At 37.6% G+C, this 144,179-nt stretch overlaps 2 protein-coding genes and 1 long non-coding RNA gene across 5 annotated transcripts; 1 reads left to right on the top strand and 2 right to left on the bottom strand.

Moving 5' to 3' along the window:
* Positions 1 to 32,320: 32,320 nt before the first annotated feature.
* Positions 32,321 to 33,897, bottom strand: LOC116265425 (WD repeat-containing protein RUP2). The gene has a single exon (XM_031646012.2). It carries the CDS (start codon positions 33,868 to 33,870, stop codon positions 32,506 to 32,508), a length of 1,365 nt encoding a protein of 454 aa, XP_031501872.1. The 5' UTR covers positions 33,871 to 33,897; the 3' UTR covers positions 32,321 to 32,505.
* A 15,951-nt stretch (positions 33,898 to 49,848) lies between these two features.
* LOC116266246 (tRNA-specific adenosine deaminase TAD1) lies at positions 49,849 to 88,874 on the top strand. Of its 3 annotated transcripts, XR_007574985.1 has the most exons (10): positions 49,857 to 50,107; positions 52,138 to 52,258; positions 57,894 to 58,042; positions 62,719 to 62,934; positions 64,390 to 64,583; positions 64,658 to 64,734; positions 65,307 to 65,426; positions 65,619 to 65,694; positions 85,121 to 85,301; positions 88,507 to 88,874. XR_007574985.1 is itself a non-coding variant. In XM_031647382.2 (9 exons), exons 1-9 carry the CDS (start codon positions 49,903 to 49,905, stop codon positions 85,223 to 85,225), a joined length of 1,263 nt encoding a protein of 420 aa, XP_031503242.1. In that variant the 5' UTR covers positions 49,857 to 49,902; the 3' UTR covers positions 85,226 to 85,553. The 3 variants fall into 3 exon arrangements, 2 of the variants coding, with proteins under 2 accessions (XP_031503243.1, XP_031503242.1); XM_031647382.2 differs by lacking the exon at positions 88,507 to 88,874 and having other exon boundaries at positions 85,121 to 85,553; XM_031647383.2 differs by lacking the exons at positions 62,719 to 62,934; positions 88,507 to 88,874 and having other exon boundaries at positions 49,849 to 50,107; positions 85,121 to 85,553.
* A 4,123-nt stretch (positions 88,875 to 92,997) lies between these two features.
* Positions 92,998 to 95,287, bottom strand: LOC126410620 (uncharacterized). The gene is made up of 2 exons (XR_007575030.1): positions 94,672 to 95,287; positions 92,998 to 94,296 (listed from the first exon to the last, which is right to left on the bottom strand). It is a non-coding gene; the product is annotated as an uncharacterized LOC126410620 (long non-coding RNA).
* Between the last annotated feature and the right edge of the window lie 48,892 nt (positions 95,288 to 144,179).

Raw genomic sequence — 144,179 nt, 5'->3', positions numbered from 1 at the left:
CTTTTACATGATTGCTATCAACAACACTTCAAGAGAGTATTTCTACCTTCAGATTAAATGGACATAATTAAGATTGGAAGTTCCTTACCAGGCTTTGAAAAAGGGGTCATCTTATTACCCATAAAAATTGAATTTTTGAGTTTTTCAGGGGCAAACAAGGTCATTTTACATCAAATTTCATAGGGTCTTATTTTTATCTTGTACATGTCTCAATGTGGTCAGCTTGCTCACATGACCCACTGATTTCATTTTCCTAACCAACAATATTTTGGTCATTTGCCACTGCATTCATTTTTTCTAAAACCTAACAAAGAAGCCACATGAACCTAAGTTAGTCTTCTTATATATTCACATGAACCCAGTAGGCGAGTCCAAGCTCAAGCCACCTCAATTTTCACTGAACCTGGATCTCTAAAAATAGTACCTAGGTTGAGCCCAGTATACCTACGTCCAACCTAGGTCTGAACCAATTTTCAAAACTGAACCTAGCCCAGGTCCTGTCCATGTCACCGCAGCCTGAGCCAGTTCATGCCATTTGAGATTTCTATTTTAGATGTCAAATTTAAATGTCTTATCCAAATATCATTTCCATATCTGGATTTCATATCCAAATATCAGATCTATCTTTATAAATGCAGATCCAATATTTCAAATTCTAGATCTTAGTATCAGATTATGATTTAGATTTTCAAATCATATGCATATCCACTTTCTAGAATCTTCTTCAGATTTGGACTTGGATCTAGGTCTCAGTATCAAACCCAGATCCAAGATCCATGTGTGAGCTTAATGCACATTATATTACAAAAATTCATCGCAATTTTCTCACTCCATGCTTAATGCCAATTTGTATGAAAGAACATGAATCGTGCAAAATACTTTGCTGACCACTCCGACATAGAGGGAATTGTAATCAGTATTCGTAGGTGTTTTGAATTAACATTTTACTCCAATATGTCTGCATTAAACCATGCTTTAAATGAGTGCTTTCTCCACTTCATGCTCTCACATTGTTCACTCTCCATGCTCAATATCAATCCAAATTTTTTAGCAAGAATCAATCAACACTTCTCCATGCATGCACTTGTAGTGAGTTTTTGTGTTTTTGAGATGATATAGAGGATCTTGAAGATTAGTCCTATATCAATCTCCTTGAGGTCAAGCTCTCCCTCCTCCTATAAAAAGGGCACGCCCCTCTCTGTCCACACAAATTGAAGAGATGCGAAATATCCCAAAATGTTTGGAAAATTTCCAATCAGGTGCTTAAAAGGCTTTGCTCATTTCAAATCTTTTTTAAGTCCCTTCGTCCAAGTCTTGGTTCTGGCTGCATTAACACTCAACCTACGACCAGACTCACTACAAAGGTGGGTGGGACGGGCTTGGTCAGGTGGCAGATTCATGTATTTTTTTTCCTTCCTCTTTCTTTTTTTTATTTGAAATTTATGGTTTTTCTCTACTTTTTGCATGTTTTATTTTTTTTGTTTAGCATATTTAGTTTAGTTTATTTCTTATCTTAGCTCTTACATTTTTTTTGTTTGCTTTAGTAATGTTGTCATTTAGCTGATTTATATTCCTATGATATGTTCAAGTTTATGTTTCTAGGGTAGGCGTAGAGGTCAAGTTTGCCCCTCTCGTCCCTTCCTTCTTTTAATTCCTTGTTTTTTGCTTAATTGGTTTACCTCTTAAATCATTATTATAGATTTTATTTTTGATATTTAGTTCATCATGCATAGCACTATTATTTCAAACATGCACAGTAGTCACCCTGCACCCATGTGCACCCCTATCTAAACTAGATTGGGTCAGCCTAGTAGCATGCCCTGTGGCATTAGAACTAGCATGAGGACACCTACGCTTGGTCTAGTCCTTGCATATGAACACTTTCTAAAGCATTGATTTCTTTAAAACTATTTTAAAATCAACTTTTCAAATTATTTCAAAAATCCTAGATCATGTAGATTCTAGCCCTAGTCAATTCATCTAAGACCTAGCCGAGACCAGTCTTAGCATCCACTATTCAAACCCAAGCCCAAAAACTATGACCTAGCTAACCCTATATCAAACCCATGATCACAAAGCAACATTTTTGAAGTATGTCCTCTCTAAACTTCTAGTTAGGAACGACCCAAATATCCTTATTAGACTTGTTCCAGGTAGGTTTAGCACAGTCAAGACATTATTCCTAGCGCTCTTGACAAACCTAGCCTTAGCTGTTTAAACCTCAGACCTTGATTTAAAAGAAATCAGATTGGATTAACTTCTATTATGATATTGAACCCAAGTCTAGTCTACCTAAATTTGAACTTCAAGCATTGGATTTAGGATCTCATATAATGGATCCCAGATTTTTTTTATCTTGGATATTATATAGACTTTGGATTTTGATTTTAACTTACAAATCTTAGAATTTGAATAATGAATCTTGAATCAGAGATTTTGAACATTCAAGATTAGTCCCTAAATCCTAGTTCGATTTTCATAAGTTTGGATTGAAAATCAAGGACTTTGGGTGGTGATTTCGGGGATCAGATCACAAATATAAAGACTCAAAACTTGTTGGATTTCAGATCTTGAAACTCGGATCGTAATATTTTTTAATCTCTTTAATCAAGTTAGAACAAGAATCTCATTAAAATCTCTCGGATCATATGACATGTTTTGGATCTGGATCCAATTTTTCCATGATAGGTCCACAACCTACACCTAAAACCTAGTAGAGACAGGGCTCCAGGTCTACATGATCTAGTCCTTGCATGCATCATATTAGATTTACTATATCGATTTGCATAGATTTATGATGATCCAGACATGAACAATAAATCAAATTGATTCTCATTTGTTCATCAGTACTTCTAAGATCAACTTAGACTTCCAAACGTGCACAATTTTTAAATTAGGGCATGTTTGCTTTCTTAGTTTTGGACAACATTCAAACTTAGAAAAATAGAACATTTGGTTTATTCCTTGGTCTTAAAGGCACCGAGAAGGATCAGACCTCGTACCGACAGGTCGAGTACATGTAAATTATATCCCGTTTATGTTGTCTGCATTTAGAATGAAAATTTTACATGCCAACAGTGACCCAATTGGTTTTTAAGAATCTTAAAACGGCATATGTTCTTTGGACTTGGGGGTTAGAGTAGACTACCTCAAGCCTGTGACTTTGTTGTGGAGTGACCATGGGAATGAGGTCCAAGGCATCCTGAACCATTAGAGGTCCCCAATTGAAGAATAAAGATGAACACTTCACAATCCATGCTGTTCAGTTCAGGCATTAGAACAATCTCAATTCCTAGAGGATTAATCATTCATGTTCAAGTGAGGGCTTCTTTCTTGCTTTAGTTTTATTATTGTAACAATGATATGTTAATGTCAATAATTGTATAGACTTTATCAATTATCATTTTTTAGTGCTTGCATCTTTGATTTTTGTGTTTAACCAACAAAGAACAAGTTGAACCTGCACAAGTTTTGATTTAAATCAGAATTGCACATTATTGATAGGTGAACGAAGCTGCAGCAGGTTAAACAAAGACAACTAAGTCTCATGTCCTTTAGATATTTCTTCCTCTATGTTATTCAAAAGAATACAAAATTAACCCGACCTTGCCATAAATTTTGATCTATATATAAGAAATTAATCTTTCATCCTTATCGATTCTCATCCAAGCTGATCTTCTCAGGCTTTGTGATGTTCTATGTTGCTACAACACATATGATTGGGCTTGTTTGGCCACTTGTTGATTCTTTATTTATTTGCTTCAGAATTGATCTTTATATATGTAGCTTCTTAAGCATTTTCACATTTTGCTTTCTATGCATGTTGTCTTCAATTTTTTAATTGATAAATGTATTATGTCCTAGTAGTATTGTTTAATTGATAAATGTATTATGTGCCAGTAGTTGCATTCTTCATGTTACATTTTTTACCGTTCATCTATTTTTCTTTTCAAATCAATAGCTACCACACTTGTCCATTAATCTTGTTGTATTGGTGATTAAATAAAAAAACCAACCAGTTTTATTTTTGACACCAACTGTTATTGCTGAATGAGGAGTGAGAGGACCTGCGTCACAGTAGCTCCTGGTCTCCAACAGCATCTACCTACTGGCTAAAAGCAACAAACAGGCATAAGTTAGATAAGTAGTCAGTTATGGTTATGAATAAGGAAAAAAGTGTAAAAAATAAGACCATGAAAATGTATTTCAGTAATGTTGTCTTCGATCATGCGAGGTCTCCAAGGAAGAAGAAAAACATATCAAAGCATGTGGTTTATTTTTTATTGACCTCCATTTAAGGAGTATATCATGTCCTGTTTTAGGCCAAGATGCCCCACAAATCCATGAAGGTACAAGAACTCTCTCTCTCTCTCTCTCTCTCTCTCTTATACATGCTCACATGCATATTTACTTTTCCTCCTGTGTATTTGTCCTTTTTGGCATTCCTTGCATAATTAATCATTCATGGTACAATAAGAATTGCAAAACAATGACCTAATCCAAATAGACTATTTTATGGGTGCGAGAACTATGTATGTGATGTTTAGCTTCAGTTGTGTGATTTATTTATTCAACTTTAAAAGACTAATAACTTGTTTTCTTTTACTATTGTAGGGAACCACAAAATTTGTGGATTTTTTCAATGGTGTTATAGAGAAAATAGTTCGTATTTTCCAAAAGAAGAGAATGATCATTTTGATCAATGAATTGAACCTTGTAGAGGGAGAGATTTCAGATATGAATAAGTTGCATGGTCGTATGCTCCAAGATGGTCCAATATAAGCATGGAGTTGTTATGAGGAAATGATTGACGTTATATAACATTTAAGTATTAGGTATTGTAAATATTGATGTAAATAATTAGTATTGTAGTATATGAAAGGCTGGTCTTTTTCTTGTACAAGCAGTTAATGTTTAGACATATTAGGTATGTAGTGTATGGAACTTACTTCAATTTCATTCTCATAAGTCATACCCTAAAAGCTTTTATCACTATAATGGGAACTAAGATAGTATATCTTCTTTAGCATTTTCTTTTAGTACCTATTGAGGCCTATGATCTGTGGCATTTTCTCTTTTCTTCTAAATTTCAATGACAAGTAATGAACAACATCAACTTGTTTTTTTATGATTAATAAGTTACTTAGATGAACTACACTCCGCTGAGCATGATCATGGGCACTTGAAAAAATCAAGAAGCAACAATCAATTTCACAAACAATTGATTGAGTATCTTGATGACCATTTGATAAAAAATATTGCAGCCAATATTCCAAAGGACCCATGTCCCATGTCCATTGTACCAGTTTGTTCTTGCATCCATGAGAATTTCAATTACATATCCTAATACATAGAAACTCACTGAATTTTGATGAGTACAAACACGCATGTTAGGTGTCCCTTAGCCTTAATATCACACCATTCATTAGTTTTATATCATGGTTTCCTATTTAGGTGTTTCATGTCCTATGAGAAAAAACTATTCGGGTCATTAAGAATTGAATCACATGACCACTCTCTATTTTCTTATTTAACAAGCTGGGTTAGGCAAAAGCCACTAGTCACAACACTAAGTATCTTCAACAAACATGGAAGCATAGAAAAAATCTCTAGCGAGACTCCTACATAAAAATATTAAATTCACATGGCTCCTACATAAAAGACTTCTATTACAAAACACATCCATAACAGTAACTTTCTTGACTGCAGAGAGAATATACATGCCTGACATCTCCCAAGATGCCATTATAGTCCCCTTGACATAACTTTAGTGCCTCCCCAATGCTACTTGACAATTAAATGAGTTGATGCTTAGCAGAGTTAACTTCCATAAGATTGACATTTTACAAAGAAGCATTATATAGTTATATACAAACAAACTCAAAGAAGACATCAAAGTATGCAACTATACCTGCACTAGTTTTCACATCTACAAGACTGCAAATGATAAATCAAAACAAATGCTGCTCCTTTGTAGAAGTGCATCTTGTTCAAATCAAACAACTATGGTGAACATTAAACAATCTTCGAAATGACAACATGGGACAGTGAGAATGAACTTACTGGCATATTTTAACTTGGAACAATTTCAATTATCATGCTATGTTCTTTTATATGAATGGCGGAATCTCTGTTTTGCAACCTCGCCATCAGTTGAAGTATTCTTGCACAATTGTCTAATAAGAAATTCATACTATATAATACAACATAACAAATATATAATTTGTACAACTTTACCCTTCTTTTAAATTTTGTGAACATATGCGAGAATTATATCCATGTTTTCGATAAGTTGCATCTTGTATTTTTATGAATGACCCTTCCAACTTGTGGGCACACATTATATTTCTCTCTAAATTTGCTTTTAGCATTAAAATTCTCTTGCATGCAGTGTGTGGTTTACCCTATGGGTTTGCTTTGTTTTTTATTTTCTGCTCACTTTACAATTCAGAAATCCTCATTTTTTCGTAGACATCCACTTTTTTTGCTTCCACTTTATGGTTGTACTATATTTCATTTTAATGGTAATTGTGGTTCTACCAAGCAACTTGGTAACAATTGGTTACTGCAAGAAAAATAAAATCAATGAAAAAAATTCTGTTTTCATTAAACTTTTGTTCCACTCAATTAGAAAAAGTTAACAATTTTTTCATGAACAATAGATTTTGATAGGAAATAGAGAAAAACAAACATAGCCTAAATGTAGAACATACTTTGCCAGAGACTACTCTCTTACAGAAAAATTGAAACTGAAGGTACTTTGGATTAGATTTAGAATTTGGAAAACATGAGACTCAAAGGGAAGTATAATACTAGCTAGAAATGTTGTCCAAGTTAAATATTTTGAGCGACTCCTACTTTATTGAAAGTCATAATTTTATGTTGCTTTATATGTTCTCTTTAATTTTATTCTCATCCAACTTTTTATGAAATTGTAACATGCCTTCACTTGCTTCCCAAGCATGCTAAACACTTCATTGGTTTATGTATTGCACTTTAAGCCTTTTTTCTGCCTTTCTTGTTGTATGGAAGGTTAAGCACTTTCTTCTTGTGTCATGCTTTTAGACATAACTTGTGAAAAGCAGGTCTGTAATTGAACCACATTGTAAAAGTTATCTTAAACTTTAGGGAATAGTACACACATTTTAAAAAGAATAATGCAGTTAGGGAAAGACGAGAGCTGGAAGTGATAGCCCTCGGTCTAGCTCCAGCTTGGTCAACAAAAAAAGCAAATACATGAAGTAAAATCTTAACAACAAGAACTAATATACAAACAGACATAATGTATATATAGGTCCATAGTCATATATGCATTATATATACATGCATACATACATAAATATATACATACTTTTTCTTCTCCCTAACTAGAGCAACTAAATGTTTTTTCCCTCAGCAGGACTTAATGAGGGAGCTAATGGTCCACCCCTTTAGCTGTAGGTGCTTACACAAAGTGATTTGAAACAATATTTCAGTCCAGACTTTAAATTTTACTACATATAGTACATGAATGTTCAAGTTTTTTTGCATGTTGATTTCCTACATGCACAATAGAGCATCAAAGCAGTTTAATTGTCTATCTAGTATTTGGGGTTCAATCTAATTGCCTACATTCACTTCTCCAAGAAGTTAAGCAGAAATTTTCTGGATGGCCAAATTCTAGCTGAGTTTGGGAATTTACAAGTATCATGGAAATGTCATTTTTTTAGTGCATAAAACTTTACCAGCTTTGGCTAATAGATGTGCCATATTTATAGTCAAGAAGTTAAGGAAAACGTGATGAGTTAAGTTCTTATTCTATTGTAAGATAAGTTGAATATAACTATCTTATAACATGCTCTATGGATGAAAGTTAAGATGCATTGCCCTTGGATTTGTAGTTCTTCTATGACAAGGCAAGCTGAACAACTGCTGGATGATACTTGAACATTCTGCCTTGCCTAAATCTCTTAATGTCATGTTGATGCTAATCTAACTAGGATTCAAACAAGTCAAGTATGGATAGATTTTGATACTTGTATTAGTTTGTTGGGTGTTGATTTTGTATTTGAATTTAATCCATTTAATTTTTGTTTGAGATTTGTCAACTAATCATGTCCTTAGGGAGTTGTATATCATGCCATTTATCATGACATTAACAAGTAACATTTACTGGATAATAGAAAATCAAATTTCTTATACAAATCGAGTTTATGGTGGATGTGTAGAAGAAAATGGAATTCTAAATGTTCTAAAATGAATTTCACAACTTGACAAGTTGCACAAGTCAATGTGAGAAAAAAAACACATTATTAGCAACATTTTTGTTCCTACCAATTTGACTGTAGTTTCATGCAATGACTTTCATATTGGTTTTAATAAGTTGTTTAAGTGGTGAAGCATACGTAGATAAATTGCTCTCTTTGTGACCATCGTTGGTTTATTGTCCATATAGATGTGTAATTTACTCTACCTTTTATGCTACAGAGTATCTTTAGAGGAAATTTTGTCGTGTGTCTGTGGAAATGGGTGTGATGATGTTCCATAACTTGCTTTTATAAGATTTGCTTTGTATACTATACCAACATGTCCATGACATAACTAATTTGGGTTTATGCATATCCTTTGCTTCTCTGGCTCATTTTCTTTTAAGTAAATAGTTTCCCTTTTGAAATGATGATGTTGTTTCCTAACTACTCAAGCTGTATAATGTTTATTATGCTTATAATTTTTTTGAAGCCCAAATTTGATAATATAGATTCTTATTGTGAATTTTATGTTGGCCTTTTTATTATTTTTTGTTTATTAATGCTTTGTTTATGTCATAAAATTGAACGCATTGAGGTTTAGATAATATAGTATATGTGCATATCATGTTTACTTGGGGGCCTTTGTTTTTTTCCTACAAGAGCTATAGTATTGAGAAAATCACCATATAGAGATAAATTCATACAGGTAAAAAATAACACCAGTAAAGATATTTGTCCACTGCCATAGATCAGCTCTTGGGAGTGGTGCTAATAAAGATCTTTACCAATGGAATAGCCATTATATGTCACCAACAATTCCCAAGATCAATCAGCATCAAGAATTTGTTTACAATTCCCAATAGTAGATATTGTCGGGAGTCTTTTTCCCAATAGAATTTTTACTGAAGACTTATGAGCCATCAGCATGCTAATTCTCGATGGCTGCCCTAGTTTCCCCATTTACTAATGACTTGTGAACCATCGGCATACGAATTGCTGACGGCCCTAGGGGAGCTGCCGACAATACCCAAAATTGCTGTAATGTTGAGTTGCGAGTGTGGGCTAGTAGCTTCTAGATCAATCAACTTTAGGACATTATGTATAAATCACCTCCCAGACTTGCTTAAGTTTAGAAGGCCTCATATATGATTACATAAAAGTTTATAGGTCATGTAATTTTGCAAAATACATATAAAATTAACTTAATACTTCACTACTACTTTTGAGTGATGACCTACAATAACAATAACCCTTGTCCCTAAGCTCACCCTCAAATCTTGTTTCATCTCCCACTAAATCTTTGCTGATGTTTGACTTTAGAGGCAAATAACATTTCTTAATCTTTGATATCCCAAGTGTCATTGTTTGCCTCCTACTGTTTATGTCAAAGACATTTCCAGTCTTCCTCTCCCTTTGACTGACCACAAGGGTTTGAAATTTCCTCCTTTTTCTTAGAGAAATACTTAAGGTAAATGAAGGTATATTGTAATGCAAGATATTGCTTGTCAACAATAATAGGCCCAAAACTAAAATTTTTTAAAAACCATAAACATTAATTGGTTTATTACCTAGTGATTGGGCCTTTCTCTCCCCACGAAAGGTGAATGTTTGCAAAGTCATGTGGCCTATGTAGTTGATAGGAAGAGGTCGATGGATGAGTGTCATCAGACTCTCCCATAAAGGGCCTTCTACTAAGAAAGAGTGACCTTAGGTTCAAGAGTCCTTGGTACATATGGAGTTCTTAGAATGGGGAGTTTGTAAATGATTGGGATAGACACTTGTTTTTCCTCAAAGAAAAGCTTAGAATTAGCCATCTTGATGGGGTAATTTGTGAAGTCGTTAGCAAAAGGTATTAGAGATGTAAAAACATGGTTTTGAACTTGAAAATTACCCAAGGTATTTCTATTCCATGCTTGGTTAAGTAACAATTTTTTTTATAAGTTTAGGGTTTTCTATGATTTGGATCATTTTATAAATTAAAATAACACTTGAAATAAGTTGCCTCCAGCTCTTCCATAAATGTAAGATCCTTTAATTGGAACTCATAAGAAAAATTAACTACCTTCTTGAGGATAGGTACAAAAGGTTAATAATTTGAAAGGTTGATTCTACAACTAGCTCTCAAAGCCAAGTAAAATACCACTTTCGATGTTGAAGAATAGTATGAAAGAGTTCATTCCACAAATAACTTTCCAAGACAACTACAACACTATTTTTAAAGAACACTAATCCTTTGTAAAGACACCAGCCTAATGACAAGGTTCGAAGTTGCTTTTAAACAGATCACTAGGAAGACAAACTCTCCTGAGTCCTTCCCTAAATCTAGGGTTTCCTATGATGGATATAAAAGACTGAATAGTTTGAAATGGTTTTGGTCCAAGGTTGATTCTCAAAATCAACAAGAAAACCAATTGGAGAAATGACTTTTGAAGAGATGATAATTTTTGAAGATAAAGGTTTAAGAATGCTTTGGATTTATGGTGACTCTCAAAACCAACTTGGAAAACTAATTTAGACTGATTGAACAAGATTTTCTAAAAGGGATAGGCTGACAACTAGACTTGGAAACTGAAGGGTGTAGGAATCGCTTTGAAACTGGTAGTAGTTGAAAATACATTGATTTGGCAGAAAATGGGTGACCAATCCCAAAGAACCAGTCATTAAATTTGAAGAAATACAATCACTTCTGGAGAACTAATCAGCAAATAAAGTAATCAAACAAAGGGTATGACCAACTTTGGTCTGGATGGCTTAGATTAGCTTCAATTATGGGTGTCAAGGTCTTGTGCAATCAGACTTTATATACGAACTTTAACCTTTCCAAGTGTTTGGTGGTTACTCTACTGGTGACCCTCACTCCATTTCTAACGTTTGAGCTCAATTATGATTTTATACTAAAATTTCAGCTTTATCGAAATAATTCATCATGAGTGGATTTACCTGCCCTCAGCTCTATTTTAGCAAAATCCACCCCATGAGAAAAAAAAAATCAATCTTATAAATTTATTAACCTTACTCACTTCATACACTTAGTCGCTTCATTCTTATTGGTTTCTAGCCCTGGTTTCATCTCAATTTTCATCAAAATTTACTGATTTCTGATTGATGATTGTTTGGGAGCTACTGATCTATGTCCTCTTAGTGCAATTTGCCAAATCTCAACTAAGAACCTTTTGAAGCAGCACTTTTCTCAATTTACCCTTCATTTTCCTATTTCTTTTCTGTTTTCCAATCACAATTTTCTTTTACAAAATCTCAGTTTTTGGATAAAAAAAGAAAGTTTCTCAATTTTGTCTGAACCAAGCTCAAGCTAGTCTAGAGGCCCACGTCCTAACCCAAGTGTCTCACCCAAACTTGTCCAAATTTTGGAATTCATGGCAAGGGAAAAATATACTTTTCACATGACCTCACTGGGGCAGTTTGGAATTTAGTTCTTATGTGCATACTTCAATCCAATCTGTTTTGAAATCTGCAATCTAAATCCAATATCTGATTTCTATTATCTATTTTATATCTAAATTGTTGTGTTAGATCCCAATATGGTTCCTCTGCCCAGTCATTTGTCTGTGGACCACTATATTATTGTATGAAGAACCCATTCCAGGGTTTGTTTTTAAATTTTGTTGAGATAAGATAACATGAGCAAGCTTGGGCACAAGTAAACCAGAATCGATAGCTCTAGAATCTAAATGGAGTTCATGACAATCTAATTTGAGGTTTAATTAATCATGGATAATCGATTCTAGGATTTGTCTATGGCTTAGCGGTAAAATGGTAAAAATGACTCTGGCTATAGCTGCCAAATAAGGGTTTCCAATGTTTAAGGTAACGCAGGACCTAACGAGGGTGAAATGAAGTAGTCAAACACTATTCAAAGGTCAAGGACCAAATTGATAAGAAATAAATTGAGACAGTCCAAAATTGGTTGTAAAATGCATAGATGAAGGGTAAAAGGTTCAATTTGGAGTGCAAAAATTTTGGAGTGTTCATAAGAATATGAAAATATGCATCATAAGTAGGGATTAATAGCAATTGTAAGATGAACATCAGAGGGAGATAATACACAAAAGCATACTTCCTAATTAATAATATTGAATACTTCTATTGCATCTAACTATTGCTCTAAATTATGATAGGTACAAGGTGTCATCTACAATTTACATAGGCTTAAATGACCTATTCCCCACAACTTGCAACATTGGTTCTCGATGGGCTCTTAGATCATTGTTTTCAAATGTCTTATCTATATCTTTCCAAAGTATATGGCTTGGGCCCTTGAAACAAAAAATACATAGCTACAATATAAAAAAAAAAATGCCATCAACCAACCCCAAAATCACCCCCTCTACTTAGACTGGTCCCTCAATCAATGGGCCTGATCATCCACCTAGTGTAAACCTAAAAACTAATAAGGTTTAAAGACATCATAATAACCTTTAAGTATGTTTCAATCCCAAGTTTAGCAGTCAGATAAAATAGGGATATACCATGTCATCAATGTCAAATGTGCTAAGTGCCACATGCATGTGCACTGCGTAATAGTGTAATGATATGATCATCAGTACATGGTAGGCATAACTCATGCACACTCCTAAGAATTGGATAGTGGCACCTAGGGGTGGGCATCGGGCCTGAAGCCCGGGCCCCGCTCGAGTACCGGGCCCGGCTCGGGTACCGGGCCGGACCGGGTACCGGGCCGGACTGGGTACCGGGCCTGGCCACCAAAAGCCCGGCCCGGCCCGCCGCGAAGAGGGAGACACGGGAAGGGGGAGCCGAGTGGAGAGGGAGACGGAGCAGGGCGTCGGGGCTGCAGGGGGACGGACCAATGGAGGCGGAGAGGGAGAGGAGCGAGCTGCGGGCTGCAGGGGCTGCGGAGGATGGAGGTGGTGTGGGAGCGGAGCGGGGCTGCGGGGGACGGAGGGGGAGAGGGAGAGGGAGAAGGAACATAGAGAGACGGAAGGGAGAGAGAGAGGGAGCAGAGGGAGAGGGAGATGGGAGGGAGAAGGAGAGGGAGAGGGAGCAGAGGGAGACGGAAGGGAGAAGGAGCAGAGGGAGATGGAAGGGAGAGGGAGAGGGAGTAGAGGGAGAGGGAGACGGGAGGGAGAAGGAGAGGGAGCAGAGAGGGAGATGGAGAGGCAGACGGGAAGAGAGAGGGAGGGTCACGGGAGTGAGCTGAGGGCTCAGGGCGGAGGCCGCCCGACCGCCTGAGGGCGGGAGTCGGGCCGGGCCGGGCCGCCGCTGGGCCACCGTTCCCGCCCGGGCCCGGCCCGGTTTGGTTATCGGGCCTGGCTGTCGGGCCCGGGCCCGGCCCGACCCGGGATTTTCCCGGCCCAAACTCGGCCCGTACCGGGTCGGGCCGGGCCGGCCCGACGCCCAGCCTTAGTGGCACCACCCCCATTCCCCACCCTTAAAAAAATAATAATAAAATAAAGCCATTCTTAGGTTATATCACGAATTAATCAAGCATTTTGTATTATAAGTGGCATCACATATCATGTAATGCCTAACTTTAGAATGATGTTGCATCACCTTCACAAGTAACTGTTGATCTAAATTACAAGAGGGATAATGTATATAATGCCCTCGCGACAACTCAAAAGCCCTCACAGCCATCTATATATGGCAACACTGAGGGTAGAGGAGCCTTGTAAAATTAGGATATTTAATCATCCAATCTGCACTCTATCAGTGCAATTGGCTTCCACTCATATAATGCACATCTATCTTATTTTAATTCAGGTCAAAACCTAACCTTGCTTGTTCCTTTTACAAATGAGTGTTAAAATAAAATTTGGGTGGCTAGGATCTCCTTAATTAATTATGAATCTAATCGACCACATGCAATTTACCAAGAGTTCCATGAATCAATGGAAAACTCAATGTTGTCAGCCCTGCTGTCCTTTTTCTCAACTTGGCTTAAATGAAAACCCTTCTAAAATCGAATTAGGAAATGGTCATACGTGGATTCAGTTTGTCCTTTTCTTCTCCTCCACCTTCTCCTTTTTCCTACTGTTCTGCCCCTTACTCATTCTTTGTCTTCTTCCCTTTCCTCTTACCTTCTTTCTTCTCATTTTCTCCTCTTTCTCTCCTTCACATGTTTTTGCCCAAAAGGTTGTCGCTCCTCCTTATGTCTTATTTGTGATGATTTTTCTATTGCAGTGGTATGGAATACGGCCACTTCCACCTCCTCATAAGTATTTTCAAACTTATTAAAATGTTCAAATCATATAAGCTATTATCATGTTATGCCCTTAACTAGTTCAGGAATTCCCTCAAATCCCCATCCAGAAATTTAATTACTATTTCGTTCCTTATACTTTGTCAATGCCCATTATGCCCCTTCTTAATATCTATTCCAAGTTGGCTCCTCAAACTTTTAGCTAGCCCCCTACATGTCTCTCTGCTTAAACTGCACTTTGACCCTCAATAATTTGCTAAATGCCTTCTTTGCTCCTTTAAATTTTTTCCAATTTTACCCTTCATATTTTTATTTAAATGCCTTCTATGTCCCTTTAAGTTTGCATTCTAGATTTGCCCTCATATATTTTTTTATAATGTCAACCATGTCCTAAACTAAAATTAAATTGTCCTTGGGGTTCGTTAATTATTATCCACTCGTCCCTAGGCTAAAATTATACTTTGATCTTCAATTCTTTATTAAATTCCTATTGTGCCTCTAAATCCCCATACCATGTTTGCCCACAAAGTTTTTAACTAATTCCCAACATGTCCACCTTTTTGCCCTTGAAGTCTTTAATTAATAGTATGCCCTCAAGTAATTTCAACCTTATATATCATCTTATTGCCCTTGGAGTCTTCAATGAATATTATGTGCTCAAGTAATTTCAATCTTAAATTAAGAATATATCATCTTAATCACACTCTTTTCTAATGATATGTTTTGGTTTTTAATCCAGTTCAATGCTAAATTAAACAATACATACATGGAAGAGATAATAGACCAAGTGCTGACACAATTGTACCCTTATAACGAGGTGTTACAACTCTCCTCCCCTTAAGAAATGTTGTCCCAAAAATTTTCTCTCAACCTTCAAATAAGTTGGTATATTTCGCCTATATCTCAGTTTTGGGTTCTCAAATGTTCTCAAATGTTCTCAAATGCACTCTATATTTCAGTTTTGGGTTCGCCTATTATCTATTTATAAAGCCTACTTCTTGTTGTCCATGTTCTATACCAATTTCTCTCAACATGAAATTTTTTTCTAAGGTATGTCTCTTAACCAAATCCCGAAATATAAGATGTGAGACTACCTTACTAGCTACCGGGGTTATTGTTTGCATTTCTTAATGGACCCAACAATGATGGCTTGAAAATAAATTACGTAAATGGATGCTTTATCTCCTCTATGTGATCACATGCTCATGACTTGCCTAAAGGGCACCAGACAAGTAAAGTACCTTCCATCAGGTCATGTCTTTGCCGCTCCTTAATTTTAGTGGAATTCATATGTCATGAAGTCCTTGTCCCTTACATCTAGCTGGTGCTAGGTTGATGTGGCACCTATTACTTCTTTTTGGGGCAATTTATGATGAAGTGGCTCTACTCACCATAGAACAAACAACCCTAGAGAGTTGATAATAATGGTTATCCTGGATGGATATGTTGACTGGTAGAACATATCTTCCTTGTAGGCCTCATTGATGGTAGTGGACTAGGCTCAAAGGAACATGATGCTTCTCCCTAGGGAAAAAGTTTCCAATTGGACTTACTATTTATGTGCAAATTTCTTTAGGAAAAAGCTTGCATATAGTGTTGATGGAGAAAATGTAGGCTTGTCTCTGTTCCATAAAATAGAGATGAGAACCATCTTGTTGGTGCAAGGATTGGTCATTCTTAGTACCTTTACAAAGGATAACTGATCTAAGGTCCACTTTACTATGCTTAATGTGTAATGTCCAAGTAATGCTTCCATAAAATAGAGACGAGAACCATCTTGTAGTGCACATGATCCTGGAATTGTACAAGAAAATGATTTTTGATAACTAAAGAGGCCATCAAGGCATTGATTAGATAAATGGCTAAAATGCCCTTCCGTAATAGGGTTATGATGTGGACCTACAACCACATGATGCATGGAATTGACATTTTGGGAAATGAATTTGGAACATAGACTAAAATGATTTTTAACATAGTCTAAAAATCAAGTATGAAAACTAAATTTGAGGAATTGACCTGCAACGCAATTTTGCAAAAGTATTAGGAATCGAGTAGAAAACTTGAACTTCTAAAACAAAGATGAAAACAATTTTGAAGAAGCTTTGAGAGTATGATGCACATTTGGAAATTGTGCCTTAGAAGAGTATGATGCAAATTTGGAAAGTATGATTCGAATTTTGCCAACATTTGATCTACTCTAGGTAAAAATCTCCAAATAATTGCACGGATGGTGCCTAACCCACTTCAATTAAGAGGGTCGTGCATGAGTGTGATGACATTCACGTTAATGAAACAAGTGAAGAGATTAAAAATTGAAATTGTGCAATACATGACAAACCATTCTTCACATGTAAACAAGAAATAGAAACTATATGTAAGTGACTATATGCAATGCATTCTACTCTAGAACAAAGAAAGTAAATGTTCTGCTATGATGATTGTTTGCATGTTGGTTGGATAAGTAAATAATAAACAAAATAAGAGAAATAACCCTACCAACAAATAAGACAGACAAACAAAAATAAGATGGATACATATGCAACTCAAGCTAAGTTTGATGGAATTAGTCTGCTGGGGATACAGCCTTACCTATCACACATTTGTGTTCCCAATAATGTATGCAAATCTTAAATGAAGAAGTGAAATACAACATGCAGAAAGTAGACAGACTTATTGAAATTAAATGTCTACCAAATGATTTCTGAATGACATGAAACTTGATTGAGCAATCTAAACATCCTAAAGAAACCAAATGAAGAGATGAAAGGAACATTATGAATGGAAATCGAGATATTGAGCCACAAAGTTTCTCTAAATTCTGATTATGTGCAGAAAATAGCTTGGGTTTTGCATAAAATTGTCCCAAAGTTTGTATGTGGTTGACCTGCCAAACAAGTTCCAACTAATACAAAGCAAAAAAAATTCCAACTAATACAAAACTCATTGGGAATTCTAGAAACATCAACAAAATTTATAGAAGTGATGGAATTGATAAAACTAGCAGGATGAGACATAAACAATGTGACAAGTGGGCCTTAAATTTTGGTTTAGCAAAGAACAAAATATGAATAAGACCAGACATGTACTCAATCTTGGGGTAAAAAAAATAACCAAATCACCTTAAAACAATGAAAAATTGATGGACAATTACTAGACTCACTAAACTAACTCTTAAAAACTAAACATGAAGAATAATTCGTGTGACCCAATAAACTCATGGCCACATGTTTAGTAGAAAACAATATAAAAGATGCAGTTTTGTGCATGTGATCTGTCAGCCTGCTTCAAACTACAAAAATCCCAATTAAATGGCATGGACTTGGGCTAGAACATGGGGAATTACAATGGGTATATGGATAAATAAAACCCACTATAAACACCCCAAAATTTTCACTTGACCAAAATCACATTTTACCCCTCATCTGGATAACAATTCCTCTTGTTTTTGAACTAATTACAAAATATGGTGGGATGGTCTTTTACCTAGAACAGATTGAACTTGCCCCACTTGGGTGACAAAAATTTAGGAACCAGGACCATTAGATCCCATTATGTAACCAAATGACCTCTTTGCTCTTTAACTCTATAGCCATAGGGACTATCCAAAAACAAGTCCAAATAGAAGATTCCTAGCTCCATGAGTCCTTGTCAGCTATTAGAGGTAGTTCACCAGCGCCGCATCTAACACAAGTGTTTGCCCACAAATTTTTGTAATTTTCATATGATTGTTTATATGGAAAAAGTTCAAAAAATTTACTTACCTTCATATACTTTTGTGGGAATCCATGAAAGATAATACCCAACCTATCAGTATAAGATTTGACCTTTCCTACCACCTTTACCAAGGTAATAAGGTCAAGGACTAAATTAAGTACTCTAGATTCTAAGTTATGATTGTCATCTAGATCCTAAATGTAGAAACGCCTCCTAGTTTTGAAAAATTGAAATCTTGAAAAAATCTAAGTGGATCATCAGAAATTGGAGTGCATGAACAAAAAGAAAATACATTTGGATCCCAATGACATAGTTCATGAACTGTCTCATCATCAATCCATGCAACAAATCCTAGATCAAGTATGATGCATGCAAACTAAGTCCAAACATAGTTAATATCCAATATCTAAGGTTTTTGGAAAGTGATCCTAAAGAAGTCTATGATCTGAAATTCAAATCATCGAGATCCAAATATGAGTTAATATCTAACTTGGGAATATCCTACTTTACACTTGATGATCCAAGTTTAAATGTTTGAGATTAGGTTTTGGATCTAGGGTCGACTAAGATTTAGATCCAAGTCCATTCAATTTTGATATTTAAATCCAAGTTCAATGTTACAATTAGACTTCATATCCCAAATCCAAACTTGTAAAATCTGAATGTTTGGTCCAAATAACATGGATATGAGAAACAAAGTTCAAATTAAGATCTAACTCCCTAAAACATAAAATTCTAGATATAATATCCAAATAAAGAGCTGATTCTCTATAATATCTGAAATCAGGCTTCAAATTAGTCATGATCTGGATCTAAAGCTCTCAATGTGATATCTAAATATAAATAGAGTTCACCTAAGGTTTGATTTGTAATGCTTTGGTTTAGATATACTCTTGTCTCACATGACCTATCTGCACTCAAATTAAAACTTGGATAAACCTAACTATGGGTAACATGAGTTAGGGTCAAGTTTGTGATAGTGGGCTCGATGTCAGGTCTGAGTTGAGGCATCAAGGGAGCCTATCAAGGTTTAGGTAGGTTAATCCTATGATTTAGATTTCAATCATATGAAAACCTAGGGTTTTAGAAAATAAGTTTGAAAATAAGTTCAATTTTGAAGTCTTGCAACTCAAATCTATGTTTTGAAAAATGTGTATCCTCGTGAAAGTCAATTTGGACCAACTGTATGAAAGGACTATTGTCACATCCATGTAGTTGATCAACCCAACGTGATTCTCATGCGGAACTAATTAAGTGCGCGTGTTGAAATTGAATTCATGAAGCAAAATGAAAGCAAACTAAATGAATGCATATCAAGCATTACAAAACATATCAAAACATAACACATCTAACTATAATATACGTAATTTTTGAAACTGAATCCATGTTGCAGCAAAAGTAGGATTGAAATTCACATCAAATACTATCATCTCAAGACATGTGATGAACCAGTTTAAGTTCATTCATACATTTGAATGCAAATTTGAAATCAAATGGAGTACTACAAGATTATAAATGAAATAATGGACATGTTATTGATATAACATAACATTCACAAATACAAAAGAACACAATCTAGTACATTCAAATCATGATTTGCAAACTTTGCTCACATTAGACTAAGGTTATAACAAGTTGAAGGGTCCTAAACAAACCCTCACTATGTTTAAAATATGAGAGAAATCAAGAGTACATGTTAAATTTGGATTTAACATGGGTTAATAAGCTGAAAATGAAAATTTGTCCAAGTTAGAAAAACAGAATAAATTGACTCGGTGTGTGACTTTGATGGAGTTCAAAAACTAGGTCAACAATACTAGATCGACAGAAAATTTGGTAGAATAATTTCTATACATGGGACAACACCAAGTTGTAGATTTGAAGAATCTTTTTAGATCTAAAAGATAGAAGAAGAAAACCTATGATAGAAATTTGAAATTGCAGAAGCAGTCTGAACAACAAATTACACAACTACATTTGGTCAGAATAAAACCACATCAAGCCAACTTGGACTAGCCTAAAAATTGGTTTGTAGACTCAACACATAACATAGAATCAATAGGATTTTACAAATCAGAAAAACATGCATGGGCAAAATGTTACAACATTGTAAATATGGCAGAAGCACGAATGACACTGAAAATCACAACACAAAATTGACTTAATGACGTTATCTTCAAATTTAAATGATAAAAGGAGTATTAAATTAACTCGGTTCACCATGAAAAATTGATCTGTAGATTCTTTACATAACAAAGAATCAAACGTCAATTTACAGAATAAGAAAAAACGTAAGGATCAAAAAGTTGTGTTATGACTAAATTAGAGTAGAAAAGTAAAATACATACGAATTGCATAAAAACGAGTCACACATGTAATTTCAGGATGTGATTCAATTGGGTTAGAAACAAGCTGTTGAGCCAAACATTTGGGGATAAAATCTGGGCATGACAAAGAGTCAAAAGGAATTGAAAGTGTCAAAAAAGGTTAAGTAGAGAGGAGGAAACGACATCATGAATTTGACGAAAAATATGATTTTTGTAGAAAAGTTTGTAGCAACAACAATTTCAGCTAATCACCTAATTGACTGATCAAATCAACTTGGAATTAGCTGAACTTTGGTAGGGAGACACTACACATACAGATCTGACTATTGGATTTTACAAAATGTGAATTGGATTGCCAAACAAATGTTACATACACAAGTTAGATAATTTTTAGGATCTGATTTTTGCAGCCTGAAAGTTGCAAAAAAGGAGACTTTGGGAAAATGACCAAATGTAGGGATAGACGTGCTTAGAATTTGTTGAGATTTGGTTAGACAAACTAGAAATGTGGGACAAGTAAGTGGTTTTTACATGTCATCAACATGATCTCTTATTAGAGAGATATAGATTCTAATTCAAACTAAATTTCAGATTTTTTGAAGATCTGAATTTAGTTTGAACTTTAAAATTTAAATATCTAAAACAAAACCATATTTAAACCTAAAAAGAAAAAAGTAGAAAACAAAGAGATAATGAACATACCTATGACCTTAGAACTCAGAGAGAGATCAAAAGAGTATGAGAGAGTTCAGATGGGATGTCCCCCTTAGGACCTTTCTATTTATAGAGAATAGAAGAGTCCCAGGTGAGTTGTTGTCTTTATGTTCTTACAAGTGTTTGAATTCTAAAGCTAAAATTTTGACAAGTGTTAACATGCTAAAAGGAAGATAGTCTACATGTCTCGTTTATAGAATACTGGTAAGTGTTAGAACCTTGTTAATTTGGAGCTGAGTATTGCAATTAGATACTGATTTAGATCACCATCTAGATTTGAGAGAGATTCGGATTAAGTTCTATAAAAGAATTTGGATCTAGGACTTGAATAAAAAATCTAGAACAAAATTAGAATTGACATATTCAAATCCAAGAGTCTAAAATTGAAATTTGTATCTGAATAAAATCATATTGCAGATTTGAGTTCTAATAGCATGATCTGAATTGTGGATATGAGATTTTGGAACCCAAACTAGACTTAGTATGAGTCTGGTGCGCTCAAATTCAGTGTTTTTGTGATAGACCTAGACTTGATCTAGGTCCAACTCAACTAGGCCCAGGAATGAGTGCGCTCACGACAAACTAGGTTAAGTTGTGGTCAAATAGGTTCAATGAATTATGTCATTTTCTAGGAAAGCCCAAGACATGCATGAGCCTACTGGGCTTAGGTATAGATACCCTAAGCTAGGTTCATTTGGCTCTAAACTTAGGTTTTATAGAAATATGAACAAATGACATTTTTACCCTTGGCACAAAACTGTACTTTGCAAGCCTAGACAAGCAATTTGATCACATTAGGACAAAAAAGGGGCTCAGTTTAGGGGGTATGCCAAGTTTGATTGAAAAATTCCTCATTTTGACCTTGGAAAAACATCTTTTTCAAAATTGACCAAACTGTAGTTGAACATATAAATGGAAATGTGAAGGATGAAATGAGAAACAAAGATTTGGGGATTGTTTGTAGGTACTGAGCACATTGATACTCTTCTCAAGTTACACTAAATCCATCTGCACACTCAGATTCAAAATTGGCATTCTAAGTCACTCAAAAATCAGTTCATAATAATTAGTGACAATGTCCAAACACAGACATCTATGATTGACTAGAAATGGAGCTGAAAATACTCTATTGACATTGTATAGATCCTATCAGTGGTATGATTAGACCTGCAAGTGTCCTGTTAATAAGGAACAATAAAATCAGTCTCTTTCAGAAATGAGAAGGTTCAGTTGAACATATTTCACGCCGCCATGGGACCTACAGGAGAGGATGCATGTTGTAGAGTTGATCGGATTGAAGATATATTAGAAAAAGCATGCCTATAAGTTTTTGAAGACTTCACATTTCAAGACCCTTATGCTGGAGCCCACTTGAAAGACATTGTAGATTCATATTTAGGATGCTATTAAGTGAGGAAAGAGTTTTAGGATGTTGACATCATATTGAGGTTCTTGACGGTTCATGCAATTGGACTGAGCACTTTGAATGCCTCCCAAAATTGGCAGAGTCTCCTGCCCGACTTTCAGTTGAGTGAGCCCCCAAACTTGAGTTAAAGCTAGTGCCTACTTCACTCAAGTATGTCTTTTTGGGTGGCAATGAGACACTTTCTGTCATCATTTCAGCAACCATCGCAGAGGGCCAAGAACATCAATTGATTTATATTCTAAGAGACCATAAGACAACAATTGGATGGTCAGTCGCCATTCTTAGAGGGATCGACCCATCGTTTTGTATGCATAGGATCAACCTAGAAGATGATGCAAAGCCTTTTCGTTAGATGCAACAACGTCTCAACCCGAACATGAAGGAGGTTGTAAAGAAAGAAGTGGTGAAGTTACCAGATGCAGGTATTATTTATCCCATCTCCAACAGTGAATGGGTGAGCCCTATCCAAGTTGTACCAAAGAAGTTAGGGCTCACTGTTATGCAGAACGAGAATGGAGAAAGCACCCTTATGAGGACCACACAGGATAGAGAGTCCGTGTGGATTGTAGGAAGCTCAATGAGGCCACACGGAAGGACCACTTCCCATTGCCTTTCATTGATCAGTTTTTAGAGACTAGCTGACCAGAGGTACTTTTACTTTCTTGGCAGGTATTCTGGATACAATCAAGTAGTTGTCTATCTAGATGATCAAGACAAAACCACATTCACATGTCTCTATAGAACATTTGCTTATAGGAGAATGTCGTTTGGGTTGTGTAATGGCCCGACTACTTTTCAAAGGTGCATGATGGCAATTTTCTCATATCTCATGGATGATTGTTTACAAGTCTTCAGGGGTGACTTCTCAGTCTATAGCTTTTCATTTGAAGATTGTCTAAACAAGTTAGAGAAAGTGGAACGATATGCCGACAATGCATCATCCAACCTCACAAACCAATCCTTCCAATCAAGTCTAACTATCTTCTCTAATATTCTCTTTATTTCCCTGTTAGACTACCTATCCACTTGTCTGTGGGTGATAGGGGCAACGATCTTATGATGAACAGCAAATTTTCTCAATAATGATGCCACTTGGACATTCCTAAAATGCTTTTCCCTATCTGAAATGATAGCTCTTGGCATCCCAAACCTACTGAAAAAGTAGTGTCTAATAAATTTTAAAACCACATTGTGATCATTGGTTCGGGTGGCGACTGCTTCTACCCACTTGTAGACTAGTCCACCGCGACAATGACATACATGTTACCAACTAATAGTGGAAAAGGCCACATGAAATCAATACTCAAACATCAAATAACTTAATAACTAAAATGAGGATCAATGGCATCATCTGCCTCTTTTTGATGACGCCAGATTGACAGCGTGGACATGCTTGACAGCACTGATGAGCATTTTTATGTAGTGTTGTTCACCAGAGTCCCGATAACACTTTAGCTGCATTTTATGGCTAGAAAAGTGGCCTCCACAATGAAGAGATTGGCAAAACTCATAAATTGGTTGATGTTCCTCATGTGGGGCACATGGCCTAATAACTTGATCTCCTAAATGAAATAGTTCTGGTTCCTCCCAAAAGTAACATTTTGCTTGAGAAGCTAGATGATCTCTCTCTGCTTTGCTCCAATTTTCAGGCATCCTCCTAGTCACAGATAATTCATAGTATGTGCATACCACGGGAGCTGTGTAACTGTAAAAAATTGTTCAATTAAAAAATGGTCTTCTATTTGTCCTTCATCACATGATGCCTGCACTGTAATGCTAAACAAGTGATCTGCTACAGTATTCTCAGTGCCCTTTTTATTTGAAATCTCGAGATCAAATTCTTGTAGTAGTAAAATCCATCTGATCAACCTCGGCTTTGTATCCTTTTTTTGATATCAATAAATATGCATGATCAAAGTATATAACGACCTTGGAGCCCAAAAGATATGTCTGAAACTTTTCTAATGCAAATACTACTACAAGCAAGTCCTTCTCTACAACTATGTAATTCAATTGAGCTTTTGAGAGACTCTTGCTCACATCATAGATAACATATGGCTGCTTCATCTTGTCTCTCTAGACTAATATGGCTCATACGGTCTGGTCAGAAGTGTCATACATAATCTCAAATGACTTGCTCCAATTTGGAGGACAGAGAATAAGCACTGAAATCAAAGCTTCCTTTTATACCTTGAATGCCTTTAAGCAGTTTTCATCAAATTCAAAGACATGCACCTTCATGAGAAGCTCACAAATTGGTCTTGCACTCTTGCTAAAGTCTTTTATAAACTGCCTATAACTTGTTGTGCAGTTGAAACTTCCTTCAGTTGCTCTAACTTATTGTGCAGTTGAAACTTCCTTTATGCATTCTACAACCAACTCAAAAGAAAAGCTAGATGCATCAAGGAGGATGAATAATTGTCCTTGTTAGAGATTGGAGGTGCCACTGAAGATTGAGTTGTCAAGTATCTTAAAGAGAGTCACCTTTTTAGATTTTGGATTTTAATTACTTGTATTAGAATTTTGTTGTATTTTAAAGACATTTGTGTGCTAGTTGGAAAGAGTCCAAGCAATACCATTGAACATTGAATTATTTTGTGGACTTTTATTTTCATATAATAGAAGTACTTCAATTGAGTAATTTGTTCCTTGATCTATCTTGATTCTTCTTAAATTCACTATGTCTTGATTATATAAGTCATGATATTCAATTGTTGTCCCTGGAGTTTGGCTCAGACTTACCATTTGTGAAATCCAATAAAAGTGTAATTGTTGTGAGATTTCACTTTGTATTGCAATAGGTTGTTTAATTTTATATATGTGAATAGGGATTTGAATTGAATTGTATTGCAAAATTATATCTATATCCAAAACCACACCAAGTTTTTGGCACCGTTTTCGGGGAGAACAGTAAATTATCTTCCCTCTTATTCTTCATTTTCTTCTTTTTTTTCTTTTTTTTCTTTTTTTTCTTCTTTCCTGTTCTTCTCCTTCTTTTGCTTCTTTTTTTTTTCTTCTCTTACCATTAGGAACCACAGGTTTTGAACCCACATAGGACAAACATCCATATATGGATGCATGTATTGCATGTGAAGCAATAGGACTGTGAATAGATGTTTAGTAGGAAAAATTGCAGCCATATATGTGTAATATTTAGGATTTTGAGAAATTATATATAACATATTTAATATATCTTTTCATATCTTTTCTTCTTCTCTTTTCCTTATTACCGAATGATGTCTTCATTTTGCACCGTAACATGTATATGTAGGCTTTGTAGGTTCTTCAAAAATGAAAGTATGATCACAATTGATGAGCCATAAAATTGTCTTCCCTAGAAAGGTAAATAATACATATTTTTATATACACAAAAATTGACTACTACTTTTCACATGACATGTTAACTTACAATTTTTTATCTTCTCATGTTTGGTAAGTTAAATTTCAATGGAGATCTATAGTCTTTTATAAGAAATTACCTTTAAATTCATGTTCTTTTTATTATGGCATGTTTTTTTGTCATGCATATAGTTTTATGGTTCACATGCAACATAGATATACGCACATATGGATGTCCTTATATATGATATATGTGTATGTACTTACAGATTTATATATGTATATATGTATGTATTTATACATGTACCCAAAGTTGAAGGCAAGGATCAGGCCCAGGTAGGTTGTTGGTTGCTTTCTTGTTTGGTTTTTCTAATTTTATCCAAATTTGGATATAAGTTAGGATCCATTCAAGCAGTGACCATGCAACACATCTTGAGCAATCAGCAAATATTCACTCTATACAAAGTTCTTGACTGCTAGACCTGATTTTATACTTCTTTTTAAATATATGCATAGATCTGACTTCATATAGATTTAACATGTTCATAGATTTGGAAATGTAGATCATGAAAATGAGTGGATACCTTCCAGAAGCTTCATCAGAAAATATCTCAAGAGGTGGAGAATCAAAACGGTTACATTGTACAATAGAAAATTACTATTATTATTATTATTATTTTGTAATTATTTTGTAAACAGAACCTTATAAAAGGGCATACTGATTTCAGCAAAATGGGGAACACATTTCTGGTGTGTGTCTTATCTTCCTTTCTCTGTTTTTCTCTATCCATCCTCTTTGTTACGGCTGTTGAAATCTACATGGTATCAGAGCAAATAAAGAGCATAGATGGCTTCACCTCCACATCACAAAAGTGGTTCATCAAATACGACATCAACAGGTACTAATGCTCCTCCTAATGTCTCTGACTTTGTTGCTGAATTTGCAAATCCCTATTTCTTGCATCATTCGGACAACCCAGGGGCTCTGCTTGTCTCCCAACATTATAATGGAGACAACTATTCAACCTGGAGTCGGTCCATGTCAATGGCCTTAGCAGCGAAAAATAAGTTAGGATTCATTGATGGATCAATTTATCAACCTGAAATGAGTTCTCCTAAATATATTTACTGGTTGCGTTGCAACAACATGGTATTATCTTGGTTAATCAACTCATTGTCAAAAGAGTTAGCCAAAAGTGTCATTTATGCAACCAATGCTTGTCAGGTCTGGATGGATTTGAAGGACAGATTCACATATAGCACTGCACCTAGAAGGTTTTAGATAAAATATGCTATGAGCAGGCACACACAAGAATCTCAGTCGGTTGCAACGTATTTCACAAAGTTAAAGTGATATTGGGATGAGTTGTCTTCTTATGATACATCACCAAGCTACATCTGTGGAGCGATGAAGGTTCTTATTGAAAAACAAAAGGAAGAAAAAGTTATACAATTCCTAATGGGGCTAAACGACACCTATAGTACCATTCGAGGACAGATTTTACTGATAGATCCCCCACTGCCCTTAGGGAAGGTATACTCACTGGTCATTTAGGAAGAAAAACAAAGGGAGGCACGACTTCTGCCATCTACTGAAAACACATGCCTAGCTACTATGAACACTCGATTCAGTAAAACTAGAAACAATAGGCGTGCACAAATTTTTTGTACCTACTATCAAGGCATTGGACCCACCAGAGAAAAATGCTTCAAATTACATGGATATCCTTCCAATCACAAAAACACCAGGCAGAAACAAGAGTCCATAGTTGCTGCAATGCACAAGTTTGCTGAAAAATTTTTAGATGCCTACAAAGCTGTTGACCATAGCATTAGCGTCGAGAAAGAAATTGTCCCCACACTTACTATGGAGGAGTATTGTAAGTTGATTCAAATGTTGAATGAAAAATCATCTTCTTCACAGGTTCAGTTTGCCGATATGTCCTCATCTCAAACCAATGAATGATTATTAGATAGTGGTGCTAGTGACCATATGGTGTCCTCTCTTTCTCTGTTTTCTGATTTTTCTTGACTTGAAAATCAGTTTCCTATTCGTTTACCCAACAATAGATAGTCTTTGCCACTCATGTTGGAACTGTTAAAATCTCGCCTTCCTTAACCTTGCATCATGTTGTTTTTGTCCCTGAATTTAAGTTCAACTTGCTCTCAATCAGCAAGCTACTACAATTTTCTAACCCTATTGTTGTTTTTTCTCATATCTGTTGCCTTCTACAGGACCGGAAATACAAAACTGTGATTGGAGCAGTGATCTTAGAAACGAGTTATACTACTTAAGAACCTCTAGCAACATAGCACCCATACAATCTTCAGTAATGTTTTCTTCTAACCCACAGATAGATGTTTGGAATTGGAGATTAGGTCATCCTTCCATTTCTAGGAATAAGTTGCTTAAGTCTTTTGATTTGATACATTGCGACCTATGGGGTCCTTATTCTAAAGTATCTCTAGCGGGTGCATATTATTTTTTGAGCATTGTAGATGATTTTACTAGAATGGTACAGATTTTTCTTATGAGGCACAAACATCAAAAAAATTGTTGCAAACTTTTTTTCACTGAATGAAATTTAATTTAGTGTCAAAATCCAAAGAATTAAAACCTATAATGGTGCTGAATTTTTTTCACAAGAGATGGCTGATTTTTTTTCAAACATGTGGTATAGTTCATGAGCATAGTTGTGTCAAAACACCACAACAAAATGGTGTTGTTGAAAGAAAGCATTGACACCTTTTGTGTGTAGCGCGAGCATTGCGTTTTCAAGCTGATCTTCCTCTCAAATTTTTGGGCGAACGTGTTTTAACAGCTGCTTATCTAGCAAAAAGGACACCCTCTCCATTAATTGAAGGTAAATTACCATATGAAAAATTATATAATAAAAAACCTAATTTTCACATCTCAAAATATTTGGGTGTTTGTGCTATGCTACAAATTTGAATATTAAGCATAAATTTGATCAAAGAGCATGTAGATGTATATTTCTAGGTTACCCATATGGCCAAAAGGCATATAAAGTATATGACCTTGAGACACAAAAGTTGTTTACCAGTTGTGATGTCAAATTTTGTGAAAATATACTTCCTTTTAAAAATAAAGAAAGTGTACCGCCCAGTCCTGCCTTTGCCAATTACAGATGATGTAGTGAATAGTAACGAAGTTTCTAGACAAGTACCTAATGATCTACCTTCTCAAGAAGAAAACCTTACATTCACAAATGAGTTGACAAGTCACGGTCCACCAGCTATTGATATACAAACCACTTCAGAACCAACTGAAAATTTTTTCTCTACCTCCACCATTTGATGCACCAGGAACCAATGATCAAACTGTGGAACTAAGAAGATCACTTTGCAAACCCAAGCCGTCAGTGTTGCTAAGGAACTTTTATTGTGGTGTTGCCACGCCTGGAATCAATGCTCCATCAGAACATGATCACAAAAGCGGCAGCCGGTATCCTCTAACCAATTATGTTTCATTTAGTCGTTTTTCTCATTCTCATCAATCCTTTCTTCTAGTTGTCTCCAAACAAACCACCCTATCACCTATAGTGAGGCGGTACAGTTTAATCATTGGCATAATGCTATGGCGGCAGAATTAAGGGCTCCTAAAAACAATGGAACATGGGAGTTGGTGTCGCTCCCTCATGGACAACATCCAATAGGTTGCAAGTGGGTGTTTATAACCAAATACAAATCTGATGGAACTATAGAAAGACACAAAGATCGACTATTCGCAAAGGCATACGCACAAATTGAAGGACTTGACTATGATGAAACTTTTGCTTCGGTAATAAAACTTGCTACTGTTAGATGCCTCCTTACATTGGCCATGCAATTTAATTGGCAGTTACATCAAATGGATGTTCAAAATGTGTTTCTCCATGGGGATTTGCAAGAAAATATTTACATGAACCTCCCACCAAGATATGGAGGAAAGGGGGAGATTAGAGTATGTCGGCTTAGAAAATCTCTAGGTTCTCAAAATTTTCAACAGCACTCAAAGATTATCATTTTGAACAATCTAAGTCAGATTATTCATTATTTGTTCTCCTCAAGAATTCCACATTCATGGCTGTTTCAGTATACATGGATGATCTTATATTTGTAGGGAACAATGACAAAGAAATTATAGAGTTCAAAAATTATCTCAATGAAAAATTTCACATGACAGATTTAGGAACTTTGAAGTACTTCTTGGGCATTGAACTTGCAAGATCAAAACATGGTATTTTTCTTTCCCAAAGAAAATACACTATGGACGTTTTGGAAGAGACTGGTTGTTAAAATGTCAAGCCACTTGTAACACCAATGGAGCAGCATCACAACTTAACCACTTCAGATGGTGAGGTATTAAAAAATCCATCTGTATACCATAGATTGATTGGAAGGCTAATTTAGTTCATTGTGACAAGGCCGGACATCCTATTTGTAGTGCATGTTTTGAAGAGATATGCAGAAACCCACAACAAAACACATGAAAGCAGCCCTTCGTGTGGTGCATTATCTTAAGAAAAATCCAGGTCAGGGTATACTTTTGAGGAGAGAAAATCAACTTCATTTTAAAGCTTTTTGTGATGCAGACTGAGCAGCCAGCAAGGAGACAAGGCGTTCCACATCTGGGTATTGCATCTACATCGGAGACAGTCTAATCTCATGGAAAACTAAAAAGCAACATGTTGTAGCTCGATCTTCAGCATAGGCCGAATATCTGTCCATGGCAAATACCGTATATGAGTTAAAATGGCTGAAATCACTACTTACTGATCTTCATGTTGATGTTCATGAGCCAGCTATCTTATTTTGTGACAATCAGGCTGCCTTACACATTTCAAGCAATCCAGTGTTTCATGGGCACACAAAACACATTGAAATAGACTGTCATGTTGTGTGTGACTGTATTCCTTCTGGTTTCATCAAAACAGCCTACATATCAACCAAAAACCAGATTGCAGACATATTCACCAAGTCTTTAAATTGAGATCAGTTCATTTTTCTCAAGGCCAAACTGGGTGTGATAGATAACACACTCCTGTTTGAGGGGGAGTGTGAAAACGAGTGGATACCTTCCAGAAGCTTCATCAGAAAATATCTCAAGAGGTGAAGAATCAAAACGGTTACATTGTACAACAGAAAATCATTATTATTATTATTTCTTTGTTTTGTAATTATTTTGTAAATAGAACCTTATAAAAGGGCGTACTGATTTCAGCAAAATGGGGAACACATTTCTGGTGTGCATCTTATCTTCCTTTCTCTGTTTTTCTTTGCCCATCCACTCTGTTACGGCTGTTGAAATCTACATAGATTGAAGACTATAGAATATGAAAGATCGAAGTTGGATCACAAAGAGGAGAATAAGTGTAGAGTATTTGAAGGGAGTCAATAATTTCATCGACCTTCATGATTGCAAATAATGTCCATCAAGGGAAGAATGATGTATTCTTGCGTGAAATACAATAATTTCAGTTCTCATATTGTCAAAGATATGGTCAAGTACATTATATGTTTTGTATTCTCAAAACATATGTCAGTTATAATTTTCACTTGTAAATGCACCCGACCAACCAGTTGATGCTAATGCTGAAAATATGGAAAGATTAATTACAGATGTCTTTGATGTGCATGCATGAAGATGCGTCGCCTTCTCAGAAATCCATCCACCATTCTAATAAAGAAGGATCAAACATTTGTTAATAGATGCACCAACTTTAATAGCTTCATTAACATGGATGTTATTGATGCTTTGAGAAAAAAAAGTCAGAAAAACTCTCAGTGGCGTTTTTATGAGCTTTACTAACATTTGTCTCGTGTCAGCAAAAGAATGTTTTCTTGTGGTGTGTTGCTGCATATGTGGAAAGTTTTAGCATGTGAAATTATGTCTCTATGGGGCCCCCATGTGTGAAGTTGAAATCATGGCAAAAACCTAGTTTCAGCATCAAAGTATCCTTTTTCCCAAAATGTATGCTAAAACCAAGTCCTTGACAGGGTTTAAGCATGATCAAAGCATAATGAAGATGGTATGTCAGCATTAATTAAGAGAAGGGATCAGAGCGTATAAAATATGCGTATTGAACATTCATATTTATACAAACAAAGGCAAATAGTGAGAAACTAAAGGAGATAACTATTAAATCAAGCATCCTTCCTATATGTTTTTTCTCTTTCAATCAAGGAAACCTGTCTGAAGGATTGCCACTTAAACTGATCAAACAACCCACAAGACCATCTTATCTTGTCTTGCAAGGAGAATATGAAATATCTTTGCCATTGATGGGGGCAGACTTGATCTTGCTAGAACCTTCGTCTTATTCATCTTAACCCCCTTCACTTCCCTCATTTGCGGCATAAGTAGAGCTAAAGGCAGAGCAACGACTCGTGCTATAAAATGAAAATCTTTATTCGCAAGTCCAAGAAAAATTAAAAACAAAAGGGAAAGTAAGAAAAGAAGAACGCGCTCAAATAAAGCACCTGTGATTGTTCTCTCAAACTGTTCCTTCTTTCATCTTTGCAGTATAAAGGAAAAATAATAATAATTCGAATAATTTTTCTTACTAATACACGAGACTAAGCAAACCATGTCTCCTTTTTTTTGCCTGTAAAGACCTGCAACACACCGTTAGATCCGCCGGCCACCAGCGTGCACTCCCCACTAGTCTGCTGCCTCCAGCACACGCTGCTTACGAACCGACCCCCGCACCCAGACTGACCCAGCAGCGGCCTTGGCTCGAAGCCGCGAACCCAGATCGGGTCCTTCCACCTTCGGTCGTAGACGTACACCTCGTTGCTCTCCGACCCGCACCCGAGCAGCCCGCCCTCCCGCCACACGGCCAGCCCCACGAAGTTCCGGGCGTTCACGTGCCCTTCGTACGTGCGCACCACCTTTGCCGCATGCACGTCCCACAGCTTCAGGCACCCGTCAATCCCCGCCGACACGATGCTGCCGGAACCCAGGAACCGCACGTAGGACACGGCCTTACGGTGGCCTCTCAGCACCGCGATCGGTTCTGGGGCCGGCCACCGGAGGTCGAAGACGTAGACGCAGCGGTCGGCCGAGCCGACGGCCATAAGCGTGCTGCCATCCGAGCGGTCGAACTCCACGGAGCACACCGGGCTCATGGACCCCGGCTGAACGACCGCCACCCCCGCCCCGGACCTCGAGTCCCATAAGTGCACGGTGCCGTCGTCCGACGCGGAGGCGCCCACGGAGGGGAACCTGGCGGAGTAATCGATGCTCCACACCCGCCGCCCGCCGTGCTCGTCCCGTTCGAACACGGGGACGCGCTTCTCGAGGTCGTATTCGGTCACGACGCCGTCGTAGTCGCCGGATCCGATGACGCGTCCGCCGGAGTCCGGCTGCCACCTCAGGCTGCTCAGCTTGGCAGGGGTGCAAATGTAGTAGTCGTAGGTACTGGCGTGGTCGTGGAAGCCGCGACTCTCCAGTGGCCTGAGGGTGTATATCCTGATTTTGCGGGCACTGCCGCCGGTGGCCAAGATGGTGTCGGACGGGTCGATTTCTATCACGCCGATGGCGTCTGAGGTTCCACAGAGGGAGGTGCTCGGCGGCAGAATTGAGGAAGAGAGAGAGAAGTCCCATTCGCATCTTGCCTTCTCCGTCTCCTCCTCCTCATCTCGCACTACTGGCGGCGCTTCTTCTTCTCCTTCTTCTTCTTCTCTATGGAGCGGCGCTGCTGCTTCTAGCCTTCTTCCATCTTCTTCCTGGTTGATCTCCTGAAGCGGAAATTTGCTCATTTCACATTCAAGGAGAAGACCGTCGTTGCGAGCCACTAATAAAAAATTGGCCGGACATTGTGTGGCTCTTCCTGCAGCAGCTTGCTTTCTTCTGGTGGGTTTTGTTTTCCTTTTCTTTGGGAGGCGCCTCTGGTTGGTGACAAGGCTGTCAGAGTAATTGGCCAATGGCCATTCATTCATTTGGTGATACTCCCTCTCCCGCCCTAAAGCCTTTAATGCTTTAATACCCGCTTTGCTATAATAAAATGCCAAAATGACCAATCTTTCTCCGTCTATCTTTCTGTGATGGGTGGCGTAATCTCTCTTTCTTTCCATCTCTCTATGTAGAGTTTAGCCCATATTAATTATATCTTTTGTTTGAGTCATTGAAAGTGATATTCTAATGGTATTAGGAGTATTAATCTTATTACATGTGATATGCCGTGCCGTTGTGAAGATCTAGTGGACCAATTCTCTCTCTCTCACGTGGGTATTCCATCTTGGGTGGACCGTTTAGGGCGAGCAAATGCCAACCTTTATTATATGTAAATTTAAAAAAAAAAAATTTAATATATATAAAAAAAATTATTTTGATCCCTGTTAAAAATTTAAATTATAGTTTAACGTTTGAGACAAAAAATTTCTGGTTTCACTCCCGTGGATCTTTCTAACCTGGTTATTCCACCTTGGGTGGACCAGTTAGGGCGTGCAAATGCCATCCTCTATCCTCCATCCGTTTCCAATTGCATGTTATGATATCTGTTGTTTATGGACTATTAAAAACGATTTGTGCTGGAGAGATTTGCTTTCCCTTTTTACTGCAAAAAAATTGGTTCATACTTTGTAGGCCAAGAGTACCTTGTTAATTAATTTCTCTCTCTTTAGGCACTAATAAACCTCAGGTAGTTAACGATGGAACTGTTAGGACTCGTTGATGAGATCGGTCTTCTTACTTCCTTTTCGCATTTCTCTTGACTCTACAAACACAAACCTTCAATTTTGTACCTTTTGACTTTGTTCTAATATTTTTCTTCACGTATGTATTGCAGGTACGCTAAGAAATTCAACGAGATTTGATTTCTATCAGATTTAGTTTATCGGCGTCGAACAAAGCGTGGTTTGCTCCATGAGAATAACAAATAATGATGACATACTTCAGGAGCAAAGCACAGCTTTACCTCGGCAGCAAAAGATAACATGACATGTCAACTTCTAATAAACATGGATCCACGTAGGCTGGCCTCCTGTAAATAGAGACCACACAAAGTTGTTTCATCATGAAGGTCAGCTTCAACTACTCTACACATATGATGTTCACAGGCATGTCAAAAAACAAAAGGCACCATTCTTCCCTCACATATATAGAATCCAATAAAACAGTAAACACTACGGAAGGGGTAGGCAAGTTATACATGGAAACATTCAAAAGTAGAGCAAGAAAATTCCAGCCAAGGAACACTAGTAATAAGATTTTAAATTTTTTAAGGTATCAATGTGTAAATGAGAAAAAATACCTTAAGGTACCAATAAGAAACTAATCATTTTTGGTGGGTCTGTGTTGCCAATTATCCATACTACCCACACCTGCATCTGCCCCTAAAAATATCACAACCCTATAGAAGCACCACAAAAAGAGAGGGAAAAAAAAAGAGCCAAATTGCACTGTGAATGTCTATGTGAAGTGTGGGAATGGCTGTTCTTTTTATCGAGGAGACTCAAATTCGGCTTGCACAACAAATAAATAAGTCCGCCCAGAGCACCGTCGATGCTCGGGTCTACCGTGCTCTAGTCACTGAAATCAGTGGTCCTTTTTATCACCAGGATCATTTCTGTCATTTTGCAACCGATCATTTATTTTAATGCTTGGGTGTCGAGCATTAGATAGGCTTCGTCACTCTGACAGTCGACAAACCTTGCCTGCTGACCCGAAGCCCGGTCCCATATGCTTCCACCATCTTATAATAACATCCTGTTCAGCTGACCGCTGGTGGCCACCATCACTCATGTCAAGTGCCAAATTTATCGGTTTCGGGTTGAGGTGCACTGATTCCAAAATGTTCATATTTGATGGGCTCCGATAGGTATAAACAAGTAAATAATTCAAAGAACCAATATAAAAGTAAAGAAAATTTGTGGAACTATGTTGACTGTGCAGGGGCAAAAATGAGGAAGACCGAACAAATTTTAGTAGAAGCTGAAATATAATTTTTAAAAATTTTTATATAAGAGAAATATTTTTTATTTATTATAAAAAATTTTAAAAAAATGAGGGAAGCTAAAGCCCTGGTATGCGTACCAGTAATTGAATTGGCTGTGAAAATAGAGTGGTTGAATTGGCTGTGAACATATAAATACGTATGAGGAATTGGTAGAGTTAGGGGCAATGTGGCAAATTCTTCTTCTTAGATTTGTGGGGCATCCTTGATTACCACATATTACGAAGGATTCCAGTGGCGGAGAGGAGAGAGGCGAACGGTGGTCGCTTTTGTGCCTCAATTTAGTTTTGAGGCAGCGTGAGAGCTGGTGAAGCGATGGTGGCCTCGTGAGGATCAACGTGGATATGATGGCAACCAGCAACGTGGTAAACGCTGCCGTGATCCACACTTTTAAGGCTCATATGTGAAGGCGCCAAACATCCGGCAGCGACGTATCGCTACATGTCGATTGAGCGCGGACCACTGAAGTCCCCGTTAAAATTAAAGTATATTTTTTAATATAAAATAAAATACCAATGTAATTAATTATAATATATATATATATATAATGTTAAAATAAATTATGAGGTCGAGTTAAATGATTGAGGAATTCTCCTGCTCGCTTTTAGTGAAATTATCAAACCGAGTGGAAGCTGGGCTCGACGTGAGCTTGGAGTTTTCTGGGCATCGGAATTAAAATACATTTTTAATATAAATTAATATATAAATATAATTAATTATAATATATGTAAATAAATAAAATAAATTATTAAAAATAAGTTATTAAATAGAATACAACTGACTTAGTGGCTAAACTGGGCCGAAGTCTCTGTCAGGTCGAACCCATCGGGTACTGGACTCCTTACTGTACTGTCACAAATATAACAAGATTTTTGAAAATCTCACGATATTTCCGTGAAAAACAAATAACACCAAAAAATTGGAAAAAATCACAAGTTTTGGAAAGTCTTTCCAAAAATGAAAACTTCACGATTTTATCTCGATTGTTCCTTAGATTTTATTATTTTTAAAATTGTTGAACCTTTTAAAGATTTTTAGATTTTTATTAACTTTTAAATTTTTTTAAATTTTTTATGTTTTCCTGAGAAGAACAACTTCACTGAAAAATGCCCAAGAAAAACCCAGCCAAGATTTTCTCAAGAACCATATTTGTGACAATGCTCCATACCCTTACACTAGAGGCTAAAGCCACTCAACTCTTATGCAACCTACTTCCAGTTTCCAATAGAAAAAAAAATCTGTTTCGTATCCAACTGCATTGTCAAAATAATAAACTATGTCAAAAGATGAAAACCAATTATATACTATTTTATGAATTTGTTGGCTGATGCAGGCCCAAAGCATGTGATTATATTCATCCTTGCCATCAAAAGTTTGCGGATATACTCATCTCTAAAAAAATATTAGCAGCCCCACCCTGCTGAGTTGGATATTGCCTATTAGTTGTTTCAAACATGATATGTCGGGGATCGAGACAAAAGCAAAATCAGAGGCTATTGGCATGATCCCTATCTTGTGTTGTGCCGTCTACACGGCACCTAAACGCCCTAAATCCCAGTTAGAATTAGCAACTCATACTATCAATTAATAACAAACCAAAAGCATGTGAAGGCATCATCAATATAGACCAAAAATTTTGAATCCATTTAAGTTTGGCTTGTTGCTTCCATGCTCCGATAATGGAACTTCTACATAACATTCGTCATGCTTTTCAAACGAACAATTTCAATTAGTTTCAAATTTATCATACCAAAGAAAGCTTCAAAGGGTATACAGTATACACAAAGAAATAACAAATTAAAAATTAGAAGTAGTAGATGAACACAATTGGTGTTTGTGATTAATTGCATGGCATGTGCCCATTAGAAGTGAAGGATTGACATCACTCAAAACATGTTTATAGACAAAAGGACTTCTAGCTCAAAGTACACGACATATATTTACAGAAGATAAGTTTCGTAATTTGATGAGATGTAAAGACTTGCCCCCCTTTCCCCTGCCCTTGGCATTCAATGCTACTTTGGAACCTGAGTGGTTTTACGACTACTCCTATCAACTTGATAGAAGCATAGGTCACCGTTTGCAGTCTAAAATAGTAATGCTACATGAATCAAATTGACAATGAGGCTTTCACCAGCTTGACAGCCTGACAAGCTATGTTATTTCCCTCAAGCTTAAAAAAAAAGTTTGAAATACATTCATCAAACTCGTTAAACAAGAAGTCAAGCTAAACCAAAAGCCAAGCCAATTGGACTCCATTAACATTAATCAATCGATAGGAATTGTTGAGGAGTGCCTCTTTGATCATATAAGGTCCCTCCCAATTTGGAGTCCATTTTCTATTTCAATGAACTTCAAATGGATGGTGGACCACATAACTAAATCATTTACGTGGAACCTTCTCTGAATAACATACTTTGCATATCATAGGGTGACTCTGTGCTGGTAACCTGTGCATTCTCTACCATCTACAAGCACTTCCCATCTAGCATGTCTAATTACAACATCCTTTGCTGCTAATTTTGACCCAAAGACAACTCAGTTAATGAGGCAAATTTTAGGGCAAGCTTTTGCACATGTAACAACAACATTGCATTTGTTTCATATACCAGTTCAGTTGTTGTATTATTAGTTGGTGTTCTGATGGTAGTATGGCATGCCCGTAATGCATTGTATATTTTTTTTATAGACCAGTTTGCATGGTTATTTTCAAGATCTGGATTAGAATTTTGTTGGTATCCTTTGCTTGACCCTTTCCTTGAAGATAATAAGGAGTTGAGGGATGATGCTGAGTTCTAAATTTAATACAGAAATTCTTCATTTTTTCATTCTTAAAGTGATTCTCATTGTCTGATACTATGTTATATGGGACTCCAATCCAAAATGAATGTTTTTTAAATTGAAAGAAACAATGTGTTTTGTTTAGTATTTTCAAAGTAATAGCTTCTACCCACTTCATGAAATATACTCAGTAATAGCAAGAAGATATTTGTGGTCGTTGGAAGCACAAGGGTTTATGGGGTGTATCATATCGAAGGCCCATATGGAGAATGACTATGAAAAGATGATTGAAAGAAAATAGGTTGTAAGTGCATGAATGGCGGGTGCAAGCATTTGCCTTTTTAGGCATTTTTTCACTTATTTGTAACAATCCTACTATATAAAAGGTTAGTGATACCTTGTCTAAATAATCTGCTTGACAAGTGTCAAATAACTAACATGGCCTCTGAACATGCCATCACAAGTCCCCTTAGCAACTTTCACTTATTTTTCTTGTCCAGGGATCAAATGTATTCAGAGCCAAAGCCTCTCTTATAGAGCACATATCTTAAAATGAAGTATCTAATAGACATTCCCTGAGTTGAGGTATTCTCCTTCTTTGTCATATCTCGTGGGAACTTTTCTATTTCAATATAGTCTTTGATACTTTGATGAAATGTTATGTCTTTAGACTCAACTTGGTTTATATGCTTCCAAAGGTTCATATGCTAGTTGCTTAAGCTTCTTATTTCAAAAGCTTAGCAAGGTTTGTGCTCTTAAAAGCTATGAATCTCAACAAATTGGTTGTACCCATTTTTAACATGAAATAACTGAAATTCTTCAAACTTTTGGATGAGAGCATGCATAATTTATTGGTACGTTTCAAGTTTTGAGTCCTCGATCTTTCATTCTCCTTTGTGTTGGTTAATAGCAAGTAGTAAATCGCCAAAAACATTTACTTTTTTATCTTGAGAAGTTAGCAACGTTTATTGTAATCTTGAAAAATTAGCAAAGTTTTCAAACCATGGATCAGAACTGCTTATTTGGCCATATTGCATGTGAAAGAGTATTTTAATTTGAGGAAAAATGTTTCCATTTCTTTTATTGGAGTAATAATGACCAGTTCAGCTATGTTTTTGGATCCATCAAAGAATAAGCTCCAAACTAATGCTTGATCTTCTTGGAAGACATGCTCATCAAGGAAGTTATCATATGTTCTAACTTAACCTACTATTAGGAAATATATCAATGTTTGATGCCTAATATATTTTTATATGTATTTCAAGTCATATTGCATGCAAAGGATTTGCCAGTTTTTCATCCTTCCATTGAGAAATAGTTGTTCCAAGATATATTTGTATGGGTTAATTATTGAAATAATCTTCACTTTATAAGCCAAGAAACAATGTTTTTTGAATTTTTTCCACATCCATACAAGCACTTGGCAACTTTTTTCATCATTAAGTATATCTTCTCATATGAACAAAGGTCTTTTGAACCTACCAAATGACAATATAACGTTCTTCATATTGAACCAAGGATCCTCCACAAGTAGAATCATTAACCAAGATATATAGCAATAAAAGTTGGCTCACCATTAGTGGCTTTAGGGCAAGGGATTGAGGAGATCCTTCTCAAGTTTATCAAAAAACTGTTGCCATGTTATTCCTCATTCAATTTTGGCTCTTTTTTTCAACAATTGATTAAATGGCTTGCATCTCATGGTTGAGCTTGAAATGAGTCTTCTAGTAGCTTAAATCCTCCCTTATAAATTGTGAAGTTCCTTAAGGCTTGTAAGATTTATCTCCTTTTTTGCTGACCAAGTATTTGGGAAGTTTGCCTAACTCTACTCCAAATACATGCCCTCTGTAACCCAAACAAGGCAGGCGCCATCTCTTTCTGCCATGTTTCTCCTATTTCTCTTCTTTTCTCTTTCTATTCTCATATCATTTCTTTCTTCTTCTTAATTTTGTTTTTTTTATTTTTTTATTATATATGCATTTCATCTACTTTTGCATTACTTCTTCATATATTCTTCCAAGAAGACCATCATATATGTGTTTTCCATGATATCAACACGTGTATGTTTTTGTTTAAATTCTCTTAGAACTATGTCCAAAGCATTATTGCTTGATTATTTCCTTTTATATTGTGTTGATTGGTGGTTTTAGTTGTTTTAACCAATGAAATTTTACATATAGATTAAGTTAGCAATGCTTTGTTTAAGTTATTTATTTTCATGCATGATTGGAGGGCCTCCATGGAACGGCCATGTTATTTGGTGTCCTCTAAAGATTTCATCCCTTTTAACTGAAAATTTTAATTAAAATTTTTTTCATCAAGTCCTTCAATTGTTGAGTGGAAGTTTTATTTTTTTTCATATTTAAAGCTTCATTTCATGATTGAATGGTTAGAGAAATCAGTTACATGATGATAAGCCCCTTCAATTTTTTAGATGAGAATCTTTCATGAATCAGCAAAAAATAATGCCTACTTTTGTTTGTTTCATGCAATGAGGTTTCATGTCTTATTATTTAAACATCATATAATTTAATTTGTTCTTAAAATTCATATTCACATTTTGTCTTATATGCATATTTACTTAATTGAAGCTTGCTAAGATTTATAATATATATATATATATATATATATATATATATATATATATATATATATATATATATATATATATATACTTAGAAATAATCTTTCCTAGTGTAGGAGATCCTTGTTTGACCACTTGAATTTAACTCAATTAGGAGACCCATTTTTATCTCCCAAACCAAGAAGGATTTCAACATTTTGTAAAAAAGATGGATTTCGTCTATGTCTTTGGGTGTCCCAAAGAAATGCTTGTCAAGGCCTACACCCTCTAGCCCCCCAATTTTATGGTTTTATCAAAACATGTTTTTTTAGACCAAGGGTTTTCACAAAAACAGTCCTAAACTTTAGGCAACTTTTTGGCCACAGAAGTCAAGTTCTGGAATTGATCTTTGAGTTTTATAAGTTGTACATTTCTTAGATACATCTAAATTTCACCTACCAAATTTCATGACAATTCTAAGGTTTCCAAGTACATGGTTTAGATGTTTCATTACAGGATATTTTCTGCAGTTTTCTACAATAATTTTCTACAGAACCCTAGATCCTATCCTAAGTTTTCAAACATAAAGGTTGAGTTCCAAGGTATGTATTTACAGTTTATCACTTAGAGTTATCACATTCATGTGTCTAAAATATTCACAAGAAGTTTCATGTTAATCCAAGTATATTTGGTGGGTCATTGATAGATTTTGAGATCTGTCTTATATATTATTGTTTTTGTTACATTTCTACATTTCAAAGTTTTTAAGTATTGTTGTTTGCATTATAGCTTTTAATTTAGGCATAGTTTTTGCAAATCCTTACATGGAACTGGTTCCCTTGTATGTTTGGACAACCCCCACAAGTTTTTGTTGAAAACAAACCTTATAGTTGCTTCTATAAAAAACCCAAATTTAGCATAATTTTTTCAAACTATATACTCCCTTCTAGGAACATTTTCAATAATTTTGGTGTCAATATAAAGCCTTATGTCTCTACTACCTGCTGTAGAATGTTGTCCTAAAATTCCACAATTTGTTTTATGTAACTTTCAAATTTTAGGATTAGAATTGTAGATTACACTTTTTCACTTTAGGGCTTCAATCCAAAGCCCACCACATGGGAACTCTTCTAAGACGTGTCCAGACCCCATCCACCAAATTTCAGCCAATTTGGAATTTATTTGTCAGTGCAACTAGGACTCAAATCCAAACTTGTCAATTGGGAAATATGGGGAAATTGTTATTCATGCATTGATATTAGTTCAAATTTTATATTTATTTATTGCTATATGAAATGGTATTAATGACCATTAATGACATTAAAATGATCTCATGAAGCATATGTTCTTTGGTGGATGCTTGTCTTATGTATTTTCTATGTACGTATCTATGGAGCATTTTATAATGTTTTCATTCTATATTAAGTATGCATGCATTTCATATAATTTCAACTGCATTCAAATATATATTCATACACATTCACCTAAGATTCCTAATAGGCACAATAAGTACTCCTAAAAGAAATGATGAAAGATAAGCTCAATTTATACTATTGACCATAGGTGTGGTATGAAAAGATTTATTTTCTCTTTATATCTTAAAAAACATTCATTTTTTCCAAAATACAAGGCCTGAAGGTTAGGCTTTTCTAAAATTAAACCTATGACATGTTAATTATAGAGCCTGAACCATAGGTTGTGCCCCTTTATGTCAAGCTTTGTTGTCAAAACCTCCCAAGTCTTAAAGCCCCTAGACTGACCCACCTTTAAGAACCTTAGATGGAAACCCTAAACCCTAGGTTGTGCACCTCATGTATCCCAATTTCCCTCCTTCAGTCAATTTAGGTGGGTCGCTTAAATTCAATTTCTTATCCTCCCTAAAATTTAGTTCAATCTGTTTTCTATCCAAAAAATTGATTTCATATTTTCCCACTAGATCTATGTTTAGACTATGATCACCAGTCTTCTCCTATAGTTAGGATTTTTTAAGACCTTCCACTAGGCTTGTAGTTTGGGATTTGAACCTTCTGATGTCCACTTTTTACCTCCCTTGGATAAAAAATTATGAATTTTGAACTTTACAAATTTTTTGTCAAATCATGATCTCAAATTAGTTTTTAGCCTTAGTTTTTCAAAATCATATATCATGTAGATTTAGTGTGCATGTATGCATATCCCATTGATGAAGCAGGTTTGAAGCAGTTCACATATTTTTAAAACCTTGAGGGTCTAATTAGCTCTTTTCTAACTATACAACTTTTTTAAAACTTAGTCTACGACATTATGTTTTTCTAAAATAAGCTCATTTCAAAGTCAAATCATGCATTTATACATGCATTTTAGGTCAACATTTAGAGATACAGCAATAATTAACCATTGCCATAGCCCTTGATTTGTTTATCTTGGTAGTGGCACTAAGGACAACCGAACCTCATACTGATAAGCTAGTTCCATCTATCATCCTTTTGTCCATTTTTTACAACAAATGTAAGAAAGATGATGTTGAATATGGGCTTATGTGTTGGCGACCATCCTTTGAAAGTCAGCGATCGAACCAACATTTTTCATTCGGGATTGAAATATTTAACGCTTTGATAAAGTGGTGAATGTTTCCCATAGTGTTTGTGACACCATCCAAGAATTTTGGGTGAGGATGTGCATTGTTTGGTCATCATTCACTTGAGGGAACAGATGCACTTTCCTCCTGCAACCACAATTTTCCTTCAACGAAGTCCTCCAGTCTGCTGCCCTCTCCTTTTCGCCTCAGACCACTGTCGATCTTTGCTTTCTTTCACCCCTTTTTGAACCCTCGAGCAGCTTTGCCGGATTCTTTCTTCTCGGTAGCCTCCCCAGTTTGCAAGCATATCTAGCACCAAAATCTAGAGATACCTGTGAAGAACATTGTTTTGCTTCAATCTCACTATCATTCACTTTCATCACTGACAGATAAATCCAGCTTTGGTTACTCCATCTTGCATTTTTTTTATTTTTCTTTCATTTCTTTTTTTTTTTGCATTTGCTGTCGGTTTCTTTTTCCATGGCAGGATCATTGGAATGGGCACCCCCTATTCTCACCAGCAGCAAGTCATTTAGGTAATTCTTGAACTTGCGTCTTGATAATTTCATTTTCAAACCAAAATTTCACATATAAATAGTTGTCCTTGTCACTTATCGCTCATTGTACGTCATGTTTGATTGTCAATTGTATCCATTTGAGTTTATTTCATGTTTTTTCATGATTTTGCCTTTGTCTTTGTCTTAATTTCAAATATGATTGAGAGTTTGTCACTTTATACTAGGAAAATTTGTTTCATTGTATACCAATATTCATGTACACCGACCAAGCTATACATGCACATAAATACAACACAATCTAAATCTGGTCCTATTTTCAACACTCAGCATGTGCACATACACAATCATGTGTACAAAATTATGACTTAAAATTGTCGTCAATTTGCAGACGTGCTCTCATCATCAAAAACTAAGTGTGTGTAAGTATTTTTGCAAGTTAAAATGGTACATTAACATCCCAAAACTTCCGCTTTATTCCTTTTTGCAATGTGATAGTATTCATCAACATTAATGATATGTATCTCTGAGACATTAAACATGATGTTAGCCAAAGAATGGATTTTGTCATCCTATTCTAGGGTTATGGGCTGTCTGCTGCAACTTTGAGCCGCTCTCTATCACATGCTATATGTCCTCTTGGATGTACATGTTACCAACATTTTTCAAAATCTTATGTTGGTGCTACCATCACATATTGGTATATTTGTTTACTCTCTAAGTCCACTTCAATGATATGCATGATGGATCAACATAATTGCTAATTCTGTGATGTAATGAGACATCTATTGTCTCCATTTGCTGGATGAAGGCTGGCAAAACTCAAGAAGTGCATGTTAACATTCATTGTCCATTGTCTCCACATGTAGGCTACTAGTATCTTTTTAATGTCTTCTTAATCTAACACCTCCATTGCATGACAATGGAAAACTCTACTAAACTTAAACTTTTTATTGGAGCATTAAAGTGCAACGTTTCTGTTGCATGTCATAATGTAGACCTCTACAAGGTAGCTTTGCAAGTTGTTCTTGCAAGAAATTTCTTTTATTACATAATTGACAGTTGCAATAGCTTCAAACTTCACCCACTGAGAATATAATGGGTGTGTACATATTTGCAGCTGCATCAACACCTTGATTCTCATTGTCATGGGAACTATAAAAATTGTTTTGCAATCATGTTGTAGCTCATTCCTTTTAAGATTCTTCAAAAACAATTTATATTGCTCAAAAAACTGAAATATTATTAAACATGTATATAAATTATTCTTATAGGATTCATGCATGCTCATCCAACTGTGTAAATGGTCATTGGTGCATATTGATATTCACTATATTGAAGTACTTGTAGTTCATTCTTGAATGAATATCTGCCTAAAACATGTTCATTATGTATCCATCCTCATTCCATTAAAGGGCATTGTATAAGCCAAGTCCATGTTTAACTTCCTTTAGAGATAACTTAAAATAACATGCATTTCACTGCTCTTCATAGCACTCTCCTCCTCTATTGAAAGTGGTTCATAAGTTGGACTATGTGAATGGTACATTCTTGTGTTCAACATCCAACTTACTTATGTAGTTATATGCCTGCTTTGAAGTGATAGTAGCATCTGATTACTAACTATCTAATTGTTGAATGGCCATATATTACATTTCGATGTGACTCAATAGGTGAACAATTATAAAAGTAGCCAAGGGTAGTTGTGGTTAGTAATAAACATCGTAACATAAATCTGCTGCTCAAAGGCTTCCTAATTACCATCTTTGTTGGGCATCCACATCTCAATGTTGCCTAAGAATTTTATTAACATTATTGTGCTTCAACATTTGTTTTTTTGAACATATATATTTCTTTACTATAATAATTTTTCATTTTTTTGGACCTCCTTCACCACGGGTTAGTGCATATTCATAGTAGAATTAAAAGCAACTTTGTTGTCACTTAATTGTAGTTCTTCTTTTGGGGCATCAAACTCACAATTTTGTTTGAGCATGTACATATGTACTAGACACATTCATCTAGTCTATGTGCATCATGATGAATCCACATGCCTCAAAACTATATAGTGACAAGTTCATTCATGCACACATCTATTAGAATGCTTTCTTCTACTCCATATGCAACAAGATGATTATTATGTACAAAATCAAGTTCACTACTGCAATGTTCATGTATGTGCCCATCTACCATAGTAATACTTTTCTTGCATGTGTCAAACTCACCACCAATCTATTCTTGGCAAATATATTGGAACACTTTTTTTCCTTCATGTACATCATGACAATCCTTTTTACATTGTTGAACACTTCCCTTTGCATCTACATGAACACTTTCCTTTGCTTCATGACATCAAAGCCATTTTCACCTGCTAAATCAAGCTAACTACTACAATGTTTTGCACACATGCATATAAACACTTTCCTTGCATGCATAAACTCTACATTACCCCATTTATGCATGCAAACATCAACTAAAACATGTTCCTTTTCTCCATAACCATTAAGGGAATTGCTCCTTTGTTTGCCAATATTCAATCAAAATTGTGTTGTTACATGCTTTTCAACAATCATATCTTCTATGTCCTCTACATTTAACAAGTAAAGTTTACACGAATGAATCACCATAGATGCTAATCTTTTACTTGTAAAATTACATGTACTTGACTACTAACACCTAAGGTCTTCCATCTTATACATACTTAATACACACTTTGTCATTTACTATAAAAAAGAATGTTATTTTCACCTCATATATACTTTAACACTAAACTAACTATTGTGTTTTTACATATGATATTCAAGTATAATATGAACTAGATGATTACAAATGCACTGACATGTGGGCATAACATCTTGTTGTGTCATTCGTTCATTGCAGTTGTGATCAATTAACATATGCTCTACTCAAACTATCATTCATAACAATGTCCTCCACTTTCCACCAATAAAATGTGCTTCCCACATTATTGAATCATATTAGTAAAATAAAATCACGTGCCATAGTGTAACAAGTTAGATAAAGCTTGACATATGTAAACTAATACACTATGTACTTGGCATTTTTGTTTACAGGAAGATACACAAGTCGTTGGGCATAAAAGTTTAGGAGGTTGTTAGTCTCTAACCCTAGTGGTTGGCAGCTTCCATTGTTTGGCCAAATTAGGTGAAAGGAAAATGATTGCATTTGATAAGCATTCGCGAAAGTAAAAAAGAAAAAGGATTTTGCTAAAATAAGAGGAGAAAACATGGAAATTGGCAACATACTTGGATAAGACATTTTGTTGTGAAAAATAAATAAGATGCTCTTCATGTCACGAACTGACTTTTTCAAGCCTTATTTGGCCTGTGCTGTGTCGAGGGTTTCCACAAGTCTTCGACCAGCCTTTGCTCAACATTAATGTAGTAGAAACATTCATCAATTTTTTTGGACCATGGACCAGACGAGGAGTGCTAGACATTCGGCAAACCATCACCCAAGATTATCCTATAGTAGATCATCAACAAGCCGGGGCCATGAGGCTATGTCAGAACCCTGCTATTCCTCCAAGTGTCTATCTACTTTCATAAGAAATTTGGGTGTGAGAAGGATTCCATTTGGAGGAAGTCCCCAGCGAAAGCTAGTTGCCGACTATATGTCATTAAGTAAGACAACCAACCATCACCCTACTCAATGACGAGCTTTCATTTGCTCACCCCCACGTGACTGTACAAAGTTATGGACATAGCATATGCGTCCACGGGGGGATTAGCCCTAACCCACATGCACCCCCATGCGCAACCAAATGCTACACATGGGAAAGCTTATCGAAAAACTTTCACCTTTTGAAGGGACTGACGACCATGATGCACGTATATGTTTCTCTTTGCACTAGCGCACTGCACATTCCAAGTGCATTGCTTTCTACTTGACTCAATACCGATTGAATCCCACTTGCTTCTTGAGCAATGTCCAAGCTGGCCAAGCAGCATCCCATACTGCTAGCTTGGCTGGGCCAAACATAGTTAGTCCACAACAATCACAATGCTTTGTTTTAATTAAACTTTTGGATTTCCCTTGTTTGTGCCAGTTTTGAGTTGGAACGTATCAATGCATTGTTGGAATAGTTCTTGCGGCACTTTGTCAATGCAAACTAGAAGAACTGGGTGAAACTGTTCGATGTTGCTGAATTCTACTACAAGTTATAAAAGAGCGAGTCTTCTAGGCATAATCAGTCTGAAATAGCTATGGAACAACAACTACTAATGCCAAATACTCTTGCTGCTCAGGAAAAGGGAAGACTTATATTTGCCTACCAACTTGTTAGAGACTGAGAGGAACAAACGAAACTCACCAAGACATTCTTGCATAAGGCTGCCAAAAAGATGAAAAAGTGGGTTGACAAAGATCGACAACCTGCTAAGTTTCGAGTTAGAGACTAGGTCTTCGTGAAGTTATATCCTGATAGCACGAATATCATTCGTAGGTGACACTATGCATTAATATGGAAGTATGAAGGGCCATTCACTGTGACAAAGAGAATTTGGAAGCTAACATATAAGCTAAGTCTGTTGTCAGACTTCAAGGTGCATCTAGTATTTCACATATGTAATTTGAAGCCATTCTATGTTGATGCCAAACATTCAGAGCGAAGCCAGCCGCAGTGGGAGCCAATCTTACGAAGAGCACCTACAGGTAAGCGTGCAGCCGATAGACAACTAAAGTAGATTCTTTGACACAAGATCAACTATTTTGGAGAGCCGAAGAAGTATTTTGTCAAGTGGCGGATAAAAAACAGATTACCTGAGAGTATGCGTTTCAGAAGCAACACTACCCAGAAGAAGTCCGTGCATACTGTGACATAATTGGCATTGACGAGGGCTCATGATTTGAAGGAGAGAACATGTCACCTTGTGTCTGTTTAGTCCTTTCTTTTGTTTACAAGAACCATTTGTGTATACATGTTTACTTGTAATGGAGTACCCTCTCACCGGTCTAAGTATCATGTTTGAAGATTCTTTGTTTTGGGTGTTCAACACGAGGAGCCCACGAACACCCTTGTAAGTAAAGTTGAGTCAATCTCTTTGATTACCTTGTCTTGTGATATTGCTTTACTAAGTGAATAAAACAAAGCATTGCAAGTTCTTTTCTTTCTTGTTTCTATTTACGCACTCCTTGTTTTCAAGTTATCTGCACACTTGCTTACCCTTTTAGACTTGCGGCGGTTGGAAGGCCTGTTGCGCCGCACGGTTCGATGAGAACAATTGCCCGATGATACTTTGAATGCTCATTTTTCATTTGATGCGTTACCACCCCATTTCAAGGTAGGTCAGAACATAAGTCGAGTTTAGACAGCTCGAATTCATCTTTAGCATTTTAAGCTATAGTTTTAGGTGGACTCGAGTTGACAAGTTGACCAGCCCAAGCTTGACTCAGAGCTTGAACAGCTTGAACCCATCCTTATTAAGCTCAAGCCAAGATTTGGCTGAAGTGACTCCATTGGGCGGCTGCGGATAGACCGCGCACTCCCCTAAACCTGCTCTGATTTCTTGAGCGGTGTTTTCTAATTTAATTTTTCTTCTTTACGGAACGCGCCTAAATACATCGTAGGAAGAGGCGAGGATGACCACATCGCATTCTTTGACCTCGCCAGCTGCAGAGAAGATGGACGTCACACAGGGAAACAGGGCTCCGGCGAATTCATGGGGTGAGGTCGTCTCGGAGGCGGTGTTGCGTCGATACCGTTCACTCACGAAGAAAGGGAAGCCTCAAGGAAGGGAGACAACTGTGCTCGCTGCCTTCCTCCTCTCGTGTCCTCCTTCTCAAGGTAAACACGTCTTCTTAATGATTTACCACATTAAGCTTATGTTTACCACTCATCTCTCTCTGACTTTAGAACAAGAACTTATATATTACGATGATATGGGTGTTTTGCTATGTTATTGGCCGTTTTTTTCTTAGTGTAGCTTGACGGAGTTAAGAATTAAAAGTTTGAAGTGGTGTCAAGTTGCTTATCATAATGTCATAGAGGTCAATATGGCGCCAAAACAAAAACAGGTCTTGCTTTTCGACTAGCAACTGCATTCTAGTCACCACTCCGAACTTATCGAAGAAATGGAAATTGTTCGGACCAGTGTTGTACATAGTGCATAAACAACAGAAGTATTCCTTTTGAACTTATGTTACACAGATTTATGGTGATTTATAGTTAGTGCGCGCGCGCGCACACACACGCACACATATATACACCGGAAGTTTGTGAAGAGCAAACTGAAATATGTTGGACAAAAGGTTTTTAATAAAGAAACTCTGCAAGTTGATATTCAGAATGAACGAAGGACAACTCAATAGTTTTTTGAAAATGTTCTTCTCGAATGACATGACAGTCTATTTCAATATGCTTGATTCTTTTGATGAAAAATGTGGTTATTAGCCATGTAGATCACGCTTGTTATCATGACAGAGTTTTGCAGCATCTTTAATAAAAACTCCTATACCTTTTAGAAGACTCTTGAACCATACTATCTCCAAGCAAGTGGTGACCAGCACTTCGTATTCAGATTCCAAAGTGAAGAAGTTGTTGAGTTTTTCAGAAACATGTTGCCTCAAAAAATTGGAAGGAAGTCTAGATTGAGACTGTAATGATTCCATCATCAAAATCAATAATATTGGAAAACTAGAACAGAAAATATAATGGAGAAAAAAGAACTGAATGGTTCTGTTACAATTTGGCGAACATGTGTTCAAGATCAAGTAGGGAACAGACAAATATGAATAGTTCTGTTTTCATGACCTCAAATATTTAGGACGACAAAAATAGGGAATGAACACTTGGACCAATCTGATTTCACGTGGATAAATCTGACCTCATCAAAGACCCATCTTAAAATTGATTTAATTCTAACTCAATAGCAGGTCTCATGTGAATATAGACAAATCTGTTATCTAAACAAACTAACAAATGTATACTAGATATGTTCAGACCTTTTGACGTCAATACCGATATGAGGTGAATTGATTAAAAAGTAGATACGGATAAGATATGTTCAGATCATGGAATATATAATATCCTGATCCATATTTCACATGAAAACAGATCTGACATGAACACATATCTGATGTGAATACAGATCGAAGAAAATATAAAGGCCAAATCAGATTTAAAAGATGAAATAAAAAGAGAAAACATGACTTCAAGAATCAAATTCAGAACTATAAGAAGATAGGACACAAATAAAGTAGAGGAGAAGGAAGAAGATCGTAGGAAGACTTGGAAAAGATACTAGATCTGTTAAGTACACACTTTTGAGACACAAATGCAGCCTTGGGATCTCAACACTGTGCTGATACCATGTTAGAGATCCGAAATACCATAATGAGAACAATCTTGAATAAGGAGCAAATTGGAACCATGGTGCATAAAGAGTAAGAAGGAAACAATAGATAGAAAAGATGGAGGCTGCAGCAATCATGAAACCCTAACTTAGGGTCATGACTTGATCATCTTTTGTGTAAATCCTGTCCTTGATAAGTATTAACAACTATAATAGCATGTCCCACAAAACGCATCTGCATCCAGATTTGAATTAGATCTGAATATACTTCCACAGCTGTTCATCTTGATGGGTACAACGAGCCATTTCTGAATTTTTTAGTAGCAAAACAGCCTTTCACATTCGTTAATCTTAACTGAAGGCTGTAGATATGGACGCCTCCTTAAGCAAGTCATGGTCAATGGTATTTCCTTTTTTCAGTTCAAGTTATTCACTGTCTCTTTCTCTCTATGGAGAATGTTAGTACGTCATATATGTTATTTGATATCCTATTTTTTTTGGGTTCAATGGCTTATTTTTTCAGAACTCAGAGTTGTAGCATTGGGCACTGGAACAAAATGCCTTGGAAGCTCACTTTTGAGTCCACAGGGTGATCTTGTAAATGATTCACATGCAGAAGTAATTGCAAGACGATCACTGCTAAGGTTGTGAACATGACTGATCATATCTATTTTTATTTTCTCTCTATTGATTTATGTTTCTGTGGTTTGTGTTGGTTGTGACTTGGGCTGTGATCTCACTTTTCATTCACATGAGATAAATAGATTGCTTCAAGGGACAAACCCTTTAAGGCACTCATGGCATATCTGGATTAACTTGGATATGTCAAAACTCAAAAGTGCATAAAGTCAAATACTATGGATAGCAAATCCAAGGCAACTACTTAGGCAAATAATTCAGTGTCATTTGAGTTCAGGATGATGAATTATCCAGTGCTTTTTCATGGCATAGGCTATATCTGCTGTTACGAGAGAGAGAGAGAGGCAGCAAAAAGTTATCTTGCATTACGTGACCCTAATCTCTATTAAGAGATTAGGGTTAGGGAAAATTACAAGAGAAGTCCACTAAAAGTAACAAAACATTTAAAGAGACCTTCCCTAACTTCCTAATATTTCAGAAATTTGTATCTTTAACACTCCCCCTCAAGCTGGAGCATATATGTCAATCATGCTCAGCTTGTTACAACATCTCAGGAAATCGCCTATGGGAAGAGCTTTAGTGAGAAGATCTGCTGCCTGATCTTCTGAGGAGACATGAATAGTGCTAACAATTCCTCCTTGAACTAAGTCCCGAATATAGTGGCAATCCACTTCAATGTGTTTAGTCCGCTCATGGAAGACAGGATTGTTAGCGATATATGTAGCTGCCTTGTTGTCACAATACATCTTCATTGGGAGATTCACTGAGACATCCAACTCTACAAGTAGTGATCTAACCCACGACATTTCAGCCACAGTTTGAGCCATAGCCCTATATTCTGACTCAGCACTAGAACGAGCCACAACATTCTGCTTCTTGCTCCTCCAGGAAATAAGATTACCGCCCACAAAGACACAAAACCCGGTAGTAGACTTCCTATCATCTACAGATCCAGCATAATCAGCATCACTATACGCCTCGATGTCAACACATTCTCCTTTCTTGAACCATAGCCCCTTTCCCGGGGCTGATTTCAAGTATCTTACAATCATTAGAGCTGCATCCCAGTGAACTTTTCGGGGTTTTTCCATGAATTGGCTCAACTTATTCACAGCAAAGCTAATGTCGGGACGAGTGACAGTCAAATATAACAGTTTCCCTATCAGAGATCTGTAAGATCTAGAGTCAAACGGCTCTGAGTCATCATCATGTATATGAATGCGAGGATTCATGGGAAGTGTGGCAGGTTTAGCCCCAATAGTCCTGTTTCCTGTAGAAGATCAAGAGCATATTTCCTTTGAGACACTACAACTCCTTTATTACTACGAGCCACCTCAATACCAAGAAAATAACGAAGTTGTCCAAGGTCTTTCGTAACAAAGTGTTGCTGTAAAAACTCCTTTGTTTGAGCTATCTCTTGATCATTTTCCCCTGTAAGAACAATATCATCCACGTAGACAATCAATATCACAAGTCCTGCTGAGCCTCGCTTGATAAACAATGAGTGATCAAGTTGGGATCGGCTAAATCCACACTTAGATAACACTTCAGTAAGCTTTTGGAACCATGCACGGGGACTCTGTTTGAGTCCATAAATAGCCTTCTTTAACTTGCATACCTTGGAACACTCCCCTTGTCGCTCAAAACCAGGTGGTTGCTGCATATAAACAATTTCAGAAAGGTCTCCATACAGAAAGGCATTTTTGACATCCAATTGAAAAAGAGGCCACTCTCGTTGGACAGCAAGAGAGATAATCAAGCGAATAGTGCCCAACCGGGCCACAGGCGAAAAGGTCTCAAAGAAGTCAACACCATAAGTCTGAGTATAACCTTTTGCGACAAGACGGGCCTTGAACCTTTCAACTGACCCATCAGAATGATACTTGATGGTGAATACCCATCGTGAGCCAACCACATCACAGCGTGTTGGGGGGTCTACCAAATCCCAAGTCTCCCGAGAAAGAAGAGCATCCATTTCCTCCTGCATAGCTTGTCGCCAACGTGGATCTAACAGGGCGTGATGGTGCGAGGACGGGATAACATGACTAGATAAAGCTTGATCAAACTGTACTAAGTGTGTACTCAGATGAGCAGTAGAGACCGAATTAGATATAGGATGTAAGGTACACTGTCGCTTGCCCTTGCGAATAGCAATAGGGAGATCTGCTGCAGAATAGTCATCACTTAAACCTGAGTCAGTCTTATCAGTAGAGCTTACCTCTTGAGACGATGCTGGTGGACGGTCGAGAGAGGGACCTAGACGACGAGTGTAAACCAACGGAGGCTCAAGAAAACGTTCATGTGACCTAGGTTGAGATGATGGAAATGACTCAAGTGACACTGGTGGAATAGGAAGAGGTATAGGTGCATGCATCTCAGATGAAGAGGGACTTGACGGAGGGAAATAAGGACGAGACTCAAAGAAGGTAACATCCGCACTGATAATGTCTTTTTTGGTCACGGGATCAAAGCATTTGTATCCCTTTTGATTAGCTGAATAGCCAATAAAGATACATTTGATAGCTTGGGCAGCCAGTTTGCTTTTGGTCGGGCCTAGGATATGTGCGAAGCAAGTGCATCCAAAAACTTTGGGAGGTAAATGAAATAATGAACGCCCTGGATATAGAATTTGAATTGGAATACGGTCTTGAATGGAGGAAGAGGGTAATCTATTAATGAGGTAACACGCAGTAAGGATAGCATCACCCCAAAAATAGGCAGGCATGTGAGAATGTAACATGAGGGTACGAGCTACGTTTAGGAGTTGCCGATGTTTGCGTTCGGCTACACCATTCTGTTGGGACGTATGTGGACAAGTATATTGAGGTCGAATTCCATGGTCGGCATAAAACTGAAGTAGAATGGAAGACTTGAATTCAAGAGCATTATCAGTGCGAATATTTTTGACAATGAATCCAAACTGAGTTTTTATTTCCTTGATAAATTTTTGAAGAATACATATGACTTCAGATCTTTCCCTTAACAAGAAAACCCAACTGACTCTAGTAAAATCATCAACTAGAACAAGATAATATCGAAAACATGATCGAAAAGGAACCCGACTAGGACCCCATACATCCACATGAATGAGATCAAAAGGACTCTGACTCGATGGACTCTGACTCGAAGGAAAGCTGCTCCGTGTATGCTTGCCCAACTGGCAGGCATCACATAAGAAGGACTCTGATGCAGGAATGTCTGGAAACATGCGACGAAGTTTTGGTACGGACGGATGACCCAATCTGAGATGCCATTGGAAGGGAGAAGGCTTGGAAGGGACTGAAGATGCAGCAACATCAACTGGGATTGACAAAAAATAAAGGCCCTCACGCTCATGGCCGCCACCAATCATCTTCCCAGTTGGTAAGTCCTGAAAAGAACAAGAGTCAGATTCAAAAATGACTTTACATTGTAAGTCGATAGCTAGCTGCTTCACAGATATCAAATTAACAGGAAACTGAGGTGCATATAGCACATGTGTAATAGTGCCTAAATGTGGAAGATAAATATCACCGCTACCCAAAACAGGGGACAACTTGCCATCAGCCAGCTTAACATACTGTGGTGTAGAAAATCTGACAAATGATGAAAAATTTTGTGGTTGATTACAACAATGTCTAGAAGCGCCCGAGTCTATCATCCATGTCATACCTGGATCAGCAGTAGGAGCACCAACAGAGAATGCTGAATCTACAACAGCAGCATTGGTAGATGTAGAGGCAGATGTAGAGCCAGACCTCTGAGCAAGAACACGATCATATTCATCCTTACTTAGGTTAAGAGAATATGACATAGATATAGAAGGATCAGTAGAAGACTCAACCATAGATATTGTTGCCTTTGAATGAGTTGCCTGGGATGAAGAAGGACCTCTGCTTGTGGTGAATCTACCTCCACCACGTCCAGAGGAAACATTAGACCTGAGGTGAGGATGTTTGTCCCAACAACGGTCCTCTAGATGACCAATTTTGCCACAATAAGAGCACTGAAATCTGCCACGTCCAGCACCACGGCCCGTACCACGCCCCCTAGTGCCTCCAAAAGAACTAGGGCCCCGTCCTCCTGATATCACAAGTGCAGAGACTGGTATGTCATGCGTAGTCTGAGAAAGAGTGGCTGCAAAGCGACTCAGCCTATTATACGTGTCTGCTAAATCTGGAAGTTCACTGCCTGTTAGAATTTGAGACTTTGCCACAGAGTATTCTGAAGATAGGCCAGATAAGAACTTTGCCACCATACCAGTCTCAACGTGTGATGCATAACAATGCTGGCAAGGTGGGCGAAGAGCCTTTAACCGTTCATATGCAGCAGTCAAAGTAGCAAAATATTGAGATAGGTCCTGATCCCCTTGTCGAATGTTGCATAACTCCTCTTCTAGTTGTAGGATCTTGATTACATTAGTGGCATGCGAGTATGTCTTTCTCAAGAAAGACCACATATCCTTGGCCTTGGTATAATATGCAATAGTTGGGGCTATATGAGACTCCACACTATTCATAATCCAAGACATAACAATATAATTATCTTCATCCCACGCAGCATATATTCCTTTTTTCTCAATAGGTTCATCCTCCTCAAGAATATATTTCTTCCTATGACCAGCCACCGACATTATGAATACCCTAGACCATATTTCATAATTTGAGCCATTAAGTTTCATCGTGGTTCCATAAGAGAATGAATTCCCAGCCATCTTGTAGTCAGTAGACCCTTCAGATTTACTGTTTTCAGCCATAGTAAATAAAGAAGACCAGATTGACGCAAACGTTTAAAGAAGGAGGGCTAGGAAATTACTGTCACTTCAGATCTGATTTAGCCGATGACAAAAACAAGAATGAACTCCCAACGACTGAAGACTGTTGCTCCCAACGACTGAAGACTGCTGCCACTTATAACAGCAGCTAGTTCTCATAAAACTTCCTGTCCACGTGTCAAAGAAAGCCACGAAATCAAACAAAAACTTGTACTAAGGATCAGCAACAGTCCTCACGCAGCCTTTCTTTACTGAATTTGTATCCACGATCTATAGAAAAAATCTGATCATATTCAAAAAACCTGAATTTATAAGCAGCACATAGACTCCACAAAGCATCCACAACACCTCACGCAGCTTGACTTTACCGAAACTGTATTTACGATCATCACAAACCACAGCGTCACACGTCACGCTGCATCCACAATAGTCTCTTCATACGACCAATATGAGGATCTGATCACGCCTTCCACATAGGCGTGATCAGGTCCTCCTTCTCACGGCACGCCCAACCCCTATTCCCTCACTGTCTCCTTATTGGGTGATAAGAGGGAATAAGGAGTAGCGGTGACAAGGGAGAGAACGAGAGAAAAAAAAAAGGAACGAACTCACTTGGCTGTTCGTCGGAGAAGATGGTGATCGCCGGAGAAGGTCACCGGAAAGTGCACTCTGCCGTCGACGCCCACACCCGCTCTGATACCATGTTACGAGAGAGAGAGAGAGGCAGCAAAAAGTTATCTTGCATTACGTGACCCTAATCTCTATTAAGAGATTAGGGTTAGGGAAAATTACAAGAGAAGTCCACTAAAAGTAACAAAACATTTAAAGAGACCTTCCCTAACTTCCTAATATTTCAGAAATTTGTATCTTTAACATCTGCAATTCAGGTTTTTTTATGCAGAGATAGGTCGCATCAACACTACAATGTCTGATACCAATTGCCTGCTTTTTGAGATTGCAACTGATGCTCGAGGAGACATGAAATACAAGATGAAGGTTGGATGGCAATTGCATTTATATATCAGCCAGTTGCCATGTACGTTTTTCAGTATGACTTCTTCATTCAGTTGTGCTACAAGCCACAGTGGAACAACTAGTTATTTTGTTGAAGGAAATGCTCAATTTCCAGTCTCGCACAATAATAACTCTCGATATTTGCACTTTCAGTTATGCATGAGAGTAGAGTTATTTACATGTTGTGACAACTCAGTTTTTCACTGATTGAATTAACTAAAAATAAGTCCATGATTGGATCATGTAAAACAGTTAGTGTCGAGTGCATTTATAGTGGACCGCCTAGATTCAGAGCTTTGGCTCACAAACCTTTGTGTTTTAAAGATTTTAGTTTTTAGTTTGTCCTTCTTTACTGTTTTTAAGTTTAAATGGTCATCAATATACCTTTTGCATCAATTTTTATTGCTTTCATGAAGTTGAAGTCCTTTCTCATTATGCCAATGAAAGCCTGCACTTGAGTCAATTGTGCAGTAGCACTAATGTGTAAAATTGCATACAGTTAAACTCTTCTTAAGAGTTCATCAAACATACAACTGACACAACACACACACATACACATATATTGTGGAAACAGAATTGTAACACACACACACACATACACATATATTGTGGAAACAGAATTGTAGCACACACACACACACACACATATATATATGTATATGTATATATTTAAGTACATAGATATGTATATCATTTATAAAAGTTGTGTTTAATGTTCCATTGTTGTTAGAACGAGGACACTGGAACAAGCACAGAAACACAAGCTTGCAAAATAGCACAAATTACAATTATACATAAATTTTTACAGACATAATAAAACATTCTACATCTTGCAGTCATACAACTGCACATTTAGCATACAGCCACATTTCATAGTCCAATCACTGCCACATTCATGGCTATTACAAACACAAAATTTTGACTTCTTCACACACACCATGCAATAAAATTTACTCTCTCTCTTTCAATATATATATATATATATATATATAACTGAATGGTGTCATTCAATTTATGGTGACACCAGGGGGCATCAAATCTGAACCTTCTGATCTGATTGGACGGCTCAGATTAATTACCCTCTTCCTCTCTAACTCTCTTCCCCATCTTCCTCCTTGACCACCGGTGGCCCTCCCCCTACCGTCACTGACATCCCCATTGTGGACGGAGGGAAGGAGGCAGCGCCGGCGGCCCTGCTGGGGCTCCACCGGACAGGCAATGGAACTTTGGTTTGGGGGGAAGGGGGGAGGAGGGGAGCTGTCGGGTCTCCCACTGGTCTGGCGGACCTCCGGCAGCCACCGGTGGGGAGGTCAGTAGATTTAAAAAATAAAAAATATAAGGGCCATCTATGTCTGTCTAGATGGATGGCCCTGGTTTGATGTAACATTTTAGACTCACCATTCAGTCACTATATATATATATATATATATATATAACTGCAAACACATGTATCTGTAAAAATAGGCAAACATAAAATAATTATGCAAGTGGATGAATATATATATATATATATGTAAAGAATCAAGCAATTGTACTTGTGTTCATCTTAATCACAATCACACACAGAAACGGAAGAGACCTTGCATGCACTGGCTCACCAGAACACCTCAGCTGAGGCTACTCCTATAAAACCATGAAAATGATGAAATCAATTAATATACAATACCCAAAACTAAAAAGGTGAAAATTCTTAGGTTCAACACGTAGGCATGACTCAGATCCTGCATCTGACATACTGTACGTGAGAACTCGCATGCATGGAATTTCCTTGTATGGTGTACACATGTACACTAGTAGATGTGGTCTTATGTGACATATGCTTAGAAAGAAAAGTCCTTGGAACAAGGCGTGTGCAGCCACCCATATACAAGTATGCTTGCCCCTACAACAAGTATGCACGCAACTCATGCATATATACTTGCACATATCTCTCTCTCAAGAATGATTAATAGAAAAGGGGTGGAAGAGCAGCCTTCTTGCCTGCCAAGAAAAGGTAGAGGCTTAGAATTTAGGATTTTGACTACGTGTAGTACATATATTTTTTTATCTGTACTAATATATGTCATTAACTCTTGGTAGTTTGATATATGAGTTGTATATATAAATCTATGTAGTATACATAATGTTATTTCATATATTTATTTTATTTCTACCATTTTCTATTTTATATCTGTTTTTTCATTTTCTTTTTGTCTCAGCCAGAGAGCTGAGCTAGCTGTTGGCTGACCCAAATGGCTGGTTTTTCTAGCTGTTGGAGCTAGCTTAACAGCTAGTTCATCTTCTTTTCTTCTTTGCTTTACTCTATAAATAACAGATTTATGTCCCATGTATCATAGGGCTTTTGAGTCTGGTTTGTATGAGCTTGCCTTCAACAATATACTCGGTTTTTTTTCTGGTTCGGGAGCCTTTTGTATGTAAGTTCTTGCTGGCATTCTCAAGAGACTGTTTTCCTGATCATTCTTTGCTATTTGGCTCTGATTCACATGGTATCAGAGTGAGGTTTGCTGTGTGACCATCTATCTAAGACAAGTTTTGTCGAAGCTCCCATGGTGCTGGAATTGCTTCACTGACCACCATTTGGCGATATTGCTGTGACGCCTGCTGGATCAAAAAAGTACTTTGGAAATCCCAGATCCTTCATTTCAAACATTTGCTCTAATTTCTTCAATAAATTTGAAATTATCACCTGTAATAATCATATCGTCCACATATAAAGGAACAAACATTTTCCTTTCTCTATGGAAGATACAAACAAAACTGGATCATTAAAACTTTGACTAAATCCAATTTCTTTAACTTTTGAACTGAACTTTTCCAACCAAGCTCTTGGGGCTTGTTTTAGCTCATATAGATCTCTCTTCAATTTACACACTCTTCCTTCTGCATCTGAAATTCCATGAGGAAGCTGCATGTAGATTTCATCTAGATCTTCATTTAAAACACATTCTTTGCAGCGAGGTCTCATTAGATTCCATCGCCTGGCTGAAGCAACTGCAAAAAGAGTTCTAATAGTGGTCATATGAGCAACCAGAGCAAATGTCTCTGATTAATCTATTCCAAATTGCTAAATTGTAGCCTTTTGCAACTAATCTTGCCTTGTAATGTTCAATTGATTTATCTGCCTTTGTCTTAGTTTTAAACACCTACTTACAACCTACAACATTCTTGCCTGGAGCAAGTTTCACCAAATCCTAAGTTTTCATTCTTTCTAAACCATTCAGTTATTTAGACATGGCAATTTGCCATTCCTCCTTAGATGCTACTTCAGGTCTTGGGGCTCATCATAAGAATGAATCAAGACAAGGTAAGCATGGTGTTTAGGAGAAAAAAGGAAACATAAAAAGACAAAGCAAGAAGGAGGAATTGAGACTCTTGAACTATGACATACATGTGGAGGAAAAGGAGCCATGCGGGAAAAGGATGAGGAGGAATTCTCTCCCTCAATTGAAGTAGAATCAACATAAGCAATTAGATCAGAATTCGCTTCTTTTGGTCATTCTTCATTTCTTCTAATGACTCGGGTTGCTCAAGAAAAGACACATGATAATCCTTTTTTTTGTTCTTTGATAGGCTTGGCAGATATCATTTCCTTTTTCAGAATCATCATGAGAGCTTTCTCTTTTACTTCCTAATTGTCTTTCTTCCTTTGCAATTTTACTCTCTGAGTGATATGTTATTAGAAAGGATAGATCTATGTCACTTCTTTATCTTTTCATTTTTTTGTATAAAATATGGCTCATGCTCATGAAAGATTACATGCCTTGAAACCCATATGTTTCTCCCAATTAAATCATAACATTTGTAACCTTTCTTATCTTTTAATGACCCCAAGAAACAACACTTTGCAGCTCTAGGTGACGGCTTATCCCTTAATTGCTTTGGTATAAAACAAAGCAAGTGCATTCAAATACTTTCATGATTTCATCATATTGTAATTTGGCTTATGTCCTATTGTCACAAATATCATTTTCAGGAAAATCTTAGTGAGGTTTCTCTCAGGTATGTTTCAGTGAAGTTGTTTTTCTCGAGTAAATGTTGGGAAAATCTCGGCAAGTTTTAAAAACAAAAATTAAAAACGTTAAAAAATTCAAAAAAAATTAAATGTCGAGAAAAAAACATGATAAAATCGCAAGATTTTCATTTTTGGCAAGGTTTTAAGTTCTTGTGATTTTTTCCCCAATGTGTTAATTTTATTTGGTTTCCTCATAAATGTCAAGAGATTTTCGAGAATCTTGCGATATACGCGACATTGTTATGTCCATTCAATTTCTCATGTGTAAGTTCTTGGTGGACTTGTTTGCACTCTCAAGAGTTTATTGTCCTAATTATTCTTTGTTGTTTCAACTCCGATTCACACATGCACCCCTTTCATTTGGCTCAATAGCTGGCACAACCCTGCCACTCTTTCTAGCCATCTTAGAGCGAGAGAGAGAAAAAGGGAGACAGGGAGAGGAGTGCCGTGGTCCTCCCAATCATATCTTCCCTCATTATACAGCTAGGCAAGGAAGGAGAACAACAGATGACAACTAAACAAAGATAAATAAAACTAAAACAGGTATTACATCGGCATGTACTAGACACTTAGCACTACACTGCAATGATACTTTATTCAGTGCCTTAAAGCTGTGATGTGGAATTTGAATATCAGTAAATGTTTCAAACAACTGCAATATTCTAAAGACATTGTTATCTCTGTAGGTGGAGATGCCTCAGATGTGGGAAATGTTCTCATGTGCTCTAATCCCAAATGCAGAACTAATTGTTTGGCTCCCAAAGAGATCGGTGGGCTAACAAGTTCTTCTTCACCTACTCAACATATTAGAATGGTTAGAAAAAAGCCTGGTCGTGGTGATACAACCTTGTCTATGAGCTGTTCCGATAAGATAGCACGTTGGAACGTAGTAGGCGTCCAAGGTATATATTTGGTATATTATTATTGTTATTGCTGTTGTTGTGATCCAATGATCTACAATGGTTTGGATTTAACTGATTGGAAATGTTTATGTGTGGGCTCTAAACCTCAAAGAGGAAATCATCTATTGCGTGTTCTGCTGCTTTTCCTTTTCATTCTTACAGATAAGAATGTCAGTGGTCCTTCCTTATTACTTGATTGTTAACATGAATCCAGATTCTTTAGTTGGACCTGATTAAAAAAGGTCTCGATTGATAGTTGGATTAAAATTCAGTAGGCTGTTTTGTGGCTGAATTGTTTTAGGTCTAAGAAGTGAAAAGGACCCCACCTGATTACATGTAAATGGCAGATGTTATTGCTGTTGGATCTACATGTAGAGGTCTTGGTTCCAACGGTGATGATGTATGATAATAACCCAGCCACCTACATTGCGAGTAATCTGGTTTTGCATGAGAGGACAAAACACATTGATGTTGATTGCCATTACGTGCTTGATTTAGTTCAATCAGGTCATATATTTACAAGTTATTCAACTTTTGAGGATCAAGTTGTTAATGTTTTGACCAAGCCCATTGCATGCTCAGGCTTTTCTAGGTGCTCTAACAAGCTGATTATGATTGATATATATTCTCCAACTTGAAGGAGAGAGTTAAAGGAAACATATTTTTGGTTATGGGTGGACTTATGTAATTTTGCTAAGGCATGTTCACCTTACTGATATTTTGTCTTAATCCTAATCTCTATTAAAGTAGGATTAGGATTCTAATGGAAGATAATGAATTCCCCCTTTTTGTCTCTCTTGCCCTCTCTCTCTCTCTCTTCTTGTCATTATCTCTTATAATAATAATCAGAGTGTCATTAATATGTCTCTTGATCCTTTTTTGTGGCCAATCAAACACATTGAGATAGACCAACGTTTTATGCGACAATATTTGAAGAAAAGGAGATTGAACCTATATTTGTAAGGACAGAAGATCAAATTATGGATTTGCTCAAAAAAAGGTTAACAAAAGACATTATGGATGCTAAAAGACGAGTTGTTTAAGGTTTAGAACCATCTACAACCTAGGGGAGGGTGAAAAGAAGAGGTTGTTATGGTGTTTGGATTGGGTTGGTCCAATTGATCTGGTGTATGTGTGTTATATATATCAGCTGGCAGTATACAGCAACTATAAGCTTCCTGATATGGTACACCTCTAAGGCTATTTCTTAGTGTAACTATATTCCCTTTTCACTGTTTCATTTTCTTAAGCAATATTTATGGTGCATTGAAAATGTGAATCATTCTTTGAATCCTAAGGCAGTCTATGGTCAAGTTCTGCATCATTATGCCTGCACTTGCATTTCTATGCTTTTCTTTTGTTCCTTATATCTGCTATGTGTTCTCATAGTTTTCCTTTCATATTTTTCATGAAAGTTTATGGACTACCGCTTATGTCATCTTCATGTTTCCTTAGGGGCTTTGCTTTCTCATTTTATTCCACAACCTATATACTTGTCATCCATAACTATCGGACGGGGACCTGGTTGTTTGGATTCATCCTGTGCACTCAGTTCCAGGTCGGTCAGCTTGGATAATGTAAGAAGGATAGTATACGATTCTGTTCTTCCATTATCCGGCAAACTACCATGCCCTTTTCGGGTAACTAAAGTGAGTATAGATTTTTCTGGTAGAATTGGTGTTATGAGGAACAATGTTGAGCTTTGACATTGTTGCCTTCACAGCCTATTATTTGGGAGGCTCCAGTTCCGCCTGCAGAATTTCAGAAATCCTCCACTGATGGACCCAGCCTGACATGCGGGTAGACATTTGACACTTGATCTAGTTTCGAATGTCACATTTAGCATATTAGCACTTGCCCGAGTTTGTTGCATGGTGATACTTTAACATTTTCGAAGGCTAGTTTATCCAAGTACCAATTCATAGTTCTGCCACAAGCACACTCTGATATCTTGAAGAAACTTGGGAATCAGCTTGAGCTTTTCAGGATTATGTTCATTATGAGAGAATATTAGGAAGTTGAAGTTTGTTTGGCCAGCTCATCTTGGCATGCCTGTATAATTTCAATTGCTAACAGCTTTAGTGCTTAAACTGCCAATCTGGTTATGTTATATTGCTTATAACCTGTTCCCAAGTTGTCAGTGAAGACTAGATTTGACTTGGTCCAAGTTGCGTTTGTCTCTCGGTGACCTGGTTTTGGTGAGTCTTTGCTGCTACTTTTGCTACAAATGGTGCTACTCTGCTGTCTACTCAACCGTGTGCAGTAGCTTTGAACTCTTGAGTTAAGTTTAAAACTGTTCTCAGGAGCAGAAAACCATAGTTTTTTTTTTCTTATCTTCTGTTTAAGACCATCATCTGTTTTGGGACATGCAGATATTCTATAAGTTGGAATATGTCTAGGTTACATGAAGTGATTCTTGGAACAACTGGCAGAAAACAGGGTACCTCAGCAAAAGGGACACTTTTTCGATCTACTGAGTCATCCTTGTGCAAGTAGGTTATTGTACAATTCATTTTTCTCATTAAATGAATTTGTGCAACTGGAAAATCGGTATTTTTCATTGTCCTTCTCCTACTGAACTTAACGAAAAGGAGTTTCATTACTTCTTTTCTGTTGCCTTCTATCATTGAACTTTGCAAGAACCTATTCTTCCTTCAAGGTTGAATGACATTTATCCATTGTAGGAGACGTCTATTGGAACTTTTTGTCATGTACTCTGATGTACCTGAGGCTAAGACTATGTCTTATCACGAACTGAAGGTATCAACTTTGCCTGTTTATGGATGCTATGAAATCCTTTTTTATCATTCTTATTGGCCATGAGATCTGGGACGATTAACTGTGGTGGTCTATCGCATGTTGCACACACTTCCTCTACACGGGCTAGGCCAATTAACCGATACATGGCCTTCAATCTCTGCAGCATGTTTGCAAGCTTGAATGTTCTGATGATTCTATCCCGAACATCACCAGAAAGAGATCTATCGTGTCCCCAACTACTAGATTTGCACCATTTGCTAATTACCCAATGAGTTGGTCGGATTTTACCTTTGCTTGCTGGCAAGCGTTTGCTCTAGACGAAGCCAGTTCGCCTAACTTGGAATCACCCTAAGGATAGGCATTGATTATTAACTTCACTCAGTGGCCTAAGTAATGAGGCCACAGGTTAGACCTTAGCAAGCAACAAGCTTTCCTAGGCCAAGACTTGGTCTGTGGCATATTTCTTGTGCATTTTATTATTAATAGGATAATATTCTTATGTGTTTATGCAGGAACTCTTTATGAGATAGTGAATAGCTTGGGCATTGCTCTTTCCTGCCTAGGATTGTTTTTTCTTTTTCAAGTGATACTTCTATGTGATCATGCTTTCTAAGAACTCAGAAGCTTGTATTTTTAGGGCCCCATTCATTATGGGGTTCCAAAGCCTACGATCCATGACAGGTTCTTCTTTTTCATTACTTTCTTAGCATTGCATGATTGTTATCTATTCATGTGGCTAGGACTTGGTTGGTTATCCTTCAAGACTTCCATACTTGAGGTCTTCTTTGTCACCAGTGCACCAGTGTTTGTAGTCATCATATCATCTCTTTTCCTGCCAATTCTCCTAATGGCGAGAAAGAACCTTCATTCTCCTGTCCTTTCAAGCATCATGACTTTTAAGTTATCTAGTGGGTTTGGATCCTTGGAAACACACGAAAGACCGAGATCTTTGGTAGTACATTAAATGTACCATTACAGTCTTGAAGGTCCTTGAGGGTGAACATTTCAAAAACCTTTCAAAAACCTAGAGGATTAAGGTGCTATCCCAGATTGCATGTGGTGCAAGTCAAAATTATTTTACAGTTTTACTAATATCTTCAAGTGTGCGTTTAAAAATTCACACAAACATTGTGCATAAGAGAATTTTAGGACCATGACTCTGAAAACATGCCACACGATGAAAAAGGTTGCTAAACAGGTAGGTTCATTACAAGCTCACAAGGTTTACAAGAACCAGAAAATTACCACTCTTAAAATGAGGATGGCAAAAAAAAAAAAAAAAGATTTATCCAACAGCTCATTCAGGAGCATGAAAATAAATGTAGAAGAACTCTGTTCTACATGCAACAAAAAGTGGTCGAGTTGGCTAGCTGTTGGTGAGTCTCTTGAGCTGTGTAATGTGATTTGACCAAGCAGCTTCTAGATGAAAAAGGCACACATATTATATATATATGTGTGTGTGTGCGTGTTAACACATCCTTAGAGAATATGCAACTTAAATTCCTGGGAAATAGGCCAACAAATTCAAGTCTGTCATTCTTTTTCATTGTAGGAGTACTTTTCTTTTCTTTTTCCTTATTTATCTGTTAGTAAGAGATAGTCTTAAGAAAGCGGTGATATTTATTGCAATATTCACAAGTATATAACATGCCTATATTTGAGTATGTACATGGATATTGTACATATATCTCTACATATTTCTGATATAAATATTTTAATTACCCCTTTTGTTTTTTCTATTTTAATCCTTTCATATTTGTTAAAGTTTGGGGTCCTAAGCGTACTTCTGTAATAAGTACCCCAGCAATTGGGAGTATCCAACTGCTTTTCTAGCTAACTGTTCGGCTCTCCTAGTGGCCAGAGATTGAGTGCCTCTTATATATATATATATATATATGCACACACACACACACACATGACGGACCTGTCTGTTGTTTATTATGTTTCTTTTGATGCTCTTACGGATGTAAATAAAACTTGTTTTTGTTTATCTTTCGTGAATGTGTTATATCCCTTCTATTACTAGGGAGTGCCCATGCAATAAAGTGGTGATTCGTTACTTTAAGAGATATCTTGTTGAAGTCTTTTTTTTGGTGGCTTCCACTTTTATGAGCATAAACTTGTGATTTTGACCTCATGCTCACAATGAATCCAAGCTATACGTAAGGCATCTCAAATGTTTAGTAGAACAAACTTAAATTGTGCTTAGAATTTAGTAGTTAGTAACAAGTTGGGGATTTTAAAAATTAGTGTAAGTAATAAAAGATTACATAGTTCAATGATTAAACTTATACAATATTTGCCAGAAGTTATGTAATTCAGGTTTAGGCAACTAAATATTACTTCAGTACAATTGCGTTGATGAATGTCATTGGAATCAACAGTGTAGCACTCGCACCAGCTTTTGATGCCCCTTTCACTGGGACACAAACTTGGGAGTCTATAGCCCATCACTGGGCCAAATAAATCTTTCCATATGGATAGCTTTTCGCTGGTAAAATAGCAATATATTCTTGGGTTACAAATAATAAATAGAATTTGTAAATAAGTTTGTTTGGAAAGGGATTACACTAATCATTTGACATGTTCTGTGTGTAAATCAGGCCCAAAGAGACAAATACTTCAAGTAAATCAGCCTTGAAGCTTCCACCAACAAGTCAAACTCACAAGCCCTCAAACAAGAGGTGAAGAAGAACTTGAATTAATCACAATATGAGATACATAAAGTAGGCTAAAAAGTCATGTGAAACAATAGAGAAGCTGCCCTATTTATTGAAGAGAGGGCCAAAGAGAAGAAGGAGGAGGCAGTCCCAACGGTTGGAAATCTTGCCGTTGGGACTAGTCTCCCTCTAGGTAAAACAGAAAAAAGGAGAGGGATAAAAGGGGAAAAACAGAAAATAAACTAAAAGAAAAGATACATAAAGAAAGTAAAAATTACATAAGTGACCTAAGTACCCAAAAGATATAAAATATATATATACATATAAAGCATATATTAGATGACTAATATATGTGATATATATAAATATATATATGTATACATACATTTGAGATACATACATTCTAACACCCCCCTCAAACTTACGGTGTGATAACCGAAAGTTTGCCAAAGAGAAATTTGAATCTGGCAGTAGCAAGAGCTTTAGTGAAGAAGTCGCCAAGCTGATACTCTGATGGAACATAGGAGAGATCAATGTTTTTCTGCAAGAATTCTTCACGAACATAATGACAATCCATCTCTATATGCTTTGTTTGTTCGTGAAATGTGTGATTGCTAGCAACATATATTGCACTTTTGTTGTCACAACAAAGCTTGACAGGATTCGTGATATGAATTCCCATATCTTTCAGTAAGTTTTTGAGCCACACTATCTCCATTGTTGTAGTTGCCATTGCACGATACTCAGCTTCTGTTGATGATAGCGACACCTTATTCTGTTTCTTGCATTGTCAGGAAATTAAGGAATCACTTAAAAACACACAAAAACCAGTGGTGGGGTGCCTATTATTGGGATCTCCACCCCAATCAGCATCTGTATAAGCAACTAATTCTAATACAGAAGAGGAAGACAAAAATAGTCCTTTGTTGATAGTGTTTTTCACATAACGGACAATCCTCATTGCCGCTCCCATGTGCATTGAGGTGGATCTTTGTTGAAATTAGCTTATCACATGCACGACATGAGCAATGTCAGGTCTGGTGATGGAGAGATAAGAGAGAGCGCCAACTATTTGCCGAAAAGGAGTGAGATTCTCCAATATCTCTCCATCATCAATTTTCATTTTTACTCCTAGTGCTTCTGGAGTATCCACAACTTTATCATCTGAGATACCTGTTCTGTCAACTAATTCACTAGCAAACTTCATTTGAGAAAGAAGATAACCCTGCTTGCTATAAGCAACTTCAATTCCAAGAAAATAAGTTAGTCTTCCCAAATCAGTCATTCGAAAACATTTGTTAAGAAAATGTTTTACCTCTATAATCCATTCATCATCACTCCCGGTAATAACCATATCATCAACATACAATAATAAAACAATTACACCTACAGAGGTGGTTTTTACAAACATGGCAGTATCAAAGTAGCAAGATTGAAAACCTTGATTAAACATGACTCTACTAAACTTGTCAAACCAGGCCTTGGGAGCTTGCTTTAAACCATAAAGGGCTTTCTTTAGACGTAAAACTTTGTTTTGAGGTAGATCAAAACCAGGGGGAGCACTCATGAAAACTTCTTCCTGTAAGTGACTATTTAAGAAAGCATTTTTAACATCCATTTGAAAAATAGTCCAATGTTTAACAGAAGCAATGACAATAAGAGTTCTAACAGAAGTCATGCGAGCAACAGGAGCAAAGGTTTCTTCATAATCAATCCCATATTCTTGAGCATGTTCCTTGGCAACAAGTCTGGCCTTATATCTTTCTAAGGTTCCATCACTTCTAGTTTTGATTTTATAGATCCATCTACAACCAATAGTCTTTTTCTCCGTTGGTAGAGGCACAATATCCCAAGTCTTATTGCTTTCAAGAGCTTTAAGCTCAAGATTCATGGCTTCAATCCAATTGGGATCTTCCTTAGCTTCAAGGTAAGAAGATGACTCATAAAAAGAATGATGTGCCATAAGGCAAGCTCGAAATTTTGGCGAAAAAGACTCGTAAGAGATTAATCTTTGAGGAGGCCTAATGTGCCTTTGAGATCTCCTAGGAAGAGATTGATTAGTTTCTTGATTTTGGCGATCTCTTCTTCTATAAACTAAGATCTCTTTTGGAGGAATCATACAAGTAGAATTATCGTTGTTGATGTTGATGGGTTTTGTTGTCCGGGTCCGGATCCTTACCCGATCCGGTTTGTCCTAATTAGGACTATTTATATCTCTGTAAACCCTAATCTTAGAGTTAATGAAGTTTTGAAGAGAGAGAGTGTCTGGAGGCTAGTGGGCGCCAGACCTCCTCACCCGTGGTTTTCTTCCCTCACGTTGAGGGTTTTCCACGTTACATCTGTGTGCTTTCTTCTACTCTCGTGCATATTTTGTTTCTACATGGTATCAGAGCCGTCGGACTTGGAGAAAACAAAATCTGTTTTTTCTAGGGTTGTGAAGTTCCAACCCTGACTGCCGCCGCTACCAGCGTCGCCGTCGCTACCACCACCGCCGCCGCTGCCGTTGCTGCGCCGCCGCTGTCGCCGCGCCGTGACATTGCCTCCGCCGTTGCCCCACCGTGGCCGTGACCGCCGCTGCTGCGTCACCGGTGTTGTGACCGTCGACGCCTCTTGCACGACGACCGGCCGACGTCCGACGCCAACGTCTCTGCTGACGCCTCTGCCGACGCCGACGCCTCTGCCGACGCCGACGTCCGACCACCGACGCCGACGTCTGACGCCGACGTCCGACCACCGACGCCGACGTCTGACGCCGTCGCCTGTTCTCGGCGCGCTGCCAAGCGCCGCCCTCTGCTTCCGCCGAGCGCAGTCCGTTGCTGTGTGTGTTCTTTGGCAGCCACTTCTAACCGATGATCATGGCTGACTCGTCTTCTTCTTCAGTCAATACTCATCTACCTGATGTTGTGTCTGCGCGGACTGATCATGTACCGATTCAAGTTACCACCATTCAACTTACCAAGGAAAACTATTCACGATGGTCTGCTGCGATTACTATGGGGATTGCTGGGCGAGGACGCATTGCCTATGTCAATGGGAGAAAGGTTGAACCTGCTGCAGATAGTCTGGCTTGGGATACATGGTTTCTTGAAGACAACCAGGTAAAAACCTGGATTGTTAATTTAGTGTCCCCAGATATCCAACCCCTCATTCTTCGTAAGAAGACTACAAGGGATATGTGGATTATTTTGGAGCAGATGTATGGTCAAAAGAAAAGGAAAGTTCGTGTGTATCAACTTATGAAGGATGTGTATTCCCTGCGACAAGGTGCTCTCTCGGTTGCAGACTTTTATGCAACATTAAAATCTAAGTGGGAGGACCTTGACTATCATTCTGATATTACATGGAGGTGTTCTCACGACCAGATGCAGTATATGACTGATAAATGGGAGAACATGGTATTCCTTTTCTTATCCGGACTGAATGATGACTTTGAAAATATAAGGAGTCAGATTCTTAACTCTGACGAATCATTTAGTATTGAAGATGTCTATTCCCGAGTTGAAGCTGAAGAACAGTGAAGGCTGCTTTCTAGTGGACGAAAGGGGGAAGAACAGTTTGCCTATGTTAGCCGTGCCCCTGTAGGAACTCCTCGTTCTTCCCGCAAATGTACACATTGCAAAAAACTTGGTCATATTAGGGATTTTTATTGGGACTTGCATCCAGAGAAGAAGGATAGTAGGGGGAGGTCTTCTAGTGGGAAGAAGCCTGTATCGTCTGCAACAAGTCTGAGTGATGGGAAAGGTTCTATTTCTGCAGAACAGATTCGTGAGCTACGAACATACTTGAGCAAGATTGATGTTGGTCCGACAGATACACCAGATGAGGTGAAGATCAATCATGCATTGGCTATTTCAGGGACAGAAGGTACTTCTTATATGGGTGAATGGATTGTTGACAGCGGTGCCACTCATCACATGACTGGCAACCCCAAGCTTTTCCATGACTACAAGCTATCCTCGGGAAAGGAACGTGTGTCCCTTGCCGATGGTTCCTTTACTTCTGTGGCAGGGAAAGGGAGTCTCCCCTTGTTAAATAATTTTTTAGTTCACGATGCCTTACATGTTTCCCATCTTCCCTTAAATTTGTTATCTGTTAGTTAGATTACCAAGGAACTGAAGTGTGAACTTATATTTTCTGAAAAACGTTGTGTTTTGCAGGACTTGGTGACAGGGAAGAGGATTGGGATTGGTTTGGTGTCTGATGGGCTGTATCGGCTTCCTATACGCGTTGTCACAGCTCTTATGTCAGCGGTCAGCAGGACAGAGAAAAAGGAGGAAGAGTGTCGTCAGTTATTCTTGTTTTGGCATGAACGCCTTGGTCATCTCCCATTTGGGATTTTGAAACATTTGTTCCCTGAACTATGTTCTAGTTTAAACATTTCCATGTTATCATGTGATGTGTGTCAGTTTGCGAAGCATGTTAGAGCTTCTTATCTAATTTCAAATAGTCGTTCTAATAAAGCTTTCTCCTTGGTTCATTCTGATGTGTGGTGGCCTTCGGGCATTCATTCTCGTGGTGGTTTTCAATACTTTATAACTTTTATAGATGATTATTCAAGGTGTACCTTTGTGTATTTGTTGAAAGATCGTAGTGAGGTGCCTCACATTATTGAAACTTCCATCCTCCTAGTGGAAAACCAGTATGGAAATTCTGTTAAGACTTTTCGGTCTGATAATGCTCGTGAATATGTGTCTCACTGTTGAAGAATTCTTTCGAAAGAGGGGGATTGTTCATGAGACATCCTGTAGTTATACCCCCCTCAAAATGGGGTTGCTGAGAGGAAAAATCGTCAGTTGCTCAATGTCACCCGAGCCATATTGTTCCAAAGAAATCTCCCAAAATACTATTGGGGAGATGCAATCCTTACTAGTGTCTACTTGATTAATCGCATGCCTAGTCGTGTGCTAAAGGGTCGTACTCCATACTCTATGCTTCCAGGGAGTAGTCAACCTTTTCACCTTCCTCCTCGAGTCTTTGGATATGTGTGTTTACAGCCCAAACGTGAAAAAACTTGATCCCAAATCTATTAAGGGCATCTTTCTTGGGTATTCTTCCACTCAAAAATGTTATAAATGTCTAGATCACACCACTGGTCGTCTTCACATTACCAAAGATGTCACATTCTTGGAACATGTCTCCTATTTTGGTGAGAATTCTCTTCAGAGGGAGAAGTTAATGTCTAAGGAAGAGTATTCTCCCACACAGGAAATTCAGTTTACAGACTTTATAGATTACAGGCGTGAAGAGAATCCTATTGCCAAGGTGCTTGGCAAAGATGAAGAGGGAACGACTACTGATGTTCATGAACAGGAGAAGGAGGGAGAGCATCCTATGGTGACAGAACAAGAGGGTAATCGTATGTTTGGACAGGTGTATTGAAGGAGAAGAGCTTGTACTGACAAGGTGATTAATGATGAGGAGGTTACACCGAATCCCAATCCTACTTCTTCCTTGGATGATCCAAGTCGTGTTCAGAAGCAAGATGTTGGAAGAGAAACTCAGACTGGAAAAGAAAAGGAGGATCTTCCCATTTTCTTGAGAAAGGGTGTCATATTATGTACCCATCACCCTATTGGTAACTTCATATCTTACTCTAGATTGAGCACTGACTATAAATGTTTTGTATCCTCCTTGGCTATGGTTGTGATTCCCAGGAATGCTACAGAGGCTCAGGGTGACACTAAGTGGTCTCATGCAATGAAAGAAGAGATGGAAGCTTTAGACAGAAATCAGACATGGGAGGTGGTTGATATTCCTGAAGCAGCCCACTTGGTTGGGTCAAAGTGGGTCTATACTGTTAAGTACAAACCAGATGGGAACATTGAGAGGTACAAAGCACAATTGGTGGCCAAGGGGTTCAGTCAGAAATATGGGATCGACTATTTAGAAACGTTCGCATCAGTTGCAAAGATGAAGACTGTTAGAGTTATTATTTCATTGGCGGTGCTGAAGGGTTGAGAGATGTGCCAACTTGATGTGAAAAATGCCTTTCTCAATGGAGATCTCGAAGAGGAGGTGTACATGTGCATGCCACCAGGTTTTGAGAAACCTGGAAAATGCTGTAAATTGAAGAAAGCTTTGTATGGGCTGAAACAGTCTTCCCGAGCATGGTTTGAACGGCTCAGACTTGTTATGAAGAAACATGGTTACAAACAAGGAAATGGAGATCATACCCTGTTTGTAAAGAGAAGAGAGAGTAAAGTTACTCTACTATTGGTTTATGTTGATGATATGATTGTTATAGGTGATGATAAGGAAGAGATAGCAAGATTAAAGGGTTTACTATCTACTGAATTTGATCTAAAAGATCTTGGTAAGCTGAAGTATTTCCTTGGTATTGAAATTGCTAGATCAGGTACAACTCTTGTACTTAGTCAAAGGAAGTATACCCTGGATCTACTGAAGGAGACAGGAAAACTGGGGTGCAGACCAGCCTCTACTCCTATAGATGCTGGGCATAAACTTGTTAGCAAAGATGGAGAACTGTTGTGTGAAGAAGCTAAAGGGAGATATCAACGTCTAGTTGGCAAACTGTACTCTGAGTAGACCTGATATCACATTTGTTGTAAATGTGATGAGCCAGTTCATGCATGCACCTACAGATATGCACTTGAAGGCTGTAGATAGAATTCTGTGCTACTTGAAGAAGAATCCCGGAAAAGGACTTCTATATGTGCAACACAGATCTATTGAAGTTGAAGGGTATTCTGATGCAGACTGGGCAGGCTGTGTTGACACCAGAAGATCTACTTCAGGGTACTGCGCCTACTTGGGGGAAATTTAGTTGTTTGGAGAAGCAAGAGACAAGATGTGTGTTCCCGTTCGAGTGCAGAGGCTGAATATAGGGCTGTGGCTACTGGGGTATCAGAATTGTTATGGTTGAAGATCTTACTGACAGATATTGGAATAGAGATTGAAGGGCCTATGAGGATGTATTGTGATAATAAGTCTGCAATTAACTTGGCTAACAACCCGGTTCTTCATGATCGAACAAAGCATGTGGAGATTGACCGTCACTTCATCAGAGAAAGAATTGATGCTAAGGAATTAACGCTACCATACATGAAGTCTGAAGACCAAACTGCTGATATCCTAACCAAGACCTTAAGTGTAACTCCATTTGAGAGAAATGTATCCAAGTTGGGCATGTTTGATATGTATGCCTAACTTGAGGGGGAGTGTTGACGGGTTTTATTGTCCGGGTCCGAATCCTTACCTGATCTGGTTTGTCCTAATTAGGACTACTTATATCTCTGTAAACCCTAATCTTAGAGTTAATGAAGTTTTGAAGAGAGAGAGTGTCTGGAGGCTAGTGGACGCCAGACCTCCTCACCCGTGGTTTTTCTTCCCTCGCGTTGAGGGTTTTCCACGTTACATCTTTGTGCTTTCTTCTACTCTCGTGCATATTTTGTTTCTACAGTTGACTTCTTCAATTGGCACTTCTACAACTTTATCGGGTTCATCATCATCAATATCATTGTCATCATCAATATCATTAGTCCAAAGAAAAGTATAATCTTCTAGTTGTAAATCAGGCCTGATCTTGAGAATACAAATGCTTCAAGAGATACACTCTTGAAGATCCCAACAACTTCAATAGGTAATACACAACCAAGCCTCAAACTTGAGGAGAAGATACCAAATCTATTAATCTCAAGAGAAGAATACACAAGAGAGGCCTAAAAGCCTTAACCAAACAAGGGACAACAGTCCCATATATATAGTACAATGAAAGGGAGAGAAGAAGGAGGAGTTGGCTGTTGGGCCAGCTCCAACGGCTAGAAATCTAGCCGTTGGAAGCTGGTCCAACAGCTAGTTCCCTTTTACAAAAAGGAAAAGGTAAAAATAGAAAAAGAAAAGAAATAAAAAATACATAAAAAGAAAAGGAAGCAAATAAAATAAAATACATAACACCTATGCATACATAGATATTCATATATACAAATCATATATGAAACATATGTATACTTACATAATGTCTAATATTTAAATTCTAACACCCCCCTCAAACTTACGGTGTGATCACCGAAAGTTTGCCAAGAAGAAACTGAAAACGTGCTGAAGCAAGTGCTTTGGTGAAGAAATCTCCAAGTTGATATTCGGAAGGGACAAAGGATATATCGATTGTTCGGCTAAGATATTCTTCTCTCACATAGTGACAATCCATTTCAATATGCTTCGTCCTTTCATGAAAAGTATGATTGCTAGCAATGTAGATGGCACTTTTATTGTCGCAGCAGAGCTTGGTTGCTTCATTTAAGTCAATTCCAATGTCCTTCAATAAGCTTTTTAACCACACAATCTCCATGGTGGTGGTGGCCATGGCACGATATTCTGCTTCAGTTGATGATAGAGAGACTTTATTTTGTTTTTTGCACCTCCACGAAATAAGAGTCACGTAGAAAAACACAAAAACCGGTGGTGGAATGCCTGTTATTAGGATCTCCACCCCAATCAGCATCAGTATAGGCAATCATATTAAAGTTTGATGAGGATGATAGAAAAAGTCCTTTAGTGATTGTGTGTTTGACATATCGAACAATCCTCAATGCGGCTCCCATGTGTACAGAAGTGGGTCTTTGTTGAAACTGACTTATGACATGTACCGCATGTGATATGTCAGGCCTTGTGATGGATAGATATGTGAGAGCTCCAACCAATTGACGAAATGGAGTGGGATTTTCTAGAATTTCTCCATCATCAATCTTCATCTTTACTCCTAAGGCTTCAGGAGTGTCTACCACCTTGTCATCAGTGATACCTGATCTGCTTATAATGTCATTGGCAAACTTCATTTGTGAGAGTAAGTATCCTCTTCTACTATAAGCTACTTCAATACCAAGAAAATAGGTTAGTTTACCCAAATCAGTCATTTCAAATTCATTCTTTAGAAAGTCTTTTACCTGCATAATTCCGTTGGCATCATTACCTGTAATAATCATATCATCTACATATAAAAGTAACACAATTATACCTATAGCAGTATTTTTAATAAACATAGCAGTGTCAGAATAACATGATTTAAAACTTTGTTTGAACATAACATTGCTAAACATGTCAAACCAAGCTTTTGGAGCTTGTTTCAAGCCATATAATGCCTTTCTAAGATAAAGAACTTTTCCTTGAGGTAAATCAAGCCCAGGGGGTGAATCCATTTATACCTCTTCATTTAAGTATCCATTCAAAAAAGCATTTTTGACATCCAATTGATATATAGACCATTGTTTAATGGAGGCAATGGCAATAAGAGCTCTAACAGAGGTCATACGAGCAACAGGGGCGAAGGTTTCTTCGTAATCAATCCCATATTCTTGGGCATATCCTTTGGCAACAAGTCTAGCTTTATACCTTTCAAGTGATCTATCACTTCTAGTCTTGACTTTGTAAACCCACCTACATCCTATTGTCCTTTTTCCTATAGGAAGAGACACAATGTCCCAAGTTTTATTGTCTTCAAGGGCTCTAAGTTCATTGTTCATTGCTTCAATCCAATGTGGGTTAGTTTTGGCTTCAAGATAGGATGAAGGTTCAACATGAGAGTGAATAGCTAATAAGCAAGCTCTATGTTTTGGGGAAAAAGACTCATAGGAAACAAATTTTTGAGGTGGATGAGAATCTCTTTGAGATCTCCTAAGAGTAGGTTGAGACTCTTGGATGTTTTGTTGAGACCTTCTCTTATAAACTATAACTTCTCTTGGTGATCCATCACTTCTTGGTGAAGATCTATCAAAAGGAGTATTCTCAACCTCATTTTGAGCATCATTATGTGAAGAAGGCAAAACATCATCATCATTATCAACATCATCATCATTTATCCATAAAAAAGAATAGTCATCTTCATGCTTGGGTTTATTTTCATTAAAGCCATTTTCTTCTTCTAAAAATATCACATTTCTTGAAACATACACCTTATCTTTTTCAATATCATAGCATCTATACCCTTTTTGAGTTTCGGAATAGCCAATAAAGACACATTGAATAGCCCTAGATGAAAGTTTATCATTTTTGTCATTTAAAATGAAACATTTGCAACCAAAGACTTTGAATCTTTTATAAGTTGGCTCCAAGTTAAAAAGTTTTTGAAAAGGTGAAATATTTTCTAAAACTTTAGAGGGCATTCTATTAATCAAGTAAATGGATGTTAAAATTGCTTCAGCCCAAAAATTTTTTGGAACATTTTTTGATATAAGAAGAACTCTTGTTGTTTCAAGAATATGTCTATGTTTTCTTTCGGCGACTCCATTTTGTTGGGGGGTTTTGGGACAAGACTTTTGGTGTATAACTCCCTTTTCTTTTAGGAATTCTTCAAATTCATTGGAAATGAATTCTCCTCCGGAATCACTTCTAAAAATTTTAAGGTTTGCATCAAATTGAGTTTTGATCATGTTGTAAAAGTTTTTAAAATTCATAAAGACTTCCGATTTGCGTTTAAGAAAGTAAACCCAAGCATATCGAGAGTAATCATCCACAAAAATGACATAATAAAGCAAACCACCTTTAGACATAATAGGAGCGGGACCCCATACATCCGAATGCACTAATTCAAAAGGTGCTTTTGCAACAAAATTTCTATTTCCAAAAGGTAAAGCCTTAATTTTGGCTTTAATACAATCATCACAAGAGATCATTTCTTTACATTTCTCTTCCAAAAAAGGGATACAAAACATTTTTCCTAAACTTGAATGCCCAAGTCTTTGATGCCAAACTTGAATGTCACTCTTCTTGACTATATTGTAAGTAGGGTTGGAAAGATCCAAATAGTCAACATAGTAGAGATCATTTTTCCTAAAACCTTCCCCAATCGTCTTCTTGGAAAGATGGTCCTGTATCAAAAATTTATTTTGTGAGAAGACAATATCGCATCCATGATTTGTTATTTGAGAAACCGACAAGAGATTTAAGTTAAGTTTGGGAATAAATCTAACTTTTGGTATTTTAAAAACTTTTGAATTAAAATTTTGATCAATATTCCCAACACATTTGATTTCAAGAAGAGTTCCATCGGCGGTTTTAACAAATGGGCACGATTCTTCCTTAGTGCATTCGGTAAGCAAAGAATTACAAGGGGTCATATGAAATGAAGCTCCGGAGTCAAGAATCCAAGAGTACTTACTTGATGATGTAGATGCCACGGTTGCTCCGGAGATTGGAGAAGTCCCTCCTCCTTTGAAAAGCGGTTGAAGAGCATCAATAAGCTTTGGTTGGAGGGCACTTACAAGTTTGTCTAGGTCAAATCGATTGCTTTCTTCATACATTGTCCCAGCCACACTTGTCTTTTTATCAAATCTCCTCAATTTAGGACATCTAAGTTTGGTATGTCCTTCTTCTTGACAATGGAAACATATAATCTTCTTGTTGCCATTATTGCTATGGTCATAGTTTCGATTAAAGTGAGGAGGCCTATAAGTTCTCATATGAGCACCGGGTCTTGAGGTAGCAAGAACACTTTCACTCTTGTCTTTTGAAAAATTGAGTCTATTCTCCTCCATTTGAAGTTCCGCTATGGCTTCGTTCATAGATGGCACTTTATGCCTATGGAGCAAGGAAGTTTTGACTCCATCATATTCCGATCTAAGACCAAGAATGAATTTATAAAATTTCTCCCTTTGGATTTGTTTTTCTCTAACTCCAATGTCTCTTGGATCATACCATTCGGGTTCAAATAGAGCAAGTTCGTCCCATAATTGCTCCATTTCTCCAACATATTCTTTAATGGACTTGTCTCCTTGTTGGAGACTTGCAATCTTCATTTGAAAATTGCACATGTAGGCCACATCCTTCATAGTGTGGGTTTTCTTGAGGAATTCCCAAGCTTCATGAGCAAAATTATGTTTTGCTATTTGGCCCATGGTTGTAGTATCAACACAAGCAATAATCCAAGTGATAATCTTGTGGTGTCCTATCTTCCACTCTTCCCATTTTCTCTCATATTCATTCATAGCCTTGTCTTTTTCAACTCCATCTAGTTCTTGAGCTTTACCATCTATGGTCTTGGTGAGGACTAATTGATGTTCACTTTTTGACCCATCAACGAGTCCCCATAGGCCTTTACTTCTAATAAAATGTTCCATAGTTTTTGCCCAAGAAACATAATTTGATGAAGTTAATTTGGGAAGAGGAGTAGAGGAAGTTCTTTCATCCATAATGTGTACCTTGTAAAAGAGACGTTGAGGTAGTGCTAGGATGAAAAACAGCCGCACAAAAATGAAGCTTTCGACGCGTCAAAGACTGCCACAATCTTCACCACCAAGGGAGCTTTATCCCGTCACAAATATCACCAAAAGAGGCCAGCAAAATAACAGCACCTTCTTGTGTCAAATTTCAGCCAACAATATATCGAACACTTGGAGTGCTTCACAGCTCCAAGGAAAGAGTAATAATTGGATCTTCCAAGCTTGAAAGACAGCAACACAAAGAGCCAAAACGAGGCTCTGATACCATGTAAATCAGGCCTGATCTTGAGAATACAAATGCTTCAAGAGATACACTCTTGAAGATCCCAACAACTTCAATAGGTAATACACAACCAAGCCTCAAACTTGAGGAGAAGATACCAAATCTATTAATCTCAAGAGAAGAATACACAAGAGAGGCCTAAAAGCCTTAACCAAACAAGGGACAACAGTCCCATATATATAGTACAATGAAAGGGAGAGAAGAAGGAGGAGTTGGCTGTTGGGCCAGCTCCAACGGCTAGAAATCTAGCCGTTGGAAGCTGGTCCAACAGCTAGTTCCCTTTTACAAAAAGGAAAAGGTAAAAATAGAAAAAGAAAAGAAATAAAAAATACATAAAAAAGAAAAGGAAGCAAATAAAATAAAATACATAACACCTATGCATACATAGATATTCATATATACAAATCATATATGAAACATATGTATACTTACATAATGTCTAATATTTAAATTCTAACACTAGTTTCTTGGGTTCATATTTGAAACCATCTTCATTAAAAGAACACATTTCTAGAAACATAAACTTTATCTCTTTGAATATCATAACATCTATAACCCTTTTGAGTTTCGGAATACCCAATAAAAACACAAGAAATAGGTTTGGAAGAAAGCTTATCGTCTTTGTCACTTAACACAAAACATTTGCAACCAAAGACTTTAAGTCTATTGTAATTAGGTTTAACATGGTGAAGTTTTTCAAAAAGAGAAATATTTTTCAAAAGTTTGGTAGACATTCTATTAATTAAATAGGTTGAAGTCAAAACAGCCTCAGCCCAAAAGTTTTTGGGAACATTTTTAGATAAAAGAAGGGCTCGAGTAGTTTCAATAATGTGTCTATGTTTACGCTCGGCCACTCCGTTTTGTTGTGGAGTGTTAGGACAAGGTATTTGATGAACAATGCCTTTTTCTTTTAGAAATTATTGAAATTCATTTGACATAAATTCTCCTCCCGAATCACTTCTAAAGATTTTGATATTTGAGTCAAATTGGGTATAGATCATGTTGTAGAAATTCTTAAAGTTGGTGAAAACCTCCGATTTATGTTTGAGAAAGTAAACCCAAATATGCTTAGAATAATCATAAATAAAGATCACATAGTACAATAATCCTCATTTTGACATAATAGGAGCGGGTCCCCACACATCCGAATGCACTAAATCAAAAATTTTTGGGCAATAAAGTTTTTATTATCAAAAGGTAAGGTCGAAGTTCTTTTGACAAAAATTCTCCATGAAGGGAAGATGAGACACTTTTTTTATATTGGAATGTCCAAGTCTTTGATGCCAAGTTTGAATGTCACATTCTTTGGAGATATTGCAAGATGGTCTTGAAAGGTCCAAAAAGTCTATGTAGTAGAGATCTTTTGTTCTAAAACCTTCCCCAATCGTCTTCTTGGATACTCGGTCCTGTATCAAACATTTGGATTGTGAGAAGATTATATCAAAACCAAGGTTGGTTATTTGAGAAACGGACAATAAAATTAAACTTAATTTAGGAGTGTGTCTTACTTGAGGTACTTTTAAAGTTTTGGATCCAAAAGCTAGGTCAAGATTTTCAATAAAATCAATTTCAAGAGAAGTACCATCCGCCCTTTTCACAAAGGAATAAGAATCATTTTTAGTGCATTCGGTGAGAAGGGATCCACAAGGAGTCATATGAGAAGATGCACCCGAATCAATAATCCAAGAATACTTAGTTGAAGAAGTAGATGCCACGGTAGCTCCCAAAGTTGAAGGTGTGCCTCCTCCCTTTAGAAAGGTTGAAGAGCACTTATGAGTTGATCAAGTTGGAATGAACTTGCTTCTTTTCTTTCGTCTTGAATTGGAGCTGCAACACTGCTTCTTTTGTCAAAAGTTCTAAGTTTTGGACATCTTGGCTTGGTATGTCGTTCTTCTTGATAATGATAGCAAATAACTTTTCTTCTTGCTTCTTCATTTGTACGATTGAAGTGAGGAGGTCTATAAGGTCTCAAATGGGCCCCCGGCCTAGATGTGGCAAACACATTGTTGACATTCTCTTTATCAAGACAAAGATGATACTTTTCTTCTTGCTTCTTCATTTGTACGATTGAAGTGAGGAGGTCTATAAGGTCTCAAATGGCCCCCCGGCCTAAATGTGACAAACACATTGTTGACTTTCTCTTTATCAAGACAAAGACGATTTTCCTCCATTTGAAGCTCCGCAATAGCCTCATTCATAGATGGTGTTTTAAAGCAATGAAGTAAAACTGTTTTAACAAAACTGTTTTAATACCATCAAATTCAGGTCTAAGACCTATAATAAACTTGTAAAACTTGTCACGTTGTATTTGTTTTTCTCTAAGAATAAGATCTTGTGTCTAATGTGGTTCAAAAATACTTAATTCATCATACAATTGATCCATTTCAGCCACATAATCTTTAATGGATCTATCTCCTTGTTGAAGATTGTGAATTTTGAGTTGAACATGATGCATATAAGCAACATCTCTCATGGTATGAGTTTTCTTTAGATATTCCCAAGCTTTTAGGGCAGAATTTAATTTAGAGATTTGCCCGCTAGTAGCATTGTCAACACAAGTCAAGATCCAAGTAATAATTTTGTGATAACCAACACTCCATTCTTTCCATTTCTTGTTGTATTCCGCCACTACTTTTTTTTTTTCGGTTCCATTCAATTTCATAGCTCTTCCACCAACAACTTTAGTAAGGACTAGTTGTGGTTCAAGTTTTGTCCATCAACTAGTCCCCAAAGGCTTTTACTACGAATAAAATGTTCCATAGTTCTAGCCCATTGTATATAGTTTGTTGATGAGAGTTTGGGAAATGGAAGAGATGAGACTTTGTCATCCATGATCAAAATCAACAAGGTAATTCCACTTACAAGTTATGACGAAAGGTAATTCCACTTACAAGTTATGACGAAGCTGGCTGCCACGTGAGAAGAAGTCCACGGCAATAAACGAATCCAGTCACCCTTCTTCTTTTATAACACTTGTATGTTTGAGATGACGAAAAAATGAAGAAAAACAGCCACAATCTTCACCACCAATAGAGGCCAGCAAAATAACACCTCAACCACAATCTTTACCACCAATAGAAGCCAGCAAAACAGCACCTTCTTGTGTCAATAATCAGCCAGCAATAACGTCGAGCACTTGGAGTGCTTCAAGGCTCCAAAGAAGGAGTAAAAGCTGAAACTTCAAACTGAAGGACAACAAGATGAATAGCCAAAACCCGGCTCTAATACCATGTAAATCAGGCCCAAAGAGACAAATACTTCAAGTAAATCAGCCTTGAAGCTTCCACCAACAAGTCAAACTCACAAGCCCTTAAACAAGAGGTGAAGAAGAACTTGAATTAATCACAATATGAGATACATAAAGTAGGCTAAAAAGCCATGTGAAACAATAGAGAAGCTGCCCTATTTATAGAGGAGAGGGCCAAAGAGAAGAAGGAGGAGGCAGTCCCAATGGCTAGAAATCTAGCCGTTGGGACTAGTCTCCCTCTAGGTAAAACAGAAAAAAGGAGAGGGATAAAAGGAGAAAAACAGAAAATAAACTAAAAGAAAAGATACATAAAGAAAGTAAAAATTACATAAGTGACCTAAGTACCCAAAAGATATAAAATATATATATACATATAAAGCATATATTAGATGACTAATATATGTGATATATATAAATATATATATATATGTATACATTTGGGATACATACATTCTAACACTGTGAAGTCCGTACTTAGCATCATTGTCACAAATAGCATTTCCAGTTTTTACAGGTGATGTTTTTCATGGTACTAATTGGAAAGTTTGTTTTATTTGGAAAATCTTGGGAATTCAAAAACTTTAAAGATTATAGAAAGTAAAAAATTATGAAAAATTTGGATTCTATACTAATTTTATTATGAAAAGTAAAACATTGATAGAAAATAAAAATAGTTATCAAAATGTTAAAAGAAACGTCAAAATATCAGAATATGCTAAATTTTCTGAAAGAGAAAAATGTGAAAGAGTGATATTTTCATTCTTTTTCCAAAATATTGTGATTTTTTCATGTTTAGTGCATTCTATTCTTAATTTTGAGGAGATGGCGATGCTTATATGTGCTTGGGTGGCATGTCACTTGCCCCTGTAATTTTTTTGTTTTTCTAAGAATCAATTTTGTATCTTGATCTTTTACTATTCTTGTCAAATACTTGATTTTAGATTCCATTCCTTTGGGTGAAATAAGTTTTAAAAGCATCTTTTGCTAGATATTTTCAGTACTTACCTAGCGATGGAGCATAAATTACTGCAAGTGGCTCATGCTTTATTTTCTCCATGTGCAGTCTATGGCTTCTCTATACAGATCCGCAGTGCAGGTTTTGAATGATAATGAACCTTTCCAAAATTGGACTAAGAAGCCTGTGGAACTGGAAATGTTTTATCTGTAATTGAAAGGCCATTCCAGGCTCTAGGGATAACGGTTTTTTTCTCATATGTGGCAATGAGGTGAAGACTACTCAGAAGGTTAAACTTTTGGTTGCATGAGAATCACAAATACATTTTTCAGTTAAGCTTGTAGCTGTTTCTTTCTGCATGTTTTAATTTAGATGAATCAATATATTCATGCTGCAGTCAAGTGCTTTTGTTGTCTTCCTAATGAAGCTCTCAACATGTGAGACATTGTGTGGATTTTATGATTCAATTATGTAAGTGCAGTTGACGCTACTTTGGAATGCCTATTCTTTTAATTGGAAACTTGCTTTACTATGAGACCAATGTGATTACTTGTCATTTTCCAATCATATGCTTCTAAATACCGCTATGAATGTTTAGGTAGATCATTCAGTATAACACTTGGGGTATTGACATTAATGAATATCTTTGTTATTCCATGAATGCAGTTTTTCTTTAATTTTAGCAATCTTTTAGTCATTTGCATAAATACCCTTACCTAGGGTCCATAATCCTTTGTTGGTTTATGCAAATGCCCTAACATGATGGAGAAGACTTTAAGTGAACAATAGTTGGAAGGGGCTACTTCATCTCTGTTGAATTATAAAAGTTTATGTTTCTAAGTGGCTCTTTGTAATATTAAAGAGCTATAAGACCTCTTTAATCATTTCTTTATTTTTGGTTGATGTAATCTGTAAATCTCTTTTCTACCCTAATCTCTTTATGATGGAGATTAAGGTTAGTGAATAAGGAACTTTTCTCTCTCCAAGTCTCACGACTGCAACATGGTATCAGAGCCTTCTCCTGCGGTAACAGTCAAGTAAGTTTTCTGCGACTTTCTCTTCTGGCGACCTCTCTCCGGCTACCACTTTCTCCGGTGACTTCCTTCCTCTTTCCTTTTCTCGTCACCCACCTTATCTCTTCTTACCCACCAACAGAGAGGCAGTAAAGAGATAAAGGTTGGGTGTGCTACGTGGAGAAGGACTGATCACACCTATGTGGAAGGCGTGATCAGATCCTTAAGTGGGGCTCGTGCTTGCTGTTTGGTACGAGGACCAGCAGATCTGTTTTTTTTTTTTTTTTGTGATGTTTAAGGCGTGATGATAGTGGAGTTATTGTAAAAGGTGGATGATGTTCTGCCGATGGTGTGTGAGGAGACTAAAAACAGCAGCAGTTTCAGTTTTCTGATGGTGTAAACAATTGGCAGAAAGCAGATGGAGCAGATCCTATCGGCAGGAAGCAGAGATTCTGTCGATAGGAGACTGAAAACAGTAGCAGTTTCAGTTTTTTGATTTCAGTTTTCTGAAGGTGTAAACAGGTGGCAGGAAGCAACAGAAACTAGCAGTTGTGGATTAGTTTCTGCTGTCGTGAGGTTTCTGTTAGTAGGTAGACAACATTGTTACAACATTCTTCTGTTGTGGAGGTAATTTTTTTTAAGAAGGGCTGTTTTATCCTCACGATATTATTCACTTCTACTGTCTGGTTATTCATAATTTGTTTAGGAGAAGTGCTGCGCATTCATGATAGTGTTTACTCCTGCTGTGTGGTGTTGGACCTTTATTATTGCCGTTCAGTCTCATTCTCTCTCTCTCTCTCTCTATATATATATATATATATATATATATATATATATTCTTTTGCTGTTGGTGGTTGATCTTTTGTGGACAGTTTTGTGATGGCTGAAAATCCTAAAACTGATTTCTCTCATGAGGTTAAAAGTGGAGGAAATCCATTCTCTTATGGTTCTATTGTAAAGTTAGATGGATCTAACTATGAGATTTGGTCTCGTGTGTTTATGAAATCTGTGATTGGACATCGGGAGGAGCATGTTATAGAAAAAGATGAGCCTGTGGAAAAGAGTGGAAAATATGTTTCATGGAAGGAAGATAATAATATTGTTATGTCTTGGATCATGAATAGTGTGCAACCATAGATTACTTCTACTATTGCATTCTATACCTCTGCTAAACAAATGTGGGATTTTTTGAAACAAAATTACTTGAATGACAAGAATAAGAATGTTAGCAAGATATTGCAAGTGGAGGAGGAATTACTTTTTGCAACAGGGTGACAAGAGTCTTGCTCAGTATTTCACTTCCCTCAAGTTGATCTATGAAAAACTTAAAGCATTACATCCCTCATGTCCCACATGCCATAAGGCTCATGGTGAACAGTCTATGGTTGCGAAGTTTCTACAGGGTCTCTCATGAATATGTAGTAGCAAAGACACAAATGTTACTGGAACAGAAATTCCCGACCTAGCTGAAGCCTACAACAGACTCAGTCGCCTTGCTGTGACCCTTTCTCCGCCCTCTAGTGATATCCATGCCTTTGCCTTGGTAGTCTCAGGAAGTTGTGGGTCCCCCAAATCGATCTATGAACAACTTAAAGCATTACGTCATCCATGTCCAACATGCTATAAAGCTCATGGTGAATAGTCTATGGTTGTGAAGTTTCTACAGGGTCTCTCTCACGAATATGCAGTAGCAAAGGCATAGATGTTGACTGGAGCAAAAATCCCCGACCTAGCTGAAGCCTACAACAGGCTCAGCCACCTTGCTGTGACCCTCTCCGCCCTCTAGTGATATCCATGCCTCTGCCTTGGTAGCCTCAGGAAGTCGTGGACGTAGTTCATTCAGGGGGAGAGGCATAGGTTGAGGGATAGGAGGAAGTCGGGGGAGATTTCAATGCACCTATTGTGGGAAAATAGGACATTTGGAAGACAGATGTTGGGATAAACATGGTCGTCTTTTCGGCTTTCCTAGGAAGAAATGTTACACCTAAGCAGGGCAAGAATTCTTTACAGACTCCTATTGGATCTGTCCAGGCAACGTCATCAGTTATAGATGGGTTTCTGTCTTCTTCTCACCCTGAGACAGTGAGTGTGAGTATCAACAAGTCAGAGTATGACTTCCTAGCACAAAGATCTACCCAGCCATCGGCCTCCATAGTCATGATAGACAACGCTATGTCCGTTGATACTATCCCACATGATACATGTACTACTTGGATTATTGATTTATGAGCATCAAGACACTTTTGTAGTAGACCTTTTATGTTTATTGTGTCACACTCATTACCTTAGACACGTCATGTGAGACTTGCAGATGGTAGATGGTCGCCTATTATGAGTTATTGAGATATCAAGATTTCTCAATATGACTATTCTTAATGTGTTATATGCTCCTAAGTTTCTCACAAATCTGTTATCGGTTGGACAATGATTAATGATTTACATTGTTGTGTTACGTTTGACTCTAGTTTATGTTCATTTCAGGACCTGGTGGAGGCTATGAGAAAGAGGGCATCTACTTCCTACAGGATCCAGTGGGTATTACAACATCATCGATCACCTCATTGTCGTCCTCTTTCTAATGGCATCTCAGACTTGGTCATCCATCTGTCTCCAAGCTCCGTCATTTTCTTCCTCATCTTTCAGTACCAGAGTCGTTCCAGTATGAAGCCTGTCAACTTGGCAAACACATCTGTAGCAATTATTCATCAAGTCTTAGTCCGTCCAGTTGTGGACTATTTGATCTTCTTCATGTTGATGTGTGAGGTCCTAGCAGAGTTGCTAGTAGGTCAAGATTTTGTTATTTCCTTGTTGTTGATGATTATTCTCGAGTCACTTGGGTCTTCCTTTTGAAGGAAAGGTCTGAAGTTGTATGTACTCTCAAAAACTTTATTATTGAAATAACGACCCAGTTTGATATTCTTGTTAAAAGCATTCGCACTGATAACGCTCTTGAGTTCAAGGCATCTACGTTAATGAAGTTTTACTCTGATAATGACATTTCTCCTCAATTTACTTGTCCTCATACCTCCCAGGAAAATGGAGTAGCTGAGCGAAAACATCGTGAACTTTTAAATGTGGCTCGTTCCCTTATGCTTCATACTAATCTACCTGCATATTTTTGGGGAGATGCCATTCTCACTGCCTGTTACTTAACCAACCAGTTACCCTCATTCTCCATTGACAACCAGGTTCCCATTAGACTTGTCCACCCACAAAGACCCTTGTTTCCAGTAGCTCCCAAAGTATTTGGTTGCACATGATTTGTTTACATACTTGGACTCACTTGATAAATTAGGGGCCCAAACCATTAGATGTATCTTTATTGGTTACTCCAGAAACCATAAAGGTTACAAATGCTTTGATCCATTGACTCAAAAAGAGTATATTAGTACGGATGTCGCATTCTTTGAATCTCAGCCCTATTATAACTCATCTCCTATCTCTACTGAGATGCCACCGTCACCAGACTCACTACCTATTCTTCCTATTCCTTCAGAGTCATTCCCTTTTGAATCTCCTTCTATAGACTCTCCGGCTGTAGTGTTCAAGTTTCGTGATCCTCCGCTGGTCTAAACACGTCGACAAAACCCTTCTCATGATCCTTCGCCAACCGCTTCTCAGGAGGTAAGTTCATCTGAAATGAGTAGCCTTACTCCGTCTGATCTTTGTCAAGACTTACCTATTGCTTTTTGCAAAGGCAAGCGACAATGTACTCTGCATCCTATATCTCATTTTGTGTCTACTGATGGTGTGGGTAAAAGTATGCAACAGTTTATTCAAGCTCTGACTACTCATACAGTTCCTACGTGTCACCAGTAGGTTTTATTAGATACCCAGTGAAGACAGGCTATGCAAGATGAGATAGATGCATTAGTTCAGTGAGGCACCTGGGAACTTGTTGATACTCCTCTTGATTGTGACATTGTTGGTTCTAAGTGAGTATTTGAAATATAATTTTGATGGTTTTGTGGAATGATACAAAGCTCGTTTGGTTGCTAAGGGCTACACACAGACTTACGGGGTGGATTTCTTTGAGACATTTTCTCTGGTTGCTCGGTTGGGAACCATTTGTCTTATCATTTCTGTGACTGTACACCATGATTGACACATGTATCAGTTTGATGTCAAAAACGCCTTTTTGTATGGTTATCTCGATGAGACTGTCTATATGCAACAACCACCAGGATTTGAACGATAGGGGGAGTGTGGAAAAGTATGCAAACTGAAGAAAGCTATTTATGGACTCAAGCAGAGTCCTCATGCATGGTTTCACAAGTTCTCCGAGGTAGTCTCAAAGTGTGGCTTTGCGAGATCTCCTCTTGATCATTCTCTGTTTATCAAGAGGACTCCCCGGGGTATAACCGTTCTAGTGGTTTATGTTGATGATATTATCCTGACAGGCGACTCCGATCAAGAAATTTCTGATGCAAAGCTGTTTCTTCAAAAACACTTTGTGACGAAAGATCGTAGTCCACTACGATATTTCTTGGGAATAGAGGTTGCTCGCAATAGGGTTGGTGTTATTCTCTCTCAACGGAAGTATGTTCTTGATTTATTGCAGGAAACCGGGATGGTAGGAGCTAAACTGGCTAATCTATCTATGAATCCACACATACATCTTCATGATGACCAAGGAGAATTATTGGATTCTCGATTATATAGATCCCTTATTGGAAAACTCCTCTATGTTACTGTGACCAAACCAGACATTAGCTTTGTAGTGGGGAAGCTAAGTCAATTTATGGAAAAACCCAGGAAAGTTCATTGGGATGTTGCTTTGATGCTGGTCAAATATATGAAATTGTCTCCTGGCAAAGGCCTTTTGTTCACAAAAGACAAGACCCTGGCAGTGGAAACCTATAGTGAAGCTGACTATGTTGGCTCAGTCGAAGATAGGAAATGTACCACAAGATTCTGTGTATTTGTGGGAGGCAACCTTATATCGTGGAGAAGCAAAAAAACAAGGTGTGGTGTCAAGATTTAGTGCAGAATTCAAATATAGAGCTATGGCTCAAACTGCAGCAAAAATGACTTGGGCTAGATCCATGCTAACTAGCCGTAAGTGTGTCGATTCCGCTTCCCATGAAGATGTATTGTGACAATCGAGCAGCCACATACATTGCAAACAATTCAGTTTTCTATGAGTGAACTAAACATATTAAAGTGAACTGCCATTACATTTGGGATCTCGTTCAAGGGAGAACCATTGCCGCTGTGCATGTTCCTTCAGAAGATCAAGCTGCAGATATGTTCATCAAAGCTCTCCCTATTGGTGATTTCTCTAGATGTTGTGACAAGCTGAACATGTTTAATATGTATGCTCCAGCTTGAGGGGGAGTGTTGAATTAGAAGAGTTTATGTTTCTAGATGGCTCTTTGTAATATTAAAGAGTTATAAGACCTCTTTAATCATTTTTTTATTTTTGGTTGATGTAATATGTAAATCTCTTTTCTACCATAATCTCTCTATAATGGAGATTAGGGTTGGTGAATAAAGAACTTTTCTCTCTCCAAGCACGGCTGCAACGATCTCTTTGGTCGAAAGGTGCTTTGCTTGAAAGACTTCAGAGATCTCCTTGGGTGGAAGTCTTTGTGAATTTCTATTGGAGAAGGAAAAATCCGCAGAAGCATTCCATTTTTTATAAAATGTCTTCATCATGGTAGTTCGATGGTGGCTCATAAACATACTCCATATTTCCCACAACACAATGTTGGGACGTTTTGACAAAGTATACCTTAAAATGGTCCATTGGCTAGTCATGAGTGTGCTCGAAGATAGATGGAATATCAATATTATCAACTTGCCACATGAATGTTGTTGTTTTGATACTGTAGACTGGAGGCACTGCTAACTAGCAAAGAGGCAAGGCAAAGTGTACTTTGATAGTCTGCAAGCAACAAGAATGTTGTTTTGGTAGTATAGACTAGTGATGCTGCTAACTAGCAAAGACTCGAGGCAAAGAATACTTTGATAGCTCTTGCAAGCAATGTGGATGCTCATTGAAGATAGCAAAGTCGCCAGTCTTCGCAAGTTGGTAATGGCTGACCATTGTAAAAAGCAACATTAGTGTTTGCTCCAACATTCTGACCAATGGGCGGTTGCAAATCTTTTATAGTTGACCATCGGCAACTCTAGAACTATCATTTTGCAAACCCACATGGTTGGCTTTTCATAGAGCTTTATGAGATTTATATGCTAGTGTTTGTCAAGTGTGCACTTGTAGGCTGAAAACATGCACATGTGTGTTGCCGATGTGCACATGGGAGCTGCTGATGTGTACATGTGAGCCACTGACGTGCTAACGTACAATGGCTATTCCCCGCTTGCAATATATGACTCACAGAGGTTTGCAAACATGCACTAGTGGCCTTTAATCACACTCAAGTTTGTTGGTTAATTTCTATCATTTGATTTGTCCATTATAGGTGAAACATTTGAGGTATGGAGTTATTAGATATTATGGCCAAAATGACTTCTCATGTTTGGATGTTGAGTGGTCACCACAACGGTCGAAGATAGACACAACAGGTAGCATTCTCCAGTTTTAACTAACATTTTGTACTTATGTCTCTTAGATTGGTGGTAAGCTTGAGTATTGTCATGATCTTTCACAAAGTGCAGTTTACCTATAAGGGGCCGTTTGATGGTCTGAAAATTTGGAATTGAAAATATATTTTTGGAAATATATTTCTTCGAATAAATGAATGAGAAAGATCTTTTCAATTCCTATTTTGATGTGTATGTGATGACAGAGAAATATATTTTCAGAAATATATTTTTGTATTTGATGATAAAGAAATATATTTTCAGATTTTCAGAAAACTATTTTTTAGTTTGATAATAAGGAAACATATTTCCAGATTTACATAATCTTTTGATATAAAGAGAGATAGTATAGAACCTGTGCAACATTAGAGTGCTGCATACAAAAAATAGCCACAAATTCAATAATAATAGCGAAAACAATAGATGGAAATAATAATACCACCACCATAAATTTCATATATGGGCTGATTGCAATAATAATAGCGAAAACATTCTGGATGTCAAAGTGAACCCATGCAATTCAGGAAGCGGTGATGACCTATTTCATTGTTGCAACCAGCACATAATCTGTAGAGAGGGAGACAAAGATCTCTAAAATGTGGCGTTGTGATGGAATACAAATTCCAGAGAATAGATATATATCTACAGGAAGCTAACTACGAACATAGATACCACACTAGTAATGTAGAAAGGCCCAAAGTACAAGATTCCTCTACTACGTTCCACGCCAAATGGCTCGTGCTAGAAGCGTCAGCAGCAGCAGCAGTGCAATTGACCGACTCCCATCTCTTTTCATCTTCAACGTGCTGATAATGGGGGAAAAATTCAAATGCAAGCACGGGCAAAATAATTTCTAGACGAAAAAGCACAGGCATTGCCTCACCTCAATTAACAACACCTAACAACTACAGGTAAATTTTACGATACATCACCTGTCTGCAGCTGCTGTTATTTTGCAGTGATTGTAGGAACGTTTGAAATGGTGGGCAAGCTGGGAGGATATGAAGATGAATACAAAATAATACAAAGGTTAAGGTTGTGGTTATAAGTAAAGGAACGGATAAGGATGAATTCATCCGATTATATGTAATAGTATAAAAAGAAATTGAGAATTAAAAGCGGAAGCTGAAAATTAAAGCAGTCACATCCTGCACCGCTGCTGTGAACCAACAAAACCATCTCAAGGTGAAGATCAGTTGACTAAATCCCAACTTGGTCTGCTTGATCTTTTAATTATTGGGTTTGTGTAGCAAGAATGTTGTTACAGATCTACAGACTTTGGAGAGCGACAGCTCCATCACTGAGAAAAGTCTGCTAAATGCTAACCACAACTTCCTGTTTCCTCAATTAAATCTGACTGATTACAATTTACCATACATCACCTGTCTGAAATTGGGCCACTGATCATCTCACAACATTTCCCTATGAAACTAATCCTAGAGAAATCAAAAGCTCACTACAACAGAAAGTGAGGTTCAATTTCGTCAGACATTTCAGTCTCTGTTGATACTTCGTTGTTCTTAGATTCTGGAGCAGGAGATGATTGCTTTCCAAGAACAAACCTTTCGGGAGTCCCATCCTCCATTACGCAAAATCCAGCACCACCCAATACAACAAGCAGCACCAAAAAGGAAATGGAAAAACCCCACTTGTTTTGGTACGCCAAACCAGAGACTGACTTCACAAAACCTTGTGATCAACGATAGCAAGGGTAAGGTTTAACCCCTGATTCCAACAAAAAACTGAATAACAGTTCAGTCCACGAACTTCAGCAAAATGGTTTCAACGAAATGTGAAGGAATTCAGTGAGAGTCGCCAAAATCAACAAACAAAGGGAATAAGCCAAGACCGTAATCAGAACTCAAGAAACACAAAACAAACAATGATCAGATAATTCAACTACCATTGAACAAGAAAATATGTCAAAAAGAACATCTAACACAAACGAAAGAAGTTAAACTAAAAATTCCCAAAATCTCATTAACACATTCAAAAGCAAACAGCGCCACCATCAACCCTAAACCCACTCCAAGAAAACCAGTGAATTCCATCAAATTCCACATTCAACACCACGATTCAAAGCCATAAAAAAAGACCCACCAAATCAGCAAAGCAGGAATTCCAAATCGTCGAACAGTCTGGAGGCAGATTCACCAAAGACAATGAGAACAACAGACTCCACAAGAGAATATACAACTCTGCAGAGGATTGCTGTCCCTTGAACAGAGAAATTGGGCTTTATGCCAACAAACGTGTGGGTTCGGATTTTTGAGGAGACCAATCAGCTGTTACCTTACTGGATATAAGGAACAAAGGATAGGATTACCGCGTTTAGAGGGGATGGAATCTTCTCACAAAGATGACATAGTGGAAAATGAAAGAAGTCGACAAAGAAGCTTCTATGGGGAATCAATGGTGAGGAGCGACAGAAGTTGGGAATTTAATAAAAATAGAAAATAAACTTATCGTTGTCTCCGGAAGATCGACAGGATGATTTGTGCCTCCTCTTCGTGCCGTCCTTCTTGTTCCGCTTCGTCAGACTGCATAAGAGAACTAGAAAATAAGAGATGGAGGATTTTCAGAGAGGAACGAAGACCTTCGTCGGACGGATGAGAACACCGCTTCAATCTCTTCCTCCTGTGAGGCAGCAGCAGAGGATGAAGCATCGAGGAAGACGAGCGGAGCCTGATGCACGATGAATTTATGCCCTAACGGGCAAAACATTTTTTCTGGAAACATTTCTCCACCTCTTGCGTTGGAAAGATATTTCTGGATTTTTTTTTTTGTGAAATGCGTTAACGGTTAAAAATATATTTCTGCATTTGATAAACCAGAAATATTTTAAAATTTTGAATTTTTTCTCTTTGCTACAGTCAGGCCATCAAACGGGCCCTAACCTATAACTGCAATAGTAGTGTTGATAACAGTGAGGGTGAGACACAAGTAGGGATGTCAACGGATCGGATTTGAACCAGATATCCATTCAAATTGCTTTTAAAAAATTGGATATGTTAAGCAATTTGACATCCGATTAAGACGGATTCAAATTTAAGAAATAACATCCGATCAGATACAAATTCAGATTCAGTTTTAAATAAATATTTCGATCAGATACTAACTATCTTAATAAGTATATATTTGAATTCAAAGTATAACCTGATATCCGAATGTAAACTGTGCATTAATATCCGAATTCGAATTGTAACTTGATATCCGAATCCAAACTGTGAGAGCTGATATCCGAATCCTGTAACTTAATATCCGAATCTGAACCGTGAGTTGATATCTGAATCCGAATTGTAACTTGATATTCAAATTCGAAACACGAGAGCTGATATCTGAATCATGTAACTTAATATTCGAATCCGAACCCTGAATCCTATAAGGTTTTGAAGTTGCAACCTATGACAATGGTAGGATAGTTTTGAAGTTGCAACCTATGACAATGGTGGGATTTTTGCACAAAAGGTTTAGCCAAATGCACAAACTTAGCATGGCACATGAAGAAAATAAATTTTATATGAAGGTATAATCTGATTAAGAGCTAATGACTTTCATGGAGTTGCATATAATAATATCCTTATAGTTACCATATGCACCATTTAACTTAAAATATTTAAAACTATATCATATAAAACTAATTAATTAATATTGTATTTAATTAAACATTTTGGTGTAATCAAACAAACTATTATAGTTAAGGCATCAACTAAGTAGGATATCTTAAATAATGTATTTGTTTAATTGAAAATAATAAAAACACTTCAATCAAGAAATTTCAACAAAATAGGCATTTTTTAAAATATGAAAATTCATTTCAAATAAATATGTTTAATATGAAAAACCTGTTGAACTTATAAAAAAGTTTTATTTATCAAATTATCAATTACTTATTTAATCAATTAAGTAAATTATGTTGTATATTCAAATAATTTGTCCAAAAGTATTAGGTATTCGATATATAACACATAATTCATAAATTTAAAAACAAAAACCTTTAACTAGTAAGAAAACAACAAATTTTTTTATTTAATAAATTATCTGATATATCATTTGATTAAATGAAACAAATTTTGTGTAAAAAAACAGCTATTACAATAAAGCAAAGAGGATTAACCCAAAGAGTTAGTGATGATGTGGAGCTAATGAAGGTTTGACATCATTGAACACTTTTTTAAAGGATATAATGCAAATTATTTCATACAACTCAATGAAATGAAAAATAATTATTAAATAATGTTTTTTTAAATGAAAAATAATATGGGCCACCTAATTTAATAATTCTTAATAAGTGATCATAATGAAATAATAGGTTACTCAATTAAAATATGTTATCATTTAACAATAGACAAATCAATGTTCAATATGCACAGTTAGTATGAAAAAAGTATGAAAGTAATATGAATAACTTGTGAAAAAAATACAAATCATATGATAAACTTGTTTATTGAGAAAACTATTTGTCCAATTACTCAAATATATCATTTGCACAAAAATACAACTTCATACAAATTTTATTTAGTTGATAAACTAGTTGTTTTAAATAAGTATTTAAAAAAGAGAAACGATCAAAGAATGTATGTGAAAATAATATAACACATCCTTGTAATCACCCCAATTTTTTCTAAAATGCTACACTTTTTTACCAAAACACAGAACCCAATTTTTGCGACCCAAATTAGATCTAAAACCCAAGTTCAGATCCAAATCAAGCATTTCAAACCCAAAATTCGAATCAAGTTTGAAACTACAAAATTTGAGTATCACACGTGCATGGACCCGCCCTTTGTTTTAAGGTCTTATTCTCACGCCAAAATAGGTTTTTAAGCCTAAGTCGTGCATCAGAACGAGTCAACAACCAACTGAACCAACTTGGAGTAAGCTTAATCAAGGTACAAGTTTCATTTTAGCTCTCTTGAGGACTTAGAGTTTTTAGCTTTCTTCGTCTATTTCCCTCTTCTTCATTCCTTCTCATTTTTCTTCTCCTTCTCCAACTTGGAGCAAGTTTCATCAAGCTACAACTCTTCAAGGGAGTACGAAGATTACTTGGAGCCCTCCTCTTCATCACCTCTTTTTCTTCCCTTCTTCGTCTCCCCATGGCCATACAAGATAGCTTTAAAATATTTATTTTAGAGTCAAGAAGCTATTCTTGAGTGCACCGAGAGCATGAGAAGGTGAAGTAATATTTCATTTTATGATTGAATCATGTTATCTCTTTTCTTGAATATAGTCTTGTTTTGCTTCTCTCATTTCCTCTCCTCTTCATCTCCCCATGACCATATAAGATAGCTCTTGAATCTCTACTTTAGTGTCAAAAGTTATGCTCAAGTGTACCGGGAGCATGAGAAGGTGAGATGATATTTCATTTTATGATTGAATCATGCTCTCTCTTTTTCCTTAAATATTGCTTTGTTTCAAGATATTATCCATGTATAGTTGGTTGATTTTTCATTTATATGTGAATGCACAGTGAGAATGAGATTTGGGTTTAGGGCTCATTATTCTTATGCTAATTTTAGAGGTTGAGACTTGTGCAAACCAAGGAAGACCCTCAAAAATATGTACATGTTAATATGCATTTGCATATCATCTTGCGTTAGTTTCATTTTTAATCATCTTATTAGGAACCAACGGTAGAAGATATTTCCTCGTAACAAATGAAATAAGTATGTTTTATGTTCATATATTTGAAATCATGCTTTCCAAAATATTTTCAAAAGAACTCTCTCTAATGTGGCTTTGAGACTTAACTTAGACTCTTACATGAGCCCAAACTCTCCTTTGATCTACATTAAACTTAAAGTCGGTTATCTCAAGTCATGTCTTGATTTTTAATCTCATGAAAATATGTATGTATATACATGTTATATTCATATATGTGCATGTGATTAGTTTCTTCATTCTCTCTCTACGTTTTTATATTTTACAAATTTTCATACATACCTGAATACATGTATATATGTGTTCTATTTTCTCTTTTTAGAATCTTTTATTTCTCTTTTCAAAACAAATATCTTCCCTTACAAATTTTTTTATACATACACATATACGTATGTATATGTATTTATCTTTTTTTCTAAAATCTCTCTTTCTATTCATATCAATATCATTTTTTACAAACTTTCATATATGCATATATGTGATGGTATGTACACTTAGATGTATATGTTTTTCTATCTCTCTCTCTTTTTCTTTTTTTTTTTATGAGAGTATTTCATCTTTTCCATTCTTTTTAATATTTTCCTCTCAAGATTTTTTTATTTACCGACTTTACTACGACAAAAAATCAAGTAATGATCCAATATTGAATTCATGCTTGATGGTCTACAACCCCAATTCATTTTCAAAAACTTTTCATTCTTATTTATGAAAGTTATCAAAACAAAAATATTAGTTGTATGTTATGGTAGGAATGGTTTTAGATGAATGTTATGGTAGAAATGCTTTATTCTCTTCTAATCATATATGATCAATGCATTCATACATTCATATTCACTTAATATCACTTATGACTACAAACACCTCTCCAAAGAACTTAAGCAAGATGGGATGAAGATCTAGATAGGTAGTAACTGAATTACAGCAAAATCTCAAACCTACTTAAAGTCTTAAGAGAACACTAAAGTGACTTCAAAATGATTTCTTAAGCTTTCCAAATGATATTTATAAAGATTTCTCAATTCTAGTTTTCTATAAAATATTTCATATTCTCAAGTAATTGTTCAAGAATCTTTTCAAAAGTTTGAAACATCAAATTTTCAATATTTTTCTACACCGCATATAGAATGAAAAGATATTTAAGCCAAAATGAAATGCATTAATAATAAACGTAGCCCTTGGATTGATTACCCACGGTAAAGGCACCGGAAACGGTCGATCCTCATACCGACGAGCGATTTCCTTTATCTCATTTTCAAAACAAAATTCATTTTTTTGGAGCACTCCAAACCAATACCAAATTTTGGAGATGCAAACAGATGGCGACTGAGATGGGACCCGTCATCTTCTATGATTATAATTGATGCATTTTCACTAACTTGAACATCTCATATATTGCCGATGATAAAACATGTCCCTACTTTAACCTTGAGGCATATCATTACATTGCTTGATGATTGTGTTTGTTTTCTTGCATGTAAGTCTTATTGAGGAGGATCAATCGTGTTTACTTAGATCTAGTATCAAATACAACCCTCCTAAATTTAAGACTTGTTTGAAAACAATATTTGCTATTTCATTTATTTTAATCATCATCTTAGGTAACATTGCATTAGAGACAACCGATTTAGCATGATTTCTCATATTTCAAAAATTTCTTATACCTATTTGTTCCGATCATCGTGTTGCTGGGCTTGCTCTTAGGCGGTAGCACATGACTAAGCCTTACAACTGGACCACACCTTGGGTGGGAAAGCACTTTTGTTAGTACCATGAGTGGTAATTTGTGGTATAACGACGACTAATGAAAAAGAAGTTGATGAAATCTACCCTTAGTTACCTAAGGAAGAATCTATACTAGTACTAAGCCATTCAGCTAAAGTATATGAGCATAACTTGACATTAGATTATCGTGACACAAAATTATCTCAATTAGGTCTCCATATCCATTTTGTCCAAAATTATTTCAAATGACATATGGATGCGCATAAAACCTTATGTGATGTTTTACAAGCTCATTACATACCTCTACTTTATATTGTCTTTGTCAACCTAATCAATCTTTTTTACTAATTTAATATCTACTCTTCAGAGTCATCATTCAAGATGTATTCTTTCCAACGTGGTGTTACCTTCCCTTATGATTGCATTCGTTTTGGGGAAGGACGCGAACGGTCTACTTACATCTCTCTTGAGTCTAAACCTTTGGCTCTCGAATGATATTGGTCTTGGCATCCCACCTTCTCTCGGATGTTTCCTCTTACTTTGAAGAATGTGGGTTAGAGACTGTGGAGTCGGAGGAATGCAAACAGTGAATGGAAATTTGGTGTATGTAATTGCCGAGCGATGGAACCCAAGGACCTCCTCTTTTTGGTTTCTATGGGGAGAAATGACAGTGTTATTAGATGAATTTGATGAAATACTAGACCTCATCACCCCAACTTGTGATCCAAATGATCAATTGGAGAAACAATTCCTCATGAACCCGATCAAAGTTAATGCAAATGACCTTATAGGTCACTTTACTGGACGAAAAGCTTGGCCTCTAGTAGAAAACTATGAGAGCCAAAGCATCAACCTGAAAAACTTGCATAAAGAATTTGGAGCCTATGTTGAACCTTTCACTTTACCTCAAAAAGCCATAGGAAAAATTAAACATTGTATGATGCTCTGCACAATGGGAGTGACCATTTTCACCGATGGAAGTGACCTCCTAGACGTTCGTATTGCCCAACTTTTTCGGATATGGGGGCACATTGGGACCTGACACTTGTCACTAGCAATGATAGCCTTAGTTTTTCTCTATCGAGGACTTACCCTCACTTTACTTCAAAATGCCATAGGAAAAATTAAACATTGTATGATGCTCTGTACAGTGGGAATGACCCTTTTCACCGTTGGAAGTGACCTCCTAGACGTTCGTATTGCCCAACTTTTTTGGATATGGGAGCACAGTGGAACCCGACACTTTCACTAGCAATGACAACCTTAGCTTTTCTCTATCGAGGACTCACTCGCTTCATCATTGGAGACGTTGATTTCATTGAAGGATGCACATATGCTTTGCAATTGTGGTTTCTCAAGCACGCGGGACCCCATGCCAGTCTATTCAGAAACACTGATGGAGCATTGACAATCTTAGAACAATATTGCCATTTGATCGAGCATCTGGATGGAGATGAGATCATTTAAGACTAATGTGATCGTCATCAGGGTCCGCCTCGATACACTCACCATCATCATGGGCATACCACACTCTTGGGACCTTATTTCATAGTTGATTATTGTGCTGATAGATGCATGAGACAATTCTCTCAAAAGCAGAAGATGGTTTCTTTGCATACACCAATCGGAACCATTCCTGAATTCGACCTAGTTTTTTTCAATGGGCGGCATTGTTTAGAGTAGCTCGATAGGAATGGAAGGTACAGATAACATACACTTGGTTCGCAGGCCTAGTGGTAAAGAAGGAATATGCCGAGTGGTGGAATGCCAACCGACCACCATCTATCATTCCTTAAAAGTTTATGTTGTCAACTTTGTACTCCTTATATCGTTTTCAATCGTTGTCATCCTTGTTAGCGTTTTCTTTGAATGTAACTTTTAAAAACTCTTAATGCAATATGAACCTTCATTTTTTCATCATTTCTTTCCAATGACTCTTCATTTTCCTGTATCACAAAGGTGAATACTTGAAAGCCAACAAGATGGTGGAAACTAGATCGCAAGTTAAACGGGCTCCTCAGAATGAATCTTTCGAGCTTAGGCCAGAAATACTTGGCCTCCCAGCAATTGAGCCAGAAGGCTACCACATGTTCCGGTTGTTCATGGAGCGATTTCTAAGGGAACAAGAAGAACAAAAGGCCCTGATGGTTACTCCAGAATCAGAAATTGAAAAAGCTGCCAAGCAGAAGAGAAAAAAAAAAACAAAGCTTCTCCTACAGATCGGGATGAAGATCATTTGGGTTCAGATTCAGCAAGTAGTAAGGAGGAAAAACCCGAACTGCTTCCTTTCAAGAAGAAAAAGATAACAAAGAGAAGCAAGTAGGGAAAAGAAACTACATTGGAAAACAGCTCGCCTAGCTCTATCACCACTGGAAGTTCGGAAGAGAAACCCAGAAGAAAGAGAAAGCCCACCAAAAAAGGTAGAAAGACAAAGAAGTACATCCCCAGCAGCAGCTCGGACAGTGAGAGTTCTGTAGAGAAAGTAAAGGAGATCAAGGGCAAGAATTAGTCGAATCAAGTGATGATAAAAGTCTGACTAAGCGCAAGTTTTATGAAATGGAGAAAAGAGTGAACAATCTTGAACTTAGGAAAAAAGGAAAATGCTCATACTTATGTGAGAATTACTACCTTGGTATTGAAGGGAACGAAGGCGTGAAAGGCTTGCCTAAGAAGATCATCAGATATGATAGAACCACCTGCCCACATGTTCATCTTTCAACCTTCTTCAATGATTGCTACAAAATCCAGATAAATAAAAAAATTTTGTTTCGCTATTTTTCAAGAAGTCTTGAAGGCACCGCCACACATTGGTAAGAAAATGTCAACCCAGTCGAGCTAAAGGAATTTGACAAATTGATTAACATATTTGTCGAAAGATTTGAGCAAAACGCTCCTATGGCTCCAACCCTCAGTAACATTTGTAGTCTCCATTAGAAACAAGGAGAAAAGGCTCGATGATTTATCCAAAAATGGAGAATTCAATGCAACAAGTTGAAGAAGCCCATTTCTGAAACACAAGCTTTGTCAGTCACAAAGAAAAATCTTGCTGAGCCCTTGAAAAGTCTCATCCGCAATGCTCCGATCAAGATCTTTGCCGAATTGATTGAACAAGCAAAATCAATAGAGGAAGGAATTGAGGAAGGTGATTTTGATGGAATCATTGCTTCTAAGTACGAAGAAGATGGAAAGAAAGGAGGAAGGACACAGTTGCCTGCACACTTCATAGCTAATGCCGACATTCAAAAGGACAACGACAACAATTATAAGCATGACAAAGAAGTTAGTCACAAGAAGAACGTGCAGTTTCCCAAAGGCAATGATGAAAGGAAAAACAAATGCCCAGGCTGGGGTTATGATAGAAAATTCACTCTTCTCAGTCAATCTCACGAGAAGATCCTAGAATACCTCTTCGCCAAAGGAACTATCGTCTTGCTGAAAGTATCAGAGCCTCCGAAAATGATGGGAGGAGATAAAGAAAAACTGTGTAAGTTTCATCGTGCCCTTGGTCATGACACTAAGGATTGTTTTTTTCTAAAAAATGTTATCCAATATTTCATCAACAAGGGTCTCAAGATTGGTGATGATAGCCTCCCTGAGGTATTAAGGAATCCATTTCATGACCATGGGAAGGTGGCAGTAGCCATGATTACCATAGGCACTCCACTCCCATATGGGTTTACAGGAGCACATCCAACCTTGTGATGGAAGCAGTTCACACAAGGTCATGATGATAAATCAAGGTAAGAAACATATGTATTTTATTGCTATGATGAACGACAAGACAAAAAGTTTACCCAAAAAACTTCTCATAATCCCAAATGCTTTTATCCTATGAGGCGACGATGATGTATCATCATATAACTCTTCGAACGAAGATCCATGCTACTTGGATGAGGTTCTTCCCTTGAAAGAGCGTATGGTTGAGAGAGATTGGATTCGACCCTCTAAGGACCAGTCAATTACCTTTTCAAAAAGTGATCTCTCAAAATGAGGATATTACCATGTAGATGCTCTTTACATTGTCGTCCAGGTCAATGGGATAACTGTGCCACATGTATTGATCGATGGAGGAAGTGGCTTAAATATTTGTCCTGATTTCATGGCCAAAACTTTAGGATTTCGTGAAGACAAATATCGCTTCGATGATATCAAGATCTATGGATACGATGGCCGAGACACAGTAGCGGAGCCACCGTGGGGCAGGCGTGGGCGCCTGCCCACGCCAGCCAAAAAAACTCCACGAGTTTAGTGGAGTGTCGGTCTGCCTCATGCCCATCTACACGCTATGCTGCCCACGCCAAACATGGATCGGGTCCAGCAATTGATCCAGCTCCAGCCTCCAGAAAACATAAGGCGCCCAAATTCACCCGAAAGTTCGCCCAAATTCGGCCTATTGATTCTGTCTGCCTGCAGCCCGCCCAAATTCACCCGAAAGTTCGAAACCGAAAGACAAAAGTAAAACTGCCGAAGGGTGAAGCCGCGAAGGCGAAGGGGCGAACCGGCGAGTGAAGGGCAAGGCTGCAGGCCCACAACCGCGCAGCGGCGCAGGCTCGCAGCGGAGCAGCAGCCAGCAAGGGTTTCAGCTTCAGCTCTGACTCCTTTTTCTTTTTTCCCCTTCTCCTCCTCTCTCTCTGTAAGGAAAAATATAATTCCTTTTCCCACTTGTTGCAGTTGCAGCCTTTCACCCAGATTTCGTTGGGAATTTGAGAGGGAAACAGAGGAATAAGGTGTTGCCGTGTTGGGTGGGGATTTTGGGGAACGTCTTCTGGGAGACAAGCTAAGCCTTCCTGTGGTGAGAGTCTGCTTCTTCTTCTTCTTCTTGAATCATGAACGAATTGTTATTATCGTTTCTTCTTGAATGGTGTTGGGTTTTCACTTTTCATTTGTTTTCCCCTTTTCAACGGTTTTGCCTCAACGCTTTTTTCCTTACATATTTATTTATCATGTTTTGCATTACTTGCTAGTCTTGCTTCTGTTTTCGTTCAATTGTCAACCTAAATCACCAAACATTGGGTCTGAGTTGCATATTCTTGTCCCAAAGTGTGATGGTTTCCTGTTTGACTGTTCTGAAAAAACTGTTCACTCGCACTTTCTCTTCCATCATCCTCTTCAACGTTCCTCTTGCTTGTGTCTTCCTGTTCCACTGTGTCCTGGTTCCATGTTTGACTATTCTGAGAAAATTCTTCACTGACAATTTCTCTCACATCATCCTCTTCCCCATTCGCATTCTCTGCATCTTCCTGTTCCACCTTGTCATTAATGATTCACCTTATTTGGAATGTCAATCACATCAGTCATCCACTTCTCATTCTCTCCTTCCAATGAGAGTATTACTGTGTTGTTTTGCTGCTCAAATTGGCCAAGATTTTCTTCAGTTCCCTGGGCGCCATGGCCCACAGTCTCATTCTCTATAGCTTCCTCTTTATCCTTAAGATCCTTGGCATCTTCATGAGTGACCTCAGGTGTTTCAATACTGCTTTGCTGCTCAAATTGTCCAAGATCTTCTTCAGTTCCCTGATCGCCATGGCCCACATTCTCATTCTCTAAAGCTTCCTTTTTATCCTTAAGATCTTTGGCATCTTCATGAGTGACCTCATGTGTTTCAACATTGCTTTGCTGCTCAAATTGGCCAAGAATTTCTTCAGTTCCCTGATCGCCATGGCCCACAGTCTCATTCTCTATAGCTTCCTCTTTATCCTTAAGATCTTTGGCATCCTCATCAGTTACCTCAGGTGTTTCAATATTGCTTTGCTGCTCAAATTGGACTTCTTCAATTCCCTGATCACCACTGCCTGAGCATTGATTTTCCATGATCGCCCATTTGCGTTTAAGAGCCTTGGCATCACCATTTCCAGCCTCTTCCCTGTCCGGAATAATTTCAACATCGCCACCAGTTCTGATGATGAGGGGAAGATTGATCAGCTTGTGCCAGACCGATCTTCATCTATATGCGTTAATGCCAATGGCTGGTAGGTTGGGTGTAAGTAGGATGATCATATTTTCCCAATTGTTTGTGTACTATCTGTATATATATATATACACTAATTGATAAAAGAAGAGGGACATACTGGTGGCAGCCTTGTGAGTTGTGACTATGGCCTATCTCTCTTCCCTCCAAGTTAATATATGCAAGTTTTCTTGAATTTTTTTAGAATAGTGTTTGTGTCTAGGACAGATGTCGGATCTGTTCCTATTGAGTTTTAATTAAATTAGGATCTTATTTACTCATTTTATTTCTAATTTGTTTTTGCTTTAGTTCCAACATGTGTAATTGTTGGCTGGAGGTAATGTGCTTTGAGTTAAGACTTGTTTTATTTTAGTGTTTATAAACATTGCAGAATATTTATATTTTTAACAAGTACTTAAGAGGTCTGGTTTTCAACCTTAATCAAAGTGGGCTCCATAGATAGGAAGCTTAAGAGGTCTGGTTTTTATCCTCAATCAAAGAGGTCATGTCTTCACATGTTCAATAGCTATGTACTATATACTACTGCCCCATAGCCAAAAATTTCTGGCTCCGCCACTGCCGAGACATGAACAACAAAGGTACCATCGACATGAGCGTGATCATCAAAAACATTAGTCATTGCATTATATTCTATGTGGTGGATGTCCCACCATCATATAACTTTTGGGACGACCTTGGATCTACCAAGTATGAGAAATCCCATCCACTCTTCACCAGTGCCTCAAAAGGAATTTTGGCCCATCAGTCAACACCGTACATGCTGAGGATCCAGTCGAAAGGTTGGTGCAACCAATGCTCCCTAGGCCAATTGATTTCGTGGATGTGCCCAACATAAGAACAACGAAGGATAGACCTTTGGAAGAATGGATGCAAAACATGGACATAGGTGAATCATTCGGGAGTGCTTAGACTGTTTCGAGTATTCATCTGAGTTATCAAAAACACCCATTGTATGTTCATTTCATGAAAAGCCCTAAGGGATTTCAGTTATTTCTAAAAGGTGGCTATCATCCACTCACTAGCCTAGGGAAGAACGAAGATGGATCTTGTAGTGGATTAGTATCCATTTTCAAATGAACATGAGAGGTCTGGGATATCATGAAGAAATTTGAAGATCTTGTGGGCTGATAGTATTTACCTTTGTTTCAAATCCTCCCATGAAATTTGTAATCTTAAACCTCTTTTTGTCTAGTCTCATGAGAAGACCCCTTCTATGAACTAAGAACTAAGAACTTTTTTTTGTATGTGCAATGCAAGTAATCTTTTGTTGTCAATTTTAATTTCATCCAATTCTTTCATTTATCCTCTTCTTTACAGGATGTCAGAACTCAACATGTCTTAGTTTCTTTTTTTTTCCCGGAAGTCCCCCCCAGAAAGCATTTGTCAGACAAGCAGTCGGTGAAATAGAATCTATGATAGTACCTGAGTCAGAATTGTCGAAATTCACTCAAATTCAAAAACAAGAACATCCGTTGTCCTTAGTTAATAATCCAATTGAAGAGATTAACATTGGAACCAACGAGGATCTTAAAATCCTTCAAGTTGGTACCAGTTTGTCAGTAGACAAGAAGAAAAGATTGGTGGACTTTCTTATAAGTGACCAAGAAGCATTTGCTTGGACCTATGAAGATATGCCAGGCTTAGACCCCCAGTTGGTTGAACATCGTTTGCCCTTAAATCCTAATTGCAAGTCAGTTAAGCAAAAGTTGTGCAAGATTGATCCTCGACTAAAAAGGCCTGCAAAAGAGGGATTAGAAGACCTACTAAAGGCAAAATTCATTCGTGCCATCGATTACTCAGAATGGTTGGCTAATATCGTGGTGGTTCCCAAGAAAAATGGCAAGGTCAGATTATGCATCGACTTTCGATACCTGAACAAAGCCATGTTGAAGGATGATTATCCACTTCCAAACATTGATATATTGGTAGACAGTACCGCAGACCATGCCATGTCCTCTTTCATGGATAAATATTCAGGATATAACCAAATCAAAGTAGCAGTCAAGGATCAACCTAAGACCGCTTTGACTATGCTCTGGGCACTTTTTGTTACACGGTGATGCCATGGCCGCTATCTTCCATGACCAGATACACAAAATCATGGATACATATACCGATGACATATTGATTAAGTCTAAGGGAAGAGATGATCACATTGAAACCCTTGCTTAGGTATTTGAGAGACTTTTACAATACAAGCTTTGTTTAAATCCTCAAAAATGTGTATTTGGGGTTGAATCAGGTAAACTTTTGGATTTCATGGTGAGCAAAAAGGGGATTGAGATGGATCTTACCAAAGCTAAAACAATCATTGGGTATGTCACCACCTATCAATATCAAGGGACTGCGAAGTTTGCATGGGCGAATTCAGTCCATCAGACGATTCATTTTCAACCTAACCATGAGATGCAAACCATTCAACTAGCTGCTTAGGAAAGATGTCAAGTTTGAATGGGGTTTTGAGTGCCAACAGTCATTTGAAAAGATCAAGAAATACCTTCTAAATCTGCCAATTCTAAAACCCCTAGTGCTGGGAAGACCATTGCTGCTTTACATTACAGTGAATGAGTCAGCATGTGGTGGCTTTTTGACACAATATGAGCAAGGAAGTCGCATTGAGCATGCAATTTCTTACATTAGCAAAACTTTTGTCCAGTACAAAAAGAAATACTTTTCAATAGAAAAAAACTTGTCTAGCATTGGTTTGGATGTGTCAGAAGCTGAGACATTATTTGTTAGTTTGTGAGGTCAAGATACTCTCCAAGTTAAATCCTTTTAAGTACATCTTGGAACAACCATTCTTTAGTGAATGGATCGCCAAATGGCAAGTTCTGCTGATACAATATGATCTTGAAATGTGTCCTAGAAGTCAATCAAGGGACAAGCAATTGCAGATCAATTACTAAACATTCTCCAGTACGAGGAAATCAGAATGAACGATGAGTTTACAGACGAATACATACTAAGTTTGGAAATAGTTTCGATATGAAAGATGTACTTTGATGGATCCAGAAACGTGATGGGAGCTGGTATAGGCATTTTACTCATCACTTTGAAAGATGAAATGATCCTGTATTCTTTGAAACTCGACTTTTCATGTACATATAACATGGCTAAATATGAAGCCATCATACAAGGACTTCATTCTTTATTGAGTTTTCAAGTAAAAAGGGTGCATGCCTTTAGTGACTCTAAGCTTATCATAAAAAGAGAAGGTAACCCTATTGCTGATGGCCTCGCGAGCCTAAGATCCACCATCACCTTTCGAACCAATGAATCAATTCGTTCTTTTGAGATTGGAATATTAGAACATCCTACTTTTGAAAGAATGACACATGTTCATTATATCCAAAAGGGGAATACACCTTGGTACCATAACATCAAAAGGTACTTTGAAAGCGGAGAATTCCCAACTGGAATGCCTAAAAATGAACAAAAAACAATTCAACATATGTCAACAAGGTACTTTATTCTTGCAGGAGTGCTATACTGACGTGGATTTAGTACTGAATACTCTCGGTGCCTTGATGAAGATGAGACAAATGAAGTCGTCAAAGAGTCACATCAAGGAGACTATGGGGGCCATATCGGTTACCAAACCCTCACCAAACAGATAATTCGAGCAGGATATTATTGGCCTACTATGCAAAAAGATTGTTACCAGTTCGTCAAAAGATGTAAAGAATGTCAACTGCATGCTCCGTAATCCATGCACCAGCCTCTCACTTGCATTCTGTAACATCTCCTTGGCTATTTTCAATATGGGCATTTGATGTAGGCAGACCAATATACCTTGCAGCTTCCAATGGCCATAAATATTTTCATGCTGCAACAGACTATTTTACCAAGTGGGTAGAAGTCATCACACTCAGAACAATTGAAGGGCATCATGTAGTGTCTTTCATTCATAAAAATCTTCTTTGCAGATTTGGAGTCCCTCATGATATAGTATCTGGTAACGAGACTCATTTTAGAATGAAAAGATGAGGCAGTTGTGCAACAAGTACCGTATCATGCATAATTTTTCAGCTCCTTATTTTCCCTAAGGCAATGGGCAAGCAGAGACCACAAACAAGATCCTAATCTGCGTCTTGGAACAGACAATAGAAACTAAAAGTGACTAGCAGGAAAAGATGTATAACACTCTATGAGCATATTGCACCACTATGAGAACTCCAACAAATCCGACTCCAACAGAGCTAGTCTATAGAACAGAAGTGGTTCTACCATTACATATACTGAAACCCACTTTGAAGTTCGCTTCTCTCATAGACCTTCTACTAAATCAATATCAACAGAAAAGGCTAATGCAGCTCGACTTGCTAGACGAAAAGAGGCTAAAAGCGGCTAAACATGCTGAAGCCTATCACCAAAGGGTGGTCAAACAGTTTGCAAGTCAGTTATCGAGAGACAGTTCAAAGTGAACGACTTAGTCCTACAATCTGTGGTGTACCTCAGAGGACGACTGCTAGGTAAGTGGGCACCAAATTGGGAAGACCCATATATTATTAAGGAAGCTTTGCCCCAAAATTCATACCGACTGATTGATGCTGATGGGGTGGAACTTGCCGATCCTGTTAATGCCCTTCACCTCAAGAAATTCTATGCCTAGTCCTTTTGTATTCACTTTCCAATCAATGACAAATATTTATGTTTTCACTTCCAATCTACTATTCAGTCTGAATTCTTCCCAGTCGTAAAACATGACAATTACATTGAGACATTTTTTTTTTATTATCGATCAAGATTTGAGAGCAAACCCATGCACGTAAAGGGTAAAACATGCAATATGAGGGCAACCCACATAGGTAAGGGGTCAAACCTACAATGCAAGCCAAAGCAACCCATTTCAATGGGGTTAAACCTGAATTCAATATTGGCAAAACCCGTGCAGGTAAGGGGTTAAACTTGCAACTTAAGCTCAAACAACCCATTCAAGTGAGGGGGTAAGCCTGAAACATCACTCTGCACATGTTTTGTTTGAAAAATCTTGGGTGCTTATCTTTGTCACTAAGCATAGCTAGCACCGGCTTAGTAACAAAGAGGTGCATCTGTAATCACCAAAAAAAATTTTTAAAATGCTACGCTCTTTTACCAAAACGCAAAACTCAATTTTTTGGATCCAAATTAGATCCAAAACCTAAGTTCAGATCCAAATCAAACATTTCAAACCCAAAATTCGAACCAAGCTCGAAACGACAAAATTTGAGCCTCACCCGTGCATGGACCCTTCATTTGTTTTAATGTCTCATTCTCATGCCAAAACATGTTTTTAAGTCTAAGTCATGCACCAAAACGAGTCAACAACCAACTGAACCAAAATTGGATTTGGAGCGAGTTCAGAGTTGCTCAAAACGGCGTCGACCACCCATTTGAAACAAAAAACCACTTTTATACATATTTTAAATAAAAAGAGGGGTTTTATGCTCATTTTATTTTATTTTATCTCACTTTTATTTCATATTATTTTATGACTAAGACGTGTTGTCATGCACAATGCGCGACAGCGCGCGATCGCAAGCGTAGTTGCGGCAACGGTTGCGCGTTGCTGCGCGCATGCGCTGCCAAAGTGCTTAAACCCCATTTTTCTTCAAAAATCATCATTGGAGGGCATTTTTAAATATTTTTAGTGAGCATTAGCCCTACCTACACTTCAAAAATGAATTTTCAGGCCTAATAGCCAATCATACTTAGGCAAAACCTATTTCTTTTCAAAAAAACTGAAAATAATGCAAGATTATTTGAAATTCATATGAAAATGTTATGAAATTCAAAAGAATTTAAATTTTGAGTTTTGGTTCCAAAACTCTCTACAAGAACCCCCATTATCTCGCCTCTTGGGCATGAGCTAGCCCTTAGAGAAGCTGTAGTGCATTTTCACTTGAAGACTTACAGTTTTTAGCTTTCTTCCTCCATTTCCTTCTGGAAGTCTCCTTTTCATCATCTTGGAGCTCTATTCAAGGTGAATCTAAGATCATCAAAGCAATGGTGATCATTTTTCCCCAAAATCATTCTCACTAGATGTATGTAATCAACTTCCCACTCCATTCTTTTTTTTGTTTCTTCTCTTCTTCGTCTCCCCATGGCCATATAAGATAGCTCTAAAATCTGTATTTTGGAGTCAAGAAGCTATTCTTGAGTGTATTCAAAGCATGAGAAGTTGAAGTAATATTTCATTTTATGATTGAATTATGCTATCTCTTTTCTTGAATATAGTCTTGTTTTGCTTCTCCCATTTTCTTTCCTCTTCATCGCCGCATGGCTATATGAGATAGCTCCCGAATATCTATTTTAAATTCAAGAAGCTATGTTCAAGTGTACCGGGAGTATGAGAAGGTGAGATGATATTTCATTTTATGATTGAATCATGCTCTCTCTCTTTCTTTGAATATTGCTTTGTTTCAAGATATTATCCATGCATAGTTGGTTGATTTTGGTTGATTTTCCATTTATATGTGAATGCACGATGAGAATGAGAGTAGGGTTTGGGACTCTTTATTCTTATGCTAAATTTAGAGGTTGTGACTTGTCCAATCCGGGGAAGAACCTCACGAATATGTATATGTTAATATGCATTTGCATGTCATCTTGCATTAGTTTCCTTTTTAATCATCCTATTAAGAACCCTGATGAACATCTTATCATATGGTTTGGTTTTCTTTCATACCCAATGGTGGAAGATATTCCCTCATAACAGACAAAATAACTTTGTTTTATGTTCATATATTTGAAATCATGCTTTCCAAATATTTTCGAAAGAACCCTCTCTAATGTGGCTTCTGAAACTTAGCATACACTCTTACATGAGTCCAAGCTTCCCTCCGGCCTAAATCAAACTTGAAGTCAGTTATCTCAAGTTATGTCTTGATTTTTAATCTCATGAAGATATGTATGTATATACATGTTATATACATATATGTGCACATGATGATTTTCTTCCTTCTTTCTTTGTGTTTCCATATTTTACAAATTTTCATATATACATGAATAAATGTATATATGTGTTCTATTTTCTCTTTCTAGAATCTTTTATTTTTCTTTTCAAGACAAATATTTTCCATTACAAATTTTCTTAGACATACACATATACATATGTATATGTATTTCTCTTTTCCTCTAAAAATCTCTTTTCCTATTCAAATCAATATCATTTTTTACAAACTTTCATACATGCATATATGTGATGGTATGTACACGTATATGTATATTTTTTCTATCTCTCTCTCTCTTTCTTTCTTTTTTTTTTTTATGAGAGTATAATATCTTTTCCATTCTTTTTAACATTTTTCTCTCAAGGACTTTTTATTTACCGACTTAACTAAGGCAAAAAATCAAGTAATGATTTAATATTGGGTTCATGCTTTATGGTCTACAACCCAAATCCATTTTCAAAAACTTTTCCTTTTTATTTATGATAGTTATCAAAACAAAAAATCTTAGATGTATGTTATGGTTGGAATGCTTTTAGATGAATGTTACAATAGGAATGTTTTATTCTCTTCTAATCACATATAATCAATGCATTCATACATTCACATTTACTTAATATCACTTATGACCACGAACACCACTCCAAAGAACTTAAGTAAGATGAGATGGAACTCTAAGTAGGTAATAACTGAATTAGAGCAAAATCTCAAGCCTACTTAAAGTTTGAAGAGAACACTAATGTGACTTCACAGTGATTTCTCAAACTTTCTAAATGATATTTATAAAGATTTCTCAATTCTAGTTTTCCCTAAAATATTTCACATTATCAAGTAATTCTTCAACAACTTTTTTAAAAGTTTGAAACATTAAACTTTCAATATTTTTCTACACTGCATATAGAATGAAAAGATGTTTAAGCCAAAATGAAATGCATCAATAATAAATATAGCCCTTGTATTGATTACCTGGAAATGTGTCGGGAATGGTTGATCCTCATACCGACGGGCGAGTCCCTTTATCTCATTTTCAAAACAAAACTCATTTTTCTGGAGCACTCCAAAACTAATACCAAATTTTGGGGATGCGAGCAATCCTTAAACAACTTAAAGACATAGAAATCAAATATGACAATTTATGAGTATGAAGAACTTATTGAGAAAATTGATAAGCTAACAGTTAAAACATCTTAACCAACTATGTCAAAATTAAGGAATAAATATTTGTTCATAAAAATAAAATATGAAAATCTAAAAGATCAAGATCAAATTATTTATCAAAAGGACTTAGGAATAAAACTAACCAATATTTTACAACTTCTAAGAATTAGAAGGTCACTTAAAAGATCAAAACAAATAAATACAAACCAAGAAATTTATTTGGACACAAAAAATAATATTGGAGTTAAAACTCTACTAAAAGATGAATACGATGACACAAGATGATAAGTCAAGTCCTTAATAAGAATTTCAGTACAAAACTATATGACATCACATGTATAAAGCAGTAATCCAACTTTACTTAAGTATTTATAAAAGAAAAAGATTATGGTTATCCTTCAAGACAACCATATTATGAAATGAAAGATAGTTTTAGATAAAGCGCTCGGGTCTACTGGGCCTTAAAAATGCGCTTGGGCCAACTTGGCCCTTGCTTGGGTTGACATTTGGACGAGACTGATTTTAATTATTTTTATTAATTTTAAATATACTTATATGTATGCATATCATATAAATATTTTAAATTTTCATACTAAATTTGAAATGGGCCCAGGCACAGCTACTTGAAATCATTTGTGAATCGGAACGGTTAAAAATGTATTTCGATTATAAAAAATAAAATTTGAAAAGTACTAAGACATCAAACATATATTAAAAAACTAAAAAATGATATAAAAGCTTTATGATATTGAAAAAAAAATTATAAAGAAGCTTCCCGCCCGTTCCCCTTTGCTTGTAAAAATTTTTTCCTTTCTATTGGTGGTTTCTGTACGTTAGTGAAGACTATTGGTGGTCTCTCTCTCTCTCTCTCTTGTTTATTCCTCATAAACGTCTTCCCTAACACCAGTACACCACCCAACACCAACATTCGGAAGCAAAGTTGGGCGATTGGCCTGCTGAAAGAGAAGAAAGAGGAACTGAGGCAGAACGATAGTCGGAAGGAGAATCGATAAGAGAAACACCTCTCTCTCTCTCTCTCTCTCTCTCTCTGTCTGTTGTTTATGTTCCCTGTTGATAAACAAATTCTCTTTGTTTGTTCTTAGGTTTGATTTTGCTTTTTGTTCTGTTCTTGGGTTCTCTCTCGAACATTTCTTTTTGTTTTGTTCTTTGTTTTGTTTTTTTTCATTGTTTTGTTCTTGGGTTGTTTCACTTTTGTGTGTATGTTTTTCTCCTGATATTCTGTCATTCTATAATTTCTCCTATTGTTTTGTCACTTTTCCACATTTGCAAGATGGAAAAGTGGGGAAATTCAAGTCACATTTCTCCTTGCCACTCTGGCATTTAGCAGATGCACTCTATAAACTATGTGCCCAAAAATTATGATAGCACTCAAGATTTGGCTCTCGAGTAAATGAAATGTTCATAGTCCGGCTGTTTCCTTTTCACCCTGTAACGTCAACCACTGGTCTCAGGTTCTTGACTTTGCAGACGCAGGTTTACTTTTGCTGGTTACTGTTAGAAAAAGAGCAGAGTCTACAATCATGAGTATCTATTTCCGATTCTCTTGCAAGATTTTGAATTGTTCATTTTCAAATCCTTGAAAAGTTTTATTTATATCTTTTAGACAAATTAAGCAAAAACAAGAATCGAGTTCAAAGTTTCAACGTAGGAGATCACATTCCCATGGTTAAAGCTTAAAAGGATCTTGGGTAATTAGTTTTTGAGTTGGTCTATACGGATCATTTGGTAGCAAGAACAACATGTGAATGTTGTATACATCTACCCCAAAGATATTTAGGAAACACTAGTTGAAACTATAGAGCATTTACTTAGTGTTTAATTTTAGATATGCCAAACAATGCCTGTTCTGTAAGTTGATACCTAAGCCAAAATTCAAATAAGATTTTGTAATGTAGTTTATAAATTCTCGATGATTAATTTTAGACTCCTGAAAAATCTTCATCTACTGATAGGTTTGAAAATAAGAGATCATATTTGGTGGTTTTGCATTTTGGAAAAGGAAAACTTAAGAAAATACATCTTTGAAGTGTAATGTCTAATCCCTGTTCAATTATTTTTGCGTACATGGAATTTGTTTTGAAGACAGAGACAAAAGTTTGAGAATTCAAAGATGTTCATTTATAAAGATCTTGTTGAAATTGGTTCTACTATTTTGTGTGATGGTTTATACAAGTTGAATGTGAAGATCCAATCTCCTGAATCGTTGGTTTCTAGTCGTTGTATAAGTGACAATAAGCGTAGTACCATAAAGGATGATTCGTACATGCTATGGCACCGCCACTTGGGTCATATCTCTGAAAAGAGAATAAGGAGACTCTTAAATGAAGGGATCTTACGATCTCTTGATTTTACAGATAAAGGCATATGTGTAGATTGCATAAAGGTAAAACAAACTAACATATATAAAGAAGGTGCCGAACGATGTACTAAAACATTAGAAATTGTTCACACAGATGTTTGTGGACCTTTCCCTCCTTGTTATACAAGCGAAAAGTATTTTGTCACCTTCATATATGACTATTCTCGGTATTTGTATCTCTACTTAATCTTTAAAAAATCCGATGTATGTCAAGTTTTTCAAGGACTATAAGAAAGAAGTGGAGAAACAAACCGATGAAGTTATCAAGATAGTCAGATCAGATAGAGGTGGTGAATATTATGATAGGTTTACTGAGATGGGACAAAGGGAATGACCATTAGCACAATTTCTAAAAGAAGAAGGCATTGTGCCTCAATGCACTATGCCTGGCAGCGCCTACCAAAATGGTGTTGCTGAAAGAAGAAATCGTACACTTAAAGAAATGGTTCGAGCTATGTTAAACTATTCGACTCTCTCTCTAACTTTGTGGGGTGAAGCTCTCAGAACAGCAGTGCATATTCAAAATAGGGTTCCTATTAAGGCTGTTCCCACAACTCCTTACGAATTGTGGACAGGTAGAAAACCTTCTCTCTCTTATATGCACATATGGATATGTCCTACTGAAGCTAAATTGTACAATCCGTACATAAAAGCCTTTGATCATATAACAACTAGTGGTTTCTTTATTGGTTATCCAGAAAGATCGAAAGACTACAGGTTTTATTGTCCATCTCATACACCACATATTGTGGAAACAGATAAGGCTAAATTCCTGGAAGATGGCTCATTTGGACTAGATGCATTACAAAACTTCATTTTTGAAGAAATACAGGATACTAAAAGTAGACCTGCTAAAGAGAATGCAAGTGTGTATGATTATGTTGTCTCTCATGATGGCATGAATGCAAATCATATAGGTAATGCATCATATCCAGATGAATTAAATGTAGATCATACTGATGAACACGAACATGATGTAGACATACAAATTGAAAATGATTAATTACCTGTTCGTAGATCTGCAAGAGCCAGGAGATCTGCCATATCATAAGACTATGTGGTATACCTATAAGAGCCTAGTGATTTCATAGATGTTGATGATGACCATTTCACATTTATTGAAGCCGTTGAAAGCAAACAATACAGACAACTGGATTAATGTCATGAAAGAATAGCTTGACTCTATGGCTAAAAACCAGACATGGAGCCTTGTGTCGTTGCCTGAAGGAGTTAAACCCGTAGGGTGTAAATGAGTCTATAAGACCAAGAGGGGCTCTAAAGGTAACATAGAGAGATACAAGGCAAGACTGGTTGCTAAAGGATTCACACAAATGGATGACATTGACTATAATGAGACATATTCATCTGTCTCTGCTAAAGAGTCAATGAGGATTGTCCTTGCACTTGTAGCTCATTTTGACTTAGAGCTACATCAGATGGATGTGAAAACGGCTTTCTTAAATCGTGATTTGAATGAAGAGGTATATATGGATCAACCTCAAGGGTTTTCTGAGAGTGGTAAACATCATTTGGTTTGCAAGCTTAATAAAGCGATTTATGGACTTAAACAGGCCTCACGTCAATGATACATTAAGTTTTTCGAAGTCATTACAACTTTTGGGTTTACAGAAAACATCATTGATCGATCTGTGTATCTTAAGACATGTGGGAGTAAGCTCATAATTTTGACTTTATATGTGGATGACATTTTACTTGCTTCAAATGATCTTCAATTGCTAACAGAAATCAAACATTTTCTCGCATCTCATTTTGAGATGAAGGACATGGGTGAGGCTTCATTTGTTCTCGGCATTGAGATTCGTTGAGACAGATCTAAATATGTTTTAAGTCTCTCCCAATCAGCATACATCAATAAAGTTCTTAAAAGATATGGGATGGGGAATTGTTCTCCTATCTCGGCACCCATAGCTAAAGATGATAAGTTGAGCCTAAATGATTGTCCAAAGGATGAATTTGAAAAGACACAAATGATCAACATTCTATATGCATCAGTGGTTGGCAGCTTGTAGTATGCGTAGATTTGCACTAGGCCTGACATTTCTTTTGCTGTTGGCATGCTTGGTAGATTTTAGTCTAGTCCAGGCATTGCACGTTGGAAGGCCGTAAAGAGAGTCATGCGATACTTGCAAGGGACAAAAGATTATATGTTGACATATCACAAGGTGGACCATTTAGAAGTGATTGGCTATTCTGACGCCGAACTTGGAGGATGTACCGATAGTAGAAAGTTTACTACTGATTTTGTTTTCCTTCTATCAGGAGGTGCCATCTCATGGGGGAGCAAAAAGCAGACTGTGACTGCTACTCACATCATGGAAGCAGAATTCATTGCATTATATGAGACTACATCGCAGGCAATTTGGATAAAGAATTTCATTTCACAGCTCAAGATAGTTGAATCTATTGATAGACCACTTAAGGTTCACTGTGATAATGAAGCTGCAGTCTCCTTTTCCAATAACAACAAAAGTACTACTTCTTATAAGCATATGAAACTTAAGTATTTTGTTGTTAAAGAACGAACAGAGAATCAGCTAGTGTGTATTCAACACATTCGAACTATAGATATGGTTGCAGATCCTCTTACTAATGCGCTAGCATTTGGTAAGTTTTTTGAACATGTAAAGAGGATGTGTTTGTGTAGTTCAATGTAAGCACACTATTATACAAACATTTATGAATGTGATCACATACAGTTTGTTGATTCTCATTAAGTTTGTTGTCTATTTATTTTGTATTCTCATTTGTTTGTTGAGAAGTTTTGTAAGACAACAAAGGTGGGACCTTGGAATAGATTTTAAGGCTAATCCATTCATTTTGTTTACCCTTGATATCGACTTGAACTAGTGGGAGATTGTTGAGATTTCTCCATCTGGATAGTCCTGCGTCGATACGGGTTCATATCCATTTCGGACCGTTAAGTATAAATACTCATGTCTTGTGATGGAGTGAGATACATCAAGTTTTTTTCGTCTGAGTAATCGGTCCCCTTAGCGATACGTGAATTGCCTGTCCCCATCACTGGGCTGCTATGGCTGAGGAGAGAAACCCATTGCCACTGCCGCCGCCGCCACCGCTACCTCCGCAGGGGAATGACTCTATGGGGACTGGAGCCGTTCTACCAACAGCTGCCGACATTTAGTCGGCGGTCGCCTCTACAGGTTCTACTTCCGCCCTATGAAACACATGGATTGATGAATGTTTTTTTTGATTTCTGCATTTTCCTTTGTGCGCTATCTTGATTCCTCGAATAGCTCCAACAGCATCTACTTCGTTGATAACGTTATATATGCTAATAACAAAGAATTCAACACATGTAATCAATGTAAACTGATAAATCGCAAGAGGCCTGAAAGGCAACTGAAAAAAGAAAGAGGTCCATGTTGAACTTAGCAGCCTGATTTGTTTTGCGCCCACAAGATGTGTACATAGCCTTAAATCGAAGGAATGATATTGCTTCAAAAACATATTTCAAGGTTGTTTTATCATACTACTAACTAAACCTCTACAACATATGCCTAGTATGTGAATCAATTGATGAAGAGACATCAATTGCAGATTAATAACTGCAAAAAGAAAGCAGAACACTATATATAATAACCAATACTGACATCTATTGTACCTCTTAAATGAGACAAAAAAGTAGCCTACTTAGAGGGGATAGGCAAGCAGCCCTAGCAAAAATGTCTCAAAGATTATGTTGAACATGAATTTTTAGCACGAAATGCACTAGAGTTGTCCAAATTAACTTAGTTGGACCTGTTCTCTCTTCCAGATCTACAAATAGGAACAAGTTGCCAGCTCATTTCTTTCCTTTTGGCTCATTTCTAGGTTACACTAAAAAAAAACCTGGTGCTTAGAATAAACCAGATAGATTATCAAAAGCACTGGAAAATGAAGATGGAACTTGGACAACATAAGAAGCAAGCATTTCACATACAAACATCAAGAAGAAAGTTCCTAGAACTGTTACTGCTGATAGCAATAGCATGACAAGGTCGATGGTCATCTCATGGCGCTAATATATGCAACTTTCAAATCAATACCACATTTAGGTCAATATAGGTAAGCAAATTATGGATTCTAAAACTAAATGCATGTTGTAACATGGAACTATGAGATAGATAAACACACATCAAGTTGCAAAAGCTGGTCACTTTGTCAGCTTAACAAAGCCCTAGAGAAATTAAAAAAGCAGAAATTACTTGAGTTTGAAGAAGGTGCTTTTACTTAAAAATCATTTAAGTAAGATTAAACTGTTTAGCAACAAACAAGGAACTGGTTTATTGTCTTTCACATCCCATTTTCTTATTCTTTCTCTCAACTTTTTCTGTATTTTCATTTTTCTCATTCTATCGAAACTAAATTTATGTGCATCTTTAGATTGATGGATTTTAATGAAGAGAAAAAACATGAAATCAGTTTTAGAATAACATGAATTACAGAATATCCCACAAGTTTTTTGTGTCTGTGCCAACTTTGCCCTGAATCTATTCACACAAGCAATTTCAGAAAATAAATTGAATGTGATGGCAGCAAATACAAAATAATAGCGTACCAAATCCCTAGTTTGAACACCCTTTTCACTTTCACACTACACATTCAACAACTATAAATGCATGGTAGACTCACAAAAAATTGATGTTTTCTCGATATAAAAACAAAAAATCCTATAATAGTTAAAGAATCAGTAATTTGAGAATTTTGGTACATGTCCAAACCATAACTGTCTGAATCAATAATCTCATGAAGCAATTAGTGCTCCAACTTTGTCAACTATCCATGAAAAAACATGAGTTGTGCACCCTCTTTAAGAATGTAGGGGTTAGAGAGGTTCAGATCCAAAATCAAATAGAAAGTGCAGATATGCCCAACCTCTACAAACTCAAGGCTACGTTTATAGCAGTGCACATCACAAGAAAATGGAAGTTCATTATTTCTATCAATAACTGTCCTGGAAAAAAGTTGTGAAACCGATAGTAAATCATGTAAAAATACTCACATCCAACGATGTTCTGGTCCAACAAAATTTGACTTCTAGGTAATTCTTCAAAATCAGAACATTCTCACTTTTGCACCAGACATTATGATGTCAATGCTTAACTAATAGCTTTTTAAAATCAAAGAACATACATCATGGATAAGACACTGCCATGGAAGTTACCTTAAACCCAACAAGATAATGCAATGTTATGATTAAATAATGATTTCTTTAACATAAAACAAAATTGATAAAGTTATTTTGAATTGGTGAAATCAAAATGACTGTCCAGAAATAAAAGATACCAGGTAACCTCGAAAAGGGCTTGTGCTTTTATTGCAGCCTGCTCTTCTCTGATCTTCTCAGGATCATGTGAAACTTTGGTTCCAACACCTAAATCAGCACTTTGTACATCTTTGTGTATAGCCACAAAGGTGCATACTTCACATGATACTTCAGCAGTTGCCCTTGTCTCAACTTCCACATTAGATCCATTGACATAATTTTTTGTAGGAACTGGCTGGGAAACCAAGGTTGAATTGACAGCCATGTCAGCAAGTTTCTCCTTGGCAAAGCTCAGCTGGCCCTTCCAATTTGTAAACTTAGAAACACTTAATACAGAAGACTATAAAATAGAAAATTAACTATAAAGGAGATAAATTTTTAACCTCCTGCCTGCTTGAAAGATCTATTACTATTAAAAGTACCCAATTTTGCACCAATAGTCAGCAAGAGTTGGCTATGTCCCAACTCAACTGTATCGGATCATCCAAAGTAACTTAGGTGAGTCGGTTGAATCAGGTGATAGTTTTGTAATTGAAATATGTAACCTTTGATGGTTTACATGCAAAGGCATTCTAATGATATATTACACTAACAATAATATGTTGACAAAATTTACACATGGACTTGGATTGGCCTTTTTTCAGAAAATAAATATTACAAAAAGTCAAGATCAGGGTATCTGATTTGGCGAAGAAAATTATAAAACTTGTCATGTGTGCTGGTTTCTCCATTAAACTTCGCTGAAGCTGAGTACTTCTCACCCAAACAAGTTCTTGCATCACTGAGCCACCCTGAATTTTGACTGATGGACCGAAATGAGAATCAAATGGATTAGAAGTTCAATTGACTCAACAACCTTGTCAACATATTATGCACATTCAAGAACGTATTTCGGTTAGTTTTATTTTAGTTGTTGTTAAGTGAAGGAAGCACAAAAGAGAGAGAGAGAGATAGAGAGAGATAGCAAGAGGCATAGCTTGTTGAAGATGCACCACAAATTCATTAGAAGAACCTACAGCTAAAATGGACAATCCTCTTCGTAGCACGTTCTATGATGTCACTATAAACTATCAACAAGCTTCAGCTCAGGTATAACTTAATTCGATTAATTATAGAGTGGAAAAACAAAACTCTTGTTCGAGTTTTCCATGAATGGAATGGTGTCTGATCCATTCGCATGGCTGCACAATTACTAATTCTAATTAATTGGATAAAAATGGAGGTGTAAATTGCGGGTTTTAATGAAAAATAAAACATAACCTAAAAATAAGGAAACTCCTACAGCCATGATAGAAATGAAGATGATTAGAATGTAAAGGAGGATGACCAACGACATTCGCTCCTGTTTCTTTTTTACTCGTTTGTTATTTTGCTAGTGCATAGGGTTTATAAAAAGAAGCACAAAGGAAGGGGGGGGGAGAGAGAGAGAGAGAGCAGGTGGCATAGATTGTTGGAGATGTTTGCAAGATGAAGACTGAGAGGAGTGTCTTTCAACAGTGACTGATGATCAAGAGAAGACGAAGCCAGTGCCGTACTCTAGAAACTCTTCCTCATCCTCCTACCTCGCAAAAGTGCATCTCTTGCTCCCTCCTTTGCCATCACTTTTTTTTTTCTCTCTCTCTCCCTCTCTCGATGCGAGGAAATATTTCCCTCTTAAAATTTTCAAAACCCTCCTCTAGCTTTAATTTGGCTCGGGAGCATCAAATATTAATGGATGTCACCCTAGGCAGCCCCATAGAGAATACACGTTATTGTTGTAGTGGCATGAGGAAAGAGGTGAGGGTTGTCCTTCTGTCTGGGTTAGGTAGAGTAGGGCCCATATTTGTCACCTATGTTTTTGGTTCTTTGTTGTTGTTTCTGCTATGTGTTTACTTGGGCATGCTTAAGTTCCCCCTGCCACTAGATTTAGAAAACATCTATTCAATTAGCCTTTATAAGGGCTGGTTCAATGGAGGAAGACAGTGGCTGATCTATAAGTCTAGTACTAGTGCCTGAGTTATTTATGTTGTTCATGTTTTGGTGTTACCCTTGGGCAGTATATAAAAGGAAATGTTGGGTAAATAAACGAGTGTCGGTTGTGTCACCACCCACGTAGCGCCCATGGTTATGGACAATATAAACTTCATTATAGTCACAACCATGTCAATAGATAATTAATACTGCATGCATTCATATATGAATTTATGATGACTGTAATTGCGAATACTAGTTATTATTACATGTTATTTTATCCATGTGCATATAGATATGAATGCATATATTAGAACTCTTAACTTTGTGCAGTAATAAGTTAAGTTGCATGATGCATTGCTAACCATGTATGCTGGAATAAGCTTAGGATACACACTGTATGAGAACTTCCCCAAGTTCTCACCCCTATTTACCATTTTTCAGGTGATCATGAATAGAAGGGATGGTGATGAGACTGCTGCATTGAATGATGATCTGGTGCTGGCCAATCTATCTATGTCATGATATAAATTTTGTGGTTTAGAAATTTTAAGTGACTTTTGCACTCTCTACTTTTGTGAAAGATCAATTTGATCATGATTTAATTTAAATTATTATTTAAAGTTGAAAGTTTAGAGTTAGTTAGTAACAACCCCTAATGATTTTTAGAAACTAGATATTTGAAATGTTATCCTCATGCATTGTGATTTTAATTTAAAATGATTGTGGATTTCAAAAAAAAATTTGTCTTAAAAATTAGGGTTGTTACATCTTCATCGATGTTTGCTTCAAGGAACGTTTTAATGGTACTCTCTCTGTCTCGCTCGTTCTCTCTCTCTCTCTGATTCATTCTTTCTCAGTTGTTCTCGAGGGAAGTCATTCTTGGTGAATTTGTCTTCCACATTTTTGGTGATGATCTTAATCTGAGAAGGTAGATTGAGCTAGTTATTATGTGGAACTTTTATTACTTTTGATCTTCTTGTCATGTCATTTTTCTAAACCTGTATGTGCAAAATGGTGGAATCACATCATTTCTTGGAGCTGATCTTCCCTTAGGATGATTTTTATGCTAGGATCTGCTTATTTCTGCCACAGGATAGTAATTCAGTTCCAAGATTGAGGTCAGTGGATGTATAAACTAACATTGAAGAGAAGCGCTAAGAAGATAGCAGTTGCATTTGGTAGTTGTCTTGTTCTGGTATGCTTTAAAAGTTTTAATTTGGACCTGAGGATAATATTTAGTGCATGAAATTGCAGATTCAGAAAGTATTCTCTAACACGCAGAAAAATTGGGGAAAAGTATTGCAAACAAAACCACAAATAGCTCATATGTAAAAAAAAAAAACAGTTATTTCTTTGGAGCATTGTTGCTTTTTTTGTTTGCAATGCTCTCTTGTCACATGTTTTTTGCTCATATATTGTTCCTGTACATACCTATGCTTATGCACATGACTGATTGAAAGTAGCTGATTTATTGTAATGGCAACAACTGAGATTACGAGCTTATACATCAAAAGGGTTTTCATATGAATGATAAAGAAAGAGGTGTAAATGGCTAGGCTCTCAATCTTTTATTCTCTTCCGATTAGTCAAGAAGAATATGTTCTTCCAATGCAGAGCGTCTTGTTTTTAGACATTCCATGAATAGAGTTGGAAGGCTTGGAAATGGAATGCTAACCTCAAGAATAAAAAAGAAGAGGACTTTGAGAATCCACTATTTGATAGAGTGTCAGTGGTTTGAAATATTACTGAGAATCCCACTGTTATGAGGTTCTCCAATCTTGTTTTTGAGCCATTATGAATCAAGCTAACATGTGCATAACCTATTTTACATATTTGTTAAATGAGCAATAGGCTAAAGTTATTATGGCTTGAGTCATACCAAATCAAGAGTTTGTTGTGATCAAGATCAAACAAAAGTGTAGTGAGCTACTTCTAGCTCACATTTTCCAATATTCTAAAATGCTGCACAAATTTTTAGTTGAACCTTCTTTTATACCTTTTTTTTTTGGTACATTTCTTTTATACCTTTATTATCATTGGATTGTAACATTTTATGTTATTTCAGGTCAGGCTGGAGCAGGTCCAGACCCAGACCCGAACTCTAGGCATGAAGAGGAGCCCGATGCCAGCTCTCTCTCCCTCTTCATCTCTTCTCCCTCACCTTCCTTAGTGTCTCCCTCTTCTTTGTTCTCTCATCTCGCTGGTGGGTAGGTGTCACAGTGAAGCAGGAGGCGGAAGGAACAACGGCGACGGCGGTGGCAGCGGCAGCGTGTAGGTAAGCCTGTCAGTCTCTCTCTCTCTCCTCCTCCCTCTCTCACTGTTCTTCGTCGCCCCTCCCTCTGTCCCGATTCTCCTCTGTTGAGTCCCCCTCTTCCTCCCCCGCTCCTCACTCGCCCTCTTGTCTCCTTCCTCACATGCCCTCTCACTTGTATTATTTCCCTCCTTCACTCTCTTGTCTCTCCCCTCTGCCCGAACCCTCTCTCTCTATCAGTGTCCCCTCTCTGCAAGCATCTTCTCTCTCGCATTCTCCCTTCTGTGCAACCCTCTGCCATCCCTCTGTTCGCTTCCTCTCTCCACCACCAGTCTCACATGACTTTTTTTTTTTGCTCTCCCTCAATCGAGCACTCTCCCTCTCTGTACACTCTCTCTCATGCCAGTTTTTCTTCACTTCGAGTGTTTCCCACCTTCAGCTGAACCAGCTCCTTACTGTCGGATGGCCCACTCTCACGGTTGACCTTTCTTTTGATCTCTCTTTGGCTGACTCTCATCATATTTATTGTTGTTTGGTTGGATTTCAATTAGGGAAGTCCGTTTTCCCCCTCTTACCAGAAACTAGGCCGTATTGTTGGCGATGGCAGAGAGCAATTGTTGGCATTGGCGCTTAGTCGAATACTTGAGGTGGTTGCCGGGAGCATTACAACAGTTTGGATTCTAAGAAGTGGGGTGAGCGAGACCTAACCGAGCCTAAATTGTCTAATAATTTCTGCTAGCACACGTATAATTATTGATTGAGCATGCTAGACTTAAGATTCGATGATTTAGAATGCATGTTAGTGATATTGCTTTTAGGGAAGGTCTAACACTATTTTGGAGGGACGAAGATCCACGTGTATATCTATCTTTTTAGCATGATGGGTTAATTTTCGAAGCGATTAGGAAACATAATAGAGATTTTGGATATTGTGGAGAAGGTTTAGAACTATTGTTGTGAACACGTGGCACATGATATTGTCGATGTACGTATTGTGTTGTTGGTCGGGAAAGAGCACGTAAGTCTTGGGTGTAATTGTTGGAAAGACGCCTCAACTATGAAAGCAAGTGAGAAGCATATTAGTGATTGGTTGAATCGAAAGCTCGGAACATAAATCGTTTGGTCACAACCTCTAGGGTTGGGAAGAGACCTATTGGAGGGCTTTGTGGGTTGATACAACCTTTTGGCACCCTCTCGAGGCGAGGACCTATGCCTCAATGATTGTATTTCATACTTGTATAGATTGTGAAACGAGTAGAGAACTTATCACTTGCTTATGTTTGTAGGTACACCGAGCACGTCAAGTAGACCTTGAATAACACGATTCAAAGCTCGAGGTGTTTTGGGTGCTTTGTTGACGCGCGATAGGTATGGTGGCATTTCAAGCAAATTCCTGCCTGGGCCAACTTTGAATCCTATGATTGTTTTATGATCCTATGATTGTTTTATGATTGAATGAATGCATGCATGTGATTGAATTGTCATGAAATTAGTTTTGTTTTCAAAAATTACTATGCAATTGCATGTGCATGCTAGAATTGATAACTACTTATGACAGATGAGGTGGGGTATCGAGTTGAGTATCTCCTCAACCTCGATTGTGCATTAGAAAACATCCTAAAATGATAATTGCATAGGACACCTACGAGCCAATCACGGATCGAGACTACTCTTCGTGGTTTGGCTAAGTTTTGAAAGATGTGATTGATGTGTTTGATTAATGTAAGCATTGTGATATGTTTCGTATGCAATGTCGTGGGCATGATGCAAATGAATGAAATTGAAAAGTAGTTGTATCCATAATGTTACGGCGGCTAGCTAAGAATGTTAATTATATGTGTAGCCCTCGTGTGGAGGCATTTGGAGGTATGGGTGCCTAGCCGGTCATTTTGTGAATGTGTTTTCTTAATGGTAAGTAATAAAGATTAATAAATGTGAGGCAAGTGGGTTGTGGCAATGTGTTTGGGAGATATCCCGCCTTCACACCTGGTCTCGTCTGTTTAAAGCGCAGGCAGTGCAAGGCCCCAGGATATCGTTGTGTGATGTACTTGGAGCATTGCGCTCCTGCTTTCCCAACCTGGGTGTCCTAGGGAAGGCTGAGCAACTCTCCATGGAATTCACACAACCATGGATGATTGCTCTTTCGCTGCAACGTGAATGGATCCATATTGTTTCGGACCACCACGGGGTTTATCACCCGACTGTAGGTTGTCCGTGGTGTGCACATGCATGTGTTTGCACCCACGGAAACTGTCAATTCACTAAAACTAATGTAAATGAAAAGAATGTGAACAAAGTGAAAGTGAATGATGTGTTTATACATAAATTGCATGTGACTATTGAATGTGTTATTATGATCATCGAGTGGCCTTTACATGTCGTGGTACATGTGAGGGGCTTCCATGACAAGTCATGTGACTGCATGCCCTATCACGACATGATAATGATTTGCTTTTGTAATTGTTATACCCCATATTTGAGTCCTTACCTAAGATGGTTAGGGATTTATCTGGGGTGTTGCCATATTGGTTTTTTTTCAGGTTTTGGTGGACCCGAGGCAGCGGGTTGGTCAGATGACTCTACTAACATCCTACTGGAGAGGTTTTGGGTCTATTGTAGTGTCGGCGCGTCATGTTTTGGTCTTATTGATGTCTTGTTTTTGGTAGGCATCATTGTTGTGATTTGGAACATTTTGGTCATATGTATTATTGGGAAATATGATGTAGTTTTTGTATGAACTGAAATTATTATATAAAGGAAAATTCGTCCCATTGTTTTGACTTGCGTAGCTCATTTCTTTTTAAATTGTTGTGTCGTCGCACCTCAATGTTTTACGTTATATAAAAAAAAAAAAGTTATTTGAGGGTCAAAGGGTTGAGCTGTTACAGCTTCGGGATCAAAGCTATGGCAAAACCCCACCATGGTTGTGAGTTAAAACCTATATGTGAAGTCAGGTTGAGCTACTTGATAGAACTTTTAATGTAGTTTTGATTTTACTGTGATATATACGTATATAAGGGATTGATGTCTTGATGATTGTTATAATGCATCTTTGCAAATGGGACTTGTAAAATTTGTCTCAAACTTTGTAATAAGAATGAAGGTTCTTACTTGTACAGATGGAGTACCAACGTAGTGGTAAGAAGCGACATGGGCCAGCTACAGAGGCACAAAGAGGGCCAAGTTCAGCCCATTCAGATGTGCATACCCCACTTGATGGTAGTACGTTAAGGCAACCATTCGCCTAGACTAGTGTGGGTGTCCAAACCCCACTAAGGCAGACTCCACCTATAGATTATAGCAGACTATACTGCTGACGACCTTGCAGACACTGACCTCTCTAGTGCAGTTGATGGTAAGTAATAAGAGGAGTCATGCATCTCCTACAGAAGACACCACTGCACCACCTAAGGAGAAGGCAACTTTGGTATCATTCAAGCAGTTTATGTCAATGCAACTGTCTGTCTTTACTGGAGATGGCAGCTCAGACACGACAAATGAGTGGATTGAAGAGGTTGAACGCATCTTTGAGCTTCTCAAGATGCCTGAAGGAGACAAAGTAAACTACGGCTTGTATTTGCTAAAAGGTGATGCCAAACGGTGGTGGCAATCAACCCATGAGATTCGGTTTGCAGGCCAACAGTCAATCTCATGGAAGCAGTTCGGGAATTCTTTTTCTAGAACTTACTTCCCAGCGCATGCAAGAAACAAAAAGATGCAAGAGTTTCTTGAATTGCAACAAAATCATTTGAGCTTGAAAGAGTATGTTACAAAGTATCGGCACTTAGAGGTGTGTTGTCCACACTCTATACCACTAAAGAGGCTAGAGTAAACAAGTTTGTGCATGGTTTGCTTAACGGGCTGCGAAGCAAGGTCATGTCCAGTAGACCTAGCGATTTAGAAGAGGCGGTTACTATGGCTAGACGCATGGAAGAGGATTGGGCAAGGACATAGAGGGACCATTTTAAGAAGACAAGCCAACACACATAGTGGGTGGACACAGGTCAAGCACCACAACTTTGCAGGCGGGCCAAAGCCTTATGGGAAGTGTGATGACCAAGAGCATTCAGGCAGAACGGGCCAAATCGCAGTGATACCACATAGGGAGCAATGAAGACTTCGACTCTACCAAGGTGCCCTACCTGCTCACGTGTGCACCCTGGAAAGCCATGCTATTGGGATATGAAGTGTGTTTACATTGTGGAAGAATGAGACACTTTATCAAAGATTACCCCTCAATGTGAGGAAAAGAGTTGAAGAAGCCTGAGGCCGGTCCTTCTAGTGCTCAAAAGACAACTGGACGTGTCTAAGCAACTACTATAGAGGAGCTTCAGGCACACACTCACATTGAAGGTACTTTACTTGTTGGTTCTCACATTATTAGAGTGTTGTTTGATGTAGGAGAAACTCATTCTTTTATATCTAATCGATTTGCTACTTCACTGGAAGTGTCAGCTAAGATGATACCGTATGTCTTAAAAGTGGTCAGCCCTATGCATGCACAAGATTCGTATAGCAAATATCTACTTGACGTAGATGTGAAAATTCATCAACACCACTTACCTACACAGTTGGTGATCATAAGTTTTAGTGGGTTCAATGTCATTTTGGGCATGGATTGTCTATATACGTATTATGCCAACATAGATTGCAGAAAGATATATATACTATTGTTGACTAATGAGATGCAACTAGTGGAATTCCAAGCACGAAAAGTCAATCGAACCGATAAGATAATGGTGTCTGCACTAAAGGCTAAACGACTGCTAGAAAAGGGAAGCATTACCTTCTTGGTCAACGTGTTGACTAGTGAGACTGAGTCAGTGAAGTTAGAGGATGTTGCCATTGTGAGTGAGTACCCCGACGTGTTTCCTGAAAAACTATCAAGTTTGCCTCCAAGAAGTTGAATTCAAGATAAAGTTGTTACTAGGGATAGCTCCTATTTCTAAGGCGCCATATCGAATGGCACCGATAGAGTCAGAATAATTGAAGAGGCAATTACAGGTACTCTTAGATAAGGGCTTCATTCGACCCAGTATGTCACCTTGGGGAGCACCCGTATTGTTTGTTAAGAAGAAGGATGAAACGATGCGCTTGTGTATAGATTACCAAATGTTGAACCAAGTCACAATAAAAAATAAGTATCCGCTTCATAAAATTGAAGACTTATTTGATCAACTCAAGAATGCAAAGGTATTCTCCAATATTGATCTAAGGATAGGTTATCATCAAACTCTTGATTTGGGAGGAAGATGTTGTTAAGACTGCCTTTCAAACTAGATATGAGAACTATGAATTCTGAGTCATGCCTTCTTCAATGTATTTTCCATATCAATACCAAGGCCTAGTGACAACTTTGCTTTTCTTGAGAAGATTAGTTCCGTGGAATTGCCATCTGTGACAACTCAAACTGGGGTGACTCTGGACAAGTTGTCTCTTATTTTGCGAGTCAAGCATGTTTGCAAGTTGCCTCTATAGAATCTAACAGTAGAAGACTTGCGGCTTTTGTGTTTAAAGACTCAGTGGAATGAGTCTTGATTAAGGAGTAGCTTGGTGGGAAGATAACACTGACTTTCAGAAGACTTAATTCTTTGTCAGGCCTTGATGGTTGGAGGATTGAATAGCTTTGAAAGTATAATGCTAGTATCAAATAACAAGCCTTGTCTTGGTAGGCTTCAGGCCGCATTGGAAGGACATAGCCCCACTTAGAGATGGCAAAGTGACTCTACAACTTATTTCATAGAGTTCAAATCATGCAACAACACCCTTCTCATGATATTTTATTTTTATTAATGCAAAATTCGTAAATATGGTTCCTTCAGCTTTTTGGTATCATCTTGTTTACTGTTTTCCATGCTGGCTCAATTTTTCCTCCTTATTGTAGAGTGATTGGCACCTTTTGTTGTACATAGATGCTGTTGGAATAGAAGGTTAGGGGGCCTTTCCCCCATAGGGTTGTTGTAGAATTAAGGCTGGTTATAGGGTCGAGTATCATCGGGTTTTTAGGCATCTATTCAGGGTTGAGGTGGGCACACGGCCAGAGTAGACGTGGGTGCAGGTCATTAAAGTTTAATGACCTGAGGTCTAGGTGCAGGTCATTAAAGTTTGACTTGAGGCCGACTGGACAACTTCTCGAGCTAGGCCAGGTTGAATGATCCCATGCCCAGCCCTTTTAAAAATGTTGCTTTTTAAAAAGAAACGAAAAGCAAAAAAAGTTGTGAAATATACAAAAGATTGTCCTCACCGTACCATTACATAGATAATAGAGAGAGAGAGAGAGAGAAATTTTCTCCTACTTTTTCCTAAAAATTATTTTTATAAAAATCAGATTTTGTTAAAACTTTGTATTTAATCAGAATTTTTTGGCTCTGAATACATGCAAGAATTAGTTGCTTAGAGAATTATTGAATTTAAATTTAATTCCAACTCCAAACTTAAAATATGTGCTGCAATTGGTAGAATAAGTTAATTGGCTCACAAAATCTACATCTATTCATGTTCCTGCTCAAGATCCAACAAGGATACCCTTTAGAGGTTCTAGTCCAGTAGCGTGGACCTCATGAATCGAGTTTTCCAAGACTACTTGGATCGCTTTGTTATCGTCTTTGTGGATGATATTTTGGTGTACTCAGATAGTGAGGCAGAGCACATAGATCACTTAAGGAGTGTGTTGGGTATTTTGGCAAACATAAGTTATACACCAAGTACACAAAATGTGAATTTTGGTTAGAGAAAGTGATCTTTCTTGGTCATGTGATCTCAAAAGATGGAGTCTCTATCAATTCGGCTAAGGTGTCGGTAGTACAGGATTGGAGGATGCCATGCAGCGTAACTGAGGTTAGAAGCTTTATGGGATTGGCATGATCCTATCGTAAGTTTATACAAGACTTTTCAAAAATAGCTACGCCCATGACTAAGCTATTAAGAAAAGGAGTGAAGTTTGTTTGGAATGAGGAGTGCAAAAAGAGTTTCCAAACTTTGAAGGACAAGCTTACCACTGCCTCTATTTTGATGCTTCCATCGGGTTATTCTGGATTTGTGGTGTACACCGATGCATCAAGAATCAGTTATGGTTGTGTATTGATGCAACATGGTCGTGTAGTGGCATATCCATCATGATAGTTGAAGGCACATGAGAAAAATTATTTAACTTGTGATTTGGAATTGGGAGCAGTAGTGTTTGCATTGAAGATATGGAGACACTATCTCTACGAGGGCAATATTTGAGGTGTTTACAGACCACAAGTCCTTGAAGTACATATTCTCTCAAAAATATCTCAACCTGAGGCAAAGAAGATGAATTGAATAATTAAATGATTAAAATTTCAAAATATCATATCATCCAGGAAAAGTGAATGTTGTGGCTGATGCTTTGAGCATACATGCTAAGGCGATGTTATGCAGTATGATGAATCACTCTTAAATGTTGTTGCAAGATATGATAGCATGACAGTCTCACCTTTGCGAGGAGAATAAAACAACAATGATGGCCTTGATATGATATCCTTTGTTGGAGGAGCTTATATTCAAGCAAAAAGGAGGATCCTGATTTTGCTAAAAATATAGAAGAAAGTAAGAAAGCTGATTCTCTTTGGTATCAAGATGAGATGATTCATTATGGTTTCGACAAAGATTGTGGGTCCCTAGAGATGAAGGGGCGAAGCGTCACAAATCTAAATTTTTCATACACCTTGGTAGTACAAAGATGTTTTAGGATATGAAACAAAATTTCTAGTGTCCTGAAATAAAGCGTGAAATTGCAGAATATGTAGCAAAATGCTTAGTTTGCCAGTGGGTCAAAGAAGAACATCAAAGGCTAGGAGGCTTGTTGTAGAGTATAGATATTCCAGTATGAAAATGGAAGGACGTTACGATGGATTTTATGGTTAGTTTGTCATGCACCAGGAGACAACATGATGCCATATAGGTGATTGTTGATCGACTTACGAAGTCCACTCATTTTTTGCCCATTAGAACTAGTCAATCTTTAGAATGTCTTACAAAGTTATATAGTAGTGAGATTGTATGGAGTGCCAAAGTCTATTATTGCAGTTCAAGATCCATGTTTTACCTCTAAGTTTTGGGGTCAATAGCAAAAGGCATTGGGTACGAAGCTTAAGCTGAGTACAACATTCTATCCTCAAACTCATGGGCAATCTGAGAGGACCATTCAGACCTTTGAGGATATGTTGTGCGCATGCGTCTTAGATTAGAAAGAAGAATGAAATAAACATGTGAAATTGATAGAGTTTACATATAATAACGGTTATCACTCTAGTATCGGGATGACACCTTTTGAGGCCTTGTATGGAAGACCATGCAGATCACCAATCTGTTGAACCAAAATAAGTGATGGCAAGATCGAGAAACTTTTTTTAATTGCAACTCTACACCGACCCAGTACAATTGATAAGGAAAAAGTTATTGACAAGACAGAGTAGACAAAAGAGTTATGCCAACATTCGACGTAGAGAGTTGGCTTTCGAGGGTGGTGATTATGTGGTTTTGAAAATTTCTCATACTAAAGACGTATTTTCATTTGGTATTAAGGGAAGTTGAGCCAAAGATTCATTGGACCTTTTGAGATATTAGAGATCAAAGAGGTGGCAAATACATTGGCACTACTACCTAATTTGAGATATGTTCGTGATGTTTTCCATATTTTCATGCTTCGAAAGTATGCACTGGATCCTACACATGTGATTAACTTTCAAGGTATTCAAGCGCAAGACGATTTGATGGAAGAAATACCTATTAGGATTGTGGATCAAAGAGAGCAAATACTTCTCACCAAGAGAATTCCTCTAGCAAGAGTGGAATGACAACACCATGGGTTGAAGGAGCGCATACGGGCACTCAAGGATTATACGTGAAAGAAGTGTCCACACCTGTTCTTAGATTGAAGTACGATCTAAATTTCGAGGTTAAAATTTTATTTGAGGGTAGGATGTAATGTTTTATGTTATTTCAGGTCGGGCTGGAGTGGGTCCAGACCAGGACCCGAACTCTAGGCATGAAGAGGAGCCCGACACCGTTTCTCTCTTCCTCTTCGCCTCTTCTCCCTGGCCTTCCTCAGTGTCTCCCTCTTCTTCATTTTCTCGTCTCGCTGGTGGGTAGGCGCCACAATGAAGCAAGCGGTGGAAGGAACAGTGGTGATGGCGGTGGCAGCGCGTAGATAAGCCTGTCAGTCTCTCTCTCTCTCTCTATCTCATCCTGCTTAAAACTTTTAATGAGGATTTTCCCATATTTCTATTTATGGTTTTCACCAAAAGTATATTCTCTTCCTGTATGTTGTCACCTTTCATGGTCTAGGGAGTAGCATCCATAGGAATCGAACAGGCTACATGGCATCTATGCACCTACCAACCCAACCAGCTACGCTACACATCTTGAGGTGACTCAATAGGACGTATATATTTTGACACAAACGATCATGAACTAGACTAATCCTATAAAGATTTAAGGCACCAAAAATAACTAACATTTAACTTGCAGTGGAGGCCAGTGCACAGTCAATTCACAAACCACAAATTGAATTCAATCGATAGATGTTGATGGCAGTAAATAAGAATTAAGATTTGGTAAATGCCCTTGAGCTGTTACAACCTCTTGGAGAAAATCAACTCATGAAGCCATATCTGTTGCATCCCTCCTAGTGAGTTGCCTTATGCAGAGATGGAAACACAACTCCTAGAAAGACCGTTGAAGAAAAGAATGTTGCAGATTGTCGACCTTCCTTCCACTCATTCTTTCCTCTCTTGGCTCTTTCAGCCGTTGCAAAAATCTAAATAAATTGTACTCTGAAATGTGCAAAAATACACACAGCAGGAATAAGAAAAATTGTTGATTTTCTCCCGTGGACGTAGCGTTCAAGCCGAACAACGTAAATCCTGCCCCTGTTCTACTCTTTTTTGATTGACATACCATTGGACTCATTTTCTTAACATGGTATCAGAGCACATCTCCGCATAAGGCTCTGCTCCTTTTCTCCTCTTGTTATCAAGAGACATCCTCTGCTCATACCTATGGCAGAGCCCCATGGTAACGACAGCAAGCATTCATCCAAGACAACAAAGGATGATCACAACAACCATACTCTGAAGATCACCTCAACGCTGTTGAATGGAGCAAACTACCTCAGTTGGGCCAGAGCAGCTCGACTCTTCCTCAGTGGCAGATCAAAGTTTGGGTACATAAATGGCGACCTCAAACAGCCACCCAAGACAAATCCACAATACAAAGGATGGGAGTCTGAGAACAATCTGGTAATGTCCTAGCTCTTAAACTTTATGGAATCTTACTATATGATACACTGTTATATCAAGAGATTGCAAAAGAACTGTGGGAAACTTTGAAAGATCTTTTTAGTGAACAAAACAATGCTGCTAGAGTTTACTAGATTCAAGTCGAAATTGCTAAGTTAATCCTTGGAGACAAGCCTTTGCACATGTACTTGAGCCAAAATCACAGTTTATGGGAAGAACTCATGCAATACAGACCACCAACCTCAGATCCAGAAATTTACAATGTGTTGAGGAAGGCAAAGTATTCAAAATTCTTGCTGGCCTTGGCAGTGATTACGAAGGATTTAGAAGCCAAATTCTTATGACTACTCCCCTTTCTAGCTTCAATACTGTATGTCAAGCTATACAACGAGAACACTCTAGGCGTGAAGTCATGAACCAACTGCCCAATATCCAAACCAGTGAAGAATCATCCGAGAAAATGGCTTATCTTGCTCTCAACGATGCATCCAACTCAAAAAATCAAACTAGTGGCAACAGCTACCAAAGAAGCGGGAACAAGATCAAGAGCACTCATTGCAAAAAACCAGGACATGTCCATGAGAAATGTTGGGAATTGGTTAGATGTCCTACTAGAGAGAAGGTTCCCATGTCCAAGCAAAGTGACACAGCAAATTTCGTTACCAAAGAAGATCTGGAAAAATTCTTTCAGCAATTTTCCAAGACTAACTTAGTTTCCTCCCAACCTATTCACAACAAAGAAGGTACGTCCCATGCTTTTTACACTTTTTCAAACAAATCTCCTTCGATTATTGATTCCGGTGCTATAGATCACATGACAAGTGACCCTTTAAAATTAGCGAATTTAGAAAATGTAAAAAGGGGTTCTGTTTTTACTGCTAATGGAGCCCCCATTGCTGTCAATGGAATTGGGAAAGCATCTTTGTTAGAGAATAAAACATGCTCTACAATTTTATATGTGCCCAACATATCTGCTAGCTTAATCTCTGCTAGTAAATTAACAAAATCTCACAACTATCTGGTTATTTTTTCTCCAAAGGAAGTGATCTTTCAGGACCTTACAACAAGGAGGGAGATTGGTAGGGGGCGTGAATTCAATGGGCTGTACATGATGGATTAGCCAAACTCTAGCCTTCTTACCTACTCCAAGAATGCATGTTTTTCAGAATATCATAAGTGGCACTCACGGCTGGGGCATATTTCAGACCGTACTTTTAAACTTTTCTTTCCTAATGTTCATGTTGATCATTTTGCTTGTGATGCATGTGAATTTGCTAAGTCATCTAGATTACCTTTTCATCATGCTACTGAACGATCTGCTGAATTTTTTGATTTGGTACATTCCGATGTTTGGGGACCAGCTCGGTAGACTCTTATTTGGGTTATAAATATAATGTGACATTCATTGATGACAAGTCTCGTGTTACATGATTATATTTTTTAAAATTCAAAAGTGAAGTCTCAAAATTTTTTGAAGAATTTTATAAACATGATTTTCCCACAATATGGAATTAGAATAAAAAAGCTTTGGTCTGATAATGGAGGGGAATACATGCACAAAACATTAAAAGAATTCATGCAAAAATGTGGAGTTCAACTACAAAACTCTTGTGCCAGAACACCGCAACAAAATAGAGTAGCGGAACATAAAAATCGGCAATTACTCAACATTGCCCATTCTCTCATGATACACATGAACGTTCCTCAAAAGTTTTGGGCTGATGCTATTGGGACAGCTTGCTACCTCGCCAATAGAATTCCAAGCTCTAGTATTGACTTCAAAATTCCTCTTGAATTTTTGTTGAATAAAAAAATATTCATCCAACACTTAAAAGTGTTTGAGTGCAAGTGTTTTGCTCATATACAAGCTGGTTTTCGAAATAAACTTGTCAAAAGAGTTATGAAGTGTATTTTTCTTGGTTATTCTAGTCGAAAAAAGGGATACAAATGTTATGATCCAATTTTTAAAAAATATTTTGTGACTTGAGACATCAAATTCTTTGAGCAAGAGCCATATTATGATTTTTCTAGACATGGAGAAACAAATTCTACAAAAGTCGACAGCTCCACTCGTCCACTAGTTGGAATTTTTGATGATGTTTATGGATCTTATCATGCTGCTCCTGAGCCTCTCGTCGATGAAAATGCCTCCAATGAGGAGCAACAACAAAACCTTCATGAACATGAGTCAGCTGAGTTAGCCCCTCAACCTGAACCAACCATTCAATAAAACCAACCTATGGCGAACCAACAAACAAGTCGACTTAAGTTCACCACTATAGAAAACCCTAGAAGATCATCAAGACTAAAAAAACCTCCATCAAAGCTTAGTGACTACTACACTTATCTATCCACCCACAACTCTCACTCCATCGACTATTACTTTAACTTTGACAACATGTTTGAATCCTACAAAGACTATATCCTAAAGACCTATTCTATCCAAGAACCAAAAAACTTTGAGGAGGCTAGCAAAGACAAACAATGGAGAAATGCCATGACGGAAGAAATTTCAGCACTACAGAAAAATAATACTTGGGACCTAGTACCATTGCCAGATGGAAAGAAGAACATTGGATGCAAATGGATCTATAGGGTAAAATACAAAAGTGTAGGCACCATTGAATGCTTCAAAGCCCGACTAGTAGCAAAAGGATTCACTCAAACTGAAGGAGAAGATTACACTGAAACTTTTGCACCAGTTGCAAAAATGAATTCAGTCAGATCATTTCTCTTAGTTGTTGCAAATAAAGAATGGGATATTATGCAACTTGACGTAAAAAATGCATTCGTGCATGGAAATATCAATGAAGAGATCTATATGGAGGTTCCTCAAGGCATTGAAAATAAGATGGGCTACGTGTGTCGATTAAAAAAGGCCCTTTATGGACTTAAGCAATCTCCACGTGCATGGTTTTCTCGTTTTAGTGATGCACTTGCCAAGATTGGATTCAAAAGAAGCTCCGTTGACTATACCATGTTTGTTTCCACACGAGATTCAAAGATCACAATTCTCCTTGTGTTTGTTGATGACATCATTATGATAGGTGACGCCATTGACTTCATGAATCGAGTCAAAAAATACCTTCATAGCCAATTTGAAATAAAAGATTTAGGCAGATTAAGCTACTTTCTGGGTATAGAAGTGGCAGACTCAGATAAAGGAATATTGTTATGTCACTGAAAGTATGTTTTGGATCTCCTTCAGGAAACTAGATGCATGGGAGCTAAGCCAGTCGACACTCCATTAGAACTCAACTACAAACTTACGCATGACGATGGTGAAGTAGTGCAAAATGTTCACAGCTTCCAAAAATTGGTCGGCAAGTTAATTTACCTTACTGTTACTCGTCCAGATATTACTTATGCAGTTAGTCTTATAAGTCAATTCATGCATAAACCAAGATCGATACATGTGGAAGCAACTCATAGAATAGTAAGATATCTAAAGGGAACGCTTGGAAAAGGGATTTTAATGAAAAGAAACAAATCTTTTGAAGTCTTTGGATACTCCGATGCAGATTGGGCTAGCAATCCAAATGACAGAAGATCTACTTTAGGCTATTGCACATTTGTTGGAGGAAATCTAGTAACATGGAGAAGCAAAAAATAGTCAGTCGTAGCTCGATCAAGTGCAGAGGTAGAGTATAGGGCTATGGCATCTTGCACTTGTGAACTGGTATGGTTGAAATCTTTACTGAAAGACATGCTTGTGGATGTAAAGAACCCCATGAAACTCTTGTGTGACAACATGGCAGCAATTCACAATGGAGCAAATCCAGTTTTTCATAAGAGGACAAAACATATAGAAGTTGATTGTCATTTTGTTAGAGAAAAAATTCAAGATGGAACCATAGAAACTCCATATGTTAATAGTGACAACCAACTTGCAGATATTCTAACAAAAGCCCTTGGACAAAACAAGCACAAATTTATTTCAAACAAGTTGGGACAGATTGACATCTGTGCACCAACTTGAGGGGGAGAGTTACAACCTCTTGGAGAAAATCAACTCATGAAGCCATATTCGTTGCATCCCTCCTAGTGAGTTGCCTTATGTAGAGATGGAAAGACAACTCCTATAAAGACCGTTGAAGAAAAGAACATTGTAGATTGTCGACCTTCCTTCCACTTATTCTTTCCTCTCTTGGCTCTTTCAGCCATTGTAAAAATCTAAGGTAGCGTTTGATGGGTCGTAATTTTCCTATAGCACAGGAAATATGTTTCAAATTTTTAAAATTTTTTCAGTTTATCAAATGCAGATTTTTTTTTACCATTAAAGGTGGAAACGGAAATATATTTCCGGAAAAATGTTTCCAGCCAGAGGGTTGGAAACATTTTTCTGGTATTTTTTTTTACCATTAGGAGGAAGAAGGGACGCGGAGGAAGAAGGCAAGGAGGGAGGAGGAAGAAAGGAGGGAGGAAGAAGAAGGAGGAAGAAGGGAAGGAGGCGGAGGAAGAACAAAGCGAGGGAGGAAGAAGGGACACAGAGGAAGAAGGGAAGGAGGGAGGAGGAAGAAGGAGGAAAAAGGGAAGGAGGGAGGAGGAAGAAGGGGGCGAGGGAGGAAGAAGGGACGTGGGGAAGAAGGATGGAGGAAGAAGGGCAGGAGGGAGGAGGAGGACAGGAGGGAGAAGGAAGAAGGAGGAAGAAGGAAGAAGGAGGAAGAAGGGAAGAAGTGAGGAAGAAGGGAGGCGGAGGAAAAAGTAGGGCTGGGCATCGGGCCGGGCCGGGCTGGCCCGGCCCGATAAAAACTCTGTTATTAAGCCCGAATAGTTGATCGGCTCAGCCCGATACCCGGCCCGTTAATAATCGGGCCGGGCCGGGCCTATAATTAATCGGGCATCGGGCTTGAGATCAAGCCCGAGGCCCGGCCCGGCCCGATTGGAAGTTAACGCTGCCCGAGTCCAACACATCAAATGTTTCAGTTCTGTTCACATAGTGAAGGTTCAACATCATTAAGCCTTCAGAATCGTCAAAGGCATTGAGTCGATCAGTAGAGTGTGGCTGAAATGGAAGGGTGAAAAGAACCTGATGCGTCTCTCGCTGCCCAACCTAGACAGTTCTGTTCGGCACTTGTAGAAGCAGACATCCTTCCAGACTGCCCAACTAACAAAGCAATAGAAACAGAAACAGATGAGACCTTGAAAAGAAACAACAATAGTTGGTGACCATATGGAGGACCAGAGGTTTCTCACAACGTTCAGCTTCGTTCCCAAAGGGCAGGGCAGCTATGCAGTAATGTAAAAGCATGTTTTCGGCTCATTTTTTGGTGCCCCGTGTTCATGTTAGGGCTTCAAAAGATGACGATGAGGATATGGAAGAAAGGGTTTGGGTTGCCAGGCAGTCCAGGTGGCCGGCGGAGCCATGGATGTTGAGTAGAGAAAGAGGGCGATGAGTTGAACTGTTGAACAGAGGAACAAAGAAGAGTCTGTGAGGGAGCATGAGAGGCAATGAATGAACATTGAAAATTTTGAAACCCGTGGAACCCTAAATCCCTAACATATGTCGGGCTTCTCGGGCCCCCGATTAACAAAATTTGAAGCCCGGGCCCGACCCGTTTATTACCGGGCCGGGCCTGGCCCAATAATATTGGCCTGTTAATACCTATTGCAAGGCCCGGGCCCGGGCCCGAGTCGGGCCGGGTACCGGGTACCCGGCGGCGGCCCGGCCCGGTGCCCAGGCTTAGGAAAAAGGGAAAGAGGGAGGAGGAAGAAGGGAGCGAGGGAGGAAGAAGGGAGGCGGAGGAAAAAGGGAAAGAGGGAGGCGAAGGAAGAAGGGAAGGAGGGAGGGAAGGTTAGTCTTCGCTTCGATCCCCCTGCTTATCGATTTGGGCATTTCTTATATCTCATCGGAATCAGGCAACCGGAGCACAATCGGTGGACGGTGACTTGAAGAACATCATCGCCATCGCCGGAAACCCTTTGTCTTCCTCCAGCCACATCTTCTTCTTCCTCCTCCTCCTCCTCCGCCTCCCTTCTTCCTCCTCCCTCCTTCCCTTCTTCCTCCCTTTTTCCTTCTTCCTCCCTCCCTTCTTCCTCCGCCTCCCTTCTTCCACCTCCTCCTCCGCCTCCCTTCTTCCCTTTTTCCTTCTTCCTCCTTCCCTTCTTCCTCTGCCTCCCTCCTTCCCTTCTTCCTCCCTTCCTCCCTTCTTCCTCTTCCTCCCTTCTTCCTCCTCCCTCCTTCCCTTCTTCCTCCACCTCCCTGCTTCCTCCCTCACTCCCTTTTTCCTCCTCCAGCTACATCTTCTTCTGCCTCCTCCTCCTCTGCAAAGGGTTTCAGAACAACCCACTATTTCCACCACTTCCACCGATTCTTCCTCCCTCGCCATCAAATGATGAAATTTGTTTCCAAAAAAATAATTCCAAGTTAACAAACACAACGTGGTTTTGGAAATATGGAAATTTATTTCCCATTCACCAATTCCAGAAATAAATTTCTGGAAACTTCTTTCCGGAAACATATTTCCAGCCATCAAACGCTACCTAAATAAATTGTACTCTGCAATGTGCAAAAATACACAGAGAAGAAATAAGAAAAATTGTTGATTTTCTCCCGTGGACGTAGGCGTTCAAGCCGAACCACGTAAATCCTGCCCCTGTTCTACTCTTTCTTGATTGACATAACATTGGACTTATTTTATTAACATGAGCTTGGGTCCTAGTGCACCAAATTAACAAAAACAAAGGCATTTCATAAGTGCCCTTGAACTAGGTTGCTCACAGGTCAAATGAAAAGCAAGCATTCCAAAAACACACTTATTGAATTTCCATAAAAACATGTACATCCAAATATGCTGCCACTGCTTTCTGCAATTTCCCCTTTATTTTGGAAAATCCTATTTTAGAAAATCCCCTTAGTTATTATTTGACAAATGCTTATCAAGCACGATTACTCCTTCCTTCACTTCTTTCACCCCAACCGAACCTTCTATTAACCTTTTCTTGGAATGTCATAAATTTTGGGTCTGGTAGCTTTAGTAAATAATTCCATATTTGGGCACCCAATAGCTCGGCCATGTTTAGGACATAAAGTTTTGCTAGAAACCTATTTCAGATCTGTTTAAGACAAAGGCTCAAAATATTTTGGTCTCTTATTTTTCATCAAACATGGTCATATTAATCAATACATGTTTTGCTAATCTATAAATGAATTATAATTCAATATAATAAAAAACTGTATAAAATTTAATGTACTCTTATTCCTAATCCATAGCAAAAGTGATTACGTCTCCAACATCCTGAGCTTTATGCTCAGCGACCTGCACATCTTCCTTTAAAAAAAATGTCAAGCCTGCAAGATGTTGACTTTATGCATGACAATAAAAGTGCCTCATGGTTTTTCTCCAAATTAACAAGAAATAGCAAAACTTTCATAAGCAAGCCTTACTTTCATAAGCAAGCCTTTCCCATTGTTTAAGTGGCTGCTTACCTACTACCTTGGAAGAAAATCAAGGATGAAAGGGAGAAAGCCTTAATTTAAGAAGGTGGATTAATACTCGACATCAATTTTAAGTATATTTGCTTCTCCTTTTCTAGTTTGTCTGAGTTGAAGTTATTCGTGATCTGCCAAAATAAAAACTGTTATATTATGATTTGCATTTTTTCTATAGTTCTCTTTTAGTAGATAAATTTTGATGCAGATTTCCTAGTGAAGGACATGCACAAAATTCTGTTGTTTTGATCAAGAACATTATAGGAATTTACAGCTCCACGTAGTACCATTTATATTTTCCTACACCTATAAAAATTACCCTGCCATGACTTGGTGATTATGCGACGATGGACCAAGTTCAACCAAGTTATTGAATCAGATAATACACCCACAATTCTGCACCTATATTGTTAGCTTACTGTTATATTATACACATATTCTTATTTTATTACTCCACATCGAACCTCTTATGCACACAAATGTGAAGACAGAAAATTTACATGAGGCACCTGTCTTTAACTAATTACTCAAGTGTACATATGGGCTTTGTGTTGCAATATTCTGATATTGAACTTGCGTTCCTACATGGGCCGGCTTCACAA

This window comes from Nymphaea colorata, chromosome 12 (assembly GCF_008831285.2).
Source record: "Nymphaea colorata isolate Beijing-Zhang1983 chromosome 12, ASM883128v2, whole genome shotgun sequence".
In the NCBI taxonomy this organism is placed as follows: Eukaryota; Viridiplantae; Streptophyta; class Magnoliopsida; order Nymphaeales; family Nymphaeaceae; genus Nymphaea; species Nymphaea colorata.
The sequence above is the reverse complement of the archived record's forward strand: the minus strand, read 5'-3'. Positions and strand labels throughout refer to the sequence as shown.

What these genes read in the sequence shown, in the direction of transcription:
- LOC116266246 (XM_031647382.2), top strand. Translation starts at nt 49,903, where the DNA reads ATGACCACATCGCATTCTTTGACCTCGCCAGCTGCAGAGAAGATGGAC. An exon ending in CTCGTGTCCTCCTTCTCAAG is followed by an intron (nt 50,108 to 52,137) that starts GTAAACACGTCT and finishes TTATTTTTTCAG; the next exon opens with AACTCAGAGTTGTAGCATTG. An exon ending in GCAAGACGATCACTGCTAAG is followed by an intron (nt 52,259 to 57,893) that starts GTTGTGAACATG and finishes TCTGCAATTCAG; the next exon opens with GTTTTTTTATGCAGAGATAG.
- LOC116265425 (XM_031646012.2), bottom strand. Translation starts at nt 33,870, where the DNA reads ATGAATGAATGGCCATTGGCCAATTACTCTGACAGCCTTGTCACCAAC.